Source organism: Aotus nancymaae, unplaced genomic scaffold, assembly GCF_030222135.1.
Source record: "Aotus nancymaae isolate 86718 unplaced genomic scaffold, 86718_ANA_hifiasm-v0.15.2.pri h1tg000012l, whole genome shotgun sequence".
NCBI classification, from domain to species: Eukaryota; Metazoa; Chordata; class Mammalia; order Primates; family Aotidae; genus Aotus; species Aotus nancymaae.
This window is the reverse complement of record NW_026988423.1, coordinates 40,109,272-40,228,981: the sequence shown is the minus strand read 5'-3', so window position 1 is coordinate 40,228,981 and position 119,710 is coordinate 40,109,272. Positions and strand designations below refer to the sequence as shown.

The 119,710-nt window shown below is 39.9% G+C and overlaps 2 protein-coding genes, 1 non-coding gene and 3 pseudogenes across 4 annotated transcripts; 3 read left to right on the top strand and 3 right to left on the bottom strand.

The window, feature by feature from the left end:
- Positions 1-16,718: 16,718 nt before the first annotated feature.
- Positions 16,719-26,217, bottom strand: LOC105727128 (putative vomeronasal receptor-like protein 4; annotated as a pseudogene).
- Positions 26,218-33,450: 7,233 nt separating this feature from the next.
- On the top strand, positions 33,451-34,543 carry LOC105714962 (heterogeneous nuclear ribonucleoproteins C1/C2-like; annotated as a pseudogene).
- Positions 34,544-51,919: 17,376 nt separating this feature from the next.
- On the bottom strand, positions 51,920-92,612 carry LOC105714961 (zinc finger protein 680). Of its 2 annotated transcripts, none has more exons than XM_064375600.1 (4): positions 92,466-92,612; positions 75,428-75,554; positions 74,840-74,935; positions 51,920-54,500 (listed from the first exon to the last, which is right to left on the bottom strand). In XM_064375600.1, exons 1-4 carry the CDS (start codon positions 92,466-92,468, stop codon positions 53,164-53,166), a joined length of 1,563 nt encoding a protein of 520 aa, XP_064231670.1. In that variant the 5' UTR covers positions 92,469-92,612; the 3' UTR covers positions 51,920-53,163. The 2 variants fall into 2 exon arrangements, with proteins under 2 accessions (XP_064231670.1, XP_012304561.1); XM_012449138.3 differs by lacking the exon at positions 92,466-92,612 and adding an exon at positions 76,010-76,178 and having other exon boundaries at positions 53,078-54,500.
- A 3,894-nt stretch (positions 92,613-96,506) lies between these two features.
- Positions 96,507-96,646, top strand: LOC135274730 (U4 spliceosomal RNA). Its single transcript, XR_010342498.1, has one exon. It is a non-coding gene; the product is annotated as a U4 spliceosomal RNA (small nuclear RNA).
- Positions 96,647-97,282: 636 nt separating this feature from the next.
- On the bottom strand, positions 97,283-100,502 carry LOC110568669 (cystatin-B-like; the record flags this gene model as incomplete). The annotated part of the gene is made up of 2 exons (XM_064375294.1): positions 100,473-100,502; positions 97,283-97,585 (listed from the first exon to the last, which is right to left on the bottom strand). Coding segments are annotated over exons 1-2 (333 nt in total), but the record flags the coding sequence as incomplete, so codon positions are not given.
- A 1,919-nt stretch (positions 100,503-102,421) lies between these two features.
- Positions 102,422-102,884, top strand: LOC105715025 (large ribosomal subunit protein eL24-like; annotated as a pseudogene).
- The last annotated feature ends 16,826 nt before the right edge of the window (positions 102,885-119,710 follow it).

Below are 119,710 nucleotides of genomic sequence, written 5' to 3'. Positions count from 1 at the left end.
AACGCCAAGTTCCCACATGCCTCTCCAGGCCTCTAAGAGACCTCCTGTGGTCCCATCAGGCTCACAAAGGCCTGTGAGGGCAGTGAGGAGTGGCTGTGGAATTTGAGGCTTCTAAGTCCTGGTCCGCCAGGGCCTCGGGTGTCTTACCCAGGTGTGCTGTTAATGTGAGGTCTCACTTGATTTTAACATTGGCTGGCTGAGCAGTTTGTCAGGTTTTGCCACTGTAAAGTTACTCTTTTCTCCCCCTTTCCATTCTGGAAGGAAGTCACCGTGCCGCTGTGCACAGCCCACACTGATGGAGGAGGAATTCTAAACTTTTATTTACTGAGTTTGGCAACCCTGCCTGTCACACCAGCACATTCCAAGTACTCCATAGATCCATGAGGCTGCTGACAATCACATTAGACAGCACAGCTCTCCTCTAGAAAATCAAGGAAGAGCAGGCACCCACACATCGGTCACTCAGGTACCACTGTACTGTTGTTTCCTTAATACTTTTCTGTAAAAGGGCTTTTTTTTTTTTTGAGATGGAATCTCACTCTGACACCCAGGCTAGAGTGCAATGGAGTGACCTCAGCTCACTGCAACTTATGCCTCCTGGGTTCAAGTGACTCCCCTGACTCAGCCTCCCCAGTAGCTGGGATTATAGGCACACACCACCACACCTGGCTAACTCTTGTATTTTTAGTAGAGATGGGATTTCACCATGTTGGCCAGGCTGGTCTCAAACACCTGACCTCAGGTGATCCACCCGCTTTGGCCTCCCAAATGCTGAGATTACAGGTGAGCCACCATGCCCAGTCATAGGGCTTTTTAAAAAGGGAACTTGGTATCACTACCTTGCAATGGCCCAGCCTCAAGCATGGCCCTGGACATCCAGGAGGTAGAGCAGCTCTATTCCTCCACATGGGCTTTTCCAGCCTTCCTTTCTTCTCCTCTTCAGAAGCCTGGGGCAGGTGGGAACCCCTTGGTCCTGGTCCCCTGGGCTCCGGGATCCCCACTCGAGGGAGCCTTCACCAGTTCACAACCAGCATCACTAGCAGCTCTGACCCCTCCTGTGCCCCAGGTATCTCTGGTCCAGAAAGCTGTAGGTCTGTGGCTGCCAAACCTGGTTGATGATGAGATTCACCGGAGAGCTTTCTAAAAGCTTAGGCTTTCTTGAGCCCCCAGCACGTGGATCCCAATTAAAGATATGGGTAGGGACCAGGTAAAAACAGCCCAGGTGGAGCTGATAATTAGCTACATGCAGGAGTCCTACACGCAGGACAACCAGGCTTAGCTGTGCTCTGGGAAGATTTTCACCTGCAAGCAATGCACAGCTGTCCGATGGAAGACCCCAGGGCAGGCCCTGACTCTGACTCTCTTTCTTTTTTTCTTGAGACAGAGTCTCACTCTGTGGCCTAAGCTGGAGTGCAGGGTCATGATCTCAACTCACTGCAACCTCTGCCTACTGGGTTCAAGCGATTCTCCTTCTTCAGCCTCCTGAGTAGCTAGGACCACAGGCATATACCACCATGCCTGGCTAATTTTTGTATTTCTAGTAGAGTCAGGGTTTCGCCATGTTGGGCAGGCTGGTCATGAACCCCTGGCTTCAGGAGATCTGCCCACCTTGGCCACCCAAAGTGCTGGGATGACAGGTGTGAGCCACCGCGCCCGGTCTGACTCACTTTGTAAAATGAGCAGTACCTGCGGAAGGAAAGTGTCTAGCTCAGCCTTCTCCCAAGCTCACAGGATGTGGAATGAGGTGCCGACAGGCCCTTTGGAGAGACTCCTTTCCCTGTCCTGTGTGACCAGGAGGAAAGGAGCCTTAGTGGTCTGGCATTTCTGGGTGTGCAGCCTCTGTTTCTTCCTTATCTTTCCTGTCCATATCACATCTCAGGTCCCTTGGATCAGGGACAGAACTAGATTGTACCCCTCTGGGTGGCCGCTCACTACACTTTAGGGCCAGGCAACTGGTTTAGTGAGTTCCAGGTTCACAGAGGGAGAGGAACTGCTCAGGATGGGTCATCCCCGGAGCCTCCCCCATGCCAGATTGAGGTGACTTAGGTGACGAGATCTAGAGCAGATTTTGGACTCCTGAGTTGATGTTATAATGGGATGAGGCCTTGGGGCAGAGTGGATGTATTTTGTATTTGGGACGAACACACATCTTCGGGGTCTAGAGGGCTGAATAGGTAGGCAGGCTGTCCCTCCCCACACAACGATGTCCATGCCCTAATCCCGAGAACCTCTCAATCTGTTACCTTAAGTAGCAAAAAGGACTTTGCAGGTGGGATTAGCAAGGGGTTTGAGATGGGGAGACTGGCCTGGATACCCAGGTGAGCCCAATCTAACCACACATGCTCTTAAAAGCACAGGACTTTCTTGGGCTTAAACAGGAATGATAAGGAGGAATGGGAGGTCCAAGACGTCACGCCACACAGGGAGCAACCATGGGTCTCATTCACCTCGTGCATCCCCAGAGCCTGGAACCCAGCAGGTGTTTGGACACAGAAAGACCAATAAAGTGAACTTTTGTGGTTTATTTTTGTTTTTGAGATGGAATTTTATTCTTGTTGCCCAGGCTGGAGTGCAATGGTTCAGTCTTGGCTCACTGCAACCTCTGCCTCCTGGGTTCAAGCGATTCTCCTGTCTCAGCCTCTCGAGTAGCATGTGCCACCACACCCGGATAATTTTTTGTATTTTTAGTAGAAACGGGGTTTCACCTTGCTAGCCAGGCTGGTCTTGAACTCCTGACCTCAGCTGATCCACCCTCCTCAGCCTCCCAAAGTGCTGGGATTACAGGCGTGAGCCACTAAAGTGAACTTTTAAGTACTGGATTCTAGCTAGCAGCCATGTGGGTGAATTATTTAACCTCTCTGACCCCATGTCATCCTGTTTCTATGGATATCAGAAGTAAGGGCAGTGAAATAACCTACCAAGGTCATCCAGTGAATGAGCAGTGGGGCTGGCCCCACTGCAAGCCCTTCAGAATCCATCTGGTTGTCAAATCCAGCAGCCCCCTGACCCCCACCTTGGCCTGGCCATAATGGGCAGAACTCCTGGGTAAACAGGAGTGAAGCTTCTCATGGCCCCATTTCATTCCTTGCTTTATTCTCTGCCTTTGTTTTCTGGTGACTGGTTGTTATCCCATTTCCCAAGCACAGACCAGCAGGGGGTGCCAGTGCCCGTGCAGAGACCTTCAGCTCCCAGACCTGTCCTGGGGAAGAGCTGCTGTAGGGAAGGGCCTGGTCCTGGCCACCCACAACAACAGTGTCCTTAATGACAAGGGGCACCTACTGGTTCATAACCTAGCTCTGTGGCTGGACAGAGCCCCTGGACAAAGGACTTCATGGCTGCAGTCTTCACAGCTGTGAAAGGGGACGGGGGAAACGCACCTCCCAGGGGTTCTGGGACAGGAAAATGAAGCAACGCATGAGACGGCTTCCAGCACAGTCCCTAGCACTTAATTTAGTTGAACTTCAATTCTTTTTTTTTTTTTTTTCTTAGACGGAGTTTCGCTCTTGTTACCCAGGCTGGAGTGCAATGGCGCGATCTCGGCTCACTGCAACCTCCGCCTCCTGGGTTCAAGCAATTCTCCTGCCTCAGCCTCCTGAGTAGCTGGGACTACAGGCACACGCCACCATGCCCAGCTAATTTTTTGTATTTTTAGTAGAGACGGAGTTTCACCATGTTGACCAGGATGGTCTCGATCTCTTGACCTCATGATCCACCCGCCTCGGCCTCCCAAAGAACTTCCATTCTTTTTGTTTTGCTTTGTTTGAAACAGAGCCTTGCTCTGTAGCACAGGCTGAAGTGCAGTGGCACAGTCTCAGCTCATTGCAACCTCCGTCTCCTAGGTTCAAGCGATTCTTCTGTGTCAGCCTCCCAAGTAACTGGGATTACAGGTGCCCCCACCCCACATCAGCTAATTTTTGCATTTTTAGTAGAGACAGGGTTTCGCCATGTTGGCCAGGCTGGTCTTGAACTCCTGACCCCTGGTGATCTGTCCACTTCAGCCTCCCACAGTGCTGGGCTTACAGGCGAGAGCCACCGAGCCCAGCTGAATTTGCATTCTTTATCAAGAGACATTTAGTCAATCTCGAAGGCCTCATTTCAGATTCTGCCCAAACCACATGAGTCATTTTTTGGACTCGGCTGTCTAGTTCTTTTTCCTCCACGCTTTTATGTCTTTACCAAGTCTTCCCTCTGTACTTAAAGAGCACTCCCCAACAGTCTAGCCATCACCCTCAGACCCACCATAAACTATACAGGGGGCCCAATTCAAAAGGCCCTCCTAAGCAGGGGGCTCCTTTCATTTGAAAACTGCTGCAGGCCACGTGTAAATTCAATACACTGTGTCTTTGCTTGTATATTTCCACTGTCTTCCAGCCTAAACCCAGCCAGTCCTAACATTGAGCGACTGCCATGTATGTTACATAAGACCCCATGCTGGGCAGGGATACTGAGATAAGTAAGACACAATCACATGTCACCGGAAGCAGCTCCAACAGAGACAGAGATAGCAACAGATGATTTCAGAACAGCGCATGTGCCCGTCTACAGACACCCACTCTCAGGAGGGGAAACCTAATTCAGTTCCCAAGAACCTACCGGTACCACCCTTTGAAGGAAGAATTGTCTCCACTTCACAGTCTGCCTTTCAAGGCCAAAGTCAGACAGGAACCGGCAGGACCAGGACCGGACCCCAGGCTTGGCTAGCATCACTATCTCCCTTATCGCAAGGAGGCAGAGGCCCCTTGAAGATGTCCTTTTGCGTGAGCTCCAAAGTATCTACTAAATGTAGGTCATTCAGGCTGAAAATGCATGTCTCCCCTCATCCTTGCAGCCGCTCTGTGAGTTTGGGCTGTAGCCTGATGCTCATCTACACCAGCCCTAGCCAACAGCTGGCCAACAGATCGCATGGTTGTGACCCTTGGAATTGGAAGGCATTGCACACACACTGTCTCTTCTGGGTGTTTTTTCTTGTCAACCATTAAACCACACAGCAACATGCCAAGTGACAAAGCACTCGGTTCCTTCACACGGTCATTCCCTCCCCCTCCTGCTTCACCTGATGTGGAAGAATTTGTCAGTCAAACTTGAGCATTACAAGAATATGCAGCAGAAAGAATTAGAGAACTCACAATCCAAACGCTGCCAAATGAGGGTTTGCTGCATTTTTTTGAAACCAACAACCCCGGGGAATGCAGTGCAGCTGAGGTTCTTTCTCCGCACCCAAGGCGAGGTGGCCACAGGACCAAGCCTCGGGCTTGGAACAGAAATGCAGCATCGAGAGAGCAAATAGGGCACCTGCCACGCTGACAAAAACCCCCCATAATACCATTAACGCTCTGTCTGTGCCGCTGCTGTTAGCACCCGTTAGACAGTCACAGCCATCAGGGGAATGCAGCAGCTGCCGCACGGGTCTGACCTCAGAAATGCGGATATGTCCCTCAGAGCGCACAGAACGCCTGGAATGTTCATGACACCATCACACTCAGAGCATACACATATCACCCAGAATGCCCGTGACACTGTCAGACTAACCCAACACCCATCACACTCATATAACCCCTGGAACATACATGTGTCCCTCAGAACTCACACATATCACTTGGAATATCCATGACACTGTCAGACTAACCCAACACCAACACCCATCACACTCATATAACCCCTGGAAGATACATGTGTCCCTCAGAACAGACACATATCACCCAGAATACCCATGACACTGTCAGACTAACCCAACAGATGACACATTCTTATAACCTCTGGAATATGCATGTGTACCTCAGAACACACATGTAAAACCCAGAACACCCATGACACAGTCAGACTCAGAGTACACATATCACCCAGAATGCACAAGTGACACCATCAGGTTAACTCAACACCCATCACACTCGTATAACCCCCAGGACATGCATGTGTCCCTCAGAACCCATAATGCCCGGAATGCCCGTGGCAGCATCAAACTCATAGAGCATATATCACCCAGAATGCACAAGCGACACCGTCAGATTAACCCAACACCCATCACACTCATATAAACCTCGGAACATGCATTTGTCTCTCAGAGTGCACATATCACCTGGAACACCCATGACACTGTCAGACTAACACAGCACCCATCATACTCATATAACCTCTAGAACAGACATGTGTCCTTCAGGACACACATACTGCATGGGACGCAGACATGGTCTTTGGAGCCCATTCATAGCACCTGCTCTCGCCGGGCACTGGCTTCACAGCCTATGCTGGGCTGGGTTTGGCCTCCGTTATGAAGTATGATGCTGTTTCTGCCTTTCTGATGTGGTATTGATATGGTTGTTTTAAAAAGCAGTTGACTTCCCAGTAACGTCTTATTTCTGGGAAACTTGCAGCTGTAGTTAGTATGCCTTCTCCTTTCTCTCTGATTCCCCAGCAGTTTTTGCTGTGCCAGATTTGCAGCTTCACACAAAATACCCCCGTGTGCTTCACCAAAAACAGGAACACTCCTCCAGGTGACCCCACATAACCCCCAACTCTGGAAATACACGGTTACTTTTTTCTTTTTTTGGGTGGAGTCTTGCTCTCTTGCCAGGCTAGAGTGAAGTTGCATGATCTAATCTCACTGCAAATTCCACCTCCCAGGTTCAAGGGATTCTCCTGTCTCAGGCTCCTCAGTAGCTGGGATTACAGGTGTGTGCCACCCTGCCTGGCTAATTTTTTGTATTTCTTTTGTTTTTGAGACAGAGTCTCACTCTGACACCATGCTGGAGTGCAGTGGCACAATCTCGGCTCACTGCAACCTCCACCTCCCAGTTCAAGTGATTCTTCTGCCTCAGCCTCCCGAGTAGCTAGGACTACAGGCATGCACCACCACATCTGGCTAATTTTTGTATTTTTTTTTAGTAGAGATGGGGTTTCACCATGTTAGTCAGTATGGTCTCGATCTCTTGACCTCTTCATCCACGTGCCTCAGCCTCCCAAAGTGCTGGGATTACAGGTGTGAGCCACCATGCCCGACCAATTTTTTGCATTTTTAGGGAAGAAGGGGTTCCACCATGTTGGTCAGGCTGGTCTTGATCTCTTGACCTCGTGATTCTCCTAACTTGGCCTCCCAAAGTGCTGGGATTACAGGCATGAGCCATCATACCCAGCTGAAAATACATGGTTTCTATGGGAAAGTCCAGTCCACAGACCTATTTCACTACACTGCCTGCCCCAGCTGGGAGAAAAATGTCTCTTTCCATGGGGGCACAATTTTCCTTTTTGGGAACTGTTCCTGAGACTCTCAATATTTTTTTGAGATGAAGTTTCACTCTTGTTGTGCAGGCTGTAGTGCAATGGTTCAATCTAAGCTCACTTCAGCCTCCTCCTCCTGGGTTCAAGAGATTCTACTGCCTCAGCCTCCTGAGTAGCTGAAATAACAGGCATCCACCACCACCACCATGCCTGGATAATTTATTTTATTTTTAGTAGAGACAAGGTTTCACCATGTTGGCCAGGCTGGTCTCAAACTCCTGACTTCAGGTGATCCACCCACCTGAAGATCCACCCACTCTGCTTCCCAGAGTGCTGGGATTACAGGCATGAGCCACCATGCTTAGCTGACTCTCTGTTTTCACAGCCTTGACAGATGTAAAGAGCAGAGATGACTCCACGCTGGGTTTACTCAGCCTTTCCTCCTGAACAGGTGCAGACCCCATGTTCCTGGTAGGAACCCCTGGCCTGGTGCTGCATTCTCCTCAGTGCAGCCCCCCTGGAGGAGCTTCCATTCATCCCACCACCACTAACGATCTCACTTGGTAATGGCAAAAGATTGATTTACAACCACAAATTTCATCCTGTCAAGCTCTGGATTTAACTTTGCCAACGGTTTCCCAATGGCCTTAGAACCATGGCCTCTAAATCCCGAGTGCTCCTGCCTGCTGCCCTCTCCCGTCCAGTCTGCTACCGCTGCCTGCAGTCCCACTCACAGGGACATGGGCTCCTGGGTGTCTTGGGGATTTTATGTGTGTTCCCTCAACCCATTCACCCACTGACAACCCTAGTTTTTTAAGGCTTTTTCTAGATAAGTCTGTAAGGTCATAGTAGTTATGTTATCTAAAAGTAGAAAAGTTAATAATGTGATTTTTCTAAAGACAAGGAAATAATCCATTATTTATTAGATCGTCTGTGAGATGACCCTCAAGTTTTATTTTTGGAGATGGAGTCTCCCTGTGTTGCCCAGGCTGGAGTGCAGTGACACAATCTCTTTTCACCATAGCCTCCACCTCCTGGGTTCAAATGATTCTCATGCCTCAGTCTCCTGAGTAGCTGGGACTACAGGTAGCCACCACCACACTCAGCTAATTTTTGTATTTTTAGCAGCGATAGTGTTTCACTACATTGGCCAGGCTAGTCTCGAACTCCTGACCTCATGATCCACCTGCCTCATCCTCCCAAAGTGATGGGGTTACAAGCGTGAGCCACTGTGCTCAGCCACCCTCAATTTATAAATCAAGAAAATACTAATTTCCTGGAACCAAAGTTTATGTTTGAGATAATTAGGAAAGAAAAATAAAATCTCAAAGCTGAAGGAAAGGCAAATGGCACAGTCGATTATTGAAATTTCTGGAGAAGGCTGGGTGCGGTGGCTTATGCCTATAATCCCAGCACTTTGGGAGGCTGAGATGGGCAGATCACTTGAGGTCAGGAGTTAGAGACCAGCCTGGACAAGATAGTGAAACCTCATCTCTACTAAAAATACAAAAATTAGTCAGGCGTGTTAGCACACACTTGTAGTCCCCGCTACTCAGGAAGCTGAGACAGGAGAATCGTTGAACCTGGGAGGTGGAGATTGCAGTGAGCTGAGATTGTGCCACTTCACTCCAGCCTGGGTGACAGAGGGAGACACTGTCTCCAAAAAGAAAAAAAAAAAAAAAGAGAGAAAGAAATTACAGAAGAATTTAGTGGACAGATTATTACCTTGCTATATTCTCTAGACTTGTGTTAGCAGTTGCAAGGTAGTTTATGTTTAAACATTTATATTTTACCTAGTCAATCAAACTAACAAAAAGTCCTGTCCACATCATGATAAACTATATAAATATTTGCAAAGCTCTTCATCTATACAATGGAAAATTACTGAAGTAAGTCTGGATTTGTTTTTTGAGATGGAGTCTCGCTCTGTTGCCCAGGCCAGAGTGCAGTGGCGCAATCTCAGCTCACTGCATCCTCTGCCTCCTGGGTTCAAGCTATTCCCCTGCCTCAGCCTCCTGTGTAACTGGGACTACAGGTAAGGGCCACCACACTAGGCTAATTTTTTTTTATTTTGGTAGAGACGGGGTTCCATCATGATGGCCAGGACGGTCTTATACTCCTGACCTCATCCTCCTGCCTCGATCTCTCAAAGTGCTGGGATTACAGGTGTGAGCCACTGCATGCGGCCGTAAGTATAGATATTTAAGCAAATGAATTATTAATACTTATGTATTGAAATGAGTAAGGGAACGTAATTATGTCACACCTCTGGTATGGGACTTCGGGCTCCCTCTGTTGCCTCCGGCTGGATAGCAAATTGTTGGCCTGTGGAGACTGAAGGATAAGCATATCTTCTTTCTTTCTTTCTTTTTTTTTTTGAGATGGAGTTTTGCTCTTGTTACCTAAGCTGTAGTGCAATGGCACAATCTCGGCTCACTGCAATGTCCACCTCCCGGGTTCAAGTGATTCTCCTGCCTCAGTCTCCCGAGTAGCTGGGATTACAGGCATGCGCCACCACACCAGGCTAATTTTGTATTTTTAGTAGAGATGGGATTTCTCCATGTGACCCGCCTGACCAAGGCTGGTCTCGAATTCCCAACCTCATGTGATCTGCCTGCCTCAGCCTCCCAAAATGCTGGGATTACAGGCATGAGCCACCGTACCCAGCCTAATTTTACTTTCATAATTTGTGACTATCAATTTATTTCTTACTTTTTGTGATATTCTATGTGTAATAAATGTTTAAGCAACATAAAAATAGAAATAATAATTTAGAATACATCTTTTGTCCAATAAATAACCCAAAGTTTTCTTTGTTGTAAGATGAGGAATATAATTATATTTTTATCATTAATGCTTGTACTTATTATTTGAGGCAATAAAACTCTGAATCCAATCCAAATCAGTAAAACTGACATTTAACTTTGGCTTTCATCAAGAGGGCAGAATGAAGTGACTCCATAAATATCATGAAAATGTTTTAAAGACAGGAAATTAATTTTAATAATAATAAATGCAAAACAATATCGTGTTTGAATATTATAGAAAAGATAATTTGATAATTCAGAGAGGTTACTACTTACCACAGATAGATGCATATATAAAGAAACTGTGACAATATATATGTAATTGATCTTTAATAAAGATGAAAATTCTGCCATTTTCAACACTGATGAACCAGGAAGACATTATGCTAAGTGAAATAAGCCAGAAACAGAAAGACAAGTAGTGCATGATTTTGTATTTATGTGGAATCTTTAAAAAATTAGACTCATAGAAACAGAAGAATAATAATTACTACAGGCTAAGATGTGGCAGGGAATGACAAGGTATCAGTCAAAAGATACACACTTTCATGGCCGGGCGCGGTGGCTCACGCCTGTAATCCCAGCACTTTGGGAGGCCGAGGTGGGTGGATCACGAGGTCAAGAGATCGAGACCATCCTGGTCAACATGGTGAAACCCCGTCTCTACTAATACAAAAAAATTAGCTGGGCATGGTGGCGCGTGCCTGTAATCCCAACTACTTAGGAGGCTGAGGCCGGAGAATTGCCTGAACCCAGGAGGCGGAGGTTGCGGTGAGCTGAGATCGCGCCATTGCACTCCAGCCTGGGTAACAAGAGCGAAACTCCATCTCAAAAAAAAAAAAAAAGATACATACTTTCACCTATAAAATAAATGAATGCTGGGAATGTAACATACAGATTGGTGACTAAACTTAGTTAATAATACTGTATACTTAAAATTTTTTCAAAATCAAATCTCAAGTAATCTTACCACACATACCCACTCACACACACGGACACATAAAGTAACTATGTAAAGTGATAAATGTGTTAACTAGTTTAACCAAGGTAATTAAAAAATATATACATGTCTCAAAGCATCATATTCTACATCCTAAAATATATACACTTTTAGTTTGTCAATTATACTCAATAAATGTTAAAAGTTAAAGGTAATTAACAAGTACTATTTAGCCACGTGTAAACTCCATTTAGAACACTTTTCAACATCTTCTGGATTATTTAAAAAATCTAAATCCACATTATGTTTTTGATATCAGGGAAGTGCTAATGAGAAATAATGGCAATTGTAGAAAAAAATCTGAATTAAGATAAATAATTTAAGCCATATGAGCTTTATGTTATATAAAACAGTAATTCTGGCTATATATTTGTTGCAGTGGAGTATTTCTGAAATCTGTGGATAATACATATATAATACATACATAGTAGTAAAGAGTAATCACACTTCACAAATTACTACAATAGATGTATTGGGTTGGAGGTCTTCTATATGAAGAAACTTGAGATTTCACATGAGATGATGTTTTATGTCATAAACAATCTATGTGACATATTTTACTAATGTAGGCAACTGCTGCCTATTTATGCTTTGCAAGAAAATAATATATATTTTAAAACATTTAATACAGACAATTAAAATTATCAAGAAGTTAAAAAATCTGTATTATGCTAAATAAAGTTGAAGAAAAGTATGAGAAATTCCCAGGACCAGAAGTAAATGAAGGGATTAATCCAGATGAACACTCAACCTAAGAAGCACATGCTCTATTCAGATAGGACTAATCACAAGAACGTCAGATTCACGTGGGTTGTTCAACTTTCAATAAGGCAAATGGAATCAGCAAAGAAATATACAGACTGGAGACATTCCAAATATGGTATTTTCCATATGTGAAAACTAAGTTATACATTATATTGCACACAATTAGATAAACTACCAAGATGAAGGGTCAAAAGAAATTATATGGTATATAAACATCAGATATTTGGCTTGTGTTCAAATATTTGTCATTACAATGAAAAAAACAGAAAACCAAAGTCATGGGCAAACAACAAAAAAAGCTAAGCTTCTCAAATCATATCAAATTGAAAGTAAGCTATTACAAATGTGGTGAAACAATGTAATGTGCAAAATATGGGTTGCATACTAAAATACACTGAGCTGACGACAGGCCAATAAGGTAGAATACTAAGCAAAATGGATGTAGTTACATATTTTACAGCAGGCAAGTTAATAGGGAATGAAATATATTTATACATATATGAAGACTGGATTGAGAAGAAATGAACACATAATTGCTTTACTAGACTATACAAAAACTGAAAGGCAGTATTTAAAGAATTGGTGATTAAATAGTTTCTACAACTGAAAACCAGATATAAATCCTTTAAAAGTTTAGAAATGTAATGTATCAAAAAGAGATGAAAACAATTCTTAAGTGAAGTAATAGTTTGGCTATTATAATTAGTGCTGCAATAAACATGGGAGTTTGACATACTGATTTTATTTCCTTTTGATATATACCAGCTTTTGAAATTGCTGAATCATAGAGTAGTTCTATTTTTAATTTTTGGAAGACTCTCCACACTATTTTTTCTAAAACAGAATAATAATCTGTGCAGCAACATGGATGTACCTGGAGGACATTATGTTAGGTAAAATATGCAAAGCATAGAAAGACAAACATCACATGATATTCGTTTTATGTGAAATTTAAATCTAACCTCATGGAAGTAGAGTAAAATGGTGGTTACCCAGAGGCTGGAAAGGATGTGGAGAGGAAGAGGTGAGAACAGGTTTGCCAATGAATGCAGCATTACCATTTAACAGAAAGAATAGACTGGGCATGGTGGCTCACACCTGTAATCCTAGCACTGTGGTAGGCCGAGGTGGGTGAATCACCTGAGGCCGGGTGTTGGAGACCAGCCTGGCCGACATAGTGAAACCCATCTCTACTAAAAATACAAAAATTAGCCAGTCATGATGGCACGTGCCTGTAATCCCAGCTACGTGGGAGGCTGAGATGCAAGAATTGCTTGAACCCTGGAGGTGGAGGTTGTAGTGAGCCGTGCAACTGCACTCTAGCCTGGGTAACAGAACAAGACTGTTTCTCAAGAAAAAAAGAAAAAATTAATTTAAAAAACCCTAACAGAAAGAATAAATTTTTGTGTTCTATCACACAGTAAGGTGACTATAACTAGTAATAATATATTATAATATAGGTTAAGTTAGCTAGAAGAGAGAATTTTTATGCCCTAAGTGCATTCAAAAAAAGAAAAAAAAAGAATTTTAGAGTTATCAGCACAGAGACATAACAAATGTTGAAAACAATGGATATGTACATTATTCTGATTCTATCACTATACAATGAATAAATGCACTGAAATAACACTGTGGCTCATAAATGTGTACAATTATATGTCAATTTTAAATAAAATAAATCTTAATTTTAAAAAGGTCAAACTTCATAAAACCAACATGAAAACAAGCTCATAAAAGCAGTGACAGCAAAATGTCTCACCTTTGTATAAAGCCAGAAAACAGAAAAAAGTTGATAAAATATTAAAATAAAAGCTTCTACATAGTGTAGAAAACAATCAACAGAATGAAACAACAAACTACAGGCCAGGCATCGTGGCTCACGCCTGTAACTCCAGCACTTTGGGAGGCCAAGGCGGGCAGACCACTTGAGGTCAGGAGTTCTCGACCAGTCCAGCTAACACGGTGAAACCCTATCTCTACTAAAAATACCAAAAATTAGCTAGGCATAGAGGTAGGTGCCCGTAATCCCAGCTACTGTGGAGGTTGAGAGAGGAGAATCACTTGAGCCTGGGAAGTGGAGGTTGCAGTGAGCTGTGATCGTGCCACGGCACTCTAGCCTGGCTGACAGAGCGAGACTCCGTCTCAAAAAAAAAAAAAAAAAAGGGAGAAAACGTGTGCAAACTGTGCATCTGACAAGGAGTTAATATCCAAAATATATAAGGGGCTCAAATAACTCAACAGCAGAAATAATAACAATTACTCAATTTTAAAATGAGCAAAAACCTAAATAGATGTTTCTCAAAACTATATATATATATATATATATATATATATATATATATATACACACACACATATGTAGTCGACAGGTATATGAAAAAATGCTCAATATCACCAGTCATCAGGGAAATGTAAAGTAAAGGAATACAGTTGTTACTGATATTAGTGTGGTCATTATCAACAAGACAAAAGATAACAAGTGTTGGTTTGAATAAAAATTAATACAGCCATTATGTAAAACAGTAGAGGGTTCTCAAACTAAAAATAAAACTACTGTATGAACCAGCAATCCCACTACTGGGCATATATCCAAAGGAAATAAAATCAGTATGTTAAAGAGATATCTTCACTCCCATATTTATCACAGCACTAATGACAATAGCCAAACTATGGAATAATCATAGTATGCATCAAGGAACAAATAGATAAAACATGGCATAGAAACCCAAATGAAATGCTACTTCTCAATACAAACAATGAAATCCTGCCATTGAAAACAACATAGATGGGCTGGGCACAGTGGCTCACACCTGTAATCCCAACACATTGGGAGGCCAAGGCAGGTGGATCACCTGAGGTCAGGAGTTCGAGACCAGCCTGGCTAACATGGTAAAATCCCATCGCTACTAAAAATATAAAAATTAGTGGGGCATGGTGGTGGGTGCCTGTAATCTCAGCTACCCGGGAGGCTTAGGCAGGTGAATCGCTTGGACTCGGGAGGCAGAGGTTGCAGTGAGCCAAGATTGCACCACTGCACTCCAGCCTGGGAGACAGAGGAAGACTTCATCTCATAAAAAATAAAATTAAATTAAATTAAACAAAACAACATAGATGGACCTGGAAAACATTACGTTAAGTGAAAAAAAACAGGCACAGTAAGACAAATACAAAAAGATTTTACTACAGTGTGGAATCTAAAAAAGTTGATCTCATAAAAGTAGAGACTAAAATGGTAGTTCCTAGACACTGAGGTGATTAGAGAGTAGGGGAGGATAAAAAGATGTTGGCCAAAGGGAACATAATTACAATTATATCAGAGAAATAAATTTAATGAGATCTTTTAAATAGCAAGGTGGCTATGGTTAATGATGAGATTGTACAGTCTTGAAAAGTGCGAAGATAGTGGATGTTAAGTGTTCTCACCACAAAATAATAACTTGGATAACACATTAGTTAATAAACTATATGTAATTATTTTACAATCTATATGTACTTTGAAACCTTTTGTTGTGCATAATTTAAAAATGAATTTTGAAAGCATGCTTAGAAAAATTATTATTCGTCTGGAGATGGTGGTTCACGCCTGTAATCCCAGCACTTTTAAAGGCCAAGGTGGGCATATTACTTGAGGTCAGGAGTTCAAGACCACCCTGGCCAACATGGTGAAACTCATCTCTACTAAAAATACAAAAATTAGCCAGATGTGGTGGTGGGCACCTGTAATCCCAGCTACTCAGGAGCCTGAGGCAGGAGAATTGCTTCAACCCGGGAGGTGGATTTTGCAGTGAGCTTAGATCATGCCATTGCAGTCCAGCCTGGGTTACAAGAGCAAAACTCAGTCTCAAAAAAAAAAAAAAAAAAAAAGAATAGAAAAAGAAAAATTATTTTTCAAGCTAGAATTTGATATGTTGCTAAATTTATTTAATAAATGGGAATAATAGAAATATTGCCTGGCACAGTGGCTCATGCCTGTAATCCCAGTATTTTTGGAGGCCGAGGCAGGCGGCTTACCTGAGGTTTGGGGTTCGAGACCAGCCTGACCAACATGGAGAAACTCCATCTCTACTAAAAATACAAAATTACCCAGGCGTGGTGACACATGCCTATATTACCAGCTACTGGGGAGGCTGAGGCAGGAGAATCAGTTGAACTTGGGAGGTGGAGGTTGTGGTGAGCTGAGATCATGCCATTGCTCTCCAGCCTGGGCAACAAGAGCAAAACTCCATCTCAAAAAATAAATTAAAATAACACTGAGTGATATGCTTGCTAACAGGTGCTACATAAGCATACACTCAAGAAAATAAATAATGTTTTCTTGGCTGGGTGCAGTGGCTCACACCTGTAATCCCAGCACTTTGGGAGGCTGAGCTGGGCAGATCACTTGAGGTCAGGAGTTCGAGACTAGCCTGGCCAACATGTGAAACCCTGTCTCTACTAAAAATACAAAAATTAGCCAGGCATGGCGGCAAGCATCTATAATACCAGCTGCTCAAGAGGCTGCGGCAGGAGAATCGCTTGGACCCGGGAAGTGGAGGTTGCAGTGAGCTGACATTGTGCCACTGCACTCAAGCCTGGGCAACAAGAGTGAAACTTCGCCTCAAGAAAAAGAAAAAAATAATATTTTCCTGTATAAGGGTAAAGTTAAAATTAAGAAGTGAGAGACATGCTTTGGGAATATTAAATCATGGGGGACACTGAACTGAGGGCACCATATAATTCTTATTGGTTTCCTCTAAGCAAATTAAAAAAATATTAAGATAGGCTGGGCGCAGTGGCTCACACCTGCAATCCAGCATTTTGGGAGGCTGAGGTGGGCCAAGTACTTGAGATCCGTAGTTCAAGACCAGCCTGACAAATAGGTGAAACCCTCCCTTTACTAAAAATACAAAAAAAAAAAAAAAAAAAAAAAAAAATAGCTGAGCATGGTGGCACATGCCTGTAATCCCAGTTACTTGAGAGGTTGAGGCAGGAGTCTTGCTTGAACCCTGGAGGTGGAGGTTGCAGTAAGCTGAGATTGCACCACTCCACTCCAGCTGGTATGACAGAGCAAAATTCAGTCTAAAAAAAAAATAGATATTACAAAACTGCAATTCCACATGTTTTATTTAAATCAGATAGCAAAGTCGTTGTTTTCAATAATTTCATTGATGATAACAAAATAATTTTTGGAAAATTTTATCATTAACTTTTAAAAAATGGATGGCACTGCCAATGAACCTTTGGCAGAATACTGATGATTCTTTTATCAGATCTGATTAGCACCATAGGACTGACAGTGGCATAGGCATTGAACATCAACCTGTTGACATTGTAGATGATAGGGCTGTATACCCATAACAGCATTGTGGAGGATGAGACAATAAAGTCCAGTGAGTATGCAACCACAAAGAAACTCACCAGTGGCAGGATGGTCTCGGTGGCCCTTTTCTCTGGGGAGGTTCTTAATAAAAAGCTGTTGCTGTGAAGGTGCTGGGAGCGCCTCTGATGCCTGGACAAGAAAATCACCATGTATGCACTTGAGAGCAGCATGATTCCTACAAAGAAGGCATCTCTAGATAACGACAGTCACAAACAGCCCCCTGATGATCACATTCATTGGAAAGTGAGCAGTATTTATTGACATTCAGAATTATCTGGGTCACACTGGAAAAACCTACAGTATAGATTATCATGTCACTATTGAAAGACAAATTGAGGGACCAAAAAAAGAATAAACCCAGGATATTGTATTTTGTGATTTTATGTTTAAATCTCACCAACCAGGAAGTGCTGGGGCTTATGGTGATGGCCTGAAGCATGCTCAGGAGCGAGGTGATGCAGATGGAGAGGCCCCTTGTTACCTTGTAGATGTAGAATGAAGCCTTACATCTGAAGTTATTCTGAAAATTTAGTGACTCAAACGTGTCTGGAGACAATAACTCTGCTGCAATGACTAGCATCACTATGTGGACAAAGGCCGAGTGACAGATGATCAGGTCATGGTTTTTAGGCTTGTGATCCTTAAAGAATGTGAAAATGTGCCAGAGGAGAAGAGAGCTGTTGGCTGAGAGTCCAATGCCAGCTTCAAAACAAAAGACCCTTTTGAAAGATAACATCTGAAATGTGTGTTCATCCTAATGACGTAGAAGAAACATATTTTGAAGATCTGAAAAAAACAGATTTATGTCATCAATGCTCTTTCATCAGTGTTCCAAATTATTACCATTGTCATCATTATTTTAGTCTCATTTTCTTGATTAATCCCATCTTATATAAATTCTTGATAATGTACCTCCTGCACTACTTTCTAAACCAAATAAATATATACATATATAACTATTATGAACCTCTACATATAATACACTTTCAAATATGTCTGTATAAGGTGCACACTATTTATATTCCTCATGTACCTGGCCTTCTACTCATTAATCATATCCTTGTTCTATGTTCTCATTTTATATTTAGCACTTCAGCAGCAGGCATGTAAAATGCATAGTAATTGTACTGTTGAATTGAATTAAATGTATGTTAATGTGAAAAGACTCACTAAAACAATTAAAAATATATTCAGTTGAGTCTTTCTCATGATCTATCATTTTGATACAATTTATTCATCATCACTGTTCCATGGTTTTTGACCCTTGTGATTTTACTGGACTCACCATGATGATTAATGATATTTCATCAGCATATTGGCAATTTTTATCTTATATGCACCCTTATAGTCTCTTTGTCATTAATTGTAATGTGTAATGTGATAGCTTGGAATTTAGATGTCAATATCCTTATAGGGACTGGGGAACATTATTCTGCATAATTAAACCCTAATTTACTGTATATGATACAGAAATGGTGCTGGCTCTCAGTTTAGTTCACATCCCAGAGGTCTATTTGTGATCTCTCTTTATTTCAGAACACATTTTTAAATATTTTCTTCTCCATTACCAACAAGACAAACACTACCATTTTTTTTTTTTTTTTTTTTGAGACAGAGTCTGTCACTCAGGGTGGAGTGCAGTGGTGTGATCTCTACTCACTACAACCTCCGCCTCCTGGGTTCAAGCAGTTCTCCTGCCTTAGCCTCCCAAGTGGCACCCACTACCACACCAGCTAATTTTTATATTTTTAGTAGAGACAATTTCACCATGTTGGCCAAGCTGGTCTTGAACTTCTGACGTCCCGAAGTTCTGGGATTACAGGTGAGTGTCACCGAGCCCAGCCACTATTTCGAATTACTGTTTCAACCATGAAGTTGCATCAAAATAGTCACATGTTGGTCTTCTTCCTGAGACTTCATTTAATACAGAGATACTCTACGATGCCTAGAAAAATACTTGGTTTTCAATAAGAAAGACAATTCCTCTCAAGTTTTCTTGCGATAACTTCAATACCACAACACCTTGTAAAATTTTGCAGAACAATTTTGCAGTTATGATTTCATTTTATTTGGCCAAGATTCAGACATCATTTATCATTTCACTTTAATCCAGGGCTAAGAACAATTTTAGCTTCATGACATTAAAAAAGTGAAACACCTTTTTTAATGAAAGTGTGTCTGTTTCAAGGTCACTTATCATTATACAAATTTGTAAATAAAAATATATGAGATGATGCAAAAATGTTGACATTGAGTATCCTTGGATAATAATCAAAAATTGGTGACTGAAAAAAGTTGCTCTAAAACCACCAGATATGTTTGATTTTATAAAGGAAACATCTAGTTGATTAAATGGTTATTACTCTTTCTACAAAACTTTAATAAGTAAATGCATTGATCTTAGAAACAAACAATGAAAGATTTCCATTAGCATACATCTACACCATCAGTGCAGTTGAGTTCTGCTGTCAAATTAAAAATCAGAAAAAGAAAAAAAAGTAATTCTAAATAAAAGACTTAATGGTATCCAAATTTTAAGGATCACACTTCAGTACTAGAAAAATGTATTTGAATATGAGATAATAATATATGTATGAGTTATTAACTATAAATCTGCATAGTTTTGTTAGTATAACAAATATATTATGAACCACACACCAAAAGAAGATATAGGGCAAACAATTAGGTTAAATAACACAGATAAGAATTTTAATATTTTATTTTTTTACCCTAAAAAAACCCAGTTTATGCTAATTCATTCTCCTTACTCTAAATAACTTAAACATACTGAAACAGAATAATCTTCTGCGTGATCAGATGGTGTGGTTTTCCAGCAATGGCCTTGAAAGCATTGATGCTGATCCCAGATGAGATCTGCAATCTTGGTTGTCACAATCTTAGTTGTCGTCATTAGAGTATGATTGAATTGATTGTATCATCAAACATTTTTCTCACCAGCCAGAGCTAAACAGTTGATAATTGTCTTTAACATACTGCAGAAGTCATTTTTAATCCCAATATTAAATTTAGTTCTATGTTTTCATTTGGAAGAATTATGGAATTTGCTTTAATATGATGCCAAACTGGGTGAAATAAAATAGTGAAAAAATCCACAGATGCTACTTTTAGGTTGTTCACAGTGAACGGAAAAGTTTAGTCCTATGTGACCCATTAAAAATTTCAAAATCTGAATGCACAGCTTAGCTCTCGCCATTAGAAGTCACAACCTAAGTTTGATGGGGCTGAGGGTGAAGCTCCTGAGCACTCTCAGTAAACACAGAATGCAGCTCAAGCTAAGTCTCATCATACTGCCTTTCATCTTAGTGTATTCTCAATATTGTTAAGTCCCAAAGTGTACAAATAATCGTGTAGAATGAGGGAATAACACCATTATGCAAACCAGGAATGAAAATCTAATCATAAAAAACATAAGCTTAGATCAGACACTTAAAGCAAAGATAAAGGGTGTATAAAAGGAAAAAGCCACTTACAAGAATCCAAAAGCTGTTTCGTATATGGTGGATACATTATTTGTAGAAAAAGAAGTCTGATAAAGTATACTTCCTCATCTTTGTTATAAAATATAGTTTTTGAGTATTGTTATTTTATTAATAATATTATTTGAATAGTGATGCACTGTCCCTTGTGTAGATTTAAAACATAATCTATATAAATGTAAAGTGTTTTTATTATATCAAAAAAAGTATCATTTTTATCAGACATTTTACAACATTTATGGAGCAGCCTTATTAGATCTATGAATTTTAGGTGCCAGGGAGAAGGGATTTCTTGTTAAGTGGCAATAAATGGCAAACTGAAAAATCCAGCTGGCAAATTCAGAAAAAAAAAAAAATGTTTCCACCAAATTACGCCTGTTAAAAGAAGTTTTATAAAATACAGCAACATGAAAATGATAAATATGGTAAGTATCAGATGCACTGAATAATTGTAATGCATTTGTCACTTTCTGGAAGTTGAAATTAGTGTAGAGTGCGGCTAGAGACACAATGCTTGCTGATAAGGATCTTTATAATTTCAAGACATTTAATTCCCAGCTTCCTTGGAGGAAAAAATAAGCAGGAAAACTATTAGTTTAAATGTAGACAATAGAAAAACACTGGAGGATCTTCATCACAAACTCTATGCAACCAATTTTGAAAAAGCCTAAAATCCTTTTGGAAGAGTGTTTCTTTCTGATTATTTCAACTGAGGAGATACCAGCGAAGTATAATACTCTCTTTTTCTAAAAATGTGAAAGGTCTTGTACAATCATGCTCCTGTGCATCACAGTATAATAAGAGTCTTACCAGATGTGTCATATATTGAATTTGGAGGAATATTTCCAAGTTGAAAATTGCGATTTGGAAAACCGTGTCTTCTCTTCTTCATGTACATTTACTATGAGCAGTTGAGATCCTTCCTCCCTAAATACATAAAATGCAGATATTTGAAGCCCTTAAAAATGCTTTGTTCTTTTCCTAATATTCAGAGACATAGTGATTTTGTACGATTATATTTTCTTGAGGGCTTGGTGTCCTTATGAGCTACAATTAGGCAACTATTATTATTATATTTTTTTTCTGGTTTGACTTCTCCTTACTCCTTTCTCTGTCTTATATGTTAAAAATCACAGAACAAGAAAACATTATTTCCTAGTAAAGTTAGGCAAAATTAAGTTATATATTTTAACAGCAAAATTGAAATATACTGGCCACATTCATGATTATATGTTTAATATGTAAATTGCAAATTTAAAACTTATAGAGGAAACTGTAAGAATGCAAAACTTGGGGAACTTTTTATAGTAAGGAAATCCTATTTTCTTTGAATTTTGAAGATTATTATTCTCATTATTAAAAATGTTATAAAACACAATTACAATTCAAATATAATATTACAAAATTAACAGAGCATAAGATCAATATAGTATGGCATCAATATTCATAAAGTTGCTTTTTCTAGCCAGAGCAATCAGGCAACAAAAAGAAATAAAGGGGATTCATATAGGAAAGGAGGAAGTCAAATTGTCTCTATTTGCAGATGACATGATTGTATATCTAGAAGACCCCATCATCTCAGCCCAAAATCTCCTGAAACTGATAAGCAACTTCAGCAAAGTCTCAGGATACAAAATCAAAGTACAAAAATCACAAGCATTCCTATACACCAATAACAGACTTAAAGAGAGCCAAATCAAGAACGAACTGCCATTCACAATTGCTACAAAGAGAATAAAATACCTAGGAATACAACTAACAAGGAACATAAAGGACCTCTTCAAGGAGAACTACAAACCACTGCTCGACGAAATAAGAGAGGACACAAACAGATGGAGAAACATTCCAAGTTCATGGTTAGGAAGAATCAATATCATGAAAACGGCCATACTGCCCGAAGTAGTTTACAGATTCAACGCTATCCCCATCAAGCTACCAATGACCTTCTTCACAGAACTGGAAAAAACCACCTTAAACTTCCTGTGGAACCAAAAGAGAGCCCACATAGCCAAGTCAATTCTAAGTAAAAAGAACAAAGTGGGAGGCATCACACTACCGGACTTCAAACTATACTACAAGACTTCAGTAATCAAAACAGCATAGTACTGGTACCAAAGCAGAGATATAGACCAATGGAACAGGACAGAGGCCTTGGAGGCAACACAACATATCTACAACCATCCAATCTTTAACAAACCTGACAAAAACAAACAATGGGGAAAGGATTCCCTGTTTAATAAATGGTGTTGGGAAAACTGGCTAGCCATGTGCTGAAAGCAGAAACTGGACCCCTTCCTGACACCTTACACTAAAATTAACTCCAGATGGATTAAAGACTTAAACATAAGACCTAACACCATAAAAACCCTAGAAGAAAACCTAGGCAAAACCATTCAGGACATAGGCATAGGCAAGGACTTCATGACCAAAACACCAAAGCATTGGCAACAAAAGCCAAAATAGACAAATGGGACCTAATCAAACTCCACAGCTTCTGCACGGCAAAAGAAACAGTTATTAGAGTGAATTGGCAACCAACAGAATGGGAAAAAATTTTTGCAGTTTACCCATCTGACAAAGGGCTGATATCCAGAATTTACAAAGAACTAAAACAGATTTACAAGAAAAAACAAAGAAGCCCATTCAAAAGTGGGAGAAGGATATGAACAGACACTTTACAAAAGAAGACACACATGAGGCCAACAAACATATGAATAAATGCTCATGATCACTGGTCATTAGAGAAATGCAAATCAAAACTACATTGAGATACCATCTCACGCCAGTTAGAATGGCAATCATTTAAAAATCTGGAGACAACAGATGCTGGAGAGGATGTGGAGAAATAGGAACACTTTTACACTGTTGGTGGGAGTGTAAATTAGTTCAACCATTGTGGAAGACAGTGTGGCGATTCCTCAAGGACCTAGAAATAGAAATTCTATTTGACCCAGCAATCCCATTACTGGGTATATATCCAAAGGATTATAAATCGTTCTACAATAAGGACACATGCACATGAATGTTCATTGCAGCACAGTTTACAATAGCAAAGACCTGGAACCTACCCAAATGCCCATCGATGATAGACTGGACAGGGAAACTGTGGCACATATACACCATGGAATATTATGCAGCCATCAAAAACGATGAGTTCCTGTCCTTTGTAGGGACATGGATGAACCTGGAAACCATCATTCTCAGCAAACTGACACAAGAACAGAAAATCAAACACCACATATTCTCACTCACAGGCAGGTGTTGAACAATGAGAACACATGGAGACAGGGAGGGGAGCACTGCACACTGGGGTCTGTTGGGGGTAAATAGGGGAGGGACAGTGCGGGGTGGGGAGTTGGGGAGAAATGCCAGATATAGGTGAAGGGGAAGAAGGCAGCAAATCACACTGCCATGTGTGTACCTATGCAATAATATTGCATGTTCTTCACATGTACCCCAAAACCTAAAATGCAATTAAAAAAAGTTGCTTTTTTTCATTTAGAATCATCCATTGCATTTTGATGTTATTCCCTGAGACACGACTGAAGTTATGAAAAGACAACGTCCTAGCTCTTCATTGAGACAATCCTGCCTCATCCCCCCACTCACCTGAGTCTTGAGCTCTCACTGTTATTAATGGTGACAAACAGACAGTTACCCAGCTGAGTCTCTGGAGCGAGTCCATGTTTGCAAGACGAGGTTCACAATATGTGGTTATAAGGAATCAATGCCATCAGCCCATCCCCTCCAGGCCTATAATTTTCATGTCAACCCTAATAATAGTACAAGCTCCGGTTTTGTGATTTTAAGAAAGGGAGCCACCAAGGGAAAATGAAACTTTTTGATTCCTAGAAAATACATTAGAAACAGCTGTGTTCCAACTTTCCTATGTGTAAGCTGATTTCCCCAGGTGTATTCAGCCCAGTGGGTTGTATGGTGCCTGTTCTTATAAACAAAACAGTAATCTCCCAATTACCCAACTTCAAAATTAGTAAAACACAACGTCAGATTTTTCCACTGTGTTACTATTGGTTCAAGTAATTCATGGTTGCCCTCACTAATGTTCCCCAGTAATCTCTGATTTTCATGGTAAGAGGTAGGCCAAAAGTACCTTTGTGAGAATCAGAAATATGCCACCTCTATCTGACCTAAATGGGCAAAGTGCTCCATTTTCCTGAGGACACAGTTCTGAGTCTGGGCACTAGACATGGGAGGAAAATGTAGACTGCTTTATACAGCTCACTAATTTGCCCAGGTCCCTTTACAGAGAATGGAAGTGCACATCTATTTCAAGCAAGGAATGTTTGAATAAAAACTGTCCATGCCAAGAGATTTTTTTTTTAGATATGAAGTATCAAAGGGGTATTCTACCACCCTGTCCCTCAGGTTTCTTTGTGGCTTCCACTCACAGGAATGTTTTACACACTCAGTAGTAGGGCACACATTTTATAGCAAAGACCTTTTTTCTTTGCTTCTGTGACACCCATCAAATACGATCCTATTAAAACTAAAGTGAACATTAATCATCATTATCACTGCCTATTTGCTTTCTTAGTCTAACACTGTGTGTTAAATTGTATGTTAAAGTTGTGATTTCCATTTTTATAAACCTGTGGATCTTAGCACAGCACAGGTGCTCAGCTTCTTTAGTTACAGCATGGCTGTGCTCTCATGCATCATCTTTAGTTTTCTAAAAAGCATGTCCTCCATTTGGCCTAAGTCAGGACCAGAAAACTCACAGATCTCTATTGTCCACAAGTTTAATTCTTCCTGGTCTCTGCATCTCAGTCCAACATATCATCAGCTGTCATCAATATAATTTTATTTTCCATTCAATTTAAAAACAATTTCATTTCCATTTTTAGATCATAATTTAGTTGCCTTTTCTAAGACTTTCAAATCCATTTAAATCTTTTTGTCCACTCATTGAAAAAAACTGTCAGGAAATAATCCTCTGAAGGAGAAAGCTATCAATAAAAAATAAATGCAACATAAGGCCTTTCCGGATCAACAAAAACTGAGTTGATTTCAACTAGGTAATAATATAAAAATTAGCTGGGCATGGTGGCAGGGGCCTCTAGTCCCAGCTACTCAGGAGGCTGAAGCAGGAGAGTCACTTGAACCCAGGAGGTGGAGGTTGCAGTGAGCTGAGATCGTGTCACTGCACTCCAGCCTGGGTGACAGAGGGAGACCTCAGAAAGAAAGAGAGAAAGAGAGAAAGAAAGAGAGAAAGAGAGAAAGAAAGAAAGAAAAATGAAAGAAAGAAAGAAAGAAAGAAAGAGAGAAAGAAAGAGAAAGAAAGAAATGTCAAATAACCAAAGAGAAGGAAGGAAGGAAGGAAGGAAAAATCAAATAACCAAAGAGAATAATTTGAATCTACATGAAATAACCAAAGCACCAGTAAAAATAATCATGTCACTGTAAAAGACATCATGCATACATTCTTTTATTTCTTATATTATTTTTTTAAATGAATGCTATGCATAACAACATAAATAAAATTGTATTGTTGGACTAATTACAAATACATATAATATACTTACCAATAATTGAGCAAAACAGGTCAGTGATAACATGTTTCACAATAAAAATTAGCAGAATATTCTAAAACAATGAGAAAATTCAGAAATGGAAAATAAAAATGTTAATATCAAATGACTTGTAGGTATTTTTTGTTCTTTTTTGTTTTCTCATCTTATTTTTTAAAATAAAATTATATAAAATAAGTGTAAAATATTAAGTTAATAGCATATGTAGATATAAGTATAAAATTTATATCACAAAATGAGAAGCAGAAATATAAATACATAGAACTAACATTTGTATAACTCATCAGTATTAAGGTATTATAAATGTAAAACATATTCTGAGGAATGAAAGTGTATATCAGAAGCCCTAAAAAAAAAGTGATAGATCCAAATATATATTAAAAATTATTTTTAAAAATGCAATGTTACATAAAAATGCCTACTTAATGCAAAAGAAGGCAAAATGAGGTAGAAAAAGAAATAAAATACACATGTGATATGTAGAAAACAAAAATGATACAAAAAAATCCAAATATATAAATCATACTAAATATAAAAAGTTTAATTAAATAAAAATTGAGATTGTTAGACAAAATATAAAAATGAGATACAAATATATGCTGTCTACAGCACAATCGCTTTGGATCCAAATAAACAAATTATGTAGAAGTGAAAGAACAAAAGCTTGCAAAGAGCAGCCATAATAAAATTGTAGTTGCAATTACACAATTAAAAAAGAATTTAGGCTGGGCTCGGTGGCTCTCGCCTGTAATCCCAGCACTTTGGGAGGCCAAGGTGGATGGATCACCTGAGGTCAGGAGTTCGAGACCAGCCTGACCAACATGAAGAAACCCCATTTCTACCAAAAATACAAAATTAGCCTAGCATGATAGTGCATGCCTGTAATCCCAGCTACTTGGGAGGCTGAGGCAGAAGAGTCACTTGAACCTGGGAGTGAAACTCCATCTCAATAAAAAAAAAAAAAAAGTAAAATAAACAAATAAAAAGAAAAAACACACGCTTAGGTGTAAAATGAGACATTTAAAATTGATCAAAAAAAGTCAATTACTTAGGAAGATGTAACAATCATCAACCAATAGGCAAGTAAGAAAAGAGAAACAAAATATATGAGGCAAAGACTGGCAAAAATAAATCCAGAGAGAATCAAAAAATAACAGACATTTAAATACTTCACTCCCAATAATAATTTAAAAAACAGTCAACAAGTCAAAGAGTAAACAGACTTGAAAACAAAACCACTGAGACCTAGCACATTTGTATAGTGTGTTCCACCTAACAGAAATACACTATGCATTTGTAGTAAGTGCACATGGAATCTTCTTCAGAATAAACTATATTCTAGGTGGTTACATATACAATAAAATTAAAAGAATTGTGTAAATGCAAAGTATTTTCTCTGATTGCAATGGAATAAAATTAAAAATAAATGACATCGGGAAATTTGGATAATTTACAGGTATGCAAAAATTAAGCAATGAAATTCTTAATGGCCAATGTGTCAAAAAAATTTAAATTGGAAATATTTCAGATGAATAAAAATGTTTACTTAACATAACAAAACATGTAAGATGCAGCAGTTAATGGCAGTCAATTTCTTCATGAAAAAAGGATTTCAAATCAATAACCTTGGGCAAAGGCATTTCTTTGAAACAAAAAGAAGTCATACTGAAATTCCTAACAGGAAAGAATGGAGAGTGTAATGCTTTGGGAATAAGATCGTTGAAAAGTGTCTATATAGTTAAGATAATCTAGCAGGCAAGGTACAGGATTAGGGCCAGGTGTTGGCTCAGAAAAAACAGAGAAAGACGCTAATTTCTGACATCTATTTTACCTTCGGTCTCTGGACAAGCAGAGAGTACAGGGAAAGGCCAAGTTGAAAACATTCTGGTTAAGTGGAAAAGGTGTTCTAAAAGAGATATACAGAACACAGTTTCAAGAACTTGGAATTTTTTGCATTGGTAAATTTATTTATTTATGTTAGTAGGTTATTCTATAATTGACACAATTTCAAATATTTATAGGGTATAGTGTAATGTTTCAAAACATACGTACATTGTGTTATGATAAAATTGGGGTAATTAGCATGTTCATCATCTCAAACCATTATCATTTCTTTATAGTGATAAGTTTCAAGTTACTGTTTTCTAGCTATTGTAAAATGTATGCTATTATTATACCATAGTTGTTACAGTAACCCAACTATGTAACAGAAGACCAGAAGCTATTTTTTCTATCTAACTGTAACTTCACACCCAATGAATGGCCTCCCTTAATCTTTTTCTTCCCAGACCCCTCCCCAGACTCTGGTAACCACCAGTCTATGCTTACCTTCTGCAAGATCAACTTTCCTATATTCCACTTATTAGTAAGCTCATGCAGTATTTGTCTTTCAGCCTATGGTTTATTTCATTGAATATCATATTCTCTAGGTTCACACATATTGCCACAAATGACAGTATTTTGTTTCTTTCCATAGCCAAATAGTATTCCACTGTGTATCAATACCACATTTTCTTTATTTATTTATTGATGGACACATTTTGATTTCGTCTCTTCACTGCTAGGAATAGTGCTGGAATAAACATCATAGTGCAAATATCTTTTTGACATACTGATTTTAATTACTTTGGCTATAGAACAGTAGTTCAATAATAAGCCATATGTTAGCTCTATTTTTGACTTATTGAGAAATCACCAGTTTTTTAAATAATGATGGTACTAAACTACTTCCCACCAACAGTGTCAGAGTTTTCCTCTCACTGCATTCTCACGTGTATTTGTTATATTTTGTCTTGGGAGTAGCCATTGTTACTAAGGTGGGATGGTATTTCATTGCAGCTTTAATTTTCATTTTCCTTATAGTTGGTAATATTGAGCATTTTGCTATGACCCTGCCAGCCATTTGTACACTTTTTTGGGAAAACTGTCTATTAAGGTATTTCGCCATTTCTTAAATTGGATCATTCATTTTGTTTTGTTGTTTGTTTGCTGGTTAGTGGTTTGAATCCTTTATATTCTATGGGTATTTGTATAGTTAGCAAATGTGTGCTCCCATTCTGTAGCTTGTCTCTTCACTATGTTGATTGTTGTGTTTTCTTTGCACCTTTTTAGTTTGATAGAATCTATTTTCCTGTATTTTCTTATTATCTATGCTCTTAAGGTCCTATGCTTTTGAGGTCTTTAAATGGAGTCATGGAAGTCATAGAGAATTTCCCATTTGTTTTCTTCAAGTAGTATTATAGGTTTGGGTTGTATACTTAAGTTCTTAATTCATTTAGATGAATTTTTTTATATGGTAAGAAATAAGGGTCTGGTTTTATTAGTCTGCATGTAGATACACAGTTGTTTCTAGCATCATTTATTGAAGAGACTATTTTTCCCCAATGTGTGTTCTTGGCACCTTTGTCAAAAAATCAGTTGTCTTCTTAGTGTGGATTCATTTCTGGGTTCCCTAATCTGTTTCACTGGTCTAAGTGTCTGTTGTTATTACCAGTACCACGTTATTTTTGTTACCATAGATTTGTAGTATGTCTTGAAGTTAGGTGATGCGATGTTTCCAGCTTTGTGTGTGTTCTTTCTCTCAAGATTAGTCTGGCTATTTTGGTTGTTTTTTGTTTGTTTGTTTGTTTCATTTGAATTTTATTATTTTTTCTATTTCTATAAAGAATTTCATTGAAATTTTGATGAAAGTTGTCATAAATTTGTAGATCTTGGGAGGCCGAGGCGGGTGGTTCACGAGGTCAAGAGATCAAGACCATCCTGGTCAACATGGTGAAACCCCGTCTCTACTAAAAATACAAAAAATTAGCTGGGCATGGTGGCGCGTGCCTGTAATCCCAGCTACTCAGGAGGCTGAGGCAGGAGAATTGCCTGAACCCAGGAGGCGGAGGTTGCGGTGAGCCGAGATCGTGCCATTGCACTCCAGCCTGGGTAACAAGAGCGAAACTCTGTCTTAAAAAAAAAAAAAAATTTGTAGTTCATTTTTGGAAGTGCAAACATATTAATTATTCTTCAAATATGAAGGTAGAATATCCTTTTTTGGTAAGTTTGTTTCCATCAGTGTTTTATATTACTTTTTACATTACCCTTAATGGCAAAAACTGCAACTACTTTTGCACCACCCTAATAATTATTGTAGATACCTTATACATTCTTGGTTAAATTTATTCCTAGGTATTTTATTTCATTCTCTAGCAATTATATATAAGACTGCTTTCTTAATTTCTTTTTCAGATATTTTGCTATTGACATATAGAAATATTACTTATTGCCAGGCACAGTGGCTGATGCGTGTAATCCCAGCACTTTGGGAAGCCAAGGTGAGCGGATCTCGAGGTCAGGAGATTGAGATCATCCTGGCTAACACAGTGAAACTCCCTCTCTACAAAAATACAAATATGGAGTGAGAGAAACCCAACAACAGAGTATGTGAAATAAGAAGGATGGGATAGGACAGTCAGCTCTAAGGCTCAGGAATTGCCTGGGTGATCTCAATATAATGATGTCAACTGTTAAGTCTACTAAATAAAAATAAACATAAAAAGCTGAAACTGCCGTGGGTTGACATTTGTGAAAGTCTCTGGAATTATAAGCAGTTGTACCAAAAGGATTGAGCCAGAATGACATAAATTTAAGGATTAAGGCAAATGTTAACTAGCACATAAATATTTGTTCCAAATCTTATTACAGCAGCAATATTCTTTTCAGTAACGTCAGCTTCCTCAAGCTAGGGATGCCATAGACAAACTAAGATAAGTGCCCAATATGTTGTAGGCTATGACTTTCTAAATTCAACAAACTGGCAACAAACTCTGTTTCATGTATAAATCTCACTGAAAGACACTATCCAGTAGCTGTATCCTTCAGTTTTTTCTGGGATTTTCTGTTGCTGGATTCCAAACCAACCTTATTTGAATCCTAGTCATTTCTAAATCCCCAGATTTAGTAAACAGAAAAAAAGCAGAAATGAAGCCAAATTACCCCAAACAGTCCATATCTAATATATTTGATTTCCCCCAAAGAACTAAGTATGTAAAATCCAACCTAAATTCAAAGGTAGCAGATAACACCATATGCAAAAATTAGCAAAGTCACAATGTACAAACTCTTAGTCTGTTACTCCAGAAAAAATAATAACATTCTTATTTTGGCATGTTTTTGGAAAGAATACATACATTAAATATGACAAAATATACCCACTAAATTATAATAAAGAATCTTTGAAATAGGAATGATTTTATTCTTATTTTTAAATATTTAATATATTCAGACAAGACTTTCAGTGAAAATGTTTATAGCTACCATATATGAATTAAAACAGCCCCGGAAGAAATAGCATTTTTTATTAATAATAAAGATTGAAGCTCCAAGTGATAGAGCAGGAGCACCATCACGTCAGACAAACACCACCACACCACCACTTGAAATTCCAGCTCCCTTTTTAGCCTCATGTATTTCAAGGAAATCCCCTTTTTTTTTTTTTTTTGAGACGGAGTTTCACAATGTTGCCCCGGCTTGAGTGTAATGGTGCGATCTTGGCTCACTGCAACCTCCACTTCCTGGGTTCATGTGATTCTCCTGCCTCAGCCTCTCGAGTATCTGGGATTACAGGCACACACCACCACATCTGGCTAATTTTTTGTATTTTTTTTCAGTTGAAATGGGGTTTTACTATGTTGGGCAGACTGGTCTTGACTCCTGACCTCGTGATCTGCCCACTTCAGCCTCCCAAAGTGCTGGGATTACAGGCATGAGCCACTGCACCCAGCCGGAAATCACTTCTCTTTTAACTACAAGCAGCCAGAAAGGGAAGACAGTTAAAAACAGATAAGACAGCTTGAGGCAAGTGCGCTGGCTCATTCCTGTATTCTCAGCACTTTGGGAGACTGAGGTAGGCAGGTCACAAGGACAGGAGTTCAAGACCAGCCTGGCCAGCATAGTGAAACCTCATGTCTACTAAAAATACAAAAATTAGCCAAGCCACATGTCTGTAGTCCCAGCTACCCAGGTGGCTGAGGCAGGAGAATCGCTTGAACCCAGGAGGCAGAAGTTGCAGTGAGTCGAGACTGCAACACTGCACTCCAGCTTGGGTGACAGAGTGAGACTCTGTCTCAAAACAAAAAACAAAAACAAACGAAAAACAGCACAGCTCTGGCACTGAGGGAGGTGGAGGGGGAAGTCTCCTGAGTAACTGCTAAACTTCACCCTCATAGAGTGGGCCCCAGTCAAACAGTGGGCCTTCATAAGCACATTCCTGTCCCTTCAGGTACACTGAGATAGGGAAGCTGAAAGCAGACCCAGGGGTTATCCCTGTAGCTACAGAAAGATGTATAGGAACAGACACACAACTCTCCCTCCCAGGTAAGCACAACAAAGAGACACAGAAGCAGTCCAAGCTTCTGATAAACTCAACCATGCTGAATCCTTAAAAACTCTGTCTGTAAAAGAGTGTGGCTCTGACCTAACTGGGCCAGCTGCCCCTCTCAGGTTTATTCAAAATAAACCTGTCCCTGTTGACTGTCAAGCCACCCTTCATATTTCTCTCCACTTTCTTTAATTCTTACACCAAGGATGTAAAATAATTTCCCCTGGGAACACAGCTAATGACCCAAATGAAGCTCAATTGAAAGTACATAATTTATATTTTAAAAATAAAATACTCCTGGTTATTAAAAAAGATATAAAAACAAATGAAAGAACAGAAATGGATTACTCACAATATCTAAGGTACGGAATCAACCTAAGTGTTTCATCAACAGGTGAATGAACAAAGAAAATGTGGTATCTTTACACAATGGAATGCTACTCAGCCCTTTTTTTTTTTTGAGACAGTCTCGCTCTGTCATCCAGACTGGAGTGCAGTGGTGCAATCTTGACTCACTGTAACCTTGGTCTTCCACGTTCAAGCAATTCTTGTGCCTCAGCCTCCAGAGTAGCTGGGATTACAGGCGTCCACCACTATGCCCGGCTAACTTTTTTGAATTTTTAGTAGAGACAGGGTTTTACCATGTTGGCCTGGCTGGTCTTAAACTCCCAACCTCAGGTGATCTGCCCACCTTGGCCTCCCAAAGTGCTGGGATTATAGGCATGAGTCACCGCGCCCAGCCACACAGCCATTAAAAAAAAAAAACAAAAAACTCTTATTTGCAACAACATTGATGAACCTGGAGGATATCATTTCTATGTAGAGTGTAAAAAGATTTAAACTCATAGAAGCATAGAGCAGAATGATGATTGCCTGGGGCTGGGAGTGGATGAAATGTTGGTGAGAAGTAATGGGTCTGATTCTGTGAAGAGAGGAAGACTGAGCAGTTGTGGCTGCGTTACCGACCTGGAGCAGCAGCCGGCTTCCCCGCATAGAACCCAGGAGTAGGAGACTCAGAATTGAATCTCTTCTCCCTCTTTCCTCCTGTTTTTGGCTTTGTGAGAAACCTTATTATCAAACACAACGGCCAGCAAGTTACCAACAAGACAGATCCTCACTCCATGAACTTTCGTGTGTTCACTGGAAATCTCAACAACCTTGTGGTCCAGAAGTTGGATGTGGAGCCAATCTTTTTGAAGTACAGCAAAACTGTGGGTTGCTCTGTTCATAAGGACTTTGCCTTTGTTCAATATGTGAATGAGAAAAATGCCCTGGCTGTTGTAGAAGAGAGTAGGGCAGAGTAATCACTGGCCAGGTTTTTACCTATTAACCTGGCTGCAGAGCCAAAAGCGAACGGAGGAAAAGCAGGTATGAAATGATCTGCAGCGGAGATGTGCTGATCAGTAACAGAACACCCTTCTCCATCGCTTCTACTCAGCTTCTCTTTTGACTTGGACTATGACTTTCAATGGGAGTATTTTGAAAGGATGTACGTTTTCCTCCTCCTTCTCCTATTTCTTGGGCTTTAGTACCCTTCAAACATCAGCATGTATCAGGAAACACCTCACGAAGGGGCAAAAGTGGCTTCAATTCTAAGAGTGGACAGCGGCGATCTTCCAAGTACGGAAAGGTGAAAGGAGATAACCTTTAAACCATTAAGAAGGAACTGATCCAGATAATACAAAAAGCAGATTCGCTTTTGGAAAACCTGGAAAAAAATTTAAAAGGAACAGAGCCAACAAGCAGTAGAGATGAAGAATGATAAGTCAGAAGAGGAGCAGAGCAGGAGCTCCTTGAAGAAAAATGAGATTAATGTGAAAATGGAGTCTGAGGGGGATGCAGATGATTCTGCTGAGGATAGGGGCCTACTGGATGATAAAAATGAAGATGGGGAGATGACCAGCTAGAGTTGATCAAAGATGATGAAAAAGAGGCTGAGGAAGGAGAGGATGACAGGGACAGTGCCAATGGCAAAAATGACTCTTAGGCACATAGTGGGTTTAGAAATCTTATCCCAATATTTGTTTACCTAGGTGCTTCTCTAAGATCAAATTTTTACCAGACCTTCTCCCCTAGTATCTACAGCACATGCTCACTGTCCTACCCATCCTTGTCCTTCCTGTGTTCATTAATTCATATTGCCTAGGTCCCATTTTCACCTCCTTTGACACTCCTAGTACTTTTTTTAACTCTTACCCTGCAATTTTTGCTTTTAATTTTGATACCTTTATATGACTTAACAATAAAAAGGATTTTTTCCCCTCTGAGATGGTGTCTTGTTCTGTTGACCAGGCAGGAGTGCAGTGGTGCAATCCTGGCTCACTGCAACCTCCACCTCCCAGGTTAAGCAATTCTCCTGCCTCAGCCTATGGAGTAGCTAGGTGTGCACAACCACACACAACTAATTTCTTTTTTTTTTTTTTTTGTATTTTTAGTAGCGTTGGTGTTTCACCATGTTGGCCAGACTGGTCTTCAACTCCTGACCTCGTGATTCGCCCACCTTGATCTCCCAAAGTGCTGGGATTACAGGCATGAGCCACCTTTCCCAGTCGGATGTATGGTTTTTATCAACTGTCTCTAAAATTATCTCACTATGCAGAATGTATAGTTTTTTTCATCACGTAATTTCAGTAGGTGCTTCCCTAACTGCAAAGGCAATCTCATTTAGTTGAGTAGCTCCTAAGAGTAGCTTTGATTTAGAAATATGTGTGCTACACCCCCATGTAAGTGTGCTTTATGGGGCAATTCAACACAAATACAACAATTTATTTTTGTGAATGAGAGGTAGCATGTTAAATGCATCCTCTAGAAAAATAGTGTTATTGTCTTATTTTTTAACATTGATACTGTGGGTTATTTTTGTGAACAGCCTGATGTTTGGGATCTATTTTTCTCAAAATAAACAAGTACTTATTAAACAAGGAATTTGGAGGAAAAAAAGGTAGTAAGATTTCCCTACATCTCTTACCTTAACAAATAAGTCATTTTCCTCTCAGTTTTGATTCACCAGGGAATAGAATCATATCCTAAAGAATCAAAACTGAAGAAATATCTGTTAAAGTAATGCAGGTTGTACACTAAAATTTCAGATGCTTTAGTAGAATGATATATTTTTTGCTCACATCACCATTGTCTCTGAGTCTTTTGTCTGGTTAACAAGACTTAATCTGGAGTAATCCAAGATGGCTGAATAGGAATAGATCCAGAGTGCAGTTCCCAGCAATAACAACGCAGAGGGTGAGTGTTCACCACATTTCCAAATAAGTTTTCACTGCCCACTGACCAGGAGATTCCCGGCCGAAAAGCACCATGAGTTTTCAGCACGGCTAGTGCCATGGGTAGGTGCACAGACACTCACACAAATCTGGGTGGCTGTTTCAACTGGCACCTGGAATGCCTGGGAGACAAAGCCACCCATTCAACTAACAGGGAGGGGGCTGAGACAGGGAGCCAAGTGATCTGGCTCACAAAACAAGCAATCTGAAATGCTCTGGATTGAGAGTTTCGCAGCAAGTGCAGCTGGACCCAGGACGGTCCAGCTCAGTAGGGGGAAGGGCACCCACGACTACCAAGGCAGTCTGCCAATACTGAGGCAGTTCACACAGCAGCTGGGCAGAGCCTGTGGCAGCTCAGCAACACCTCTGCTGGCAGACTGACTAGACTACTCCATGAGGGGCAGGGCATTTCTGAAAAAAGGCAGCAGCACATCAGGAACTATAAAGCCAAACTTCCTAGGTCAGAGCACATGGGAAAAGAGGTCGTTATGAGTTCTGCTGCAGCAGACTTAAAGGTACCTGCCCAGCAGCTCTGAATGGAACAACGGAGCTCACAGCTCAGCACTCAAGCTCCTATAAGGGACAGACTGTCTCCTCAAGCAGCTCCCTGAACCCTGTATACCCAAAGAGACACCTCATAAAGGAGAGCTCAGGCCAACATCTCGTGGGTATCCTTCTGGGACGAAGATAACAGAAGAAGAAATCGGCAGCAACCCTTACTGTTCTGCAGCCCCTGTGGGTGATCTCCAAGCAAGCAGGGTCTGGAGTGGACCTCCACAGTCCTGCAGCGGAGGGGCCTGTTAAAAGGAAAATTAAGAACAGAAAGAAATAGCTTCAACATCAACAAAAAGGATGTCCACTCAGAGACCCCATCCAAAAGTCACCAACTACAAAGGCCACAGGTAAATAAAGCCACTAAGATGGGAAGTAACCAGCAGAAAAAGGATGAAAACACCCAAAACCAGAACACCTCTCCTCCTCCAAGGGATCACAGCTCCTCACCAGCTAGGGATCAAAGATGGAGAATGAATCTGATGAATTGACAGAACCAGGCTTCAGAAGGTGGGTATTAACAAACTTCTCAGAGCTAAAAAAGAACATGTGCTAACCCAATGGAAAGAAACTAAGAACCTAGAAAAAAGCTTAGATGAGATGCTAATTAGAATAAACAGTTTACAGAATAACATAAATGACTTGATTGAGCTAAAAAACACAGCATAGGAACTTCATGAAGCATACGTAAGTCTCAAAAGCCTAATCGACCAAGCAGAAGAAAGGATATCAGAGATTGAAGATCAACTCAATGAAATAAAATTAGAAAGCAAGAATAGAGAAAAAAGAGGGAAAAGAAATGAACAAAGCCTCCAAGAAATATGGGATTATGTGAAAAGACCTAATCTACGTTTCATAGGTGTACCTGAAAGTGATGGAGAGAATGAATCCAAGCTGGAAAACACTCATCAGGATATTATCCAGGAGAACTTCCTCAACCTAGCAAGGCAGGCCAATGTTAAAGTCCAGGAAATACAAAGAACACCACAAAGATATTCCTCAAGAAGAACAACCACAAGGCACATAATTGTCAGATTCACCAGGGTTGAAATGAAGGAAAAAATGCTAAGGGCAGCCAGAGAGAAAGATCAGATTACCCACAAAGGGAAGCCTATCAGACTCAGAGCAGATCTCTCAAAAGAAACCCTACAAGCCAGAAGAGAGTGGGGGCCAATATTCAACATCCTTAAAGAAAAGAACTTTCAACCCAGAATTTCATATCCAGCCAAACTAAGCTTCATAAGTGAAGGAGAAATAAAATCCTTTATGCACAAACAATTGCCGAGAGATTTCAATGCCACCAGGCCTGCCTTACAAGATCTCCTAAAAGAAGCACTAAACAAGGAAAGGAACAACCAGTACCAGCCACTTCAAAAATGTACCAAATGGTAAAGACCATTGACACAATGAAGAAAATGCATCAACTGATGGGCAAAACATCCAACTAGCATCAAAATGGCAGGATTAAATTCACACATAACAATATTAACCCTAAATGTAAATGGGCTAAATGCCCCAATCAAGACACGGACTGGCAAATTGGATAAAAAGTCAAGACCAGTGGTGTGCTGTATTCAGGAAACTCATCTCATGTGCAAGGACACACACAGGCTCAAAATAAAGGGAGGGAGGAAGGTTTATGAGGCAAATGGAGAGCAAAAAATAAGCAGGAGTTGCAATCCTAGTCTCTGATAAAATGGACTTTAAACCAACAAAGATCAAAAGAGACAAAGAGGGCATTACATAATGGTAAAAGGATCAATGCATCAAGAAGAGCTAATGATCCTAAACATATGTGCGCCCAATACAGGAGCACCCAGATACATAAAGCAAGTTCTTAATGACTTACAAAGAGACTTAGACTCTCACACAATAATGGTGGGAGACTTTAGCATTCCACTGTCAATATTAGGTCAATGAGACAGAGTATTAACTAGGATATTCAGGACTTGAACTCAGACCTGGACCAAGCGAACCTAATAGACATCTACAGAAATCTCCACCCCAAATCCACAGAATATACATTCTTCTCAGCACTGCATTGCACCTACTCTAAAATTGACCACATAATCAGAAGTAAATCACTCCTCAACAAATGCAAAAGAATGGAAATAATAACAAAGTCTCTTAGACAACAGGGCAATTAAATTAGAACTCAGAATTTAGAAACTAACTCAGAACCTCACAACTTGATGGAAAATGAACAACCTGCTCCTGAATGTCAATTGTATAAACAACGAAATCAAGGCAGAAATAAAGATGTTCTTTGAAACCAATGAGAACGAAGACACAACGTGCCAGAATCTCTGGGACACATTTAAAGCAGTGTCTAGAGGGAAATGTATAACAATAAATGTCCACTAGAGAAGCAAAGAAAGATTCAAAACCCTAACGTCAAAATTGAAAGTGCTAAAGGAGCAAGATCAAGGAAACTCAAAAGTTAGCATAAGACAAGAAATAACTAAGACCAGAGCAGAACTGAAGGAAATAGAGACACAAAAAACCCCTCAAAATTCAATCAATCCAGGAGCTGGTTTTTTGAAAAGATCAACAAAATAGACCACTAGCCAGATTAATAAAAAAGAAAACGGTAAAGAATCAAATAGATTAAATAAAAAACGATAAAGGGGATATCACCACTGATTCCAAAGAAATACAAACTACCATCAGAGATTACTACAAATAACTCTATGCATACAAACCAGTAAACCTGGAAGAAATGGATAAATTCCTGGACACTTGCAGCACCCTCCCAAGCCTAAACCAGGAAGAAGTTGAAACCTTGAACAGACCAATAACAAAGGTTGAAGTTGAGGCAGCAATTAATAGCCTATCAACCAGGTCAAGGTGGGTGGATCACCTGAGGTCGGGAGTTCAAGACCAGCCTGACCAACATGGTGAAACCTCATCTTTAAAAAAAAAAAAAAAAAAATAGCCTATCAACCAAAAAAAGTCCAGGTCCAGATGAGTTCATAGCCAAATTCTAACAGACGTACAAAGAGGAGCTGGTCCCATTCCTTCTGAAACTATTCCAAACAATATAAAGAGAATCCTTCTCAAATCATTTTATGAGACCAACATCATCCTGATACCAAAACCTGGCAGAGAATCAAAAAAAACAAGAAAACTTCAGGCCAATATCCATGATGAACACCAATGCAAAAATCTTCAATAAAATACTGGCAAACCGATTGCAAAAGCACATCAAAAAGCTCATCCATCACGATCAAGTAGGCTTCATCCTGGGGGTGCAAGGCTGGTTCAGCATACTCAAGTACATTAATGTAATCCCCCACATAAACAGAACCAAAGACAAAAACCACATGATTATCTCAATAGATGCAGAGAAGGCCTTTGACAAAATTCAACAGCCTTTATGCTAAAACCTCTCAATAAACTAGGTATCGAAGGAACATATCTCAAAATAATAAAAGCTATTTATGACAAACCTACAGCCAATGTCATACCGAATGGACAAAAGCTGGAAGCATTCCCTTTGAAATCCAGCACTAGACAAGGATGCCCTCTCTCATCACTCCTATTTAATATAGTATTGGAAGTTCCAGCCAGAGCAATTAGGCAAGAAAAAAAAAAAAAGGTATTTAATTAGGAAAGGAGGAAGTCAAATTGTCTGTTTTTGCAGAAGACATGATTGTATATTTAGAAGACCCCATCGTCTCAGCCCAAAATCTCCTTAAACTGATAAGCAACTTCGGCAAAGTCTCAGGATACAAAATCAATGTGCAGAAATCACATGTATTTCTATACAAAAATAACAGACTAACAGAGAGCCAAATCATGAGTGAACTCCCATTCACGATTGCTACAAAGAGAATAAAATACCTAGGAATACAACTAACAAAGGATATAAAGGACCTCTTCAAGGAGAACTACAAACCACTGCTCAATAGAGGACACACACAGATGTAGAAACATTCCATGCTTATGGTTAGGAAGACTCAATAGCATGAAAATGGCCATACAGCCCAAGTAATTTATAGATTCAATGCTATCCCCATCAAGCTACCAATGACTGTCTTCACAGAACTGGAAAAAAAACACCTTAAACTTCATATGGAACCAAAAGAGAGCCTGCACAGCCAAGACAATCCTAAGCAAAAAGAACAAAGCCGAAGGCATCAAGCTACCTGGTTTCAAACTATACTACAAGACTACAGTAATCAAAACAGCATGGTATTGGTACCAAAACAGAGATATAGACCAATGGAACAGAACAGAGGCCTTGGAGGCAATGCCACACATCTACAACCATCCGATCTTTGACAAACCTGACAAAAACAAGCAGTAGGAAAAGGATTCCTTGTTTAATAAATGGTGTTGGGAAAACTGGCTAGTAGTGTGCAGAAAGCAGAAACGGGACCCATTCCTGACACCTTACACTAAAATTAACTCTTGATGGATTAAAGACCTAAACAAAAACCTAACACCATAAAAACCCCAGAAGAAAACCTAGGCAAAACCATTCAGGACATAGGCATAGGCAAGGACTTCATGGCTAAACACCAAAAGCATTGGCAACAAAAGCCAAAATAGACAAATGGGACCTAATTAAACTCCAGAGCTTCTGTACAGCAAAAGAAACAATCATTAGAGTGAACAGGCAACTGACAGAATGGGAAAAAAATTTTTGCAATCTACCCATCTGACAAAGGGCTAATATTCAGAATCTACAAAGAACTAAAACACATTTACAAGAAAAATACAAACAAACCTATCCAAAAGTGGGCAAAGGATATGAACAGACACTTTTCAAAAGAAGACATATATGAGGCCAACAAGACATATGAGGCCAACAATTATTTCCTTGTTTGAAAATAAATATTTTGTCAGTTTACTCTAAATTGGGAGACTAGATTTGTAAGCTTCAATCTTTCAGTGTTAAGGCAAATCAGAGAAGAGCAAGGTGCTATACAGTATGCATTTTTCTGCCTAACTACCAAAATTCTTGTATTGCCTTGGAAACCCAAAGGAGCCACCTAAATAATACTCCTTTCCAATCCTTTAGCCAGAATTTGAGATTTTAAAAAGTCAAGAACATAATGATGCTCCCTGTTAGTAATCAGGTCATTTCAAAAAGCATGGAGATTATGCCAAGCCATTTAAAAAATACGGTTTTGATTAATTTTATTCCACTTCAAATGTTTTTTTACTTTTATCATGTTAATCTAAGAGAGACTATGTACAGAATTCTCCCTGCATTCTAGATATAATCATATTAAGGTGTTTCAAGTTCAATATTGTATAACAATATAGTAGAATCCTGTAATTAGCAGAAAATGTCAATTATTAATAAATTTATTATGTCAAGGTATTTCAATTGTAAAAACAAATAATTAGGTATAACTTTTTCAATTAATAGACAAATATACATTTATATTAATTATTTTAAAAATGTAGTATAGGCTGAGCACTTTGAGAGGCCGAGGCAGGAGGATCACCTGAGGTTGGGAGTTCATGACCAGCCTGACCAATATAGAGAAAACTTGTTTCTACTAAAAATATAAAAAATTAGCCAGGAGTAAAATAATTTACTCTTTGAAACATATAATATATTGTTGTTTACTATAGTCACTCTGCTGTGCAATAGATCTGGAAACCTATTTATTTTATTTGAAGCTTTGTACCCTTTGATGAACAAATTCCCTATTTCTTTCTATCTTCCCCCAGCCTCTGGTAACCATTACTTTACTTTCTACTTGTTGGAGTTAAACTTTATTAAATTCTACATATAAATGAGATTATGCAGTGTTTGTCTTTCTGTGTCTGGCTTATTTCATCTAGCATAGTGTCTTCTAAATATATCCATCTTGTTTCAAATAATGGGATTTACCCTTTCTTAAGGCTGAATAGTATTTCACTATTTATACCACTTTTTTTTTTTTTTTGAGACAGAGTTTTGCCCTTATTGCCCAGGCTGGAGTGCAATGGCACAATCTCAGCTTACTGCAACCTCCACTTCCTGGGTTCAAGTGATTCTTCTGCCTCAGGCTCCTGAGTAGCTGGGATTATGGACATGTGCCACCACACCAGGCTAATTTTGTATTTTTAGTAGAGATAGGGTTTCTCCATGTTGATCAGGCTGGTCTTGAACTCCCAACCTCAGATGACCTACCTACCTTAGCCTCCCGAAGTGCTGAGATTACCGTACAGCCACCATGCCTAGCCTGGTGCTACTATGGTTCAAGTTAACTTCTCATTGCAAAACCTTAAACAAGCAGGAATCTAAGCAAGTTCTCTAATAACCTTAATAAATATATAAAGATTTTCCAAAATCTAACCCGTGTTTAATCTTATATAAGTTAATATTATGCTACTTTTAAACCAAACTGTTAGCAAAAAAAAAAAAAAAGCAGTCTTACAGGAAGCAAAAATATTCAAAAATAAATAAAAGAGCATGTCTCTTATTAGCCAGTCAAACAACAACAAAAAAAAAACCAAAGGAAAAGGGTAGAAAAAGATCCCCATTCCCAATTAAAATAAAACAATGCCCTTTAAAAACCCTAATTAAAGTCCTGGTAATCCCACAAATTAGTAATTTAAAAAAATTTCTAATGTGCATTTTAAAAAGCTTGCAAAAAAAACCCAAACTAAATCTCTTAATAACTCTAAACTGTCCTTGTTAAATCAGAAACCAAATAACCCACTGGCCTTTTTAGAAAGCCCCAAAAAAGCTTTAGTGAAACACTTTCCTGTCTCCCAATAATTAATTAATAAATAAATAAATGAGGTTTATTACTCAGGCAGCCCCTTACATTAAAAAAAAAAAAAAAAAAAAAAAGCAAAAACAGGCCCTTTCCAAAAATCTTTCTAATTTTGCTAACCCTCAATTTGAAACTTTGCAGTATGTAAATAACATTCTCCTCTGTGCCCCGACTGAGAGGTCTTTCAAAAAGATACTAAGGCTCTTTTTAATTTTCTATCAGGTAAAAAATATAAAATATCCAACTCTAAAGCTCAGCTTTGTCAAACTTCAGTAGGCTACCCAAGTCTAGTCTTGTCAAAAAAACAAAACGAAACAAAAAAACTAAAGCATTAAGAAAAATAACAATGATAATAATAATAAGCCTATTTCCTTCTTTCCTCTCTCTGAAAACCCTCAAACAGCTAATAGAATGTGGGGGTATTACAGGTTTTTATACATTATAAATACCTCGGTACAGTAACTAAATAGCTCATCCTTAATACCACCTCATAAAAACAAACCAACCAACACTTAAGCAGCTAAAACTTACTTCCTAACTTAAAAACAGAAAACACAGAAGCCTTTAACCAGCTAAAGCCAAGTTAAGGCATCAGACCTCAGTCTTCCCATAGGGAAAGTATTTAATTTCTATGTATCAAAAGAAAAAAGAAAATAGCCCTAAAAGTTTTGGCTAAGGCTCAAGGTTCAACTCAACAGCTAGCGGGTAAACCATGGAAAATAACTATTTACACCTCACACAGTATAGCAAAACTGTTGTCCTCTAAAAAATAGTCTCTGGTTAACAATCACCACCTCAAATATCAAGCTTTGCTGCTAAAAAAATCTTCAGTCCAGTAAAACAAAACAAAACAAAACACTTGCTTTTGCCTAAACCCAGACACTTTCTTCCAAAAAAAAAACCCTTAAAAAACTTAAACATAATTGTAAACAGGTAGAGTCGTGCAAACTAGGAAAAAAATGATATCAATCACTATTTATATTCTCTGTAAAGTTCAAATAAAAAATTCTTAAAAAGCACTCAGCTTAAAAATAAATATTCAAGCCATAGACATTTAAAAAGTCTTTGTTTTTCTCTTGACAGATCTTTTCTAAAAAAAGTTTTTTGTCAGTCAACTAAATTACTTTCTCCACTGTGCCTTGCCACTCTTGGTGCATTCACGAAAGGCCTTAAAATAACTTCTGGTGGCCTAAAACTTCTTAAAAACAAAAGCACCACAAATCTCATTTTTTAAAATTGGTTTTTGTCATAAAACCCCTAAAAACTGTATTCCCAGCCCTGTAAATAAGAACTGTATTTCTAGCCTTGTTCCTAAAGGGTCTTACCCCAGAGGCCAATAATCCAGTTAAGAATTGGCAAATGAAAAATCTTATAACTACTAAATCTTTTTTTGTTTTTCTGTGTGGTTATACATGTGTTATGTGTGTAATGTCTATTAAAGAAAAAAGCTCTAATTAATTAAAAATAAATAAGTGCGTAAATAAAAAAAATTTTAATAAAGCCTGTGGTACCCTTCAGTTTATGGAAGTTTAAAAAATAAAATCAGCCTTAAAAATTATAAGTAAAATGCAAATGTTTTCAAAATGTAAATAGGTAATCTAAATTATTCTGGTCAAACAATAAATTTGCTAAATGTTTCAAGGTTGTGAACTGCTCCTTTGGCCATTAAAAACCGTTGAACTTGCCTGCTTCACAATGGGTGAAAATCTTTTTTTTTTTTTTTTTTTTTGAGATGGAGGCTTGCTCTGTCACCTAGGCTAAAGTGCAGTGGCACAATCTCAGCTACCTGCAACCTGTGCCTCCCGGGTTCAAGTGATATTCCTGCCTCAGCCTCCTGAGTAGCTGAGACTCCAGGTGCCTGCCACCACGCCTGGCTAATTTATGTATTTTTAGTAGAGACAGGGTTTCACCATGTTGGCTAGGATGGTCTTGATCGCCTGACCTCCTGATCCACCGACCTCCACCTCCCAAAGTGCATTACAGGCATGAGCCACCACGCCCAGCCAATCAAAATTTTATATAATAACAAGGGCTAACAAAAGGTTTTGCTTTTTAAAATTTTGTCATCATTTTAGCAAAACAAATAACTTACGGGAATCTAAAATTGTATTTCATAATGTCAAGTATTTTAAATTTCCAACATCTTCAACAAATTTCCCAAAACCAAATTTCAGTTTAAAAGTTGTCTTTTCTAATGCCTCGCTCTTGAGTGCTGCAAAGGGCTCCCGGGGAATCCAAAACTGAGGTAGTCAAAATTATTTAACAAGTTTAGGTACATAAAATTGCCAAAATAATATCTAATCTTCCTCAGGTTGTATTTTAGTACATAACATTAACATATGTTCCAAAACCATATAAAATGTCCAAGATTCTAATGTCTAAATGTGCATTATCAATCACAATTAAGGTTATATTATAAGCCACAAAAATAACCAAATTTCTTTGTCAATTGTGCTTCTAACTGTAAGCACCCTAAACATTTTGTCATTTACAAACAATTTTAATCTTATTTTAATTTTCTTCAAAAAATGGTTTATCATCAGCTGTAAAACCTTAACAAATGCTCTCAAATGCAGGTTTGTCATAACAACAACAACAAAAACCTCAATTAGCTTAGATGTTTATAACTATCAAGAAAAACAGAAGTTAATAAACTAAACTAATAAAAAACAAAAGCAATGTTTTTAACTTTTGCTTAAAACATTGCTAATCTTTATTTTGCTTTTCAAAGTAAAAAAAATTCTTAAAACATTTTAACAAGCAAGGTATACTCCTGTAAATGAAATTTAAAATGCATTTGTTTCTCTCAGTCTAATTCCTCTAAAATCTATAAACTGGCTATCATTATTCTTGACTTACAATATAGTTGCTTGCATCAGTGAAACAAAAATCCATTTCTTTTTGCAACAAAACACAACAAAAAACTTTTTATTTGACCAAAGCTTTAAATAAAAGAGTGTATTTCTCTTTAAAAAAAAAAAAATCAAGCTTAACTTACCAATAAAAGCTAATAAAATCCCCTTAAAAAAAACCAGCCTCATACCTTATCTATGCAGTCTCCGTACAGGATTCCTAAACTATGTTAAGTAAAAAATGTCACTTTCCAACACTTAATACCCCATGCTTCTAAAACCTTGAAAGAAATTACCCAACTCACAAATAAATTTAAGGGTACAAACCCATGGCTAGGTTGGGCTTTAAGAAGTCCTATGTAAAATTCCTCATAAAACAAAGTTCTATCAAAGCCAATCAAAAAGTCTATGTAAAGGTAATTATTTTTATTTTACTTTATGCAAATCATCAAGCCAAATATAAAACTAAAGTCTGTTTTACAAGCAACTCATCCCTATTATAAATTTTTTAACAAAAATAAAAACTAAAAAATTTATGTCTTAAAACTTATCATACATCTATCATTAACTTCTAGTGACATTAGTTAGTTTTAAATTTTTGTCTATATCTGAAACTAACCATAGTTAGTTTAGTTAGCCAACCAGCAATCTTCAGCTGTGGCTCAAAGAAAACAAAACAAACAAAAAATGGCAATGTAAAAATCTACGTAAATATTCTAGTTCTATACGATAGTACTGCAAATCCTGCTAATAAAAACAAATAAGGTGCCCATAACCCAAAAGTTTTTTTTTAAATAGTAAAATCAAAAAAGCTAACAAAAGCCAAACCTCATGCATCCAAATCTTAGAAAGCATAAATATAGCCATCAATTATCAGGGATGTCAGCAACCTCAAAATTTTTAACCAATCCTTACTCACCTTCTCTCAATATAATACATATACTCTCTACTAACGCAAATTGCTTCTTTTCACCTAAATGCTATCAAGTTCAAAACAGTAATGAAAAAAAAGCACACACACACACACACACACACACACACACATAAACGTGCACCTCTTCCAAAAACCCTTAAACTAGCATTCCCCCACCTCAAATCCTAGGTACTGTTCCCATGTAATACACAACTCCCCTTTCCAGCAAAAAGTGGTATATAAAAAAAAAATCCGGGCCGGGCGCGGTGGCGGGCCGGGCGCGGTGGCTCAAGCCTGTAATCCCAGCACTTTGGGAGGCCGAGGCGGGTGGATCACGAGGTCGAGAGATCGAGACCATCCTGGTCAACATTGTGAAACCCCGTCTCTATTAATACAAAAAAAAAATTAGCTGGGCACGGTGGCGCGTGCCTGTAATCCCAGCTACTCAGGAGGCTGAGGCAGGAGAATTGCCTGAACCCAGGAGGCGGAGGTTGCGGTGAGCCGAGATCGCGCCATTGCACTCCAGCCTGGGTAACAAGAGCGAGACCCCGTCTCAAAAAAAAAAAAAAAAAAAAAAAAAAAAAAAAATCCAACACCTAATCTCCATAAAAACAGGTCTCTATTCCTGAGTGGGGACTAAAAGAAGTTCGCTTGCCTTAGGTAAACTGCAAGGGAAGGGTCCCTGAAAAGCCCCCAGCCCATGGGTCATTGCCTCATCCCCACATAATGTTAAAAGCAGCTGGAAAAAAATTAAAGATGTGGGCACCAATGAAAAAAACTAGCACAAAGTATTGTGCCTAAAAACATGCTGACAGCTGCACAAATAAAAGATCCTCCAATCCATTTAAATAAAAACTTGCACAAACCTCTAGCTCATTCAAATATAAAACAAGGCCTAGCATAAAATGCCTTTATCCTTTATACAGTCCCGGAAAGTTTCTTCTCCTTTTGTGGACATAAACACAGTAGGCTCCAGTGGGCACTCATTTTTATTTAAACTATAAATCAGCTCCTATAAGTCACCACTTCAGCCCCTAATTGGTCCTGGGCCATGATCCTAGGCCAAGCTTTCACTTCAGCTTCTAATAGGTCCTGGGCCAAGATCTCAGGCCAAGCTTTCTTCAGTTCCAGGCCAACCTAAGTCACATGGTCTACCAAACAGCCCACAAACTAAGCACATTTCTTCCTATTCTTAGTCCATAATAAGCCTAAACCCCAGCCTCATAGGGGGTACTCCTATTCAGAAACTGCTCTCTGCGAGCAAAAAGCTTTCTTCTTTTGCTTATTAAACTTTCACTCCAACCTCACCTTTGTTTGTACTTTTTAATTTTCATAAAAATAAAACAAAAAACTTGGCGTTATCTCAAACAAACAAACAAAAAACCCTGTTAAATCATGGCGCATTGCTAAAACTACAATAGAACTACTGTAGGAATATTCCAGGAAAGGCAGAATTCACAGACCATTTGAAGGAAGCAAATTGCTCCTGCAGGACCTGGGAGACAGCCCAAAAATTCTGAGTGCTCAAACTGTAAAAGTGGAAAAAGGGGCTTTATAAGCTCCCAAATTTATCAAACAATAACTATTAGACCTAAGAAATGAAATAGATAAAAACATAATAGTGAAGGACTTCAGTAATCCACTGACAGTACTAGATAGGTCATCAAGACAGAAGATCATTCCTCAGAAGTATTTGGCAGAATAGGAAAAAAAAAAAAACAAAAACCCAGAAGGTCAATAAAGAAAAAATAGATTTAAACTATACCCTGGAGCAAATAAACTTAACAGCTATTTACAGAACATTCTAGCCAAAAACCACAGACTATACATTTTATTAATCAGGACATGAAACTTCCTCCAAGAGAGAACATACAATAGGCCAAAAAACAAGTCTCGATAAATTTAATAAAATTAAAATGATATCAAGTACTTTCTCCAACCACAGTGGAATACTGAAAATTAACAACAAAAAAAACCTTTAAAACCATTCAAATACATGGAAATTAAATAACCTGCTTCTGAATGATCATTGGGTCCACAATAAAATCAAGATAAAAATATAAATAAAAAAATTTTAACGAAATAGTGACAAAACCTATCAAAACCTCTGGGATACGGCAAAGGCAGTGCTAAAAGGAAAGTCCATCGCTTTAAATGTCTACATAAAAAAGTCTAAAAGAGCATAAATAGACTAAGGTCACACCTCAAGGAACTAGACAAATAAGAACAAACCAAACCCAAACCCAGCAGAATAAAGAAAATAACAAGATCAGAGCAGAACTAAATAAGACTGAAAAATTTAAAAAAGATAAATGAAACATAAAGCTGGTTTTTGAAAAGATAAATAAAATTGATGGACCATTACAAGATTAAGAAAAAATGAAAGAATACCAAAATAAGCTTAAATTAGAAACAAAACAGGAGATATTACAACTGACACCACAGAAATACAAAAATCATTCAAGGATACACCTTTACACACTTAAACACAAAAATTTAGAGGAGATGAATTAATTCTTGCAAACATACAACCCTTCTGGCTTAAACCAGGAAAAATCAGAAACCCTGAACAGACCAATAACAAGCAGTGAGACTGAAATAGTAATTCAAAAAATTACCAACAAAAAAAGTCCAGGACCAGATTCACATGAGAATTCTACAAGACATTCCAAGAAGAATTGGTACCAATCCTATTGACACTATTCCATAAGCCAGAGTAAGAGGGAAACTTCCATAATTCATTCTATGAAGCTGGCATCACCCTAATACCAAAACCAGAAAAAGGCATAGCCAAAAAAGAAAACTACAGACTGATATCCCTGATGAACATAAATGCTAAAATCCTTAACAAAATACTAGCTAAATGAATCCAACAACATATCAAAAAGGTAATCAGCCACGATCAAGTGGGTTTTATATCAGGGATGGAGAGATGATTTAACATACACGAGTCAATAAATGTGAAACATCACAGAAACAGTATTATAAACAATGATCATCTCAATAAACACAGAAAAACCATTTGCCAAAATCCAGCATTCCTTTATAATTAAAACTCTCAGCAAAATCTACATATAAGGAACATAACTCAATGTAATAAAAGCCATCTATGACAAACGCACAGCTTACAAAACGCTGAACAGGGAGAAGCTGAAAGCATTCTCTCTGAGAACAGGAACAAGAGCAGGATGTGTACGTTCACCACTTTTATTCAACATAGTATTGGAAGTCCTATCCAGAGCAATCAAACAAGAGAAAGAAATAAAGGGCATCCAAACTGGCAAAGAGGAAGTTAAGCTGTCACTATTTTTTGATGATATAATTGTATACCTAAAGAATCACAAAGACTCTTCCAATAACCTCTCAGAACTGACAAGTGAATTCAGAAAAGTTTCTGGATACAAAATTTATGTACACAAAATCAGTAGCTCTGTTATAAAGCAACAGTGACTGAGCTGGGAATTAAATCAAGAATGCAACTTTTTTTTTACAATAGCTGGAAAAAAAATTAAATAATATACACCGAATCAATGACATGAAAGACCTCTACAAGGAAAACTATAAAACACTGCTAAAAGAAATTATAGATGAAACAAATGGAAACACATCCCAGGCTCATGGATTGGTAGAATCAATACTGTGAAAATGACTATAATGCCAAAAGCAATCTAGAAATTCAATGTAATTCCCATCAACATACCAACATCATTCTTCACAGAACTAGAAAAAACAATCCTAAAGTTTATATAACTTTCAACTATACTATAAAACCATAGTCACAAAAACAGCATGATACTGGTATAAAAATAGACACATAGGCCAATGGAACCGAATAGAGAACCCAGAAATAAACCCAAACACTTAGAGTCAACAGATTTCTAACAAAGAAGACAAAAACATAAAGCGGGGAAAGGAAACCCTATTTAACAAATAATGGAGGGATATTTGCAAGCCATATATAGGAGAATCAAACTGGAAACTCATCTCACAACTTATACAAAAATAAACTCAAGACAGATATAAGACATAAATCTAAGACCTGAAACAGTAAAAATTCTAGAAGATAGTAGAAAAACTTTTCTAGACATTTGCTTAGGCAAAGACTTCATGAAGAAGAACCCAAAAGCAAATGCAACAAAAACAAATATAAATAGATGGGGCTTAAACGAAAAAGCTTCTGCAGAGCAAAAAATTAATCAGCAAAGATAACAGACAACCCACAGAGTGAGATAAAACCTTCACAATCTATATATCTGTCAAAGGACTAAGATCTAGAATCTACAAAAAACTCATACAAATCAGCAAGAAATAAAAACAATCTCATTGAAAGGGAGGCTAAGGACATGAATAGACAATTCTCAAAAGATACACAAATGGCCAAGAAGCATATGGAAACATGCTCAACATCCCTAATTATCAGAGTAATGCAAATTAAAACCACAATAACATCATACCATCTCACTCCTGCAAGAATGGCCATAATTAAAAAATAAAAATAAAAAAAAAGATGTTGGTGGGGATGTGGTGAAAAGGGAAAAATTTTACACTTCTGGTGTGAATATAAACTAGCACAACCACTCTGGAAAAAAAAGTGTGGAGATTTTTTTAAAGAAATAAAAGAGCTACCATTTGATCTAGCAATCCCACTATTAGTTATCTATCCAGAGGGAAAAAAGGCATTATGTGAAAAAAGATACTTGCACACACGTTTATAGTCTATGTGACTATTTGTATACCAGCAACATGGTGCTTGGTGACTATAGCTTTATAGTATGGTTTGAAGTCAGGTAATGTGACGCCTCTGGATTTCTTCTTTTTGCTTACTCTTGCTTTTGCTATGTGGAGTCTAAAATAAAATTTTATTATTTTCAATCACATCAATTAACTTGGAGGACAGAATATTAGTTGAAATAAGTCAGGCACAGAAAGATTAGTAACTCATGACTAAATAACAAATTGTTACTATCTTTTACCTCCCTTCTTGAGTAAAGTGAAATAGGTTAAAGTTAATGGCATAATAACACTTCATTGAATGCACAATAGCCTTAATATGTTAAAGAAATGTTTAATTACAAAATTAAGTTTACATATAATCTAAAAACTTTTGCATTTATAGCATAAAAGTACAATTAGTAGAATGATTCACTAGTAATTTAATTACACTTAAGTAAGATTTAAAAAGCTTTTCTCCACTATGATATAGAGTATTACACTGAACACCTACCTATCTCATGCATCGCTAAGAAAAGTAAACTGACAAAAGCCTCTCCACTTTTTCATCATAAATCTTACATTTTAATGCCCATATTCTTCCACAGAAAAAAATCATAAATAATGCCCATCTAATAAAAGAGAATCTCTCATATATTTGACAAAGCAACAATTTATCACATGCTTTCACATGTGAATAAATGAAGATAAAGAATAAGAGTTGAATTTCATCATTTACTTTTCAAATTAGCTGTAATTTTTTCAAGAAAAAGTATACTTTGAGTATAACTCTCCAAAGAATCTTCTGCTTTTAAAATTAAAATAATCTAACAATTTATAGATTTTTTTAATACTCAACACTCTCTTTTAGTGTAATGTCTAAAGTGTCAGTGCCTTAGTTATTTCTACTGTAAATTCTCAGATATTTACATAGACTCAATTTTGGGTTAAATATTTTTCATAGTTGCTGCATCTGCAAAAACCTATTTCAATATAAACTGATATTTTCTAAGCTGCAGCTTTGAAATAAAACTTTTTTCCAAATTCATTACACTTGCAAGATTTTTCTCCAGTATAAATTTCCTGATGTTGAACAAAGTTTGAGCAACTGCTTCTGGGTTTTCCTCTAGTACGAAATGTGTATAGTAAGATTTGTGATACAAGTAAAGGTCCTACAAACCTCCTATGCTCCTAATATTTGTTATGTTTGTCTTCAGAACAACATGCTTCTTCACTTTAAAGGGTTATATTTTCTGAAAGATCTGTTGACAGTAATTGTATTTATAATTTTTTTATTAAATATGAACTCTCTGATTTAAGTATGAACTCTCTGATGCTGGAGTAAGATGTGAATAGGTATCAATGACTTTCACATTCTATTTGTATAATCTTTCTCAAGCAAAAATGCTTTCCTGTGCAATAAGATGTATTAGTTTTGTCACATTCTTTACACTTATAAAGTTTTCTCTAGTATAAATTATCTTACCTACAATCAAGTGTAACAATCATTGGAAGCCTTTGTCAAATTCTTCACATATTTAGGGTTTCTCAACAGGATGGTTTCTTTTATGTTTAGAAAAGTTTTAGGTGTTGTCAAAATCATTGTCACATCTTTCAGGTTTGTAGAGTTTCTCACCAGTATGAATTTTCTTATGTCTAGTAAGGTGTGAGGACCGGTTAAAAGCTTTGCCACATTCTTCACATTTGTAGGGTTTCTCTCTAGCATGAATTCTCTTATGATTAGCAAGAGTTGCGGGCCAGTTAAAAACATTGCCACATTCATCACATTTGTAGGATTTCTCTCCGGTATGAATTAACTTATGGTTAGTAAGCGTTGAAAATAAAGTAAAGCCTTTGCCACATTCTTCGCATTTATAGGTATTCTCTCTAGTATGAATTCTTTTATGTCGAGTAAGGCTGGAGCACCCATTAAAAGCTTTGCCACATTCTTCACATTTGTAGGGTTTCTCTCCAGTATGAATTCTCATATGTTCAGTAAGGTTTGAGGATTGTATAAAAGCTTTGCCACATTCTTCACATTTGTAGGATTTCTCTCCAGTATGAATTTTCTTATGTCTAGTAAGGTTTGCAAACTGGTTAAAAGCTTTCCCACATTCTTCACATTTGTAGGGTTTCTCTCCAGTATGAATTTTCTTATGTTTAGTAAGGTTTGAAAACTGGTTAAAATCTTTGCCACATTCTTCACATTTGAAGGGTTTCTCTCCAGTATGAATTCTCTTATGGTTAGTAAGGGTTGCAAACCAGTTAAAGGCTTTGTGACATTCATCACATTTGTAAGGTTTGTCTCCAGTATGAATTATCTTATGTTTACTAAGGATTGAGAATAAACTAAAGCCTTTGCCACATTCTTCACATTTGTAGGGTTTCTCTTCAATATGAATTTTCTTATGTTTAATAAGGGTTGAGGATTGATTAAAGGCTTTGCCACATTCTTCACATTGGTAGGGTTTCTCTCCCATATGAATTCTCTTATGTTTAATAAGCTCTGAGAACCAGTTAAGAACTTTGCCACATTCCTCACATTTGTAGGAATTCTCTCTAGTGTGAATTCTTATATGTTGTGTTAGGTGTGAAAGCATATAAAATGATTTGCCACATTCTTTACATTTGAAAAATTTCTTTCCAGTATTTATCTTATGACTATTTGAATTTGAAAATTTATGAAAGACTTTCACGTATTTATCACATTGAAATATTTTGCTCTGGGTAGTTGTCAAACATCGGTTAAGTTCATTATAACTTCCTTTGTACACCTTACCCTCATCCACCCTTTTACAGCTTATTCTTAATTGTAAATTCTCATGTCCACATTTTCCGTATCCTTTCAGTATCATTTTTTGGAAAGAATCTTTTATTCTGTGCTCTGGCCAAAGGTCTTCAGCAAAATGAGAACACATAACTGAAAGACATAAAAATAACAAATTACTCCACTTGCTAGACTGAGATGAATATACTTTACAAATCAAACCTATCAAATTATACAAACTACATAAGCAAAATGACATAGCAAAGTACCACAGGCCCCAATTCTTTCACAGACATATAAATGTAACAAAACATACTGACCAAAATACATTTCAAGATTCATGAATGAGTGAAGTGTGTGCCCTGCCCCAGTGTCCACAATCCAAAGAGCCAAATAAAAGAAAAAAAATAAGTTTATTGTGTTTACCCAACACAGCTCTTCCTGCTCCCCAATATAACACAATGCTTTTAGAAGTAAATTGCCAACTCCTGGTTTCTTATTTAAAAGAAAAATAGTGGCACACACATATTTATATATGGCTTCTAGGGACCTTTTCAGACACTGGCTATTGTGTACCATAACATAAAGTGCTGAAAGAAATGGTATTATACTTTGGAATGACAGTTTGAGTCTGCTGAAACCAAACATAAATGTTACAGCAGCAGAGAGACTGCAGTACCACACACAGAAAAAAGGTACAGCAAATAATTACTATTAAAAAGACACAAATAAACTGCTTTAACTAAAAAACAAACAAACAAACAAAAATCAGAAAAGACACATCCTAAGAATATATTTAAGAGAATCCTAGAATCTCTAGCCAAGAAAATTGTTTTCAGAGTATGCCAAGACAAAGCTACATTATAAATACTGTGACAGGTAGTTTTTTAAAAATATCCAAATCTCAATCAAAGATGCAATGTATACAAGATATTAGGGCAATATGATTCCACCACAAATAATTTTTAGAAACAACCATAAAAAAGAAAATGTATATATTAATTTTAAAATTTTAAAATAAATTCAATATTAGTCAATAGGTGAAACAGGAAAACAGACAACTATTGAAAATCAGAAAAAAATGATAAAAAAAAATATCAAACAACAGAAATTGTGGAGGTAAAAAATACAAAAATAACTGAAAAATCCTTTAAGAAAAAAAAGTATGTACAAATGAAGCTCAAAAAGAAAAATTAGGATACACACAATGATATTTATAATAAACACACACTTAAGCACAATTTCAGAAGTCACAGACAAGAAAAGAATCTTGTAAGCTGCAGTATAAAAATAATATGTCATGGGGCCGGGCGCGGTGGCTCACGCCTGTAATCCCAGCACTTTGGGAGGCCAAGGCGGGTGGATCACGAGGTCAAGAGATCGAGACCTTCCTGGTCAACATGGTGAAACCCCGTCTCTACTAAAAATACAAAAAATTAGCTGGGCACGGTGGCAGGTGCCTGTAATCCCAGCTACTCAGGAGGCTGAGGCAGGAGAATTGCCTGAACCCAGGAGGCAGAGGTTGCGGTGAGTGGAGATCGTGCCATTGCACTCCAGCCTGGGTAACAAGAGTGAAACACCATCTCAAAAAAAATAATAATAATAATATGTCATTTACAAGCATAGTCTTTTTATCTAACCAGTGAATTTGTGAAGAAAATTTTGTAGGCAAGAGAACTGTGTGATATAGTTGAAGTCATGAAAAAAATAGATATCAAGTGAGAGTAATACCATCAGTAAATCTGTCCTACAAAAGAAAAAGAAAAAAAACTTCCAAAATAACCAAATTCTGAAAAAGTTTATTGGCACTGCAAATTCCCTACATATAAAAAAATGCTGAAAGCAGTTTCTTCCACTAAAAATAACACGATGAAAGAAAACAACACATTATCATATAAAAATACGTAACTTTATGAAAAAGATATGCACATACATGAATAGAAATCCTTAGCATTATCATAATGGTGAAGAAAACATTAATTGTTCTCTAAAATTTGAATGATACAATCATATAGTATTATAAATATCTATTAATAAATATCTAATGTAGAAAGAAAAAATTAGCAACATTAATAACAAAATTCAAGGCAGATATAATGAAAAGAATTTTTGTATGCAAGGGAAGTTAATTTTTCTACCAGATTATAATGTATTATTGTGTCCTTTAGAGGTTTTATGTAATCCCCAAGGTACCACAAAGAAAATATCTGTATAGATATACAAAAGAAAACAGGAAGGAAGTGAAAGCATTTCAGTATAAAAATCAACAAGACACCAAGGATGACAGAAACAGAAAATCAGGGACAAAGGTAGAAGAATCAAATAAAACAATTAAAATAACATTAGTCTTTCTCTTTCAGAAAATTATCTAAATATATATGTGTGTGTGTGTGTGTATCTATATGTATGTGTGTATATATATGTAAAATTAACTTCCCAATCAAAAGACGTACTTTCATTAAAGGGATTTGTTACAGAATTTTAAAAACCAAGATCCAATTTGCCTTTTTACAAGGACTAGCAGAGATCTAATGATAAACAGAGACTGAAAATGGCAAGACAAATATAGACATTTCATGCAAATATTAGCCAAATGAGAGGTCAAAATAATATTACACAAAATACATCTTAAGTCAAAAACTGTCATACTTGAGAGACAACCTGGTAGAACAAAAAAAGAAGTCTTAACAGATTCTGTAAAACTAAATTTTTATGGATTACTTTCTATGATCAGAATTAGAACAGTAAAATGAAAAAACTGAAAAATTCACAAATACATAGAAATTAAACAATACACTCGAGCATGCTTCAGTTCGAAGGTTAAAATAATTAATCTTGTGAAGATGTCTATACTGTTCAATGTAATTTACAGACTTAATGCAATGTTTTTCAAATTTCTCAATGCATTTTTGAAGAAATAAAAACAGGAACCCCAAAAGTATATAAAATCTTAACTACCCCAAAATCTTCAACAAAATAAACAATTTTGAAAGCATTCCAGTTTCTGATTTTGAAACACATTACAGAGCTACAGAATTATAACAATTTGGTATGAGTACAAAAGGTAAAAGTGTACCCTCGTAGAATGCAATGCAGCATATATATAAACTTTCACATATATGACTGAAGAGTCATTTGAATATCTATAATTATTGCAGCATTGTTACTGAAAGCCAATAGGCAAAAGCAATGCAAATTTGTCACCAAATTACTCAGTATATATAACTTAAAATACAAAATACTGAAATATCGCCTATATTTACAAAGCAGGAAATATTCTAACAACTATAAAGTTTGATGACATTATGCAAACTAAAATGAGCCAGTCACAAAGACAGAGATTGTATGAGATATATGAAGCAGTTACACACTTAAGAGAAAATTGAGTGGTGTTTGAAAAGTGCCAGGAAGTGGGTAAAATTGGTAGTTGTTTAATGTGTATTGATATTTAGCTTTGCAAGATAAAAACATTGTAGGAATATGTTTCGTAACAATGTCAATATAATTAACAGTACTAAATTAAATATTTTAAAATATTCTATTGTAAATGTTATATTTTTGACAAGTAAAAATAGACAATAATAACTAAAAGAGATACAAAGTTACTATAGTTTTAAAATTATCTTTAAATAAAAAAGTTTTTCTCCCAGGCAAAAATAATATAGATTCACAAATAAATAGATGTCGAAATTAGGAGAATTTTTATGACTGCTCACCTTGACAAGATTAAATAACCATTTGCAACAAATCTATACCAGAAATATATAAGTCATAAAAAGTACAAGGATAATATTTATACAGGTAAACACATACAGAGATCATTATATTAGCAGTAGACATATGGCTGATTCATATTTGACTTTACTCCACATTGTCTTAAATTGTACAGAGTTAAATATTGGCATATGCAATTATAATATAAACTAAAAAATTAAAACACAATTAACTCATGTGAGGTGGCATATCCTAAAATACATAACACAAAAATATAAAATTGCAAAAGAAAATTAAAACACGAAAAGTAAAACTTATTGGACAACATCAAATACTTCAACATATTCATTAAACAACTCTTAGAAGAAAAATATAGGGAAAAAGTAACCTAGAGGTGACTTGTAGACAAAAAAAGTCTGAGAACGTCTCAAATTTTGATGTAGTAATAAAATTCCTAACCAGTAATACTTGATGCAAAATTAGTTTGCTTTAAAAAACTAGATAAAAATAAAGACTTTTCAAAATGAAAAGTGACAGTGTTCATTATGACTAGCACAGTTCCACATGAAGTGCTACATGGTGGCCTGGCAAAGTGGCTTAGGCCTGTAACCTTACAGCTTTAGGAGGCCAAGGCAGTAAGATAACTTGAAACCAGGAGTTCAAGATCAGTCTAAGCAACATAGTGAGACTCTGCATACAAACAGACAGAAATGCTAAAATAAGTTCATTATTTTGGGAAAAAAAAAAAAACAACGATGCTGGACAGCATAAAACCATATATAAATATAAAGTTCTCTATTAAATGTAAATATACACACACATATTTACTTTCCTAATGGTGCATAAAACCTTTAAAGTTATTCTATATGACAAAAAATAAACACATAAATCTGTTAATAGATACCCAATAAAAAACAATATAGCTTTTAACACCAATAAAAAATTGGAAAATATAAAAGTATAGTTTTTGTATTAAATTGATGTTGTTGGGCAGGCACAGTGGCTCTTGCCTGTAATCCCAGCACTTTGGGAGGCCAAGGCGGGTGGATCACAAGGTCAGGAGTTCGAGATCAGCCCGGCCAACATGGTGAAACCCTGTCTCTACTAAAAATACAAAAATTAGCTGGGCCTGGTGGTGTGTGTCTGTAATCTCAGCTACTAAGGAGGCTGAGGCAGGAGAATTGCTTGAACCCGGGGGACCGAGTTTGCAGTGAGCTGAGATCGTACCACTGCATTCCAACCTGAGCAACAGAGCAGCTCTGTCTCAAAAATAAAAATAAAAAAATCGTTGTTACGAAATTAAAACATGTTTTAACTTTAAGATGTTTAACGTAATCAGCATTTTTCAAGATAATTAACTGTATTTCTAGAAAGTATGTGAAAAAATTTAAAAATAAACCATGTCATATCAAAATTAAAATAAACAAAAATTAAGGCACTAAAATGAACCATGAAAAAGAAAACATATCTACAAGAAAAACATAAAACAATAACAATAAACTGGTAATAGTAACTTTATTTCTTTAAGCAATCATTTAAAAAATACATTAATTAAAAAATGTAATCCCAGGACTTTGAGAAGCCAATGTGGGCTGATCAGTTGATCTCAAGAGTCTGAGGACAAATCTTGGGACATCATGGTGGATGGGAGGCAGGACTAGATTGCAGCTCCAACTCAGGTGAACAAAGCAGTGTGTGGAGACTTGCACCATTAATTTTAGCTTCAGAATAACTGCAGGAATAAATCAGGAAACTTGAGATGACCCACAGATCCTCTGAATAAAGCAGACTGCTCCTGTAGGACCCAGGAGACACCCCCAATACTCTAAGTGCCCAAACTGCAGAAGTGGAAAAGGGAGATGTTCCACCCCTGAACATGCATCTCCACTGGGGAAACTGAAGATCTAGTTCATGGGAGAAGATGCCAACCTTACCTGGAGCTGAGTTCATTTAGAGGCCGAGTGAAATGTAGGGGTAAAAGAAGCAGCAGAAAAGGCTCTGGGAGCTCGCTGGGTTCCCAAACAGGCCATTCCTGTCTGGTATTACAGGGATCTATTTGGAGGACAGCACAGGCACAGGGAAACCACCACAGGGAGAAAAAGACCTCCAACTAACTTTGTAGCAATTTGAACCACCTGAGAAGCCTCCTGGCCAGAACTCATCATGCAGACTCCACAGGCCTGAGAAGAACTAATGCCCTTTTCTTTCACAGATAGGAGGCAGATAGCCTGGGGCAAGTCCTCAGCCCTGCTTGCTAACTGCCTGAAAACAGACTTGTTGGGGAGGGCAGTGGGAGTGTGCCCTCTGGATCATGTAGAAGCTGGGTGAGACATGTGACTGCCAGCTTTTCCTCACATCCCTGACAACCTGCATAACTTGGTAGAGGCAGCCATAATCATCCTAGGTACATAAATCCATTGACCTGGGAACTTCACCCCCATCTTCAAAAGCAGCTACAGCAGGGCCCACCCAAAGAGTCTGAGCTCAGACACACCTAGCCCTGCCCCACCCAATGGTCCTTCCCTATCCACCCTGGTATCCGAACACAAAGGGCATACACTCTGAGAAGTTCTAGGGCACCACCCACCACCAGTTCTTCTTCATACTACCATAGCTGATGCTCTCTGGAAAGCATCAATTCCCAGAAGGAGGCCAACCAGAACAAAAAGAGAGCATTAAACCAGCAAAGCAAAGAACACTAAGAGTCCATTTCGCCCTCTGCCATTTCACCTCCACTGACACAGGTGCTGCTATCCACAGCTGAGAGACCAATAAACAGTTCACAACACAGCACTCCAGGCAGACAACCCTCAGTTCCAGCTCAGAGCCTGGTAGACTTGCTGAGTGGCTTGACCTAGAAGAGGAATAACAATCAGTACAGCTCGGCTTGGCTCTCGGGAAGCCACAGCCATAGAGAAAGGGGTGAGTACTACATCAAGGCAACACCCGTGGGACAAAAGAATCTGAAAAACACCCTTCAGCCCTAGACCTTCCTTCTGACAGAGACTGCCGGGTGAGGTGGCTCACGCCTGTAATCTCAGCACTTTGGGAGGCAGAGGTGGGCAGATTACCTGAGCTTAGGAGTTTGAAACCAGCCTGACCAACATGGAGAAACCCGTCTCTATTAAAAATACAAAATTAGCCGGGTGTGGTGGCTCATGCCTGTAATCCAAGCTACTCAGGAGGCTGAAGCAGGAGAATCACTTGAATCTGGGAGGTGAAGGTTGCAGTGAGCTGAGATCACTCCATTGCACTCCAGCCTGGGCAACGAGAGCAAAACTCCATCTCAAAAAACAAACAAAAAAATCACTGCCTTCTGAAAGAGCCTACCCAAGTGAAAAGGAACCAGAAAACCAATTCTGGTAATACGACAAAGCTCTTTAATACCCCGAAATTATCACACTAGCTAACCAGCAACAGATCCAAACCAAGAAGAAATTTCTGATTTATCTGAAAAAGAATTCAGGAGGTTAGTTAGTAAGCTAATAAGAAAGGCATCAGAGAAAGGTGAAGCCCAATGCAAGGAAATTCAAAGAACAATACAAGAAACAAAGGGAGAAATATTCAAGAAAATAGATAGCATAAAGAAAAAACTATCAAAACTTCAGAAAACAATGGACACACAGAAATGCTAACTGCTCTAGAAAGCCTCAGCAATAGACTTGAATGAGAACAAAAAAATTCAGAGCTCAAAGACAAGGTCTTTGAATTAACCCAATCCAACAAAGACAAAGAAAAAAGAATAAGAAAATATGAACAAAGCCTCCAAGAAGTCTGGGATTATGTTAAACAACCACACCTAAGAGTAATTGGCATTTGTGAGGAAGAAGAGAAATCTCAAAGTTTGGAAAACACATTTGGGTTAATAATTGAGGAAAAACTTCCTCAGCCTTGCTAGACACTTAGACATCCAAATACAAGATGCACAAAGAACACCTGAGAAATTTATCACAAAAAAGATTATCACCTAGGTACACTGTCATCAGGTTATCTAAAGTTAAGACAAAGAAAAACCTTTTAAGAACTGTGAGAAAAAAGCACCAGGGTAACCAATAAAGGAAAACTATCAGATTAACAGCAGACTTCCCAGCAGAAATCCTATAAGCTAGAAGGGACTGAGGCCCTATTTATCTTCAGCCTCCTCAAACAAAACAATTATCAGCCAAGAATTTTGTATCCAGTGAAATTAAGCATCACATATGAAGGAAGATACAGTCTTTCTCAGACTAACAAATTCTGAAATAATTCATCATTACCAAGCCACCACTACAAGAACTGCTAAAAGAGCTCTAAATCAGCCGGGCGTGGTGGCTCACGCCTGTAATCCCAGCACTTTGGGAGGCCGAGGCGGGTGGATCACGAGGTCAAGAGATCGAGACCATCCTGGTCAACATGGTGAAACCCCGTCTCTGCTAAAAATACAAAAAATTAGCTGGGCATGGTGGTGTGTGCCTGTAATCCCAGCTACTCAGGAGGCTGAGGCAGGAGAATCGCCTGGACCCGGGAGGCGGAGGTTGCGGTGAGCCGAGATTGCGCCATTGCACTCCAGCCTGGGTAACAAGAGCGAAACTCCGTCTCAAAAAAAAAAAAAAAAAAAAAAAAAGAGCTCTAAATCTCTAAACAAATTTTGGAAATACACCAAACAGAACCTCTTTAAAGCATAAATCTCACAGGACCTATAGAACAGAAATACAATTTAAAAAGCAAAAACACAAAACAAGGTACACGGGCAACCAACAGCACGATGAATGGAATGATATCTAACACCTAAATAACAACATTGAAGGTAAATGGCTTAAATGGTCCACTTAAAAGATACAGAATGAATAAGAATAACCAACCAATTATCTGCTGCCTTCAAGAGACTTGCTTAACACATAAGGACTCACATAAACTTAAAGGGGTGGAAAAAGACATTTTATGCAAATGGACACCAAAAGCGAACAAGAGTGGCTATTCTTATATCAGACAAAACAAACTTTAAAGCAACTGCAGTTAAAAAAGACAAAGAGGTATATTATATAATAATAAAAGGGTCTGTCCAACAGAAAAACATCACAATCCTAAACATACATGCACCTAACGCTGGAGCTTCCAAAGTTATAAAACGATTAATTACTCATAGACCTAAAAAAACGTGATAAACAGCAAGACAATAAGAGTGGGGAACTTCAACAGTCCACCGACAGAACTAGATAGATCATCAAGACAGAAAACCAACAAAGAAACAATGGACTTAAACTATATCTTGAAACAAATGGACTTCACACATATATGAACATTCCATCCAACTGCAGAATACACATTCTATTCAACAGCACGTGAAATTTTCTCCAAAACAGACCATATGATAGGCCACAAAACAAGCCTCAATAAATTCAAGAGTATTGAAATTATATCAAACATTCTCTCAGACCACAGTGGAATAAAACTAGAAATCAACTCCAAAAAAAAAAAAAAACCTTCAAAACCATCTAAATACATGGAAATTAAATAATCTGCTTCTGAACGGTCATTGGGTCAAAAATGAAATCAAGATGAAAATTTAAAAATTCTTCACACTGAATGACAATAATGACCCAACCTATCAAAACCTTTGGGATACAGCAAAGGTGGTGCTAAGAAAGTTCACAGCCCTAAATGTCTACATCAAAAAAACTGAAAGACCTTACAAACTGACATTCTAAGGTCACACTTCAAGAAACTAGAGAAGGCTAGGTGCAGCAACCCATAACTGTAATCCCATAACTTTGGGAGGCCCAGGCGGGCAGATTACTAGGTCATGAGATCTAGACCATCCTGGCAAACATGGTGAAACCCTTTCTCTACTAAAAATACAAAAAAAAAAAATATTAGCTGGGTGCGGTGGCACATGCCTGTAGTCCCAGCTACTCAGAAGGCTGAGGCATGAGAATCACTTGAATCCAGGAGGTGAAGGTTGTGGTGAGCCAAGATCACGCCATTGCACTCCAGCCTGGGCAACAAGAGCGAAACAAAATGGGAGATATTACAACTGACACCACAGAAATACAAAAGTTCATTCAAGGCTACTAGGAACACCTTTACAAACATAAACTAAAAAACCTAGAAGAGATGGATAAATTCCTGGAACAATAAAACTCTCCTAGCTTAAATCAGGAAGAATTATATACCCTGAACAGACCAAAAGCAAGTAGCCAGATTGAAATGGTAATTTTAAAATTACCACCAACAACAAAAAAGTCTAGGACCAAACAAATTGACAGCAGAATTCTACCAGACATTCAAAGAACTGGTACCAATCCTATTGATACTATTCCAGAAGACAGAGTAAGAGGGAACCCTCCCTAATTCATTCTATGAAGCCAACATCATGCTAATATCAAAACCAGAAAAGGACATGACCAAAAAAGAAAACTACAGACTGATATCCCTGATGAACATAGATGCTAAAATCCTTAACAAAATACTAGCTAAATGAATCCAACAACGTATCAAAAAGATAATCCATCATGATCAAGCGAGTTTCATACCAAGGATGCAGAGATGGTTTAACATATGCAAGTCAATATGTGATACACCACATAAACAGAGTTAAAAATAAAAGTCACATGAGCATCTCAATAGATGCAGAAAAAAAATTTGACAAATCCAGCTTCCCTTTATGATTAAAACTCTCAAACTGGCATACCAGGGACATACCTCCATGTAATAAAAGCCATCTATGATAAATTCACGGCCAACATAATACTGAATGGAAAAACATTGAAAGCATTCCCTCTGAGAACTGGAATAAGACAGTCTTCTGTTTTCTTTTTTTTCTTGAGCTCTTGTTCTTGTTGCCCAGGCTAGAGTGCAATGGCGCGATCTTGACTCACTGCAACCTCCACCTCCTGGGTTCTAGTGCTTCTCCTGCCTCAGTCTCCCAAGTAGCTGGCACTACAAGTGCCCACCGCCACGCCTGGCTAATTTATTTGTATTTTTAGTAGAGACAGGGTTTCACCGTGTTGGCTAGACTGGTCTTGAACACCTCACCTCAGGTGATCCACCTGCCCCAGCCTCCCAAAGTGCGGGAATACAGGTGTGAGCCACAACTCCAGGCCCAACCACCACGCCTGGCCCTCACCACTCTTCTTCAACATACCACTGGAAGTCCTAGCCACAGCAATCAGACAAGAGAAATAAAGGGCATCCACATCAGTAAAGAGAAAGTCAAACTGTCAGGGTTTGCTAGAGATGTGATCATTTATCTTGAAAACCCAAAAGATTCCTCCAAAAAACTCCCAGAACTGATAAAAGAATTCAGCAAAGTTTCCAGGTACAAGATTAATGTACACAAATCAGTAGCTCTTCTATACACCAACAGTAACCAAGTGGAGAATCAAATCAAGAACTCAACCCCTTTTACAATAGCTGCAAAAATGACAAAACACTTAGAAATATACGTAATCAAGTATATGAAAGCCTCCAAAAGGAAAACTACAAAACACTGCTGAAAGAAATCATAGATAACACAAACAAGTGGAAACACATTTTACACTCATGAATGTGTACAATCAATATTTTGAAAATGACCATACTGCCAAAAGCAATAAACAAATTCAATGCAATCCCCATCGAAATACTACTATCATGCTTCACAGAATTAGAAAAAACAATTCTAAAATTTATATGGAACCAAAAAAGAGCCTCCACAGCCAAAGCAAGACTAAGCAAAAAGAATAAATCTGGAGGCATCGTACTACCTGAATCAAACTACACTATAAAGCCCTAGTCACCAAAACAGCATGGTACTGGCATAAAAAACTGGCACATAGACCAATGGAATAGAATAGGAAATACAGAAATAAACCCAAATACTTAAGGGCAACTGATCTTTGAGAAAGCAAAAACATAAAGTGAGGGGAAAAAAAAAACCCTTTTCAACAAATGGTGCTGGGAAAATTGGCTAGCCACATGTAGGAGAATAAAACTGGATCCTTATTTCTCATCTTATACAAAAATAAACCCAAGATAAACAACTTAAATCTAAGATCTGAAACTATAAAAATTCTAGAAGATAACACTGGAAAACCCCTTTTAAACATTGGCTTAGGCAAGGACTTCATGACCAAGAACCCAAAAGCAAATGCAATAATAACAAAGATAAATAGCTGGAACTTAAAGAGCTTTTCCAAGGCAAAAGGAACAGTCAGCAGAGTTAACAGACAACCTACAGAGTGGGAGAGGATCTTCACAATTTATACATCTGACAAAGGACTAATATCCAGAATCTCAATGAACTCAAACAATTCAGCAAGAAAAAAACAATCTAATTAAAAAGTGGGGTAAGGACACAAACATTTCTCAAAAGAAGATATACAAATGGCCAACAAACATGAAAAAATGCTTATCGTCACTAATGATCAGGGAAATACAAATCAAAACCACAATGTAGTACCACCTTACTCCTATAAAAATGGTCATAATCAGAAAATCATAAAAGTAGATGTTGGCATGGATACGGTGATCAGGGAACACTTCTACACTGCTGGTGGGAATGTAAACTAGTACAACCGCTATGGAAAACAGTGTGGAGTTTCCTTAAAGAACTAAAGGTAAAACTTCCATTTGATCTAGCAATCCCATTATTGGGTATCTACCCACAGGAAAAGAAGTTACTGTCTGAAAAAGATACTTGCACACGCACATTTATAGCATCACAATTTGCAACTGCAAAATCGTGGAACCAACTCAAATGCCCATCAATGAGTAGACAAAGAAACTATGGCACATATATATATAGGATAAAATACTATTCAGCCATTAAAAGGAATAAATTAATGGCATTTGCAGTGACCTGGATGAGACTGGAGACTACTATTTTAAGTGAAGTAACTCAGTAATGGAAAACCAAACATTGTATGTTCTCACTGATACGTGGGAGCTAAGCTATAAGGACTCAAAAGCATAAGAACAATACAATAAACTTTGGGGATTTAGGGAGGTCAGGTGGGAAAGGGGTGAGAGATTAAAATGCCACAGATAGGGTGCAGCATATACTGCTTGAGTGATGGGTGCACCAAAATCTCAAAAATTACCACTAAAGAACTTACTCATGGTAACCAAACACCAACGACCTATGGAAAAATCAGATTAAAAAAAAAAAAGAGTTCAAGACCAGTCTGGGCAACATGGTAAAACACTGTCTCTACCAAAAATATAGAAAACTAGGGATGTGATGGCACATACATGTAACCCAGCTACTGGAGGGGCTGAAGTTAGAGGATTTTCTAAGTTTCAAAAGTTGAGGCTGCAGTGAGCCATTATTAAGCCACTGCAAACCAGCCTGGTTGACAGAGGCCCTATCTCATTTATAAATAAATAAATAAATAAGATGCCTGAGCAGCTTAAGTAAAAACGCATACAGTATGTTCTCTATAAGAGACTCATTTTACCACTGAGTCAAATAGGCTGAAAGTAACAAAATTAAAAAAAAAAAATCTGTATTTCATGCCATTAGTAACCACAATTGGGTGAGATGGTCATCATTATGTTAGATATAATATGCTTTAAATCAAGCACTTGGCCAGGCATGGTGGCTCACGCCTGTAATCCCAGCATTTTGGGAGTCCAAGGCAGGCAAATCACTTTACGTCAGAAGTTTGAGACTAGCCTGGCCAAAATGATAAAACCCTATCTCTACCAAAAATACAAAAATTAGCCAGGCATTGTGGAACACACCTATAATCACAGATACTCAGGAGGCTGAGGCAAGAGAATCAGTTGAACTTGGGAAGTGGAGGTTTCAGTGAGCCGGGATCGCACCACTGCACTCCAGCCTACGCAACAGAGTGAGACTCTATCTCAAACAAACAAACAAAAAACACAAGCAAACAAATAAGTCAAGTTTTAGCCTTAGTCGAAGATTGATATTATATAATGGTAAAATGAATCAATTTACCAGGAATCTATAACTATCATATTTATCTATATGTATATGTATGAATAACATCAGGTCTCCAAAATATAGAAAGCAAATATTGACAAAGGTGAAGAAAGAAATGCATAGCAACATAACAACTGTATATATCAAGATTCATTTTCAATCATAAATAGAAAATTAAGATAAAAGATCAATAAGAAAACAGAAAACAGGTATTATAGACTGTATTGATTATTTTACATATAGAGGAATACCTGAGAGTAGATTTATAAAGAAACGCGTTTATTTGGCTCACACTTTGGCAGACTGTGCAAGAAGTGTGTGGCAGCATCTGCTTCTGATGAGGGTCTCAGGAAGCTTACAATCATGGTGGAAGGCAAAGAGTAACTGGACATATCACATGGTAAGAGACAGAGCAAGTGTGAGGTGAAGGAGTCTCTTTTAATGAAGCAGCTTTCATTTAAATTAATAGAGTGTAAATTTTCTGATTACCAAGAGGATCATGTCATGCCATTCATGAGGAATTTGACCCCATGACCCAAACACCTCCCACCAGGTCCCATATCCAACATTAAGGATTACATTGCAACATGAGGTTTGAAGAACATGAACATCCATACGATATCATAGACCAACCAGGCTTAACAGACTCATAAAAAAAAACTTTTCAGTCAAAAGCAACAGAATATACAATATTCTTATTTGCACCTAGTGTATTCTGTTAAAACACATAATGCGTCTTACTAAATTTAACAATACCAACTGGGTGCAGTGGCTCATGCCTGTAATTCCAACACTTTGGGAGACCAATGGGGGAGAATCAAAGAAGTTTTAGACCAGCCTAGGTAACACAGTGAGGCCCTGTTCCTACTAATAATTTAAAAAATTAGCCAGACATGACAGTGCATGCCTGTAGTGCCAGCTACACCGGGGACTGCCCAGGAGGCTGAGGCTGCAGTGAGCCAAAAATATGCCACTGCCCTCCAGCCTGAGTGAGAGTAAGATCCTGTCTCAAAATAACAATGATAAATAAATCTAGGAACACCAAAATCATACCCTGGTATTTTCTTACTAAAACTACAAATTAAAAGCAAAGGTAAAATTGGAAAATCCAAAAATACATAAAAATGAAACATGCGGGCTGGGTATAGTGACTCAAATCTGTAAACTTAAAACTATGGGAGACCAAGGCAGAAGGATTGCTTGAGCACAGGAGTTTGAAAGTAGCCTGGGCAACATAGTGAGACCCGGTCTTTAAATTAAATTTAATTTAAAATAAAACAAAACACACTCTTTGACATATTTTTGCTCAAAAGTCAATTTCATTTTGTTAAGATGTCAATATAACCTAAAGTGGTAGACAAATTCAATATAATCTCTATAAAAATTCCAATAGCACAGGTTTTTTTTTACAGAAATGTTTAAAATTTTAAAATTTTATTATGACTATAACTAGCTAAACAACCATGAAAAAAACATTATACTTCCTGATTGAAAAACATATTAAAAGCTACAATAGCAAAAACAATATGGAACTGACACAAAGACATATAAACAGATAAAAAAACAGAATACAGAGCGCAGAAAAGAACACTTTTGTGTATGATCAAATGATCTTTCAGTTAAGTCGCCATCAACACACAGTAGAGAAAAGATAATCTTTCCAAAAAATAATGCTGAAAACAGGTTATTTACACTAATAAAGCTGAATTCTTTCCTTGAAATATATACAAAGAATATTTGAAATAAAATATTTAGAAATTTAAAAGCAACTAACGATCTCTTAGAAAAAAATAGGAAAAACACATGACATTGGTATTGGCAACATTTTCTTAAATAGGACATTAAATGCATGAGCAACAAAGAGAAGAACAGAACAATTGAACTACACTATACTTCAACATTTCTGCACATCAAACAAAACATTCAAAAGAGTGATGATGCCTCCTAGGAAATTGGTGAAAATATTTGCAAATCACATGTGATAGGAGTTAATATTCAGAGTATATAAACAACTATTAAAACTGAATTATAAAGTTGAATAACTTAGAATTAAATTTTTGTCAAAATGATACAAACGCAAAAAAGCATCTGAAAGGATGCACAAAAATACTAATTTGTAGACAGATGCATGAAAATCACAATGAAAAACAGAGTCCTCTCACACCCATTATTACAGCCACTATCAGTTTTCTAGAAAACACCAAATCAGTTGATGATGCAATGAAAATAAAACCCATGTTAATTGCTGGTGCAAAATAAGAATGCAACCATTATTTACAAATGTTATAATATTCCCTCGAATACTTAAAAATTGAATTATTATTAAATACAGCAATCCCACTTATGGATCTATGTCCAAACTATGCAATGCAGGACCTGGAAACATATTTGAACATTTATGTTTATTGTACCAGTATTCACAAAAATCAAAATGCTGAAGCAATCCAGGTGTTCCTTGTTTTATAAATACATCATAAAAGGTAACATATACATACAATAGATTAAGCCTTAAAAAATAAAAATATTGTCACATTTTAAGATAAATGTTTAGAGTATTATGTCACCTAAGATAAGCCAGTAACAAAATGATGGATACTGTATGATTCCACTTATTTGAGATATCTTAAGTAGTCACACTCATAAAAACAAAGTGGAAGGGTATTTCTCAAGGGCTGAAGAGAGGGTAAAAGGGGCAGTTATTACTTAATGGGTACTAGGTTTTAGTTTTACAAGATGTAAACCTTTTAGAAGTATTTTGCGTAACAGTGTGAATGTACTTAACATGCCTGAAATGTACAACTTTTATTCAGACAGGATATCACTGTGTCACCCAAGCTGGAGTAAAGTGGCACAATTATGGCTCACTGTAGGCTCAAACAAGTAGGGTCAAGTAATCCTCCCCCATCAATCACCCAAGTAGCTGGGACCACAAGGGCACAGTACCATGCCTGGCTTAAAAATTTTATGTATGTATGTATGTACGTATGTATGTATTTATTTATTTTTAGAGATTGGGTCTTCATATGTTGCTCAAGCTGGTCTCCAAATTTTGAGCTCAAGTAATCTTCCTGTCTTGGCCTCTCAAAATCCTTGGACTACAGACATGAACCACCACCATGCCTGGCCCTGAAATGTACACTTCCATGAACTTAAGATGGTAAATTTTACGTTATGTTTTCACAAATTTTTTAAAAGAAAAACTGAAAAAATGCAGAATTACAAATCTTTTCAAAAATTATCTTCAAGTCACAAAAGTGTTTCTCTCATGCAAAGGAAATGTATATTCATTATTAAAGACATGGTGAAAAGAAGACGATTTCCATGACTACTCACTTAGATATAAGAAAACCACTGAAAATCAGCTAAGAAAGAACATATACAAAATAAGGCATAACCAAAATTGGGGTCATATTTGTAGATAAAAGCACACATACATATATAACATGATTGTGATAGACATATGGCTGATTAATCTTTTAATTAAACCCCATGTTGACTTAAAATGTATAGAATTATAAAATGTCTAAAATTATAATATGTAAGTAAAACAAAAACTCACAATAAACTGATGTTTAAAAACCTACACTAAATAAAGCACTAATATGAAACTGCAAAACAGTAACTAGAGAAATGTTTACTCACAAAATCTGGTTTGCAATATTTAATTTGTCTAAATAATTACATATTTGACTGTGACTGTGGACTCACGGAAAGCAGGTATTTCAAATCATTGGCATGCACTGTATTGCAACAAAATTTCAGAAAAAAAGTATAATTATAAATAAAAAATTCTGACATGAAATTTATAGTAAAAGTTTATAAGAAACTAGTATTTTTTAAATGTTTTAAATATATGCTATTCTTACACAAAATAAACTGCTGTCATCCAACTTTAGAAGCAAAACAATAGCCTTACATTGCTAAACTTAAAAATTATATATTTTATAGAATATGGTTAGCACCTCAGAAAAAGGCACATTTTTAGAAATTAGTTATGTTATTATTTAGATACATGCTTAAGAAAGTGGGTAAAAATCCTATAATTCTTTTTTGCCTGCTACAACTTTAATTTATAAATAACATCAACCATAACATGTAAATTATAGCATATGTCCTAAATCTTCAAATCTAAAGTACAGAAAACTTTGAAATAGAAAATAGAAAGTAAAAATGTGTAGGGAGAGTGACAACAGTAAGGTGGAAAAATAAAAGGTGCCCTATTTGCTTATCATCCCACAGCAAGAAAATTTATAAGCCATCCCTGACAAAAATGTCTTTATGAAAGAGCCAGGCAGCATGGCTCACACATGTAATGACAGCCACATGGTACATTCAGGTTGGGGATTCAAGACCAGCCTGGGTTATGAAGCCAAAACCCATCTCAAAAATAAGTGCCTTTAAGAGAGCTTTGAGGTCCAGAGAGGGTGTTGTGAGACTCTGCTTTATAAAGTCTAAGATTGAGGAGTGTTCCTTTCAGGAGGTAGGCCCTCATTCAGGTGGAAAAATATAGGACCCCTGTTCTAGGCTACAGATACAGGAAATGTCCCACTGAATTTGGTCCCACTGAGAATTCTGAACTTACTCTGTAATCATCCCAAACTCCTCCCAGCCACAGTCTAGGTCAGATCGTGCCCTTCCAGAGGCCTGGAGGAAGATACACATTTGTAGCCACACAGACCTGCAGACCTCATCCTTTACTGTGGTTTCTGAAGCAGTTCAATGACTCATAGAACTCTTTGAGTCATAGTTCATGGCCAGTTCTGCCTACATAGGAACCCACACAGTGACCTGAAAAAATCCTGTCTGGTTCTCAGTGAAAGCCATACTCATCCACATTCTGATACAAAGGCCACCATATATAGACCCAATTACAAAATCCTGCCCTACTGTCTGCCCTACAGAGCAACATCCAGAAAAATATTCAGTCTGTTCCAAAATATAATGGAAATTACAACTACCGAAACCCCTGTTAATAAGCCAAATAAAGGTGAGCCCTAGTGCAGACCCAGCATCCTTGTGAGCAAGCTACACCTCTCTCCACTACAAACCCAGTGGGTATCTCATCACCCTGAGAACCCAACAACAACAACAAAAATCTTTACCTCCTGAAACCAGTTTACAAAAACTTAAAGAGGTGTTTGCTTCTTCAAATTCAGAAACCAATGCAAAACTATATTGTACCCACTGTAAATGCTTTCATTTTAACATAGAACTGGAAGTACATGGCAGAAGAATTAGTCAAAAAAATTTTTTAAGGCCGGGCGCGGTGGCTCAAGCCTGTAATCCCAGCACTTTGGGAGGCCGAGGCGGGTGGATCACTAGGTCAAGAGATCGAGACCATCCTGGTCAACATGGTGAAACCCCGTCTCTACTAATACAAAAAATTAGCTGGGCATGGTGGCGTGTGCCTGTAATCCCAGCTACTCAGGAGGCTGAGGCAGGAGAATTGCCTGAACCCGGGAGGCGGAGGTTGCGGTGAGCCGAGATCGCGCCATTGCACTCCAGCCTGGGTAACGAGCGAAACTCCATCTCAAAAAAAAAAAAAAAAAAAAAAAATTTTTAAACTCATTGAAATTGAAGACAAATGAGTAAAAACTTGCTGCTTGTAGAACATATACTCTTATATATAAAAAATAACCGATTTAAATTAATACACTTAGTAAATTAGCAAAATATAAAGTTAACATACAAGTTATGATTCCACACACTTAAAGCAAACTGATAAAATAGAGAAAACAATCTTATTTACAATAGCATTAAAATAACAAATTTCTGAGAACAAATTTAAAGGAGGTAAAAAAATCTTTATAATACAAATATATTAATAAAATGGAAAAGATACAAATAATTTTTTTTTTTTGAGACAGAGTCTTTGTCACACAGGCTGGAGTGCAGTGGTGTAATCTCGGCTCACTGCAGCCTCCACCTCCTGGGTTAAAGCAATTCTCCTGCCTCAGCCTTTTGAGTAGCTGGGATTACAGGTATCTGCCACCATGCCCAGCTAATTTTTGTATTTTTAGTAAAGATGGGATTTCACTGTGATGGCTAGGCTGGTCTCAAAACTCCTGACCTCAAGTGATCTCCCTGCCTTGGACTCCCAAAGTGCTGGGATTCCAGGTGTGAACCACTGTGCCTGGCCCACACAAATAAACTTAAAAATATTTTATCTATAGATTGAAAGAATAAATACTGTTAAAGTGCCATATTATCCAAAATAATCTATGGATTCAATGAACTCCCTATCAAAATTCCAGTGGCATTTTTTTTACAGCAATGGAAAATAAAATCCTAAAATTTACATAAAACTACAACAAACTTTGACTAGCCAAAGCAATCTTGAGGAAAAAGAACAAAGCAGAAGGACATCATACTTTATAATTTCAAGCTATGTTTCAAAACTGTAATAATAAAACAAGATGGAGTGTGCAGAAAAATTAACCAAAAAATGGAACAGAAACCACTAATCATACATATTTCAGACATGATCTAGAAAGAGAACTTAAAAAATAGTTTATCATAGAGTTTCTCAAAATTATGCAGATATTCGTGTGTCCCCAAAACAACGGAAAATCAGTCAGATTGTGCAGCATCTTTTATGCCATGAAGAGGGCTTTGGCTCTAACAGTAAACTTGAAGGAAGATCATGATGGGAAAATAGCATTTTTAGAGAATTTAAGAGCACAAGAAAGAAGATGCCCCCCCCATGTGAGAGCAAGAAAAACAAGAACAACAACAACAACAACAAAAACTGAGCTTCCCAGAAACTATTTCCTCTAGAACATAGCTTCCCAAACCCCATGTCAAGACCTGGCTTTCTCTTTGACCTTTGGACCTCTCATCTGTGCCATCTGTTGCATTCACTTTCACCTACCTGGGGGCTTGGCTACCATCTCCTGTCTTTTCCTATTCCAGGGCTCTTTTCCTTGCTCCAAGCAGGTTATCAGGTGAGGCTTAGAGACAGCAATACCTGTTTTATTAAAAATAAATAACATAAATCTTGCTCATATTCTCCAATTACTACCCTACCAATGTACTCAGTAAAGAGGATGTCATAGCATATTCTAGGAAATTAATCCCAGATTACTAATCTATAACAAATTTCTAAATATTTAGAAAATACTTTAAATTTGTAAGTCTTTAATTTCACTATCCAGTACTATTGAATAAAAAATTGGTGGTGGCAATTAAATTTTAAGGTGTGGGCAACAACATTTTATGCCACTAAATTTCTGTAATTATCACTAAACTAGAGTGAAGGATACAGATCAGCTCAGGAATGTGGAAAGTTCAGGTCAAGATGAAATGTATCAAAGACATTTTTTCTACATGGACAAATATCAAAAAATTTCTTGAAAATAGGGATCTGAAACTCATTTATGGAAAGCATAAACTACCACAAGTTAAAGAGAAATAAAACGTTTAGGGAATATTAGGAATTCTGTGTTGAAGTTATCCTCACCCAGGAAGACCAGATTTCTGTAGTTCTCAAACATCACTTTCCTATATAAATTCCGCTGTGCAGTGTCCAGGCATTGCCATTCCTCTAGAGAGAATTCTATGGCCACATCCCTAAATGTCAGTGGTCCCTGAAAAAAATACACACACATACATATTTACTAAATAACCATGGGCAGAATTTTTATTTTGGCTCAAGATAAAGTAAAACAGTATAGAAAACTGATTCTGACTTACAGGAGTTACTGAAATGATCCAATAAAATGAATTTCAACATGGAAATATTCTCTAATGTATTCTTTAACTCAGATCAAAGAACAGCATAAGATCCATAACAGCAGTGTATATATGATACTTTTTTGAATGATAAAGTATAAAAGAACATGAATACAAACATGTAAATTTTTGAGTGCCATATTTACATTATGCAGAATGAGTTGTGTATATTTTTCAGATGGAAAAGACGTGTTGAGTTAGAAGGTACCTCTCAAATTTTAATGTGTACAATAAACTGGAGATCTTATGCTGAATGTTTTTTAGAAGATCTGAAATAAAGTTTGAATTTCTGAATTTCTAACAAGCTCACCAGTAATGCCAATGCTTTTGGCCCAAAAATATTTTGTCAAACATCCAGTAAGTAAAAGAGCCTGTGTTTTTCCCAGTTTTTCTGGCCTGTAAACAAAGATGAGAGCCTTCATTTTCCAAAGACATATATGCAAATATAACCTAAGGAAAAAAGTCAGCTGCCAAATTAAATGTGATGGTTTATGCACATCAGCTGCATAAAGATACTTACTAATAAAGAGAAAAATTATTAACTCTGTAGGAAAAAAACCTGTCAGAGAGCTCTTTAACCAAGTCAATCATCAACATCAGCTGCACCAGGAACAAATTTTTATGATGTGCTGATGCACACAAAAGATCATGGCATCACTGCTGGAGTACTGCCCCCCAAAAGTAAAATACAATCTAAATTTAACCATAAAGAAACATCAATTTTATGCAAAGTTCAAAATACAGACATCTCCTATTTACTGTACTATTAAATAGTGATTTTAAATAGTCCTTCAGCACCCTAGAGAGCAGGAATCTCCTAAAAAAAATTTTCAGAACATTCTGGGTGATAAATGCAATTGTTTAAATAAGCATTTTCTTAATCTCTTTCTGCATAGAGCTAACGTAGAACACAGATAAATCCTCAACATTACATATTCTCCTTCTTTACTAAGGACCTCTGATTTTCCCCAATAGAAATCTTGACTATCCACACATTCTCATAATTAAACAGTACAAAGAAAATATTTTTTATAATATTGCAGATTATAAATTCATGAGAATTTTGCATGGCATATAAGAAGCCATGATGTAGAAAATGTAAACAAAGCTCTGGTATATAGGAAAAATATTTTTCAGAGACCCTTAACTATTATAATGAATTTTTAAAGTAATTGAAACTAACTCATTAGGGAGGAAAAGATCGAGTAGAGCAGTTTGCAAGTATTAAACGCATGGCATTCCAGGAGGAAGAGTGGACACGGCTCTTGATCTGACACAGGTTTAAGTGAAAAACAGAGCCAATTCTTCCTCTTTCTCTTCCTTTTTTTGGAATTCCTTCCCAGATGAGATTCTCTGGACAAATTACACTTGCATCTTGAGAATATGCCTCTAAAGGTGTCAGCACCCGCTGTTTACTTGCTAACACCACACCCACAGGCAGAAAACCAAGACCTGCAGAAAAAGTCCACCCACTTCTGCCCTTTTTACAAGAGATTCAGGAACAATGAGATGCTCCATGAAGAAAAAAATATAAGTTTCATCAGGCACAGTGACTCACGCCTGTAATCCCAGCACTTTGGGAGGCCAAGGCAGGTGGATCACCTGATGTTGGGAGTTCAAGACCAGTCTGACCAACATGGAGAAACACCGTCTGTACTAAAAGAAATAAAAATTAGCCAGTGTGGTGGGGCATGCCTGTAATCCCAGCTACTCATGAGGCTGAGACAGGAGAATCACTTGAACCCGGAAGGCAGAGGTTGCAGTGAACCGAGATGGCACCATTGCACTCCAGCCTGGGCAGTAAGAGCAAAACCCATGTCAAAAAAAAAAATAATTAAGTTTCTCCTTTCCTGTCCTCAGGTGCCCTCCCCTGGCACAGACACCAGTAATTTTTTCTATAATAATGGCAATATGCACCACACTGACCTGTCTCTACCAAACCTGAACAGAATAGGCCCTTTGACCAACATTCAATGCAAAGGTAGAACTTAACTCTTACGAACGTATCTTGAACCCCTCGTACTTGACTCTGTCCTCATTTTAGAGTCACATGAGGCCCTTACTTAGAATAATATGATGCTGCCACCAAGAACAATTAACAGAACCTATGGAAGGAGCAGAAGAGTTCTTAAAATTGGCCATGTAATCCTAATTAGGGCTGGGCTGATAACCACTTAGCTAAGCATTGCCTCTCAAGCTTTAATGACCTTATAAATCACTTGATAATTTTGGTCCCACTCTATGTAATGTCACTCTGCAAGTTTGAAAAGCGTTCATGAATGGGTGTTCTAAACCAGTTCCCTGTTAATGCTGATGTCGCTCTTCCTGGGCTATTAGCATTAGTTGGAGAAACCAGGCACAGCACAGACTCCCTTAAAGTCAGCTCTCTTGTCACAACACAAAGACAACCAATCTCCATCCTCAAGTATCATATTCTTTGCTGGTCCTTTAAAGTTTATGGAAAAAACAGAAGACAGCAATGTTTGAGTAAGTCTGCATTTGGAAAACTACATGTACACATGTACTAGTGTAACGTTGATTAAGCAGGTGCTACATCCTCAAGTGTTACAGAGCATTGTGCTGGGAAAAATACATTATTTGATTTAACCCTGATAACACCCTGGAGTTGGTACCAGGTGTTCAATAATTCTCAGGATAAAGAGCCCAGGGTTTTTATTTCTTCTGTTTCTCTGTCATTTATTTTTTTTTAATGTATAAAACAAAAGCTAAATATAGACAGATCAGAGGGATACAGAAAAGCTTAATGTAGTTCAGAAAAAGTTTTATTGTGTTTATATTTACTTTTTTGTGACTTACAGAGGAACTACTGAATCTGCAGTAACAGAAAACAAGTGGCTACATGGAATGTCTCAGCAAGTACTGGTTTTAATTAAAAAATTAAGGTCCTAAAATAAATGCTTACTTTTTCCCATTTATTCTGCTTCCGAGTTTCAGGGAATTATGGGCACCAGCTCTAGAAAGGCTGCAGGACTCACCAGCCAAAACTAATTTCTTCTAATCAGTATCATCAGTTCAGTGAGGCAAGATCCACAGTGGGGTCAGACCTAAATAAGGCTTCCAAAAAGAGGGAATCTTAACAGAACTGGGGCAGGGAGTGAACCCTATGTAGAATACTGCTCTCTATGCCACTGGGGTATTTCCAGTTCTGATTTTTTAGGCTTACCTAAGAGAAACTTAAATTACAGAATTTGTGTAGCTAATTTTTTTTAGCCACTGCCATGTCAATTTTCTAACATATACTAATAAGCAATTTAAACACATTCCTTAAGGTTCTCTATGGTAATGTTATCGAAGATAAATATGTATTAATAGGAAGGTAAAAAAGAATACAAATAATAACAACTCTTCTGTTCATAAATATCCCTTCAGGTGATGGTATCAAAAGTCACAACATTGGGAGGCCAAGGTGGGTGGATCACGAGGTCAAGAGATCGAGACCATCCTGTTCAACATGGTGAAACCCCGTCTCTACTAAAAATACAAAAAATTAGCTGGGCACGGTGGTGTGTGCCTTTAACCCAGCTACTCAGGAGGCTGAGGCAGGAGAATTGCCTGAACCCAGGAGGTGGAGGTTGCAGTGAGCTGAGATCACGCCATTGCACTCCAGCCTGGGTAACAAGAGTGAAACTCCGTTTCAAAAAAAAAAAAAAAAAAGTCACAACAATATAAAGTGGCCAAAATAAAGGCCGAGTACTTTTGCACACATCTATACACTGTACCAACCATATCATGCTTCATTTATCCAGTTGCCAGTCTAGACTAAAAGTTCCTGCATGGTAGGAACTGGGACTGCTCCAACTCTTTTCTCATGGCCATATAAAATAGAAGCAATTAGTTTATCTATTTGAGTCCCCAGACCCTTTCCTTTTTTTTCACCCAAGTACCAGGAAACTTGAGAAACTCTCATCTGGGTACAAACCAAAGACATCTCTCATGTGAGGGGAGGAACAAATGCAAAATGACTTATTTCTCTTACACTGAGACAGAAGCAGAATTAACCAGTCTTGTCAGCCTGACATCGTTCTGCTCTGGACACCCTCAAATGTCTCAAAGATGCCTAGATGATGGTGAGAGGGTTCCCAGTAACCCTGGGCTGATGATTCAGCATGATCCCATGTAAAAAATGAAACTGCCCTGGTGGAGCTCCAGAATTTGGATCACCTTGTCCTGATGAGTTAGTTCTTGGGTTAAGAGAAAGACAAGAATACTCTACTCCAATATCACATATTACAGGTATAGTTGTGGTCATAGATTTGGATACTCTGTGGACTTGATCTCTCACTCCTAAGATGCTTTTTTATACTTACGGATTCTTCCATGAGATTCTATGTTCACGTGGTGTCTCTCACATAACTGTAGGTCACTGAACAAGATCTGAAAAGCTCAAGAAGCCACAATCTCAAAAGGGAACTTTAAGATGTCTATGCTGACATCTCACAATGCAGAAAATGCCTTCTGTTGGTTTTCCATACATTCTCAATCCAAAGTCTGGCCCTGTCTTGTAAATCTCAGGCAGAGGCCAGACCTTACGTGTAGATTCTAGGTGGGATCAAACTAGCTCTGTATTCTTGGGTGTTACAGCAAGTAGGGTAAAACCAAAGGAGAGATTCCCTCATACAGGCTACTCTAACACATTCTAAATGATATGCCTACCAAAAAAAAAAAATTGATGTGCCAGGCATGGTGGCTCATGCCTGTAATCCCAGCACTTTGGGAGGCCGAGGCGGGCAGATCATCTGAAGTCTGGAGTTTGAGACCAGCCTGGCCAGCACGGTGAAACCCCATCTCTACTTAAAAAATACAAAATTCGTTGGGTGTGGTGGCAGGCACCTGTAATCCCAGCTACTTGGGAAACTGAGGCAGGAGAATCACTTGAACCTGGGAGGCAGAGGTTGCAGTGAGTCGAGATCGCACCATTGCACTCCAGCCTGGGCAACAGAGTTAGACTCCCTCTCAAAAAAAAAAAAATTGATTACTAATTGGCTATACATTGTTAAGCTATAGGGTGTGGGTTGTAGTGTCCGGTGTGAAATTATTAGTTTAATTTATAGCTACTTGTGGCAACAGTAAGCAGTTTTAAGAGATAAATCAATAGCTAAAAGAAGCAAGAAAGACGTAACTGTGATCTCATTTTAATGTCTCTTTGAGGCTTATAACTAAATGGACTTACATTTCTCAGAAGAAATGTTTTATTTTTTTTCCAAAATCTCAAGGTCTAGATTCAGAATTTGGAGCCGCAGATTTAGGTCCTGAGGGAGTAGTAGGTGTTAACTGCAGATTTATGGGCATTTTAGCAAGAAGACAAAAGAGAAAGCAGACATTCTCATTTCTGTTCAATGCAGACATGTTACTCTGTTTGTGAGCCTCAAGGTCTCTGAATCAGTTTCAGGTCTGAAGATACAAAAGTCACTGAAAGAGGTAAAATGGTTAATTGCTGCCTGTGAAATTTGGTCTAACCTCTTTAAAAGTGACTGTACAGGACTACAGATATCAAACAGGCAGAGACACAATTCTACCTGCATATTTAAAAGAAAGCACGCATTTTGCAGCACAATTGTGAGTTGACTGAAGTCTGAGAGAGAAAGTCCCATCTAGATTAAAGCTTGGTTGGTAACTTATATGTTTATGTCATGTCTGGTAATTCTAAATAGTTCTTGGGAAATATAATTAAAAGACAAAATTTCTCCAGCCCTAGCGCAACTCCACAACGATGGAACAGAAATAAAACTGTTTTATTACACAATTAAACCAGAATGTGACATGCATCAAGGTCAATCTGCTTTGTAGCAAATTGCAAAGACAGAAAGATGGGTCACCATAATTAGCCCACAAGGAGAAAAATTTACAGTACCATATCATACATAGTTCACCCTACATTCACCTGGTAATTGGGGAGGCCATCCGTATATGCTAATTTGTTATATATAATTACAAAACAAACTTTTAAGATCTTCAGGACAGAGAGTAGTTTTACAACATAAAATCAGGTGCCTGTTGAAGGTAGGCTCTCGCTCTCCCACAGGAACATTTGAATAGGGCGCTATCATTTTGGCTGTTTACATTTTGAAGCAATAGCTCTCTACTCCCTGAGGACTCAGCTATAGCACTTCCGCTTGCCCTCTCCTGGTGACTGGAGTCCTCTCTTGACCTCTACCCTCTGCCACTGAGGTACAGCCCTAAATACAGGGTTAACAGCTGGCAGGTCACATCTCACATGAACCCCAATTGCCACAGCAGCACTCCAGCACTGTAGGAGAGTCTGCAGGCCTCCTGGAGGAGCACCTTCACAACAATGGGAAAGGGAACAATGTTTCAGGCTCAGTTTCTATTTATAATAGGGACATGGAACACGTTCTGCTGGATTTCCACCATGAGTCTGGATAGAGACAGCTCCAAGAGGCCTCACTGTGACAACCTATCTCATTCACAGACACTATGAAATGCTAAAATGGCTTCGGAAACAGACACTCAAAGTACTGGAGAGAAAAACAGCTCTCAGTCTCACACAGATTATATTGAGAGAAAAAATACACTAAATGTATCTTGAGAAAAAAACTCAGATTAGACATAAGATTGATGAAGTCAGCCAGAAAATACTTCCCTGTAAAATATTTCTTTCAGGCCGGGCGCAGCGGCTCATGCCACTAATCCCAGCACTTTAGGAGGACAAGGTGGGTGGATCATGGGCTCAGGAGTTTGAGACCAGCCCAACCAACATGGTGAAACTTCGTCTCTACTAAAAATACAAAAATTGGCTGGGTGTAGTGGCATACGGCTGTAATCTCAGCTACTTGGGAGGCTGACGCAGGAGAATCATTTGAACCCAATAAGTGGAAATTGCAGTGAGCCAAGATCACGCCACTGCACTCCAGCCTGGGTTCACGCCTGCTGTAATCCTAGCACTTTTGGAGGCCAAGGCGGGTAGATCATGAAGTCAGGAGTTCAAGACCAGCCTGGCCAAGACTGTGAAACCCCATCTCTACTAAAAATACAAAAATGAGCTGGGTGTGATGGCACACGCCTGTAGTCCCAGCCACTCGGGAGACTGAGTCAGGGGAGTCGCTTGAACTCGGGAGAAAGAGGTTGCAGTGAGCCGAGATCATACCACAGCACTCCAGCCTGGGCAACAGAGTGAGACTCTGTATCAAAAAAAAAAAAAAAATTATCTCTAAATACCCAAAATACACAGCTACTCTCACCATGGGAAATATGACCATTACGAAGAAGGGAGCATATTCTCGGCAGAATTTATGAGGTTCCTTTATCTCTGCTCTTTCCTCTTTTAGCCACTGAATGGGGGATCTCCATTGGAATACACCTGACTATATCCACCAGCACTTTTTTTTTTCTGAGATGGGGTCTCCTTCTGTCACTCAGTCTGGAGAGTGCAGTAGCACAATCGCAGCTCACTGCAACCTCCACCTCCCTTAAAAGGTTTTAAAGCAATTCTCCTGCCTCAGCCTCCAGAGTAGCTGGAATTACAGGCCCCTGCCACCATACCTGGCTAATTTTTATTTTTAGTAGAGATGGGGTTTCCCTATTTTGGCCATTCTGGTCTGGAACTCCTGATCTCAAGTGATCCACCCACCTTGGCTTCCCAAAGGGCTGTGATTACAGGCATGAGCCACTGTGACCAGTCACCACCAGCACTTTTTGATAAAAATTTAGAATCTGATTTTGTTTACATAGTGGAATATATCTGAGCTTGCAACACAGCTAAGAGGAGAGCTATTATATTTTTCTGGTGGCCACATCACTTGTGTTTATTTGTCCTTTAATAGCAGCATTCTAACTTACTGAAATGAAAGATACTTAAATCATGCTTACTTATAGTTATCCCTACTGGATAAAGTAATAGGAATGTAAAACTAGTATCTACTGTAACAATCTGGTAATGAATTTTATTTGGAGATTAGAAGTAAGTATTTTAATGTACTGGTCATATGTATGTAGAATTTGTGAAAATGTTTTAACTATAATTCAGTTAAAACACTTCATATTTTAAAAGTAGGAATAACAATATTAAAATGACTATTTAAGGGATTCATTCAAAGCAAATATTGTGGTCTTATATTTATATTATTGTAGTAAATACTTTCTAATTTATATGAATGTTGGCCAGGCATGGAGGCTCATGCCAGGAATCCCAACACTTTGGGAGGTCGAGGAGGACAGATCACCTGAGGTCAGCAGTTCGAGACCAGCCTTGCCAACATGGCAAAACCCTGTCTCTACTAAAAACACAAAAATTAGCCAGCGTGGTGGCACATGCCTATAGTCCCAGCTACTTGGGAGGCTGAGGTAGGAGCATTGCTTGAAACTGCGAGGCGGAGTTGCAGTGAGCTGAGATCGTACAACTGCAATCCAGCCTAGGCGACAAAGTAACACTTCATCTCAAAAAAAAAAAAAAAAATGTGTGTGTGTGTGTGTGAATGTAGGTTGTATACAAATGCTTCACATAACAATGCTAATTGTTCTGAAGTAATAAACAGAAACCAAGGTCCAACTACAACTTGACTGTTCAGTTATATATTGAACCGTTTATTTAGCTACATCTAGGGTAATATGATTTACACATATTTCAATAAAGCAGAGAAAAAATATACATATAATCCAAATGCTTTAAGAAAAGAGAGATGAGGATAACAACCTCTCTTATGTTCAGGTAGGAGAATAAAGCCTTTTATTTTTATTTTCTCCTAAAACAGCCAGGCCTTTAGACATGCTCTTGAATCCTTGAATATCTGAATTTCAGCAGACACTGGATTCAAGCATCTAAGGAGTAGCCTTGGGCACACTGTGTGCACTTGAAAGAATGTTTACAGGGAGGAAAAGCAGAATACAGAAAGATATTATAAAGAAAATCTATGGATGCACATGAATAAAGCAAGTTCTCAGAGGCCTATGAAGAGACTTAGTTTCTGACACAATAATAGTGGGAGACTACAACATTCCACAGACACTGTTGGATTATTAGGGCAGAAAATTTACAAAGATCTCAGGACCTAAACTCAACACTTGGCCAAACAGTCTTACAGAACTCTTAATCTAAAAGCAACAAAATATTTTGCTCAAAGCAATAGAAAGAAAAAAAAAGCAACATAATATACATTATTCTCATTACCATGTGTCACATACTCTAAAACTGACCACACAATCAGAAATAAAACAATCCTCAGCAAATTCCAAAATTACACCAACCACACACACAGACCACAGCTTGATAAAAATAAATTCAGTGCAAAACAAACAAACAAACAAACAAACAAAAACACTTGAAATGATACAAGTGCAGGACATTAAATCATCTGAGCCTGAATGACTTTTGAGTAAATAATGAAATTAAAGCAGAAGTCAAATTCATTGCAAAAAATGAGAACAAAGATACAATATACCAGAATCTCCGCAACATAGCTAAGGCAGTGTCATAGCACTAAATGTTCACATCAAAAAGTCAGAATGATCTCAATTTAAACACCTAAGATCATAAATAAAAGAAAGAGAGAAGAGCAAACCAACCCCTAAGCTAGCAGAAGACAAGAAATAACCAAAAAATCAGGTCTGAACTGAAAGAGATTTAGATAGAAAAAAAATACAAGAGACCAAAAAATCCAGGAGTTAAAACCTTTGTAAAAAGTAATAAGATAAACACACCACTAGCTAAAATAATAAAGAAATAAGGGAAGGTCCAAATAAACACAATTAGAAGTAACAAAAAAAGATACTACCACTGACCCCACAGAAATACAAATAACTATTTAAGTCTACTACGAACACTTCTATGCACTTGAACTAGAAAATCTATGTACACAAACTAGAAAATAGAAGTTTCACAATACAAAATAAATGTATAAAAATCAGTAGCATCCCTAAACATCAACAACATTCAAGCCAAAGGTCTAATTAAAAAAAAAAATCCCATTCACAATAACCACAAGAATAATAAAATGTTAGCCGGGCACGGTGGCTCATGACTGTAATCCCAGCACTTTGGGAGGCCGAGCAGGGTGGATCATGAGGTCAGGAGTTCGAGATCAGCCTGACCAACAGAGTGAAACCCGGTCTGTACTAAAAATACAAAAATTAGCTGGGTGGGGTGCACACACCTGTAATCCCAGCTACTCAGGGGGCTGAGGCAGGACAATAACTTGAACCTGGGAGGTAGAGGTTGCAATGAGTCAAGATCACGCCACTACACTCCAGTCTAGGTGACAGAGCATGACTCCATCTCAAAAAAAAAAAAAAAAAGGATAATAAAATGTCTAGGAACACAGCTCATCAAGGTGGTGAAAGATCTCTATGACAAGAATTACAAAATGCTTCTTAAAGAAGTCAGAGATGACACAAGCCAATGGGCAGCCATTTTATGCTCATGGATAGAAAAGATCAATATCATTAAAATGGCCATACTGCCAAATGAAATTTACAGAATTAATTTAATGCTATTTATATTTTATTTTATTTTTTAGATACCGAGTCCATTCTGTTGCCCAGACTGGAGTGGAGTGGCCTAATTTCGGCTCACTGCAGCCTCCGCCTCCCGGGTTCAAGCAATTCTCCTGCCTCAGTCCCCTGAGTAGCTGGGACTACAGGTGCACGCCACCATGCCCAGCTTATTTTTGAATTTTCAGTAGAGATGGGGTTTCACCATGTTGGCCAGGCTGGTCTCAAACTCCTGACCTCATGTTCTGCCCGCCTCAGCCTCCCAAAGCACTGGGACTACAGGCGTGAGCCACCACACTCAGCCAATTAATGCTATTTCTATCAAACTACCAAAAACATTCTTCACAGAACTTTAAAAAAAAAAAAAAAAAGGATTTTAAACTGTATATGAAACCGGAAAAAAAAAAACCCTGAATATCCAAGGCAATCATAAGCAAAAAGAAAAAAGCAGGCGGCATTACATTACCCGACTTCAAACTGTACAGAGGCACAGTAATCAAAGCAGCAGGATACTGATAAAAAACAGACTCATAGAACAATGAAACAGAACAGAGAGCCCAGAAATAATGCCACACACCTACAACCATCTGATCTTCTACAAAGCTCACAAGAGCAATGCAGGAAGAACTCCCTATTTAATAAATGGTGCTGGAATAACTAGCTAGTACTATGTAGAAGATTGAAAGTGGATGCCTTCCTTACACCATATTGAAAAAATCAACTCCAGAAGTGATTAAATACCTAAATGTAGAACATAAAATTGTAAATAAAACTTTGAAAGATAATTTTAAAAATACCTATGTCAATTGGACAAAGAAAATATTATTGACATAGGAACTGGCAAAGATTTTATGATGAAGATACCAAATTCAATTGCAACAAAAGCAACACTTGATAAATGAGACCTAAAGAAACTAAAGAGCTTCTTCACAGCAAAGCAAACTGTCAACAGAGTAGACAAATAACCTACAAAATAAAAAGAAAATATTTGCAAACTATGCTTCTGACAAAGATCTATTCAGAATTTATAAGGAATTTTTTAAAATTTACCAAAAAAAACCCTCATTTCGTAGGCAAAAAAATACGAATAGATGCTTTTCAAAAGAAGACATAATTGTGAAACAAGCATATGAAAACATGCTCACAACTAATCAGAGAAATGCAAAGAAAAATCACGAGATACCATCTCGTGATACCAATCAGATACTAATTCTGATGCCAATAATAATGATACCAATCAGAATGCCTATTATTAAAAAGTCAAAAACTAGGCCAGGCATGGTGGCTCAGGCCTAGGATAAAAAATGCTGTGGGGAAATTCCTGAGGGTGGTGCCTAGCCCTGGGAGGAGTGTGGACACGTCAATTTCTAGGGGTATGTTTGTGAGTGGAAATCCTGGGGTGGCAGCTGTGGAAAAAGAAGGTCTGTTATCAGAGCTAATTTCCCCTAAGTTTTCAGTCCACTCTCACTGTGGGAGGAGACCTGGAATCACAGGACAATGGGCAGTGTGACAGCCTGTGTACAGGAGATCAGAGCCTCCCATTCCCAGACACCCAGAGTTCCATTCCAGGCCAGGCCTCTGTGATATCTGTCTTCTGGCCCCAAATCTGTAGATTGGTGAACACCAAGCAATTCTCCAACACCAACTAGTTGTCTAATATTTGAATTCTGACACCACCCAGCATCAGCACAGACCGATTCAGGGCTTAGCCCCACAACACTCCTCACTGCAAATGCCAGTCACAAACCCCAAGGGCTCATCTATGCTTCTGACCTACTGTTTAGAAATTGGAAACTCTTATAAACTCCCTCCAATTATATAACATGATATAATATGATAGAGCTTCCCACAGAACTAAACAAAACACTGTAGTTATGTTGACTAGTTTATTATAAAAGATACAACGAGGAAAAGCAAAAGGCCAAAAAAGTCAATGGAAGAAAGGTATAGGATGACAAAAAATAGAAGTGGGCAAAGATGAAGCACATGGATATTCCTGGTAAAAGGCTGTGAATTAACAAAATTCTCCATCCTTTGGGTTCTCCAGGAAGAGTTTATGGAAAGAAACACCCTTCCCATTATGATTTAGATGGTGGGTGCTCTTTTCTTACTTGTCACAGCCAGAAAGAGACTCTGCACATTTTTTTCCTTATAAAAAATTAGCTGAATTTGCCTTCAGTTTTCAAAATGAAATACTTTTTAAATCAAACTTTACTTAAGTTTCTCTCCTTCTCACAGGCTCCCGAATGTTGAGTTTCCTTCAGTTTGAGCCAAAACAGAACCCCATTTTATGCCCCTCATAAGAACATGCTGACTTCAGGGTAAAACATTTGCTAATCTAGAATCTAATTTTTTGACCTTCAATTTGCCATTCCCCACCCACTTTCTTTTCATCTTGTTTGCTTCTCCCTATGAAAGAAAACCCTTGTCTGCCTAAACTTTGCAATCTTTAAAGATTTATAGTTGGTGCTTTTTCCTTTGGAATTCAAGTATTTTTTTTACATACACCTGTGTTTTATTTTACAAGGTCTAGAAACTACCTCAAAACAATAACAACTTCATCTTCAGTAAGACCCTCCCAATCCCCTTCCATCTTAACCTTAGCTGCATCTGCCTGTGGGTCCCCAGCTTGCCAGGGCTCTGTAGCTTCTCTCAGAATAAAGGCTTCTTTTATGGCTGGGGTGACAAGCCTGGGACATCTGCAGGGGAGGATCCCCAGAAAGAACTGTGCCTTTGATAGCCTCCTTTCGCAAGCTCAATATTGGCCTTAGCTTCGAGCCACTTGGCTCAAGCTTTATTTTTCACGTCAGAGCTATTCACTTGGCTTTTGAAACTAAGAGTTAGAAAATCCAGCAAAATAACTCAAACACAGTGTTCATATAAGGGGAAGACTTTTTTAAAGATGCTTATATTTTACATCTCAATAAGAAAAGCAAAAGTATTCCTTTAAACAATAAATGTGCTTTTTTATTATTTCCATTAAAAATCGGCCGGGCGCAGTGGCTCAAGCCTGTAATCCCAGCACTTTGGGAGGCCAAGGCGGGTGGATCACGAGGTCAAGAGATCAAGACCATCCTGGTCAACATGGTGAAACCCCTTCTCTACTAAAAATACAAAAATTAGCTGGGCACGGTGGCGCGTGCCTGTAATCCCAGCTACTCAGGAGGCTGAGGCAGGAGAATTGCCTGAACCCAGGAGGCAGAGGTTGCGGTGAGCCGAGATTGCGCCATTGCACTCCAGCCTGGGTAACAAGAGCGAAACTCTGTCTAAAAAAAAAAAAATTATGAGGTAAACAATTAGCCACATGGAAACACTTCTAGAAGGTACCAAGTTTCATCTCATAAAATTTAGCATGAAACTCAGAAATCAAGATAACAGGGTATAGACTAGAAATATTCACTGTCACAAATTTACCCTACAAAAACAGGAACTAAAGTTTTTATGAATCTTTGTAACTTCACCAATTATCTACCACATTTTCTCGTGGAAATACATTCTTTTCTTTTCTTCTTCTTTTTTATCTTTCTTTTTTTTTGAGACAGAGTTTTGCTTTTTTTGCCTAGGCCTGCTCCCCTACTCCCACCCTCCAGGGTTCAAGAGATTCTCCTGCCTCAGCCTCCCAAGTAGCTGGGATTACAGGCATGCGCCAACACCCCGGCTAATTTGTGTATTTTTAGTAGAGACGGGGTTTCGCCATGTTGGCCAGGCTGGCCTCGAACTCCTGACCTCAGGTGATCCACCTGCCCCCATTGGTATCCTAAAGTGCTAGGATTACAGGCCTGAGCCACTGCACCTGGCCGGAAATGTATTCATTTTCTAAAGCCCAAACAGAAAAGAGATTTCCTCTATTTATTTCCTAGCATTCTAAAAGTTAAGGCTAGGAATTCTGTTTGAAATTACCCAGCTAGGCTGGGTGGTGGCTCACGCCTGTAATCCTAGCACTTTGGGAGGCCAAGGTGGGTTGATCACCCGAAGTCAGGAGTTTGAGACCAGCCTGGCCAACATGGTGAAAACCCGTCTCTACTAAAAATACCAAAATTGGCTGAACATGGTGGTGCATGCCTGTAGTCTCAGCTACTCAGGAAGCTGAGGCAGGAGAATCTCTTGAACCCGGGAGGTGGAGGCTGCAGTGAGCTGAGATTGTGTCACTGCACTCCATCCTGGGCAACAGGGTGAGTCTTTGTCTCAAAAAAAAAAAAAAAAAGAAAAAAGAAAAGAAAAGAAAAGAAATTACCCAGCCATAAATAAACCACCCGTGACAATTACAAAACTCAGTCTGGAAAACAAAACGGTAAATGAGAAGTTTTAACAAATAGAATACACTTAGATATCGATTTTTTTGAAACTCACCTCTTTTATACCATTTGTAAATATTTTCCTACCTTTTAATTTCTGTTAAAAATTTTTCACTATTTATCTTTCACTATTTTTTAATCATATTTTTTCCTATTTTTCTGTCCCTCTTAGAGAATCCAAAGGGCAGAATTATTTGTGTTTTTCCCTCAACACCAGCATCTGATTGACCAGAAATGTGTCCCTAAGAAATGGAAGCTGAGTTGGGTGAAGACAATCTTAATGTCTCAAAGGGCCAACTTTTCACTGGATGAGTACACCAGGAGATTCCTCTCAGCCCAGGGCATCCACCTGCTCCCTTGAGAGGCTGCACTTCGTTCCTATGGAAGAAAATGACCCAGGAGCTGATACTCATTAGACATTCTAGCAGACATAGCCATGGTGGGTATCATGGTTTATTCCCAGTCAGTACTGAAACCCAAGACCAGGAAAAATCTGATGGATGGTTGGGGACACATCACCCTATAAAGCTTCCAAAGGGAAACCCTGACCCTCAAAAATTCTGATAAGATGTCTGTGCCACTGGGTGGGTGGCTCACGCCTGTAATCCCAGCACTTTGAGAGGCCGAGGCAGGTGTATCAAGAGGTCAGGATTTCGAGATCAGCCTGGCCAACATGGTGAAACCCCATCTCTACTAAAAACACAAAAGTTAGTAGGGTGTGGAGGTGGGCACCTGTAATCCCAGCTACTCGGGAGGCTGAGGCAAATAATTGCTTGAATCCGCGAGGCAGAGGCTGCAGTGAGCCGAGATCGTCCCACTGCCCTCCAGCCTGGGCGACAAAGTGAGACTCCATCTCAAAAGAAAAAAAAAGATCTCTGTGCCTAGGGAAGATAAAAGGAAAAGAGGCACAGCAATGCAGTGTCTGGGGATTAGTCTTTGCTTTTTTCTTACAGAAAATTCTACAAACAGAAAACAAATCTTTTAAAAAGTACCATCCAATGATTTCTCAAAAAATTAATTACAGTATCAAAAACGTACAGTAAAGGATAAATGACTAATAACGTGAATTAGGGAGAAGAAATTGACATTTGAAAATGTCAGAAAGTGGAAATTTAGTATTTTACTGGAAGTCAGAGTTAGGCTGGAGGAATAGGGAATGGGGAGCAGTCTTGAGACTCTGCTTGGGGACACAGGTGAAAAAATGCAGGGGAAAATCAGTCCCCTGTGGAGTGTAATAATTAAGCGGCAGGCAAGTAGCCTGAGGTGGCTCCAGTCCCTAGATTTCTCCTTTTAGAAAGATCTAACTCGAATACACTGTATTTTGTAAATTATTACACTGGGGGAAATAAAATTCACGCTTAACCAACTGTAAGCTGCCAAGTACCCTCTGATTACATAACCAGAAAATCTGCACCCTGATCTTACAAATTAAGAAGCTATGTAACTGCACCGAACGTATTACTGAATTTGGTTTTATTCATCACACACCTCTTTGAAGTCTTTCCTTCAAGCCCCTCCCATGGACCACAAACTACAAATCATAGCTGGGTGCTTATGATTTTTCAATATTTGATTAAATAACATATTCGCGGTGACTTCCATAAATTTTTAATAGAAAAAAAAGAGGGCCTGGGACCCTCACAGACCAAAGCTCTTCCCATTGATGAACCCCGCACCCCGCGTCAGGATTCTCCCCTGACGACCCTCCCGTGGTCCCCGCACACTCGGGGAGAGATGCGGCGCTGCGAGTGCAGATCTGCCGGGAGAGGGCTCCAGGCCGGGGCGCAGTCGCTGCGCAGGGAGGAGACGGGACGCCCGGGGTCCGGTTGTCAGCCCGGCCGCCATCTTAGGCTGAAGGGGACCGAGGGCCGGGCTGCGCCAAGGAGAACTCGGGCAGCGCGGAGCTGGGAGCCGACTGCGGGGAGGCCCGTGTTCCGCCACAGCCACTTCCCACCAGTTCAAACCAGGCCCTCCCCTTCTCTCGGGATGTCGACCCGGCACTCTCACCATTTCCAGGCTTCCAGCGGGTCCCGGCGTCTTAGCTGTGCATCTCCCAGTACCTGCAGGCAACGGGGCCACGTAGGCTGGGCCTCCAGGAGCAGAGGACACAGAACAGGGAAGAGAAGAGCCGGAGCTCGGGCTAAAGCCGGAGACAAAGGCCCCGCCAAATCCGGAAGCCAGCCTGTCCGCTCCAGCTGCGTGCCTGATTGGACGGTTCCCAGAACAGCGTCCCTGATTGGATAATATTTAGGGCCCCACCCCATCAGGCTCTGAGTGACAGAAGATGTGCTCAGCTGCTGGGCTGAAAGATAAAAGAGTGCAATTCAAGCAGCAGCCTTCTCCGGCAGGGCTTCCTCCCTAAGCTGAGCCAGCTCCAACCCACAGGGTATTTGCATATAACCTTGTGTATAAAGTTGTATGCTTTTATAAATAATATATTATATGGCTATTCACGTATGAAAATAATGCAATAACAATTATTTAAAATGTTCCGATTTTATGAGCTCCCTGACTTTTCGTCTTTTGAGCAGGTAGCCTGACATATTTTTGAAAAGGCTGTCCTCTGAAACTGAATGTGAGCTACATGTGAATTCTAAATTTTCTAGTAAAAAAATGTTAAAAAGAAAATAAACAGGAGAAATTTATTGTGGAAATTTAATTAACCCAATATATCCAAATTATTATCGTTTTAATATGTGAGCAATATGTAATTAGTAATGAAGTATACATTTTTTGGAAAAAGTAATTTGAAACTACGTATTTTACCTTTCTAGCAGTTCAGACCAGCCACATTCCAGGCACCCAGTAGCCATGAATGGCCAATAGCTGCCACATTGAAGTGCAGCTCTGACAGCAGATGAGAAGCCTGAACATCCCTTTTCTTTTCTTTTTCTTTCCTTTCTCTTCTCCTCTCTTTTTTTCTCTTTCTTCCTCTTCTTTTCTTTTCAGACAGAGTCTTGCTCTTATGCCCAGGCTGGAGTGCAGTGGTGCAGTCTTGGCTCACTGCAACCTCCACTTTCCAGATCAGCAATTCTCCTGCCTCAGCCTCCCCAGTAGCTGGGATTACCAGCATGTGCCACCATGCCCAGCTTATTTTTGTATTTTTAGTAGAGACGAAATTTCGCCATGTTAGCCAGGCTGGACTCGAACTCCAACCTTAAGTGATCCTTCTGTACCTCCGCCTCCCAAAGTGCTGGAATTACAGGCATGCCACCACACCAATCGTGAACATCATTTTTCTGCCATAAATGAGGAGAAAATATTTCCCTACCAACATCTCTTCAGTTCAGAGGGTAGAGAAGATAGTGGCCATAGAAAGAGCAGAGAGCAGCAGGAATAAAATAACAACAGGGAGACCACCTTTTGCCCACCTTTCTTCAAGAGATCAGACAGTGAACAAAGGATGATGGGGCCACAGAAGAAGAAAGCTCTGTGTCTATAGATCTGCCCCCACTCCTTTTGTTTGTTTTTTTTTGAGACAGTTTTACTCTGTTGCCCAGGCTAGAGTGCAATGGTGTAATCTCATCTCACTGCAACCTCGATCCCAGATTCAAGTGATTCTAGTGCCTCAGCCTCTAGAGTAGCTGGGATTACAGGCACCTGCCATCACGCCCAGCTAAATATATATATATATATTTTTTGAGATGGAGTCTCACTCTGTCGCCCAGGCTGGAGTGCAGTGGCGTGATCTCAGCTCATTGCAACCTCCACTCCATGGGTTCAAGTGATTCTCCTGCCTCAGCCTCCCGAGTAGATGGGGATTAAAGGCGCCTGCCACCACACCCGGCTAATTTTTGTATTTTTAGTAAAGACAGGGTTTCACCATCTTGGCCAGGCTGATCTTGAACTCCTGACCTTGTGATCCACCCACCTTTCCTCCCAAAGTGCTGGGATTACAGGTGTAAGCCACCGCCCTGGCCTAACTTTTGAATTTTTAGTAGAGATGGCATTTCACCATGTTGGCCAAGCTGGTCTCAAACTCCCGACTTCAGGCGATCCGACCACCTCGGCCTCCCAAAGTGCTGGAATTACAGGAGTGAGCCACCACGCATGCCCATATCCCCAGTCTTTACCTCCAATGTTTAAATATGGAGAAAATAGATTAAAGGCAAGCTTATTTTGCTATTTGCCCTTTGCCCTAATTGTCAAGCTGTGGTGATCTGTTTTCTCCTTTGGTTTGGGGAACTGTGTGAGTGTAAGCCCAAATCACTTGCAGACATGTCTACATGTATTTCTGCATTACTCAATATTCTCTTACAAGACATCTAACTTTGAATCAGGAGAAAAACCAGTATCCCTATGGGGCCCACTGTTAGAAGGTAACTAGTAATCAACTGGTCGTTAGATTTTGGCATCCTATCTGTGCTGGGTGCGTGTATTATTTAGCTCTTGCAGCATAACAAACCATCCAGAACTTCTTAGCTCATAATTGAGGTGATCACCAATTTAGGCTGGGCTCAGCGGGCCATTCTGTTTTCAGCTGAGCTCCTTTAGGCATGTATCATCAGCTGCTAGTTGACTAGACAGCTGTGCGCCCTCGGGTGCGCTTCTGCTTCTGGGCTGTCAACAGGGGCCCCTTGCTTCTCAAAATCAAACCCCAATAACACATTCTTTATTTTTCCTCATAAAAAAATTCGAAAACTTATAAAAAGTTAAAGAAATTAAATTTAACAAAGTTTAATTGAGCAAAGAATGATTTGCCAATCAGGCAGACTCCAGCATAGCCATTTGGTAGAAAAAGATTTATGGACAGAAAAAGCAAACTGACACACAGAAAATGAAAGTGAGATACAGAAACAGCCAGAATGATTACAGCTTGGAATTTGCCTTATTTGAACATAGTTGGAACAGTTTATGTTACTTTATTGTCAAAAACACAGTGGTTGGTACAAGAATGGATTACAGCATAATTACATATCTAGTTAGGTTTCAGTTTACTATGTACAAAAAGCCCTATTGACTAAAATTAAACATGAAAGTGGGCAGCTTTAGGCTATAATTAAACAATTTATCTCAAATTTTCGTATTCTCAATTTTTTAATTTTTTTTTTTGAGACAGAGTTTCGCTCTTGTTACCCAGGCTGGAGTGCAATGGCGCTATCTCGGCTCACCGCAACCTCCGTCTCCCGGGTTCAAGCAATTCTCCTGCCTCAGCCTCCCGAGTAGCTGGGACTACAGTCGTGCGCCACCTTGCCCAGCTAATTTTTCTATTTTTAGTAGAGACGGGGTTTCACCATGTTGACCAGGATGGTCTCGATCTCTTGACCTCGTGATCCACCCGTCTCGGCCTCCCAAAGGGCTGGGATTACAGGCGTGAGCCACTGCACCCGGCCTCGTATTCTCAATTTTGAGAGTTAGACCAAAATTGTAGACATTGATGCTAATCTGTCACCACCAAAAATGTACTTATTGGCCAGGCGTGGGGATCACACCTGTAATCCCAGCACTTTGGGAGGCTGAGGCAGGTGAATCACCTGAGGTCAGGATTTTGAGACTAGCCTGACCAATATGGTGAAACTTCGCCTTGAGATCGTGCCACTGTACTCCAGCCTGGGTGAAACTCCATCTCAAAAAAAAAAAAAAGCACTTGTTTAGTTTCAAATTCCACTTTGAAATAGCAGAATTGTGGGTTTATAAAGAGGAAACAAAGACTTCAAGTTCTTTTTTTTGGTTTGTTTTTAAGAGACAGGGTTTCACCATGTTGGCCAGGCTGGTCTCGAACTCCTGACATCATGATCCACCCACCTCGGCCTCCCAAAATGCTGAGATTACAGGTGTGAGCCACCGCACCTGGCCAATTCTTATTTTTTTAAAAAGGGTTACAGTGGAGGGGAGCTCTTCAAGTTGAAATCTGTTATTTGCAGAAAAAAAAGAAAAAAAACCTGGCCTGTTTTAGGATCTACCTGTTTCTTTAAATTTTTAGTTTGATTGTGTTACATTTAGCATAAGTACTTCACTTTGGTTTCATTTGTTTGGGCCTAGTTCAGTCCACAATGGTGGAATCTAATAATTTCATTTTTAAAATATCCCACCCTTTTTTTTTTTTTTTGCTTTGCACGGTGGCAGTATCATAGCCAATGAGGTTTATCTGACGTGCAATTATTGTTAATTGAAAACTTTTCCCAATAGCCACCAGGATGACTGGAAATGTAGTCAGCACTGGCAATTTTTGACAGTCTCTACAGAGAATGAATTAAACAATTTTAAAAAAGAAAAAAGATACCCTTTTTGGTTAAGTTCTCATATAGGTCTAAGTGTGACCAAAATTCAGGGCCTTAGCACAACCTTCAGTTTTTATTATTTTGGTTTTTTTATCCTTATCATGTCATTCATCGGGGCATTGTGTCCTCATGGTCACATATGTCACCTGTAATCCCAGCACTTTGGGAGGCCGAGGCGGGATGGCCAACATGGTGAAACCCTGTCTACTAAAACTACAAAACTTAGTGGGATGTGGAGAGTGTGCCTGTAATCGCAGCTACTTGGGAGGCTGAGGCAGGAGAATTGCTTAAACCTGGGAGGTGGAGGTTGCAGTGAGTGAGCCAAGAGATCACACCACTGCACTCCAGCCTGGTGACAGAGCTAGACTCCGTCTCAACAAAACAAAACAAAACAAAACAAAAAAATACAAAAGTTAGCCGGGTGTGGTGGCAGGCACCTGTAGTACCAGCTACGCAGGAGGCTGAGGCAGGAGAATCGCTTGAACCCTGGAGACAGAGGTTGCAGTGAGCCAAGATTGCCCACTGCACTCCGGGCTGGGTGGCAGAGCAACTCTGTCTCAAAAAAAAAAAAAAAAAAGAAAGAAAAGAAAAGAAAAAGAAATAGGTCAGCTCGTCATGTCTGGCTTTGTTGGTCTGGTAGCTAGACAAGATCAAGGGCTTGTTTTCATGATGGAGGCTTCTGAATACTCTCACGTATAAGAAGTCCTCATCACCAACAAGCATCTGGATGAAGTAGTTTGTCCCTGCAGCCACCTGGCTCTTGAATGACACAGCCTTAAACACAGGGAACTTCTTTACTATGTCTTCAAGTTGGGACCTCACCTGGTCAGTGATGTTCTGGGTCTCCTCTGTGGCCAGCTGCGTGGCAAAGGGTACCCCGCACTTCACCTTGGTCGAGGGAGGGACCTGGTGAGGAAGACCCTCTTTTTATTTCCGTTGTTTGTGAAGCCATAAGAAAAAAACTCTGAACTAAGAGTGTCATGATAGCAGAGATGTCTTTATGTTTGATCTGGTGAAAAAACCTACCTACACGAAGTTGCCGTCTGCTTTGAGGAGAAACTTTCCTGGTTAGTTTTACATTAAGTCTCCAGTTTGGAGGAGCCCTTCTGAGTCGTGAGATTCTGAGCCCATGATTCAAATCCTGAAGTTTTTCTGCAGTGTAGATGGCAAGTCAATTCAATCTTTGGGTTCTAGATTATCAAGGATTATACTGTCCTTAGTCAGTAGAGTATTAAAAGCTTTTATTACCTGGTGAAAATATGCTTTGCCTTAATGCATTAAAGCCTTGCTGAATTTAGTGATAAACTTCAAAAGCCAAAGTTACCTGAGGTTCCATTATCAGTGCATAGGCCTTCCAATGACTGTTTTATAAAGGTCAACACATTTTTCCCACTCTAAGTGGATCTGATTGTCATTGATCTGCAATTACAAAAGGAATCCAGTCACTTTAGTTAGCACTCAATACTACTGAATCCGTAATGCCTTAATTAACAGCTTTACAAGTCGTCTAGTGAAATAAGTATTTTTATTATTGAAGGCTTTTTTAGAAATGTCCCATGAGGAACACATATTCCCTAATATCCTTTTAGCTACTGTTATAACATCAGCCTTCTTGCATGAGAAAGCTATTATACTACCAGAAAATATGCATGATAAATTGTAATTGAATAAAATTTCTCTGTAGATGTTTAAATGGCCCATCAGGTAGTAGAAACGTACATTAAGTTTTGATTGTCTTCTCAGGATTATATGTTCGACCAAAAAAAATTGCTCTTAATCTATTTTAGTAATTTAGAATAGTCACCCCCCACATGCACACACACACATGCACACACTCATTTAATGTGTGCATATATATATATACATACATATATATATATTTTTTTGAGACGGAATTTCTTGTCACCCAGGCTGAGGTGAGTAGGAAGTGCAGATACAGGCCGGGCGTGGTGGCTCATGCCTATAATCCCAGCACTTTGGGAGGCCGAGGTGGGTGGATCACGAGGTCAAGAGATCGAGACCATCCTGGTCAACATGGTGAAACCCCGTCTCTTCTAAAAATACAAAAATTAGCTGGGCGTGGTGGCGTGCACCTGTAGTCCCAGCTACTCGGGAGGCTGAGGCAGGAGAATTGCTTGAACCCAGGAGGCGGAGGTTGCGGTGAGCCGAGATCGCGCCATTGCACTCCAGCCTGGGTAACAAGAGTGAAACTCCATCTCAAAAAAAAAAAAAAAAAAGCTTAGCATCACTGATCATTAGAGAAATGCAAATCAAACCACAATGAGATACCATCTCACACCAGTCAGAATGGCAATTATTAAAAAGTCAAGAAACAGGCTGGGTGCGGTGGCTCATGCTTGTAATCCCAGAACTTTGGGAGGCCAAGGCAGGCGGAATGCCTGAGCTCAGGAGTTTTCGACCAGCCTGGGCAACCCCGTCTCTACTAAAATACAAAAAATTAGCTGGGCGTGGTGGCCTGAGCCTATAGGCCCAGCTACTCGGAAGGCTGAGGCAAGAGAATTGCTTGAACCTGGGAGGCGGAGGTTGTAGTGAGCCGAGATCACGCCACTGCACTCCAGCCTGAATGACAGAGCAGGACTCTGTCTTAAAAAAAAAAAAGTCAAGAAATGACAGATGCTGGCAAGGCTGCAGATAAATGGGAATGTTTTTACAGTGTTTCTGGGAATGTAAATTAGTTCAATCATTGTGGAAGACAGTGTGGCAATTTCTTAAAGACCTAGAACCAGAAATACCACAGATGCATATGTATGTTCACTGCAGCACTGTTCACAATAGCAAAGACATGAAATCAACCAAAATGCCCATCAGTGATAGGCTGGGTAGAGAAAATGTGCATATACCCTATGGAATACTAGCAGCCATTAAAAGGAATAGGGGTCTTTTCTTTGCAGGGACACAGACGGAGCTGGAAACCTCTGTCCCCAGAAAACTAACACGGTGACAGTAAAGCGAACACCACACGTTCTCATTTATAAGTTCTCATTTACACTGCATTTATAATTGCAGCATGTTATCGAGCCCCTCCCCTAGGTGGCAAGACTTTCGTGAGTGGGCCATTCACTCAGAGGGTATTGTGACATATTTGTGTACACGCACTGACGTGATGTGACTCTCCTTTACTTCTTAGGCCCCGTCCAAGGAGGTATTTTGAGGTATCGCTGGGCCCAGCACCTAGGTTGTTTGATTCCCCTTTTCTGCCTGGGCCCTGAATATGTTGTGCATTGTGACATACGGCTGGGATCAAAACACCGTGGTGACTGGACTCTTCTTTTCTGCGTGGGCACTGCACACAGCTGAGATTGTAACACTCACATGCACACCCAGCCGACGGTGTAGACTGCTGTCCTCCCACACGAACACAGCCCACTGTGGAGGTTACCCAGCCGACAGTGTAGACTGCTGTCCTCCCACACGAACACAGCCCACTGTGGAGGTTACCCAGCCGACAGTGTAGACTGCTGTCCTCCCACACGAACGCAGCCCACTGTGGAGGTTACCCAGCCGACAGCGTAGACTGCTGTCCTCCCACACGAACGCAGCCCACTGTGGAGGTTACCCAGCCGACAGTGTAGACTGCTGTCCTCCCACATGAACACAGCCCACTGTGGAGCTTCTTAATCACACACTTAAAGGCAGTCAAGCAGGGAAACTAACTCTTATATGTAGATTTGGTTCACATCTGGGTTTGTGACTCTCAAGCCAACATTTAGCAAACCTGTGAGGACCTCACTTACTAAGAAGACACAGTCCACAGATGGATTGAGGCTCTTACGCTTGGATCCAAGCCACCATTGTCGCTCATGTGGCTATACACGACATGACACTTCACTGCACCCAGCTTCTAGCTGATGTGACTCTTCTTTATTCTGGGTTCTGTCTCTAGAGAAGATTGTGAAATATCACTGGGCCTTTCACCTACACGATGTTACTATCTTACTTCGGCTCCTTTCTGAAGGACTATTGTGACATATTGCTGGACCTAGCACCTAGGTGATGTGACTCTTTTCTGCTGCTAGGGCTCTGCTTAGAAGGATTTTGTTGTATTGCTGGGCTTACCGCCTAGGCAATGTGACTCTCCCCTCCTACCTGGCTCTTCATACGTTGTGTACTGTGACGTGCGGTTGGGTCCAACACCTAGCTTATGCAGTTCTCCCTGATGGGCCCTGCCCTTAGGGGTATTAGGACATGTCTTTTTATTTATTGCCCAGGTTATGTGACTGCCCTTTTCTGCCTGAGCTTTGCTAGAAGGGGGATGATTGTGATATATAACTGGACCCGGGACCTCGGTAATGTGACTCTTCTTGTTTGCCTGGGCTCAGCATATTTTGGGTACCATGATATATCTCTTAGCCCAACACCTAGGGGGTGGAAGGCTTCTGCTTGGGCCCTGAACACCGGGGCCTTCTGATGTATTTCTGTATTTATCACCTAGGAGATGTAAATCTTTTTTCTGCCTGCACCCTGGCTACACACACACACACACACACACACACACACACACACAATTGTGACAGATTGCTTGGGCCAGTAATCAAGTGATACGAATTTCCTCTCCTGCCTGGGCACTGCCCACAGGGGGCACTGTGACATATCACTAGTCTCCCAGGGTGTGTGATTCTTCTGCCTGTGCCCTGCCCACGTAAGGCATTATAACATGTTGTTTAATCCAAAACCCAGGTAATGTAGCTCTCCTGCTTAGATCCTGCTGCAGGGGGCGTTGGGAAATGTCTCTGCGCATCACCCATGACACTCTCCTTCTGTCTGATCGTTGCTCACATTGGGGATTGTAAAATATCACTGCGCCAAGCACCAAAGTGCCATTACTCTTTTCTCTTCGGTGTGGCCTGCCCTCAGAAGGCATTGTGACTTATTGCTGGACCCAGCACCAAACTGGTATGAGTCTCTTTCCTAGGACTCTGTCCACAGGGGACACTGTGACATACCTCTGGGCCCGTCAACTATTGACGTAACTCTCTACTGTTACCGGGCATTGCCTGTAGCAAAAACTGACAATTCCATCCTGAGAGCAGAACACAGGCAGCAGAGTCACATAACCTGGGGGCACGGCCTAGTGATATTTTGCAATCTTCCTTGCGGGCAGGGTGCAGGTAGCAAAGTCACATCTTCTAAGTGGTAGATGCAGAGAAATATCAAAAGGCCCCCACGTAGGCAGGGACCATGCACAAGCCTCCCATATCCTAGTGGTGGGGCCCAGCAATTTGTTAAAATACCCAAAATATGTGAGGCCCAGGCAAAAGGAGAGCGTCGCATCACCTAGGTGCTGTGTTCAGTGACACGTCACAGTCCTTTTATTTGGCAGGGCTCTGGTGGAATAAGAGAGTCACATCATCCAGGTAATAAAGAAAGATATTTTAAAATACCCTGTGGGCGGCCAGCCATGGTGGCTCACACCTGTAATCCCAGCACAACATTGGGAGGCTGTGGCGGGTGGATCACCTGAGGTCAGGAGTTGGAGATCAGCCTGGCCAACATAGTGAAACCCCATCTCTAGGAAAAATACAAAAATTGGCTGGATGTGGTGGGGGGGCGTCTGTAATCCCAGCTACTCGGGAGGCTGAGGCAGAACTACTCGAACCCGGGAGACGGAGGTTGCAGTGAGCTGAGATCACGCCACTGCGCTCCGGCCTGGGCGACAAGAGCGAGACTCCGTCTCAGAAAAAGCCTCTTCACCACCTTTTCTCCTCCCATGGAGCCGCCACCATGAAGGTCAAGCTGTGCAGCTTTGGTGGGGACGAGTTCTACCCCGGACAGGGCAGGTACTCCGCCAGGACCGGCGGGAACGTTTTCCAGTTCCTTAATGCAAAACGCGAGTCGGTGCTCCTTTCTAAGAGGAGTCCTCGGCAGATAAACTGGACTGTCCTCTGAGAAGGAAGCACGAAAAGGGACAGTCAGAAGAAATTCAAAGCAGCAGAACCCACTGAGCAGTCTAATTCCGGAGGGCCGTTACTGGGGCGTCTCTTGCTGATGCGAGAAGAATGGCCAAGTAGAATCAGAAACCTGAAGTTAGAAAGGCACAGGGCGCTCAGGGCCGCTAAGGAAGCAAGAAAGGTTAGCAAGCGTGTAAAAAGGCTGCAAAGGCTGCTTAAGGCACCTACAAAGGCAGCGCCTAAGCAAAGGTCGTGAAGCCCGTGAAACAGCTCCTCGAGTTGGTGGGAAATGCTAAGCTGGCAGATTAGATTTTTAAATAAAAATGGGATTATAACTCTAAACAAACAAACAGAACCCTGTGAGCAAAACCCAGGCAGGAGGGTCACATCATGTAGGTATTGGACTCAGCCGTATGTCACGACACAGGACAAATACAGCACCCCGGCAAAAGAGGAGAGTCACATTACTTAGGCGCTGATCCCACAGATGTGTATCACAGTCTCACCTTTTGGCAAAGCCAGGTATGAAAAGCGCTTCACATTCAATAGTTGATGGGCCTGGAGATATGTCACATGCCCTGGGTGGGCAGGGACCGTGTGGAGGATCGAGGTAGAAGAGGAACATCACATCAAAAGTTTATAGGCTGAAAAACGTGTCACAATGCTGTCTGTGGGCAGGGACCCAGGGACCAGGCAGAAGAATCGCATCACTGTATGCTGAGGTCAGCAGTAAGTCACTATCTTTTTGTGGGGTGGGGGTTGTCCAGGAGGACAAGACTCACAGACAAAGATATGTCATGATCTTTCATAAGCAAAGTGCGACTAAGAGTAGACAGTCACGTCAGAGAGTTGATGGGCTTTGAGATATGTTGCAAGGTGTCTCCAGTCAAAAGAGGCACACGATTTTGGTGCTGGGCTCAGCAATAGGGCTGAATGCCTTTTTTTTTTTTTTGAAACAGAGTCTCGCTCTGTCTCCAGGTGCCAGGCTGGAGTGCAGTGGCGCGATCTAGGCTCACTGCAACCTCCGCCTCTCGGGTTTAAGCGACTGAATGCCTTTTGAGGTCAAGGCTAAAGGAAAACAGAAATAATGTTACTGTTGGAGCCGGCAATATGTCACAGTTTCCCGTGAAGACAGAACCTAAAAAGAGAAGGGCCACAATCCCCTCTAATAGCAGGAATCGGGCAGGAGAAGAGATTTGTGTAACCTGGTTGATGGGTACACAAATATATCACGATGTCCCCTGTAATCAGTTCCTAGGCAGGAGAGTCGCATTACCTAAGTGTTAGACTCAGCAGTATGTCTCATTGGCCCGTGGGGGCAAGGCACAGGCAGAAGAGCCACAGGTCCTTGTCACAGGGCCCAGCAATATGTGATAATGCTCCCTGTACACGACACCAAGGCAGAAGAAAAGACTCCTGTAACTGGGGTGCAAGACCCAGCAACACGTCGCGATTCTTCATGTGGCAGCACCAAGGCCTGCGGATAGAGTCACATCACCTAGGCGCAGGGTCTAGCAATGTCACAATTTTATCTGTGAGTTCACGCCAGGAAGCATCACCGAGGTGCAGGGTCTAGCAATGTGTCACAATTTTACCTGTGAGTTCACTCCAGGCAGCATCACCTAGACGCCGGGTCTAGCAATATGTCGAAATTTTATCTGTGAGATCACTCCAGGCAGCATCATCTAGGCGCAGGGTCTAGCAATATGTCACAATTTTACCTGTGAGTTCACTCCAGGCAGCATCACCTAGGTGCAGGGTCTAGGGCCTCTAACTCTTGACTCTGCTGATTTGCTCACCTCGGCCTCCCAGAGTGCTGGGACCACCACCTCACCCAGCCAGCACCTGCATTTTGTGACTCCCCTCTCACTCCTCAGCACTGCTGGTGGGGGTGACTGTGACAGACAGTTTGGCCCAGCTCTAAACTTATGTGACTCTCTTTTTTTCCTGATCCATACCCCCAGGGGACATTGTGGCATATCTCTGCCCCCCTCATTTAGGCGATGTGAATTTTTTGGGGGGCCTACCATCAGAGGGTATTGCGACAAATTGCCAAATTCAGCACTTGGTTGATGTGACTCTTTTCTATTGCTTGAGCTGTGCCCTGGAAGGGACTGTGATGTACCACTGGATATAAGCCCAGATATAGTTATAAACATAGAGCATTGGTTATAAGCCCAGATACGGTTATAAACATGTTATAAACATAGAGCATTGAGACAGATTGCCACTATCATGCATACTGCCTGATACCCTCAGTAAAACAGAGATGGTCTCCACAGGGCCCAGCACACAAGTGAAATTGTGACATTTGCATGCATACCCAGCCAACAATAAAGATTGTCATTCAACCACATAAACACAGCCAATGTTGGGGTCCTGAATCTTATCCGGAGGCAGTCAAAAGTTGGAAAATTGACTCCCATACGGGGATCTGGTCCACAGGTGGGTTGGTGACTCTCCGACCATGATTCAGCATACCTGTGAGGCTGTGACTCTATGAAGAATATACAGTGGACTTGAGGGATCCAGTCCCCTGCTGAGATTGTGACTCATGTACTTAGACCCAACATACGGGAGGGGTTGACTCTAATACCTCAAACCGGGACGTGTGCATAATTGTTAATTTTCTCCCAGACCTTTATGCATGTGTGATTGTAAAATATTTCTTTGCCCAGTACCTGAGTGATTTGACTTTCCTACCTGGGCACAGCCAACAGGTGGAATGGTGACATATCACTTAACCCAGAACCTATGTGATGTGACATTATTCTCCTGCCTGGGCATTGCCCGCATGGGCATTTTGTTATATCACTGAGCCTTGACTCAAATTATGTGGGCCTCCCCCCACCCCCTCGCTTTGGCACTGCCAACAGGGGCATTGTGACATATCGCTGCATTCTGCGTCTAGGTAATAGATGACTTCTGTGTGTTCCCTGTCTCCATGAATAATTGTGAAATATTGACTTGGCGCGGTGGTTCATGCCTGTAATCCCAGCACTTTGGGAGGCCAAGGCAGGTGGATCACAAGGTCAGGAGTTTGAGACAAGTCTTGCCAACACGAAACCTCGTCTTTACTAAAAATACAAAAATTAGCTGGGCGTGGTGGCACATGCCTGTAATCCCAGCTACTCTGGAGGCTGAGGCAGGAGAATTGCCTGAACCCGAGAGGTGGAGGTTGCAGTCAGTCGAGATTGTGCCACTCCTCTCCAGCCTGAGCAAAAGAGTAAGGCTTTGTCTCAAAAAAGAAAAAATTGTGACATATTGCTACGTTCAACACCCAAATGATGCAACTCTTCCTGCCTCAGCCCTGCTTAATGGGGGCATCATGTTATATATCTCTACCTGGCACTCAGGCAATGTGACTTTCTTCCCCTGCCTGCTCTTACAGAGGAGATTGTGACCTATTGCTGGGCCCAGCACCTACCTGATGTGACTCTTCTGTTCGTCTGAGCTTTTGCTTGCTGGGGAGATTGTGACATCATGCTGAGCCCAACACGATGGTAATGTTACTCTTTTTCCTAAGCATTGTCCTCAGAAGGCATTGTAACATGTTGCTGTTTCCAGCACCAAGGAGATGTGTGTCTCATGTTTGAACCCTGCCCACATAGGGGCATTGTGGCATATCTCTGGGACCATCAACTATTTGACTCTCCCTGCTTACCGCATCTTTGCCGTTAAAAATATGGTGCTGGCCGGGTGCGGTGGCTCCTGCCCGTAATCCCAGCACTTTGGGAGGCCGAGGCGGGTGGACCACAAGGCCAGGAGATTGAGACCAGCCTGGCCAACATAGTGAAACCCCATCTCTACTAAAAATACAAAAATTAGCCGGGTGTGGTGGCATGTGCCTGTAGTCCCAGCTACTCAGGAGACTGAGGCTGGAGAATCACTTGAGCCTGGGAGGCAGAGGTTGCAGTGAGCTGAGATGGCACACTGAGAAAGTGTAACATTTTGCTGTTCATCTCCTTGGTGATGTGACCTAGCAAACCACCTGGCACAAATGTTCCTGGTCCCTGCCAATAGAGGTCATGATGATACAGCTCTGGGCCCATAACCTAGGTTATGTGAGTCGCTTTGTCTTCTTTCAACCTGTCCACAGTGGAAATTATAAAATATTGCCAGGCTCACATTCAGGTTTCCAGACTCTCCTGCTTGTGCCTTGCTTACATAAGGCGTTGTGACATATTTCTGAACCCAACACTGAAGTGATACTCCTCCCTTGCCTGGGACCTGCCCACAGGGCATATTATAACACATCTCTTCATCCATCACCCCGTTGATCTGACTTGTTTCTCCTGCCTGGTGCCTATTCACAGGGCTGATTGTGACAAATTACTTGGCTTGACACCTACATTGTGACTGTCCACTCAGGCCTCAACCATGCTCATTAGGGGGATTGTGAAATATAACTTGGTCTATCCCCTAGGCTTTGTGACTTTCTTTCTCTTATTCCTTAGCCTGAGCGCAGGATGCACTGTGATGTACCTCTGAGCCTCTCACCTAGGTGAGGTGACTCTTCTCCCTGGGCCCTGTACTGTGACATACAGCTGGACTCAGCTCCTAGGTGATGTGACTGTCTTATCTGCCTGCATCTTGCATGTGTTGGGTGCTGAAACATATGGCTGAGCCCTGCATCAATGGGGTTTAAGCCTCCTGCCTTGGCCCTGTCAAAAGCGGTGTTATAAAGTGTCCCTGCATCTGTTACTGAGATGTGACTCGCCTGTCCTGCCTGCATCCTGCCCACAAGAAATACTGTGACATATCACTGGGTCCACCATTGAGATGACGCGTCTTTCCTCCCTAGGTACTGCCTACAGGGAGCACACAGGCCCAGCATGCAGGTATTGTGACTCTGCTTTCTCTGCCTGATTTCCAGAAGGGATAGTGACATTTAAATCCCTGGCCTGGCACCCAGGTGATGTGACTCTCCTTCCTGGTGCCAGTCCTCAGGGAATATTGGAACATGTCTTTTTCCCAGCGCCCAGGTAAAGTTGCTCTCCTGCTTGCTCTCTACCCACAGCTGGGATTCTAACATATATCTCATCCAAGCTCAGAGGTGTGATGATACATTTTGTCCCTTGAGCCTGCCAAGATGAGCAACGCTGTCTCCTATACTGAGGCTTAGTGTAACACGTAAGACCCCGGTCTCCTCTTTATATGGAAGTTACAGGGGATTACCACTCTCACATGTCATGTAATGCCTTTCAGCGACATACAGAGTCATCACAGGGCCAAGCACACAGGCGAGATTGTCTTTTTTGTATGCACACCCAGCTGACTGTTAGGACTGTCACCCTCACTCATGAAAAGAGCAAACTGGGTAAGAACTGAATGTCACACATAGATGCAGTATGCAGTTGGAATTTTGACTCTCACATGTAAACATCCAGCCACAGTTGAAATGGTGGCTCAATTTTAAACCCAGGTCATAGGTAAGTGTCAACTCTTATCAGAAACTAACCAATTGGGCCAGGTGCAGTGGCTCAGGCTTGGAATCCCAGCACTTTGGGAGGCCAAGGTGGATGGATCACCTGAGGTCAAGCATTCGAGACCAGCCAGGTCAACATGGTCAAAACCCATCTCTACTAAAAATACAAAAATTATCTGGGCGTGGTGGCACGTGCCTGAATCCCAGCTACTCAGGAGGATGAGGCGGGAGAATTGCTTGAATCCAGGAGGTGGAGGTTGCAGTGAGCTGAGATACACTGCAGCCTGGGTGATATAGTAAGATGTCATCTCAAAATAGAAAAACAAGAAACTAGCCAATTAGAGAAATATTTACTTTTATATGTAGGCTTAGAGCCACAGGTATGATCATGGGGCCAGCACAAAGATCTCAGACCAAATTGCAACTCTCATGCATTCTGTATAAAGCCCTTGGATGGCAAAGGGAGTGTTCTCACAGAGCTCAGCACAGATCTGACATTCTGACACTCATGTGCAACTAGCCTGGAGTAAAAATTGGCATCCTTCCACAGGAACACAGCCCACTTTGAGGTTCTGAATCTTCCACCCAGAAACAGCCATAATCTGGAGAACTGACTCTCTCTCTCTCTCTCTCTTTTTTTTTTTGAGACGGAGTTTCGCTCTTGTTACCCAGGCTGGAGTGCAATGGCGCGATCTTGGCTCACCGCAACCTCTGCCTCCTGGGTTCAGGCAATTCTCCTGCCTCAGCCTCCTGAGTAGCTGGGATTACAGGCACGTGCCACCATGCCCAGCTAATTTTTTGTATTTTTTAGTAGAGACGGGGTTTCACCTTGTTGACCAGGATGGTCTCGATCTCTTGACCTCGTGATCCACCCGCCTCGGCCTCCCAAAATGCTGGGATTATAGGCGTGAGCCACCGCGCCCAGCCTCTCTCTCTCTTTAAGACAGAGTCTCGCTCCGTCATCCAGGCTAGAGTGCATTGGCACGATCTCAGCTCAGTGCAACCTCTGCCTCCCAGAGTCAAGTAGTCCTTGTGCCTCAGCCACCTAAGTAGCTGTGATTACAAGCATACACTACCACGCCTGGCTAATTTTTGTATTTTTAGTAGAGACGGAGGTTTACCATGTTAGCCAGTCTGGTCTCAAACTCCTGGCCTCAAATAATCCACCCACCTTGGCCTCCCAGAGCGCTTGGATTATAGGCATGAGCCACCACGTCCAGCTGAGAATTGACTCTCATATATGGATTTGATACACATGTGAGTCGGTGACCCTCAGACCAAGATTCAGCACACCTGTGAGGCTGTGACCCTACTAAGGAGATACAGTGTGCAGGAGGAATTGAGAGTCTCGGGCGGAGATTCAGTTTACCACTAAGATTCTTACTCGCGTACTCAGACCAATCACACACAAGGTGTTGACTCTCATACCTAAAGCTGGATCGTGTGTGGGATCGTTCATCTCGTCCCAGGACCTTCCTACAGGTGCAATTCTGACACATGCCTGTGCCTAGTATCTGGCTGATTTGGCTTCCCTTCCTAGGCCGTGCCCACAGATGAAAGGCTAACATTTCTCTGGGCCCCACACTTCGGAGATGGGATCTATGCTTCTGCCTTGGAGCTGCCCACAGAGAGGACATCTGTGGCATATTGCTCGGCCCCTGCACCCAGGGGCTGTGTGACTTATGTGACCCAGGGCTTATGTGACTCTTCGGCCTGTGCCCTGCCTACATGGACCATTTTGACATATTGCAGTGTCCAATGCCCCAGTGATGTCACCCTTCTGCCAGGCTCTTTCTACAGGGGGTATTCGGACTCCCTGTTCCTGCCTGGGTTTTGCTCACTTAGGGGGCCTTTTACCGATGCTGAACCCTGTGTCTAGTTAATCTGATGCTTTTTCTCTTCTTTGGTTCTGCCCAAAGGGGGATTTTGACTTATTTCCGTGCTCAGAATGAACGTGACGTTACACTTTTGCCTTGGAACTTACCTTGAAGGCATTGTGACATATTTCTTAGCTCAGCATCGAAATCAGGTGTCTTCTTACTAGACTCTGCCAACATGAGGTGTTGTGACATATCTCTGACCCAGCAACGATTTGATGTGCATTTCTCTTCTCTTACATTGACTTTGCTCGTAGAAGAGACTGTGAACTATCTCTGGGCCTAGCAAATAGGTGTTGTGACTTTTCTCTACTGCTTGGGCTCTGCTCATGAGAAAGTTGTGATGGATTGCTGAGCCAAGTAGCTAGGCAATGTAACTCTCTTCTCTCTTGCCTGGGCCCTGCATACATTGTGTATTGTGACATGGGGCTTGGTCACAAACCTAGGTAATGCTACTCTCTTGTATTCATCACCTGGAACACCTAGGTGATGAATGAAAGTTATGTCATAATACCCTCTTCTGCCTGGACCTTTCCAAAGAGGAGATTGTGGCATATCACTGTACTCAGAACCTAGGAGGTCTTCTCACCTTTTTTCCTAGGCAACACATATATTGGAAATTAGGCATATCACTGGCCCCAACACATAGGGAATAAAAGACCCCTTCCTGTGTTCTATTGACATAGAACCTTGTAAAATATCTCTGCATCTATCACTCAGAGGATCTGACTCTCCACTTCTGCCTGCACCCTGTCCACAAGAAAGACTGTGACACGTCACTAGACCCAGTAACTAGGTGCCGTGTCTCTCCTGCCTTGGCCTTTCTCACAGGGAGCTTTGTGAAATGTCACTGGGCCTGGCACCCAGGTGATGTGACACTGCTGGCCTGTATCCTGCTTTCAGGAGAAGATTGTAAATACCCCTGGCCAAGGATCCAGATGAGGTTACTCTACTGTCTGGTCACTGTCCTCTGAAGAAAGAGTGGTGTATCCCTAGCCTAGCACTCAAAACATGACACTCTTCTTTGCTGACTTCCTACAGGTGAAACTGTGACATATATCTGGGGCCAGCTCACAAATGCAGTGATGACTCTCATAACTCAAATCAGCCAATAGGAGAGCTACTGTTATTCACAGCTAGCTTAGAAAAATGGGTAAGACCCTGGGTCTTCTCTTTGTATGCAGGTTATTCAAGACTACTGCTCTCCTGCATTTCATATAAGCCCTTGGGTGGAACAGAGTGGCACGCCAGAGCCCAGGACACAGGTGACATTGTGTTTGTCATGTGCACACACCACCAACCATAAAGACTGTCACCCTCAAACATGGACAGATCCCACTGGTGAGGTCTCAAATCTTACCTGGATATGTAGTTCACAATTGGAATTCTCATTGTCATTTGTAAACATCTGGCCACAGTTTTAATGGTGACTCATTTCTAAACTTACCTTATGAGCAGGTGAAGACTCTTATTTTTATCCAGCCAGCTGAAATGATGTTGATTCTCATAAGTGGGCTCAGGACCACAGGTACAAATGCATCCACAGCATGAAGGTATCAGCATATTGCGACTGTCATGTATATTATACAAAGCCTTCAAGTGGTACAGGGAGTGTCCTAACAGAGCCCACCACTCAGGTGATTGTGCCACTGGTATGCACACTAAGTTGACAGCAAGGCTTGTCATCTTTCACATGAACACAGCCCACTATTGGGGTTCCAAATTTCAGACCCTTAAACAGTCAAAAGTTTAAAAATTACCTCTCATACCTGGATCTGATCTCCAAGTTAGCTGGTACGCTCAGAAACAAATTTGGCACACCTGAGAGGCTGCGACTCCGTTAAAGCAACACAATTTGCAGAAGGGATTGAGTTTCTCACGCACGGATCCAGTTTCCAATGAGATCGTAACTCGTGGTTAGGAAAATAAAACAGGAAGTATTAATACTCACACTTATGACCAGGACGTGTGCAGAACTGTTAGTCTCATCCCTGGACTTCCCTGCAGGTGTGGTTGTGAAATACGCCTCTGCTCAGCACCTGAGTGAATGACTCTTCTGACTAGGCCCAGCCTAGAGACAGAATAGTGACATATGGCTGGGTGTGCCCAGCTTATCACCAGCATCTACTTAATGTGACACTATTGTCCTGCCTTGGTGGCCACAGGAGACATTTTGAAACATTGCTGGGCCCTGTACACGGAGGATTTGAGTCTCTTCTCCTGCCTTGGAGCTGGTCACAGAGAAGTGTTGTGGCATATAACTTGGTCCTTCACCCGGGTTATATGACTCTTCTGACATGCCCTGCCTGCCTTGGCCATTGTGACGTACTGCTGAGTTCACTGCCCGTGCTATGTTACCACAGGGCCCTGCCTGCTGGGGGCATTGTACCTCTGCACCCATTACCCAGGCATTGTGACTCTGTGCCATCTTCCTGCTAACAGAGGGGACTGCGATCCTTCGCTGGGCCCAGCACTTAGTTGATATGACTCTTTTTGTCTTCGTAGGTCCCGCCAATAGGGGAGATTAGGTCATATTGCTAGGCCCATCAAAAAGCTGATGTTACTGGCCAGGTGCAGTGGCTCATGCCTGTGATCCCAGCACTTTGGGAGGCTGAAGCGGGCAGATCACAAGGTGCAATATTGTGAAAGCCTGTCTCTACTGAAAATACAAAAAGCAGCCAGGCGTGGTGGCAGACACCTGTAATCCCAGCTACTCAAGAGGCTGAGGCAGGAGAACTGCTTGAACCCCAGAGGTGGAGGTTGCAGTGAGCCGAGATGGCACCACTGCACTCCAGCCTGACAACAGAGAGAGACCTGTCTCAAAAACAAACAAAAACGAACAAAAACAAAAAAACTGACATTACTCTTGCTCAACCCTGCCCTCAAAAGGCATTGTGACATGTTGCTGACCCTAGCACAGAGCTGATGTGAGTCTCCGGTCTAAATCCTGCCCACAGGTGACATTGTGACAGATCTTCTTGCCCGTCAACTATTTGATGTCATTCTCCTCTCTTACCTTGGCTTTGCTCATAAAAGAGATTGTGACATATTTTTGGGCTGAGAACCTAGGTGATGTGACTGTCTCCTCTTACCTGGGCCATGCCTACAAAATAAAGTGATTTATCACCAGAACACAGGTGATGTGATTCCTCTGCCTGGTCCCAGCCCACAGAGGTAATTTTGACATGTCTTTGGGCCCATCTTATAGATGACTGGACTCTTCTTACTGGGATCTGTCTGTGGTTAGAATTGTGACTTATCACTTGGTCCAGCACCTATATTATGTAACTTTTTTCCTGAACCCTACTAACAAAGTTTACTGTGGCATACCTCTGGGCCCCTCACCTGGGTGATGTGAATCTCCTGCCTCATTCTCTCCCTCAGAAAGTATTGTGACATATTTCTTGACCCAGTATCTAGGTGATGTCATTCTCCTCTACTGCTTGGGCTCTGCCCAAGTAGGGATTGTGATATATCCCTGGGCCCAGAACCTAGGTGCCATGACTCCCCTCTCCGACCTGGGGCCAGCATACTTTGTGTATTTTGACATATAGCTGGGATCAACACCCAGGCATGTGACTCCTGCCTTGGCCCTGTCACAGGTGCATTATGACATATCTCTTTATTCATTACCTAGATGATGTGACTTTCTTCTGCTGCCTGGGCCATACCAAAAGGGAGGATTGGGACATGTTACTTGACCCAGCACCTAAGTGGGCTTTGTGTATGTTGGGTATTGTGACGAATCACTGGGGCCCACATTTACAGAATAGGAGGCATCTGCCTTGGTGCTGCAAACAGAGGGAGTGCTACATCTCCCTGCATCCATCATCTAGAATATGTGACTTCTGTTCTTCCTGCATCCTGCCAACAGAGAAGATTGTGACATATCACTGGGTCCACCATTGAGGTCATATGCCTCTCCTGAGAGGGTGTGCCCATACTGAGCATTGTAAGATGTTACTGGGCCCAGAACCCATGTGATGTGAGAATGTAGTCTGGGCCTTGCTTTCAGGAAGGGATTGTAAAATAAGATCCCTGCCTGACCACCCAGGTGATGTGACTCCCTGCTTGCTCTCTACCCACAGGTGGGGTTATGACATATTTCTTGGTCCAGCTCACAGGAGAGATGATGGCTCTCATCCTTCGAGCCAGCCAATGTTAAGAGATACTGTCATAGCTAGGCTTACTGAATTAGGTAAGGTCCTGGGTCTCTTCTTTGTATGACAGTTACGGAGAACGCATTGTATATATTGCTGGGCCCAGAACAAAGGTGATTTGAGTCTTACCTGGACGCTGATTACAGGGGCATTGTGACATGTCTCTGGACCCTGCACCAGGTGATTTGACTTGCCTCTTCTGCCTGGGCCATACCCACAGATAAAGAGTGACTTATCACAGAGCCCAGCACGCAGGTGATGTGATTCTTCTGCTTGGTCCCTGCCTACAGGGGTTATTGATATATATATTAATACATATCAATACCTATTAATACATATCAATACATACACGTTTGTGGCCTCAACATGTAGATGATGTGATTATTTTCTTTTTCTTTTCTTTTCTTTTCTTTTTTTTTTCAGATGGAGTTTCACACTTGTTGCCCAGGCTGAAGTGCAATGGCTCGATCTTGGCTCACTGCAAGCTCCGCCTCCTGGGTTCAAACGATTCTCCTGCCTCAGCCTCCCGAGTAGCTGGGATTACAAGCATGAGCCACCACACCTGGCCTAATTTATATTTAATGTACATTATTTTATATCTTCTATGATGAATAATGGAATGCACCGCTTTTTAATAATGGCAGCTTTAAGAACTCAGGAATGAACAAGCGGCTGATGGCTGTCTAGGTTCTTTGTGGGTCCACACTTAACACTAAATTTATTTTCTCTTAAATACCAAGTTTCTTTCTCCAAATGAGGTGCATAGCACAAACAAATGAGGGGTTCTCCTAGGAGGCAGATGTTGCAGTGAGCTGAAATTGTGCCACTGCACTCTAGCCTGGGCAATAGAGCAAGACTTGGTCTCAAAAAAAAAAGACAGATTCTCACTGGTAATTTGATTTGGACTACAGAGTTTATTCAAATGGCATATCTAAAAAATTTTAGTGCTGGCTGATTTAGCATAAAAATGTGGCAGAGTATTTTCCTGATGTTCAATTAATTTGTGTTTTGCCTAAATTAGCACTTTTACAAATGTTAGTCTCTTCACTGGAATTCTCACAATCTTTTTTTCTTTTTGTGATGAAGTCTCACTCTGTTCCCTGTGCTGGAGTACAGTGGTGTGATCTCGGGTCACCGCAACCTCGCCTCCCAGGTTCAAGCGATTCTCTTTCTTCAGCCTCTTGAGTAGCTGGGACTACAGGCACCCACCACTACGCTTAGCTAATATTTTGTATTTTTAGTAGAGACAGGGTTTTACCATGTTGGCCAGGCTGGTCTCGAACTCCTGAACTCATGATTAGCCCACCTCAGCCTTCCAAAGTGCTGGGATTACAGACGTGATCCACCGCGCCTGGCCGAATTCTCATAGTTTTTACCTAATTCATACAATATAATTCTAACGTTATCAGAAATGTGTACTCAACTCATCTGGGCCTTTTCCATCTTCTCATGAACCTCCTTGAAAACACAGTACTCCAGAATTTCCCATACTTTTGAAGTTTTAGAGACTACATCAGAATTAAGCCATTAACTGTGGAAATGACTTTAAATGGTTATAAAGAAACAAAAGAAATTAATTATATCTGTGGCCTACAATGATTTATTATAATAACCATAAGTATGAATAAGAGCATTTACTCAGATTTATTAGATTTTTAGAAATTTCATACAATTTTGGCAAAAATATTAATAACATATTTATTAAAATATAAGTTGAAGGAAGTCAAATACATATATATTTTAAGACAGAGTCTTGCTCTGTCACCCAGGCTGGAGAGTGGTGTCACAATCTCAGATCACTGGAACCTCTGCCTCCTGGGTTTAAGCAATTCTCCTGCCTCAGCCTCCCAAATAGCTGCGATTACAGGCACCCACCACCACATCCGACTTAATTTTGTATTTTTAGTAGAGACTGGGTTTTGCCATCTTGGAAAAGGAGGCAATCCTCCTAAATAAAATGTAAGCCACATGTTCATTCTAAATTTTCTTTCTTTCTTTCCCGAGTAGCTGGGATTACAGGCGCTCATCACCATGCCCAGTTAATTTTTAGTGGAGATGGGGTTTCACTATGTTGGCCAGGCTGGTCTTGAACTCCTGACTTCAGGTGATCCACTTGCGTGGGCCTCCCAAAGTGCTGGTATTACAGGCTTAAGCCACAGTGCCCTACCGTGTTCTCATGCCTGTAATCCCAGCACTTTGGGAGGCTGAGGCGGGTGGATCACGAGGTCAAGAGATCGAGACCATCCTGGTCAACACGGTGAAACCCCATCTCTACTAAAAATACAAAAAATTAGCTGTGCATGGTGGCACATGCCTGTAATCCCAGCTACTCAGGAGGCTGGGGAACTCCTGACCTCAGGTGATCCATCTGCCTCGGCCTCTCAAAGTGCTGGGATTACAGGCATGAACCACCACACCTGGCAAACATGATTTTTACTTTACAATGCTTCCATGTAAGTTAACTCTATTTTTTTTGAGATGAAGTTTTGCTCTTGTTGCTCAGGCTGGAGGGCAATGGCCAAATCTCGGCTCACTGCAACCTCTGCCTTCCAAGTTCAAGTGATTCTCCAGCCTCAGCCTCTGGAGTAGCTGAGACTACAGGTGCTCGCCACCACATCAGCTAATTTTTGTATTTTTAGTAGAGAAAGGGTTTCGCCATGTTGGGCAGGTTGGTCTCAAACTTCTGACCTCAAGTGCTCCACCCACCTCGGCCTCCAAAAGTGCTGGGATTACAGGCATGAGCCACCGTGCCTGGCCACAATTTAACATATTAATTAATCCTGTTTATCACTCCTTTTGTTGTTATTTTTTTGTTTTGAGACTGCATCTTGCTCTTCCTGGCTGGAGTGCAGTGGTGTGATCTCGACTCACTGCAGCCACCGCCTTCCAAGCTCAAATGATTCTTCTGCCTCAGCCTCCCAAGTAGCTGGGATTACAGGTGCCCACCATCATGCCTGGCTGATTTTTGTATTTTCAGTAAAGATGAGTTTTCACCATGTTGTCCAGGCTGGTTTTTGAACTCCTGATCTCAAATGATCTGCCCACTTCAGCCTCCCAAAGTTCTGGGATTACAGGCAAGAGCCACTGTGCCCAGCCTTTTTGTTTGTTTGTTTTGAGATGGAGTCTCGCTCTGTGGCCCAGGCTGGAGTGCAATGGCACGATCTCAGCTCACTGCAACCTCCGCCTCCTGGGTTCAAGTGATTCTCCTGCCTCAGCCTCCTGAGTAGCTGGGATTATAGGCGCACACCACCACACCCGGCTAATATTAGTATTAGTATTTTTAGTAGAGACCGGGTTTCACCATGTTGGTCAGGCTGGTCTTGAACTCCTGACCTCGTGATTTGCCTGCCTCGGCCTCCCAAAGTGCTGGGCCTCCCAAAGTCTCGCTGTCGCTCAGGCTGAAGTGCAATAACATGATCTCAGCTCCCAGTGACCTCCGCCTCCTAGGTCTAAGCAATTCTCCTGCCTCAGCCTCCCAAGTAGCGGGGACTACAGACACGTGCCACCACACCCACCTAATTTTTGTATTTCTAGTAAAGACAGGGTTTCACTTTGTTGCCCAGGATTGTCTCCATCTCTTCACCTTGTGATCCACCCACCTCAGCCTCCCAAAGTGCTGGGATTATAGATGTGAGCCGCCGTGCCTGGCCTGTTTATCACTCTTTTTCATGCTGCTTTGACACTGTACAGCATCCAAAAGTTCAGGGTGTAAAAAAGAGACACTATTTTTTTTTTGAGATGGAGTCTTGCTCTGTCACCAGGCTGGAGTGCAATGGCACAATCTCAGCTCACTGCAGCCTCTGCCTCCTGGCTTCAAGCGATTCTTCCGCCTCAGCCTCCCGAGTAGCTGGGACCACAGGTGCGCGCCACCACACCTGGCTAATTTTTATGTATTTTCAGTAGAGATGGGGTTTCACCGTGTTGGCCAGGATGGTCTCAATCTCTTTTCCTCGTGATCCACCCGCCTCGGCCTCCCAAAGTGTAGGGATTACAGGCGTGAGCCACAGCGCCTGGCCAAAAAAGACACTTTTTAAGTAAAATTTGATGTTGGGAAGCCTGTCAAATATGTCAGATGGCTAAAACACTTTATCAAAATAGGATCACAGATCACCATAAAATAATAGTCATTTATTTAACCAAAGTGGTAGTCAATAGATTTTAAAACCAAAATCATTTACTGTTTGATACAGGAGATTCAGTTTTCCAGTCAAAAAAACCTGAGAAAGATAGCATAAGAAAAATTCTATCTTTTCTCTACTTTCTTTGTTTTTAAATTTATTCAAAAGGTAAACACAAATATTTTACTATGTCATAGACAATATATAAAATTTTCGTAAAATTTCACATATTTTACATATTACAAAAGTTGATATGTAAAATCAACTTTTACTTTTGTATTAGCGTATTATTAATACTACAGCTAATTCTAGTAAAATCTTATAAATAAATCCATGAAATGTGTCATTTTTGGCCACTGTGGATTTTCATAAATACTTTATGGTCTCTTTTAATAAATTTTTCAACTTTTTATATTATAGTATCTATTTTTTGTTTTTTCAACTTGAAACAACTATTAAGTAATTTCAAACTAGATAAAAGGTTTCTTCTTTCTTCATTAAAAGCACACTTTGCTTTTGCTTATACATTCTTCATGCAGCATTGTTCTTCATACATCTAGCAGTTTTAATTACATACATATTAATTTCATTAACTCTTAACAACCTTAGGTTATGTTATTTTTGGCGTCCTCCACTCTTTTTACGGCCACACCCTGTTCCATCCTTGGAACTGAAGAGATGTTGGTAGGGAGAGGCTCTTACCTCACCTCTGGCAGAAAAGGGATGCTCAGGACCTTAAATCCTGTTGTTAGAGCTGTGCTTTAATGTGACATGTATGGCTACTGGGTGTGTGGAATGTGGCTGGTCTGAATTGTCATGTGCTAGAAAGGTAAAATACATGTCTGGACGGGGTGGCCCACACCTGGAATACCAGCACTTGGGATGACCGAGGCGAGTGGATCACCTCAGGTTAGGAGTTCGAGACCAGCTTGACCAACATGTTGAAACCCCATCTCTACCAAAATACAAAATTAGACTGGCATGGTGGTGCCTGCCTGTAACCCGAGCTACTCGGGAAGCTGAGGCAGGAGAATTGCTTGAACTTGGGAAGCAGAGGTTGCAGTGAGCCAATATTGCGCCATTGCACTCCAGCCTGGGTAACAAGAGTGAAACTTTGTCTCAAAAAAAAAAAAAAAGAAAAGAAAAGAAAAGAAAGGCAAATACAGAGTTAAAGATTTAGTTCCAAAAATATATACACTTTATCAATAGTCACATATTGCTCACATATTAATATGGTAATATTTTGGATATATTGGGTTAATTCAATGGTTAGAATGAATTCCACCTGTTTCTTCTTTCTTGTTGAAGTTTGACTGCTAGAACATTTAGAACACGGTAGGGCACGGTGGCTTAAGCCTGTAATACCAGCACTTTGGGAGGCCCACGCAAGTGGATCACCTGAGGTCAGGAGTTCAAGACCAGCCTGGCCAACATAGTGAAACCCCATCTCCACTAAAAATTAACTGGGCATGGTGATGAGCGCCTGTAATCCCAGCTACTCGGGAAAGAAAGAAAGAAAATTTAGAATGAACATGTGGC

What these genes read in the sequence shown, in the direction of transcription:
- LOC105714961 (XM_064375600.1), bottom strand. An exon ending in CAGAAATCTGGTCTTCCTGG is followed by an intron (nt 74,936 to 75,427) that starts GTGAGGATAACT and finishes TTAATAAAACAG; the next exon opens with GTATTGCTGTCTCTAAGCCT. An exon ending in GATGGTAGCCAAGCCCCCAG is followed by an intron (nt 54,501 to 74,839) that starts GTAGGTGAAAGT and finishes TATGTCTTTCAG; the next exon opens with TTATGTGTTCTCATTTTGCT.